The 135,042-nt window shown below is 46.3% G+C and overlaps 10 protein-coding genes and 3 pseudogenes across 13 annotated transcripts in view; 9 read left to right on the top strand and 4 right to left on the bottom strand.

The window, feature by feature from the left end:
• The window catches only part of LOC101773529 (LEAF RUST 10 DISEASE-RESISTANCE LOCUS RECEPTOR-LIKE PROTEIN KINASE-like 1.2), a 15,941-nt gene extending 15,069 nt beyond the window's left edge, over positions 1 to 872 (bottom strand). Inside the window, exon 1 of the mRNA XM_004967961.2 lies at positions 14 to 872. Coding sequence (XP_004968018.1) covers positions 14 to 767 — 754 coding nt within the window. The 5' untranslated portion in view covers positions 768 to 872. The remainder of the gene's footprint in view (positions 1 to 13) is intronic.
• Positions 873 to 3,593: 2,721 nt separating this feature from the next.
• Positions 3,594 to 4,367, bottom strand: LOC101776385 (LEAF RUST 10 DISEASE-RESISTANCE LOCUS RECEPTOR-LIKE PROTEIN KINASE-like 1.2). The gene has a single exon (XM_004971580.1). It carries the CDS (start codon positions 4,365 to 4,367, stop codon positions 3,594 to 3,596), a length of 774 nt encoding a protein of 257 aa, XP_004971637.1.
• A 2,190-nt stretch (positions 4,368 to 6,557) lies between these two features.
• Positions 6,558 to 12,895, bottom strand: LOC101776787 (LEAF RUST 10 DISEASE-RESISTANCE LOCUS RECEPTOR-LIKE PROTEIN KINASE-like 2.1). Its single transcript, XM_012846313.2, has 2 exons — positions 11,945 to 12,895; positions 6,558 to 6,949 (listed from the first exon to the last, which is right to left on the bottom strand). Exons 1-2 carry the CDS (start codon positions 12,751 to 12,753, stop codon positions 6,697 to 6,699), a joined length of 1,062 nt encoding a protein of 353 aa, XP_012701767.2. The 5' UTR covers positions 12,754 to 12,895; the 3' UTR covers positions 6,558 to 6,696.
• Positions 12,896 to 16,132: 3,237 nt separating this feature from the next.
• LOC101785527 (LEAF RUST 10 DISEASE-RESISTANCE LOCUS RECEPTOR-LIKE PROTEIN KINASE-like 1.2) lies at positions 16,133 to 20,177 on the bottom strand. The gene is made up of 3 exons (XM_004968076.4): positions 19,409 to 20,177; positions 17,837 to 17,866; positions 16,133 to 17,691 (listed from the first exon to the last, which is right to left on the bottom strand). The coding sequence occupies exons 1-3, from the start codon at positions 20,145 to 20,147 to the stop codon at positions 16,505 to 16,507; spliced, it is 1,956 nt and encodes a 651-aa protein (XP_004968133.1). The 5' UTR covers positions 20,148 to 20,177; the 3' UTR covers positions 16,133 to 16,504.
• A 6,203-nt stretch (positions 20,178 to 26,380) lies between these two features.
• On the top strand, positions 26,381 to 28,480 carry LOC101777199 (annotated as a pseudogene).
• Positions 28,481 to 35,900: 7,420 nt separating this feature from the next.
• Positions 35,901 to 36,760, top strand: LOC105914371 (annotated as a pseudogene).
• Positions 36,761 to 44,154: 7,394 nt separating this feature from the next.
• On the top strand, positions 44,155 to 53,204 carry LOC101786350 (LEAF RUST 10 DISEASE-RESISTANCE LOCUS RECEPTOR-LIKE PROTEIN KINASE-like 2.4). Its single transcript, XM_004968078.3, has 4 exons — positions 44,155 to 45,478; positions 51,274 to 51,312; positions 51,695 to 52,760; positions 52,854 to 53,204. The coding sequence occupies exons 1-4, from the start codon at positions 44,566 to 44,568 to the stop codon at positions 52,867 to 52,869; spliced, it is 2,034 nt and encodes a 677-aa protein (XP_004968135.1). The 5' UTR covers positions 44,155 to 44,565; the 3' UTR covers positions 52,870 to 53,204.
• A 3,668-nt stretch (positions 53,205 to 56,872) lies between these two features.
• LOC101752593 (LEAF RUST 10 DISEASE-RESISTANCE LOCUS RECEPTOR-LIKE PROTEIN KINASE-like 2.4) lies at positions 56,873 to 63,235 on the top strand. The gene is made up of 4 exons (XM_004968080.4): positions 56,873 to 57,710; positions 61,330 to 61,368; positions 61,751 to 62,816; positions 62,910 to 63,235. Exons 1-4 carry the CDS (start codon positions 56,978 to 56,980, stop codon positions 63,049 to 63,051), a joined length of 1,980 nt encoding a protein of 659 aa, XP_004968137.1. The 5' UTR covers positions 56,873 to 56,977; the 3' UTR covers positions 63,052 to 63,235.
• Positions 63,236 to 69,363: 6,128 nt separating this feature from the next.
• On the top strand, positions 69,364 to 76,452 carry LOC101753271 (LEAF RUST 10 DISEASE-RESISTANCE LOCUS RECEPTOR-LIKE PROTEIN KINASE-like 2.1). 2 transcript variants are annotated; one of them, XM_004968083.4, is made up of 4 exons: positions 69,364 to 70,248; positions 74,547 to 74,585; positions 74,977 to 76,042; positions 76,128 to 76,452. In XM_004968083.4, exons 1-4 carry the CDS (start codon positions 69,495 to 69,497, stop codon positions 76,267 to 76,269), a joined length of 2,001 nt encoding a protein of 666 aa, XP_004968140.1. In that variant the 5' UTR covers positions 69,364 to 69,494; the 3' UTR covers positions 76,270 to 76,452. The 2 variants fall into 2 exon arrangements, with proteins under 2 accessions (XP_004968140.1, XP_004968139.1); XM_004968082.4 differs by lacking the exon at positions 69,364 to 70,248 and adding an exon at positions 71,395 to 73,656.
• A 15,656-nt stretch (positions 76,453 to 92,108) lies between these two features.
• LOC101778033 (LEAF RUST 10 DISEASE-RESISTANCE LOCUS RECEPTOR-LIKE PROTEIN KINASE-like 2.3) lies at positions 92,109 to 101,723 on the top strand. Of its 3 annotated transcripts, none has more exons than XM_022826852.1 (4): positions 92,109 to 93,008; positions 99,852 to 99,884; positions 100,239 to 101,304; positions 101,398 to 101,723. In XM_022826852.1, exons 1-4 carry the CDS (start codon positions 92,138 to 92,140, stop codon positions 101,537 to 101,539), a joined length of 2,112 nt encoding a protein of 703 aa, XP_022682587.1. In that variant the 5' UTR covers positions 92,109 to 92,137; the 3' UTR covers positions 101,540 to 101,723. The 3 variants fall into 3 exon arrangements, with proteins under 3 accessions (XP_022682587.1, XP_022682588.1, XP_022682589.1); XM_022826853.1 differs by lacking the exon at positions 92,109 to 93,008 and adding an exon at positions 95,110 to 96,720; XM_022826854.1 differs by lacking the exon at positions 92,109 to 93,008 and adding an exon at positions 96,738 to 98,001.
• A 1,880-nt stretch (positions 101,724 to 103,603) lies between these two features.
• Positions 103,604 to 110,847, top strand: LOC101778429 (annotated as a pseudogene).
• Positions 110,848 to 112,517: 1,670 nt separating this feature from the next.
• On the top strand, positions 112,518 to 120,483 carry LOC101754349 (LEAF RUST 10 DISEASE-RESISTANCE LOCUS RECEPTOR-LIKE PROTEIN KINASE-like 2.1). Its single transcript, XM_022826621.1, has 6 exons — positions 112,518 to 112,816; positions 113,562 to 114,365; positions 116,725 to 117,554; positions 118,596 to 118,631; positions 118,984 to 120,049; positions 120,140 to 120,483. The coding sequence occupies exons 1-6, from the start codon at positions 112,518 to 112,520 to the stop codon at positions 120,219 to 120,221; spliced, it is 3,117 nt and encodes a 1,038-aa protein (XP_022682356.1). The 3' UTR covers positions 120,222 to 120,483.
• Positions 120,484 to 127,772: 7,289 nt separating this feature from the next.
• On the top strand, positions 127,773 to 134,577 carry LOC101754749 (LEAF RUST 10 DISEASE-RESISTANCE LOCUS RECEPTOR-LIKE PROTEIN KINASE-like 2.4). The gene is made up of 4 exons (XM_004968086.3): positions 127,773 to 128,587; positions 132,779 to 132,814; positions 132,982 to 134,167; positions 134,253 to 134,577. Exons 1-4 carry the CDS (start codon positions 127,804 to 127,806, stop codon positions 134,287 to 134,289), a joined length of 2,043 nt encoding a protein of 680 aa, XP_004968143.1. The 5' UTR covers positions 127,773 to 127,803; the 3' UTR covers positions 134,290 to 134,577.
• The last annotated feature ends 465 nt before the right edge of the window (positions 134,578 to 135,042 follow it).

The raw sequence follows: 135,042 nt of genomic DNA on the forward strand, positions 1-135,042 counted from the left end.
AGTGACAACTCACCGGAGCATGTCGACCCCGCCGCGCGCCTGCCGTCGGGGCAGAGGCACCGGAACGCCGCGGTGGCGTTGTCGTACCGGCACTTCCCGCCCCTCGCGTTGCAGGCGGCGCAGTCGCCGATCCCTGCCGCCTCCCACTTCAGGACGAATCCGTCCTTCAGGAGCCGGCTGTAGTTGGCCGCCGTCATGGTCTCCGCCTCCCTCCCCAGCACTGGGATGTACGTGTACGTGCACCCGTCCGACGCGATCGCCGGCGGCTTGTCCCAGTAGTAGGCCCCGCCGAGGTACGCGTAGATGGGGGCACGGCAGCTGGAGGTGGCGTTCACGTACTCGTCGGGTCCGATCGGGGCCGCGCCGCCGGTGCAGTTGTAGAGGAAGCACAGGGCGCGGTTCCGGGGGCTAATGGTGAACGGGCTGAGCGCGATGCTGACCGACATGTTGAAGTCGGTGCGGCACACGCCGTCGGCGGCGGCGACCCTGGTGTGGGAGGCGACGAAGGAGTAGTTGGCGTAATCGATGGAGAGGACGTGGATGGAGGAGCCCTTCAGTGAGGCTACGCTCCGGCGGTGGTCGTCGCTGCACCAGATCTCGAAGGACGGGTGGCCGCAGGGTGATGAGGTCTGGTTGCCGCTGCCCAACCAGAATGGGTATCTGAGAGTGAGGTTCCCGCATGTCGCCGGCTCGCAGTCGGCGCTTGCATGGTCTTGGAGGAGGAGCAAGGAGGCGGCCAGCGGGAAGAGGACCAGGGCCGGATGCATCAAGCTTGTTTTTCGATCAGTATAGGAGCTAGGAGGCTGCGGAATGGAGGGGATTGGGGAATGGGGATGTGTGCAAGGGAGGCGGAGGTCCAACGGGAAGAAGCAATATTGACATTTAACTTGTCTGAATAGTCTATCCGGTTTCTTAGACTTTATTTTAATCAGCAGGACTGCAAGAGCAGGAAATTCAGTGTTGTCCTGTCAGTTCACTGACCTTTCTTATAATTATATTTTTCGATTTTGCAAGTCCAGCTACCGACTTGTATATAAGAAGATAAGGCCTTGTTTAATTGGGAATGGCAAAATTGGCATTTTGCCATAAATGCGTAACTGTAGCATTTCGTTTGTATTTGTGAATTATTGTCCAAATATTGACTAATTAGACTCAAAAGATTCGTCTCGCAAAGTACAACAAAACTGTGCAATTAGTTTTTGATTTCGTCTACATTTAGTACTCCATGCATGTACCGCAAGTTTAATGTGATGGTGAATCTTCTTTTTGCATAGTGTCAAAGTTGGGAGTTTGGAGGGAAGTAAACAAGGGCTAAAAGGGCTAAGGGCCTGTTTGGACGCGAGGTCATAGTTTATGATATGTCACATCGGATATTTAGATTCTGATTAGAAGTATTAAATATAATCTAATTATAAAACTAATTACACAGATGGAGTCTAATTTGCGAGACGAATCTATTAAGCCTAATTAGTCCATGATTTGACAATGTGGTGCTACAGTAACCATTTGCTAATGATGGATTAATTAGGTTTAATAGATTCGTCTCGCGAATTAGTGTAGGGGTTCTGCAGTTAGTTTTATAATTAGTTCATATTTAGTCCTCCTAATTAGTGTCCGAACATCCGATGTGATCCCTCCTAAAATTTAGTACCTCGTATCCAAACACCCCCTAAAATGCTTGCTCAAATGATGGAGCTGGCGCTGGAGCTTCAAACACGTTGGCAAGGCAAAGCGATGGATTAGCACCATCGGGGCAAGAAGCACCGCTGTTTCAATACCGAAGATCAGGATGTAGCTGGATGTTTCATCCAGCTTTTCCCTAGCCTATCAAACAATCGCTCTCAAATTTAAAACCTTTATCTTAGGTTAGAGGGTTACTAAATCTTTATCCATCAACTCATGCCCTTGCACGAGCTAATAGTTTTAGTAGACATTATGTTAGGAATTTATTAAAAAAAATTAGGACCCTTAGCTAAAAATCATGTTGTGATAGGCTTAAGACTCTTGTGATGCACTTCATAAAAAAGTCGTTTACCTTAGGCTCTCTTATTTTTTTTAATATTGTCACACAATATGAGTACTTATCTCTATCCTGTTGTGATATACTTTAATTAGTAATCAGTCTATACACTTTTCCATCTATATTATATTTTTTATTTAGCATTGCATATTTGATATGTGTTTAAGTTTAATTGAACGCTTAGTTTGAGCTATATTATGAACATGGAAATCGATACTCCCGTCGCTTCCTCCGCAACATATATATCTTAAGTTAGTATTTTTAATACTAGTAATGACGGAAATAGGTAACATAGAATAATATAGTGGTATACTTTAGGATTTTTATTAAATATAGGTAATTTAGATTCAGATTTAGGGATTTATTTTCTGTTAATTTTAGTAAGAGCATACTCCCATGTGGGTGATTTATATGTAAATTTTAGAGGGTATTATTTTTAGGTTATTTTGTTAATACTATATGTGGGTAACTGGATGAAGGTTAGGGGTTCTTTAAGTTATTTTTTTTATAATGATATAGGTGGGTAATTTATGTATAGATTCAGAGGGTTACTTTAAACTATTTTTATAACAATGGTGGTGGTAAATTTTTAGAAAAAATAAATTCAATTACTACGGTGATTAGAGACTGTCGGACTGATCTGGTTTTTTTTGTTAAAATTTTTAGAATTTATATTTTTCCTAGTGTTCTTGTAATGATTAATGTGGAGCCTCCCATTAGTGCTATTAAGATAAAATAGCACACCAACAAAAAAAACATATAACACCAAAAGAATGTGAGGGATGAGTTTAAAATTTCACTTGAAAGATGCCAGTAGTACCTTAACAGGTTTGTTTTGCAATTGCTAAGTCAATCTAATTATCTGATTCCTCCAAGCTCCAATAATAAAAGTAGGCTTTGAATGATCCAAATGACACAACTAAACATATTTATATCTACCATATAGTACTGTGTTAGTTGTTAGGTATTTTAATGTGCCAATCACCAATCAGTGAGCGAGATTGGAGGGAGAAGTGCATGATAGAAGAAACTAAAAGAGATGGAGCAAAGAGTGCAGGAGAACAATTCGACTTTGGAGAGAGATCAGATTGTCAAACAGAAGGGATCAGACATGAAGATGGACAGATGTCTGAATATTAGACCAGTCCGTTTCTTTGATTTGACTTTTCTACGGATGCATTGTCAATTTGTGACAGGATTTTCGTACTAAAGGAAAATGAAAATCCATCCCAAATTAATGCATTTCTATTTTCTTCCCCTTGGAAATGACTAACGATTTGATAAATGGCTACTGGGTAAATATTTCGAGAGTTGAAATGTATCTTTCTTGCATCAGCACTGGCGCGCTGACATTGCTGGTCAAAATGGTGCAACACGGCACAGTATGTTATTCCGGTTCCAGCATTTCTCAGACTAATTTCTATCGGCTGCTTCCAGCTATCGTTCGCTCAATTCTTCGGCATCAGTCTTCAATCATCTAGTCATCTTCTAAAGTTTATTTGTCCCATCAATGGCGGCTAACACTATCCCCTTCAATGCAATTCTAGTTATAGTGTTTATACGCATGATAAAATTAAAAGAATATAGGGTTCGTACGGAATCGTGGGATCAGTAACTCACCGCGCGCGCACGTCGCCGGCCGTCTGCTGCCGTCGGGGCAGAGGCACCTGAACGCATTCTTGTCGGCGTCGAACCGGCACTCCCCTCCGCTCGCGTCGCACGCCGCACAATCCCCGGGCACCTTCCACTCCAGGAGGAACCCGCGCCTGACGAGCCCCGCGTAGTCTCCCGGCGCCCTCAGCTCCGACCCCGGCATCACCGGCATCGCCGTGCAGTGGCACCCCGCCGACGAAATCTCCTGATCAGCCTCCCCGGGCTCGTGGCTCATGTACACGAACCACGGGGCGCCGGCGGAGCCCGCGCAGTTCATCGGAAGCCACTCCGCGGGAGGCCGCCGCGAGCAGTTGCCGCAGAGGAAGAGCTCCCGGTTGGCGCGGCTGATGGTGAGCAGCGACAGCGCGAGGATGGCGGACACGTTGAACTTGGTGGCGCCCCGGCAGCCGGTGGGGTCGCCGGCGAGGTTCGTGTGGAAGGTCACGACGTTGCTGTTGCTGTAGTTGATGTCGAGCACGCGGAGGTAGGACTCGTTCAGGAGCGGCGGCGCGCCGGTCCGGTCGCACGCGACGCCGAAGGACGGGTAGCCGCAGTAGGATGGCTGCCGGCCGCTCAGCCAGAACGGGTACCTGATGGACAGGTTCCCGCACGACGCCGGCGCGCAGTCAGCGTCCAGCGCGGCGGCGAGCAGAGGCAGGAGGACAAGCAGTGCTAGCACGGCGGCGGCGTGCATTATGATATCGGAGCAAATTAAATGCCGAAAGGATTATGGACGCTTGCGGGTTCTTATCGCATTCTGTGTAGCTTGTGAGAATGGATGATCGTTGAGGTAGATAGCGGATGGAGCGAGGGGCCGATTTGTCTGACATTGGGCAGTTGATTACGAGGGATTCACATGATACGGTGCAGTCAACAAGAAGATGTCTTACGGTGCCGTTTAGTAGGAGTAGAATTTTCTTAGCTTGACTTTAGTGCGGTATAATCCGCGAGGAATGTGTTTTAAAGTACTATCTTCAATTAAAAAATAGTAGCACCATAGAACATGTGCCATTGAAATGTGTTAACTAAAACTCTCAAATGCGTACGTGTTGTCGATGTCAAGATCTTACAGTTTGGGTATGTAAAGGTTCCTAGTTTCCTATCAAAAATATTTTTTTATTAACTTTTTTAATATGTGAAGATAATAGTTACTGATTGAGTATGGTCCAATAGTACTTCAGAAGTAAAAAAGAAGTCAGGTAGTACGCAACAGACAGAAAACAAAGGAGAAGTCCTAAACTGTGGTAAAAATGCCAAGATACTGAAACGGCCGTGGAGGAATGCTAAGTTCAAAATAATGAACATTTAAGCTACTCGGTCAAAAATGTCTTTGTTTCTATGTTGTTGAATATATGATCAATGGTATCTTTGAGAGTTATTTTTGAAACGATTTTTGAAACGAACCTTTGAGAGTTATTAGTTACACAGCAATCAGCATGATCTCTGTAGAAGTAGACAGCTGGTGAGAATGTGAGATTAAGCATTCTGTGGCTTAGAGTACCAGCAATAATTCGTTAATAAGAAATATGTCCCAAAAATGTTTTACATTAATTAATCATATGAAGGAATGGATGACCGGAGTGGGATATCATAATTCATATGAGAAGTGGGATATCATAATGCATTCAGGCCATGCCGGGCGAGGATGGGCCAGCACCAAGGCTGGGCCGGCAGCAGAGGCCCAGCTCGGCCTAGATTTTAGGATTACATCTGACTATACCCATTACAAGATTACAATGACTTCCTCAAAAAAAAAAAGATTACTATGATGCGCTGCAACACAAATAAACGTTGGTTGTTACTCTGCAGCACTCATTTTTTCTTGAGTGGATGAGATTTTATCGATCTGATTTCTTTCTTAGGAGATTTCCATGAAAAGACCGCTGTTTCTACGGACACGGGGCTTGACATTTTTTGTACAGCGGATGCATTTGCATAATCGTCATCTTTCTCTCTCTCAAGATTTCTTTAAGGTCCCGTTTGGGTCCAAGGAATTGGAATCTATTTAATGGAGTAGGCTAATTTATGTTGGAATGTGGCATTCCACAACTTTCCAAAGTTTAGATATAAGCCTATCTTAAATTCATGGGGTGGGAGATGGAAATTGATTCTATAGATTATGGTTATTAGAATGGAATTCAATTCTTATAGCACGCTCTTAGACTCGCTTCTCTATAGTAGAAGTGCAGCATACAAGTATCTCTCCCATATCACCAACTATAATATACAACTATATTCTACATACAATTATATTAGCTTAATTAATTTGTGTCTAAATTATGATTATTAGGATGGAATTCAATTCCAATGATCCAAACGGGGCCTAACATTTTTTAGTGTTAGCACCTTTACTAGTTTGGATGTTACCAATTCTTCTTTTTTTCCGAAACAGCTTGCAGGAGCAGGACTCTGCTTGGTATGTATTAATAGAGAAGAAAGAATGAAAATGGAGTTTACCATGTCGATAGAATGATGGCTACTAGTATGCATCCAATGCATTCCATTGACATTGTATAATGGGCAATCCACATGTGTTGTGCTAATATACTAGGCTTAAGCACGTTGGTTCGAGTCGAATATGGAGGCAACGCAAGATGAAGGAAACGGTAAGAAGCAGAATGAATTCTAAATCATAAGCATAAACATACTCACCGCAAATAAACCAGCCGTCGTCACCGTCGTTGCAGTAGCACGCGAACGCATCGTCGGATACATTAACCCGGCACCGGCCGCCGGTATCCGTGCAATCCTTGCAGGGCTCATCATCCGTGTACTCGAGCAGAGATCCACCCTTCAGCAGCCGTTGATAGTCTGCCCCAGTCGCTCCCTCGTATCCCAGCACCGGAATCGTCGACACGTTGCAATTCATCGGTGGCATCCCAGTGCCACCTGGCGTGTAATTCTTCCCAAGCAAGGCATACACCGACGAGTCATCCGGCGACGGACAGTTCACGAGCGTCCAAGAACGAGGTCTTCCCCGCAGTTCGCAGTCGTAGAGGAAGAACAGCTCCTGGTTCTTGGGGCTAATCTTGAACGGCGAGAGGCCGAGGTCGGAGGAGGCGTTGACGAAATTCTGGGAGTCGCAGAGGCCTCCAGACAGGTCGGCTCTGAAGGAGCTGTTTTGGTAGAAGATGTCCAGGAGTTGGTACGTCCAGTAAGAGTTCTTGAGGGTAAGATTGCCTTTGTCGCAGGTGACCTGGTAGGCCTTGTAGCCGCACTCCGGCGGATGCTTGCCGGCGAGCCAGAACGGGAAGGTGATGTTGATGCCGCCGCACAACGCCGGCGCGCAGGGGTTGGACGTGTTCAGGGCGGCGGCAGCGGTGGCGGGACTGGGAAGCAGAGCTAGCAGTAGCACGACTGGGCACAGCAGGGCAGCGGCTGGAACAGGACACGCGTGCATCTTCGAGACACAAGGGAAGACGCTTGGGGTTGCTCGAGGTCGACAAGGAGACGGTTTGGGAAGAACACGGAGAAGAAGAGAAGGTGATTCATGAGGCGAGCCTGACGATTTAATGGGGTCGGAAGGAAGGCGCGAAGGATGGTGCTGAATGTGTGGACCGGTCCTCGTCTCCGAGTTTGACTGCTCTGTTCTGGTGACCGAGACGCTGGGAGTAGTAGAGTAGGCCGGACACGTGGGACCCCCTGTTATGGGACCCACCTGCCAGCCACTGGTCGGCTTGTTTGGTAAAGACTCTGGTTCGGAAAACATCTTTAACTACCGCCCGCCGATTAAAACAACGTGCCTAGTCCAAGCTGATGACTAGGGACTGAAGAGTCTGATGATGATGACAGATATTGTTAGGGAGAATATTACAGTGTGAAGTGGATCGTTCCGGTACGTGTTACCACTTTGTCAGCGCGTAGAATTTCGCGAACAGAACAAGCAGCGCGTCTTGTCTCTTGGATGCATGAGGACTCGAGATCGGAAGACGCTTGCTCGCTAAGCCCTTGTTTATTTCCCTTCAAACTCCCAACTTTTAACACTATGCAAAAAGAAGATTCCCCATCACATCAAACTTGCGGTACATGCATGGAGTACTAAATGTAGACGAAATCAAAAACTAATTACACAGTTTTGTTGTACTTTGCGAGACGAATCTTTTGAGCCTAATTAGTCAATATTTGGACAATAATTCACAAATACAAACGAAACGCTACAGTGTCGCATTTATGGCAAAATGTCAATTTTGCAACTCCCAACTTGGAAAGTAAACAAGGGCTAAAAGTCATTTGTGCGTCGCATCCCGTTTGAAGACATGACGACCGAGCACGTAAGAATGCGCGAATAACCAGAACGCGTTGCGCGTTGTCGTTGCTCAAAAGTCTCAGACCATATTATCTTGGATGAGAAAACTCGTGGTTGCACTGGGGGCCGCCCGGAACGACACAGATGCTTATTGCACGTTCAAGTCGTTATGGTCAGGGGCGGATCCACAGGTATGCCGGGCCCACCCGGTATACCCTGAGACCCAGGCTGTATTGGCGAAGGCGAGATCTATGGAGGGGATGGAGCCGCGTTGACGCCGCCCCCTCCCCCTTGGCCGTGACATGCCCGAAGGCCAGCGCGCCTGATGCCGCGTACTACCTCCGGTGTCCGGTTGGAGCCGCCGCTCACCGCCCCAGCCACCAGTGGCCCTGCGAACTGCCCCCCGAGCCACCGGGGAGGAGATTGTGGAAGCCGTGACAGTGGAGGGCTTCGCGCGAGCACGATGCGGAGGAGCCGAGGGGCAGCAGCGCCGTCTTGCCGCTGGATGCAGTCACGCTGCCGCTGTATCCCACGCTCGTGCATACTGCTGCCTCCGACCTGTCTGTCCGCGCCATCGTCAGCTATTTCAGTGACCAGAGACCGTGCGTAGGCTCTGATCCCCTGAGGTGAGGTCCCAAACCAAATGCGTCACTCCTTGGAAGGGATTTTTGGATTTAGATTCATGGGCTATGGTTTGAGACCCTTTGCACAATTGTTTTAGGGTCAATTGATGCGGCTTCGATGTTCTTTTTGTCCAAAAGTATATCTTGACAGTATTGATAATCTAGGAAAAGTCCTGGTCTTTTATTTTCTGCATTGGTTATATTTAAAACAAAGTCAAGGAATAAACTAGGTGATAGCGTTTTGGATGATTGTCTAGTCATATTGATTGAGCGGGATATTTTCTTCTAAGTGAATGAAGATGATATAATCAAGATATTTATGTCATTCAAAAAACGGCGGGTAAACAAAATTGTAAGTTTCTTGTATCCTATATTTCGAACTATTTGTATTTCATTTAAACTATTAATATTGTGATTTGTTATTGTTTCTAGCTTAATCTTTAAATTAAGACTTATCATGTTATTTAGTGCACGTGGTTACCAAATTGTAATGATTTTATAGAATTGTATAAGGCTTTTTTTCAACATACCTGTAGTAAAATACTACATCTGCCACTGGTTGTGGTCACATCGCATCGCGTCTGGCAACTCCACTGAACGCAAAGGGACCAACTGGCCAATGCAAGTGGCGAAGCATGCTGCTGGATCGAAATTTCGGAGCGGAGCTTTCCAGAATCGAGCGCGTGCGTTCACACCGGCTTTATGACGTGTAGTACGGCTTTTACTGTTAGTCAGTGCCACTACCGCGCCTAGATGCATCATGCATGCACAGAGTGGGCGGCAGACGCAGACGGATCACGAATGTGGCCGTTAGGATCCGGCATCAGGTTTCCTAGTTCCAGCCGAAGCTGTCCGCATCGAATGAGAGAGAGAGACACCAACTAAAGTGATCTTCTGGGGTGATGTCCATGGTTACCTACTCCGCCTTCATCCAAAGCATACGCACGGCGCCTCGAGGTTGAGGCCGCTGACCTGACTAGTGACCACGACGACGAGGCGGGGCTCTGCGTGCTGTGAGTCCGAGACTGACTGCCTGCTTAGGCGGCGGAGTGCCACCGGCTTGGTGGCGGTGGATGGTGCAGCCGTGTAGCGCGGGGTGGCATCGAAGGTAAAAGTTAGAGCCTGTTTGGTTATGGATGCTTATTTATAAGTTGCTTATTTGCTTATTTGTAGTTGCTTATTTATAAGTCTAGGTGTTTGGTTTGGGTTGCTTATCTGATTGCATATGACATATTTGCCCCTGCCATCCCATTTCCCACTACCCCCAACCATTACCAGCTCCTAGTACAGAGGCGGCGGCGGCGGGCCGCGGGCGGCGGGCGGGAGCGGCGGCGGGCGCGGCGCGGCGGGAGGGAGCGGCGGCGGCGGCGGGCGGGAGCGGCGGCGGCGGGCGGCGGCAGGCAGCCGGCGCGGCGGTGGCGGCGGCGGGCGGAAGCGGCGCCAGAAGAGTAGTTCCGGGAGAGAGGAGAGAGATAGGGGAGAGAGGAGAGAGAATGAGGGTAGGAGGAGTAAAGTGCCCCATAAGCAACCATAAGCAACTCAAAACTTGCTTATTTGCTTATGCATAAGCAACTTATAAGCAACTCTATAAGCAAGAGTGTTTGGGTTATAAGCAACTTATTTGCTTATTTTTAAGTTGCTATGGATAAGCAAAGGAAACCAAACAGGCCCTTAGTTATCATAGGGTTCGGGTGGTAGCGGGGTAGATCTGGCGATATGAGCTGCTAGAAATGGAGAACGATGGAGGAGAGGCGAAGGCACCATAGAGAAATAATTGGAGATGGGGAAGAGGACTGGTTCGGGTTGAGAAACAAGATGGCCTAGGTACTGGTGGGCTTGATTGATGAACTGATTGGATGCCATACTCTACTGAGAAAGGCACTTGATTACTTGTTACTAGGGGTGGATCTAGCGGTGGGACGGGTGAGGCTCAAGCCCTCCTACCGCCTCTCGGACAGCGGAGACTCCCGTTGAGCCCCTCCATAATTTTTTAGGAAGAAGGGAAGGGAGGGAGGAAAAAGGAGGAGGAGGAGGAGCAAGCCGCTTGGTTTATGAGCAAGGCCATTGCTTGTTGCCTTTGCCTCCAACCTTTCATCTTAATTCTCTCCAGGGTATGTTCGATTTGGTAGAGATAGAAGATGATTGGGGAGGCCTCAAACTTCTTAGGCTTTCATGTACATTAAATTGTATGCCACATCAGCGATTTTGCTAACTTAGCAAGGTCATTATAAGGAGAGAGAAAAGGGAGAGTTTCATCAGATGTGGGAGGAGTTTCATCACCATCATAACACTCATAATATGCATTGAGACTGGCGGCTTTAGGGAGGGAATTAACTAAATAAATGCTAAATGACAACCAACGTAGTTACACATGAATCTTAAGCCATGTGTGTTTCCACCATAAGTCATATATCATTAGACCTGATCATAGGCAGCCCAACCCGATAGAACCCGACGCGACCTAAATAATCAGGCCCAGTGGTCGGGTCGAGTGGAGTGACCCGGTTAAGCATCACTGGCTTCCACATGGGCTATGGCCCATTGTCGTTGGACCTTTTGTAGTTTGCCTAACTCGTTGTTAATTAGGTACAAATGGGCTTTGACAAGCCTAGATCCATTATCACCTATTCGATTTGCTGGGCTTGACTGATGAATTGATTGGACTCTACCATATTCTACAGAGAACATACTACCTCATTACTTGCCACCTTTGCCTCCGGCCTTCCGCCTCAATTCTCTCCCGGGTATGTGTGATTTGGTAGAGATAGAAGATGATTGGGGAAGATGTAGAGATCCCCAACCTCATTGGGAGGGAGTTAACCGAATAAGCGCTAAAGATGTCGATCTCAAAATCCTTGAAACCCTTGACAAATGACGCACTAGGAGTTGGACCACAAAATCGAACAACCAAGGTACTCACACATGAATCATAAGCCATGTTTGTTCCCACCACAAGTCATATATTATTAGACCCAATCATGGGCCGTCGGTCCTAACGAACCCGACCCGACCTAAAAAGGCTGGCCCGGTGGTCAGGTTGGGTCGGATCAGACGTGGATTTTTATAGTCCCATAATTATATGTTTGAACTTACGGACCATATATAGCTGACCTGGTTAGCTTCCACTTGGGCTATGGCCCATTGTTGTTGGTCCTCTTGTAGTTTGCCTAATTTGTTGGTACAGTGGGCTTTGACATGCCTAGGTCCATTATCACCTATTCAGTTTCGGCCACGCACGAATGGGCTAATGGGCAACAAGTTGTTAAGCCCACTAAAATCTTGGCGCACCAAAAATCAAAGAAATCCGGAGAAAGAAACGCAACACCTCTCAAAAAAAAAAAACGAAACGCAACAGAGCAAAATAATCTCCTCAAATAAAAAAGGAGGAAGGAATGCGCACTTGGAGATTTTGGAGCAATCCACGCAGGTGTCGCCGCAGCCCGGAAGCACGCGAAGGTCCACGGCCCGTGCTCCGACCCACGGCGGCGCCCGCAGAGTCCGCCGGCCCTTTCGCATTGGCCGCACTCCCCCTCCGTCTCCGGCCTCCAGCTGAGCTCGAACCCCATGTTGAGCGCCGGCACGACGGCGTCCAGCGGGCTGCTGCTGCCCCCGGCCCCGAGCAGGGACCTCCGCAGCACGGGCATGCCGATGACGTCCTGGCACAGCCCCGCGTACCCGTGCGGCGTGAGCTCGTCGCCGTCGCGGAACACGTACGAGTGGTGCCTGCCGTCGCCCTCGAGGCACGCCACGAGGTGCGCCGGGATGCCCACGAAGGAGCAGTGCACGAAGAAGGTGAGGTTGGCGTCCCTGGCCGTGAGCGACAGCGGCGAATCCGACGGGAGGGACAGGTTGCGGCCGACGAGCGGGCAGGTGTTGGAGAGCGAGAACACGCCGAGGTCGAAGAGGGAGACGGTGCGGTCGCTGTATAGGATGTGGGTGACCGCGTAGTCCCCCGACGGGAGCCGCAGCACCGGCGTCTCGCGGCGGCATTCCAGGCGCAGGCTCGGGTACCCGCAGTGGGACCCTGAGGAGGCGTTGCCGCCGTCGATCCAGAACGGGTACCGGATGTCCACGGCGTGGCCGCACCGGTAGGACGGGCACGGCGACGGCGTCGTGGCGTTCGGGATCCGTTCCGTCGCCGCGGCGGTGGCGGCGAGGCTGGAGAAGATGAAGAGCAAGACGTGCAGAGGAGAGCGTTCTAGTGGCATCATCCCACTTGTGCACGAGTGCTGAAATTTTGGGTCCCCTAGCTCAGTAGCTGGTCAAGTCGGAGATCATGCGCAATCGCACGATGCCACATTACGCCGGTGATTCCCTGCAGCGCGGAATGCGGGCTCATGAGCTCATCCAAGATGTGTGAAGGTAGTGTTACTATTGTGTGGTTGTGAAATAGAAATATTCAGGTGAAACAGAAACGCAGGGGGAAATGTTTGCTTTATCAGAGTAGTAACTTTTGCATGTATAAAGAAAAGTCATGTTTTCGAAGACTGAAATAGATGCTGTCTACTTTCTGAAACAGACTCGAGTTATCTGGATGTCAACTCAACAACCCGGGAGCGTGGGAAGTTCGCTGTGCTCTTGTACAAGTGTGAACATGGCAACGTCCCAGAAAGATTCCTGGACGGCATTCCATCCTCCTACCTCTACCTCCGTGCAAGTGCAGCAACATAAGGCGAATTATTTCGGATTCTTCATGCTAACTGCTTCGTTTGGTGCAGAGATGTGAACCTTTTGCCCACGAAAAATTTGGATCACCTTTCAACAACCCGCTGTGACTTCCCTCTACAGTACTGTCTGGCATGCGTACAGTTCATCCAAGATGCGTGAAGGCAGTTACAGGAAGTTAAAAAAAGGGGTTCCTAGCTACTCCAGTCTTTAAATATATGAACATTTAGAATATGCTATGCGAATTAGCTTGTCCTACATATATAATACATTTAGAAAATGGAGAGATTTTTCAAACATTTGGCTTGTTTTAAATGAATGAAGTATATGTTTACCATCTTACTATTAATAATTGGAGCCTCCTTTTGAAGCCTTTAGGTGAAGCCATCTAGGATCCTAGGTCGACACTCTAGAAAAAGAGAGAAATTCTAAAAATTCTCAAAAAAACAAAACATCTAGCCATCAATCGGTAGACTTAAATCATCATAGCCGTTGGATCTATTATGCCACCTATGCCATGAAAATAGCCTAAAGTAACCCCTAAATCTATATCTAAATTACTCACTTCTGCCATTATATGGAATAAACTAAAGTAACCCCTAATCTTTATCAAAATTACCCACTTCTGCCATTATAAAAATAATTTTAAATAGCCTCCTAAATTTGCAACTAAATTGCCCACCACTAATACTTAAAAAATAACTTAAAATAACCCATTAAATTTGCATCTATATTATCCACATATGCTATTATTAACCCTAAATTTGAATCCAAATCACCTTAATTAAAAATATACGCCAAAATATAATTCTAAATCATCTATTCCTTACACTATTGGTATATGATATAGTAATTAAGGTATATACACATGGTGTGTCTGTTATCATCTATAAAAATATAGAGGAAATGATGAGAATATATATTTCTATGTTAAAATTATACTAAGGTCCTTAAACAAATTCAAGTGCATACTTGCGATGCAAAGTGAAAAGTTAATGGTTATAAATATGGATGGAAATGTTATAGAATAATATTAACTAAAATCTATCATAATTGGATGAAGATATATCTATATAAGTATTGTGTTCGGATATTTAACAAGTGAAAGGTAACTCAAGGTAATAGTTTTGTAGTAGTGTGGTCTCTTTTTTTCCTTTGGAGACTCCACGTTAGTTCTCACAAGACACGCTAGAAAAAGAAGACAAATTCTAGAAATTCTCATAAAAAATCAGAAACATCAAACATGAATCCTGCAAACACTAATAATCATAGTCATTGGTCTATTATATTTTCTACAGAGTTACCGACAACTATCATTATGAAAATATTCTAAAATAAACCCTAAACTTATATCTAAATTATCAAGCTCCGCCATTATAAAAAATAATCTAAAGTAAACCCATAATGTTGATCCAAATTACTCGTGCATATCATTGTAAAGCATAACTTCAAATGCCATTCTAAATTTGTATCTAAGTTAACCACGTGTATCATTACTGAAAATAACCTAAAGTAAATACCTAAATCTTGATCTAATTATCTTCATATGCATCATATAGAAATGTTCAAAGTAAACTAATATATGATTCTAAATTACCTATTTATGTTATTGTTAATATAAAAATACTAAGTTAAGGTATATACGTATGATGGGTGTTAAAAAATATGTAGACCATTTAAACATGTATATGAGGAGGTAATGCGATTTTTATGCTAAATGCAATCTATGGAGATGTGATACAAAATGAGAAAAGTGTGAATGAAGATGAAAAAGTGTATGGAGTAATTACTAACTAAAAATTAAATATGACTAAACTTACACGTCTATATGAGTATTATGTTGAAGTATTGAAAAATTTAAAGAGTAGTAGGTAAACAATTTTGATTATTAGCTAGGAGTTTGATTTGTAAATAATTTTCAAATATAATAGCTTTTTAAAAATATTACGCACGTGTTGTTGGACTAGTAACACTAATTCCCTGTCCACACCTAATTGAGTATGTGGCGGATGATCATTTGCCTATCCAACCTCTCCTATCACTCCAATGCAGCGATGCCCTGCCCCTCCCTGCCTTCCGATTGTCTACGATGATTTTCTTCCTGACTCCCTAAAATCGGTAGCAGGGGCTCAAGCCCCCCCCTCCCCCTTCCCCGTCCCAATCAACACACACGCTGCATCCATTGGAGCTCTCCCACACACTCTTCTCCCCTTTTCCTCTTCTTGTTCTTGCTCTTGTTCACCACTGCTCCACACACACACACACACACACATGCTCTTGCCAGTCAGCTCTGCACAACTAGCCATCCTCCGTTACCGTGGTGGCCACAACCTCAACATCTTTCTTACCACCAACCTATTACTTGACGAGTGACTTCCCCGACTCAACAATCCGGCCACAAAAATTCCTAATTACTTTTTCTAAAAAAGAGTAATCTCTGGCCTCTACAATTGCATATAACTAAGTTTTTACGGTATCCTCAGCACAAAAAGACTGATTACAAATAATAGAAAAAAATGTAGGCAAAATAAATGAAGAAGTCGAAAGCAAAGTATAATGTTACTCCTCCATCTGTTTTTAGAAAAAAAAACATATATGGCTACTATCTCCAACGCCTTACTTGCCAAACAAATAATCTTTCTTGGCATATGGACAACTCTAAAATTATCTTGGCATGTCGATAATTGAAAACGAGATGTTTAATTATTTCAATTTGGGAGCTTAAACCTCGTGTCCTTGGCAGAGAAGATGACGCACAAATCACCAAGCAAAAACCCTACCAAATGAAATTTGACAGGTTTCCACCTCTAACTCTAAATCTATCATGAGGAATCTTTTTTTCCCTAAAAAAAGGTGTGATATTGGATTCATGCGTGCAGGAAAAGTCTAAGTTTGGAAGACCGAGACACAAGTTTTACTATGCTCTGAAGCAGAATGGACTCCTTTTCTGGATATCAGTTCAAAATCACGGTCAGCACTCAACAACTTGTAGTTGTAGGTGTGCAAAGTTCCTTGTGCAATATGAACATGGAAATGCCGCAAAAAGATTCCTCTAACGTATGCAGCACGTCATTCCATCATACGCACAGAGGCAGCGTAGAATGCAAACCACTTCGATCATCCTAACCGCTTCATTTGGTGCAGGAATCTGATGAAATTCAGAACCAATTCTTCACCCTCACTCTTCTTGAGAAAGAAAGACATTTCTTCACACATACACGCATCATTTTACATTGTGGCAACATTACGAAGACTGCACACATGCCCACTTGCAGAAATATTTTCTGAATCCTCAGCTCAACTGCTGTTATGGGCAGTCGTGGATGGGCTCTTCCACTGGTACATGACGGAGTCCGGCGAGCCATCCCTGCTCTTCTTCAGCATCTCGACGTCATCCTTGACCTTGGCACAGCCATCTTGCCCCGTCTTCTGCGCCTCTCTCAGCGTCTCCAGGACCTCACTGATGGGCGGCCTGACGTCCTGCTCCGGCTGCAGGCACCGGAACGCCACCTCGGCGACGATGTCGACGGTCCTCCTCGTCTCGGCGTCCGTCCGGTACCCGAGCCGCGGGTCCACCAGCCGGTCGATCTCGTAGCACTGGATCATGTTCACGGCCAGGTTGGCCAGGTTCACGTCGGCGCCGGCCCGGTTCATGTCCACCGCCGGCTTGGAGGAGATGAGCTCCACGAGCACGACGCCGAAGCTGTAGACGTCGCTCTTGTCGGTGAGCTGGTAGCACTGGTGGTACATGGGGTCGACGTACCCGGGCGTGCCCTGCGGCGCCGTGGACACGTGCGTGGCGTGCGCCGGGAACAGCCGGGAGAGCCCGAAGTCGGCCACCTTCACGTGGAACGCCTCGTCGAGGAGGATGTTGTTGGTCTTGACGTCGCGGTGCACCACCTGCCGCGGCTCGACGGCGTGGAGGTACTCCAGCGCGCTAGCCGTCTCGACGGCGACGGCGAGGCGGACGGGCCAGTGGAGCGGCGGCGAGGCGCGCGCGCCGTGGAGGTGGTCGGCGAGCGTGCCGTTGGGGACGAACTCGTAGACGAGGAGCAGGTCCTGGCTGCTCCGCGGCGAGGTGCAGCCGTAGAGGGTGACGAGGTTTGGGTGGCGCAGCCGCGACAGGATCTCCACCTCGTTCTGGAAATGCTCCACGCTCTTGTAGCTGTTCTTGTACAGACGCTTCACCGCCACCACGCCACCGTCGCGCAGAGTCCCTCTGTACACCGTGCCGAAGCCGCCGACGCCGAGCTCGAGTTCGTCGCTGAAGCCGTCGGTGGCCTCGTCGAGCTCCTCGTAGGTGAAGATGTGCGTGCGCGGCGAGCCGGTCATGCTGAACTCCTTCCTGAGCGATGCCAATGGCGTCCCGTCACGGATGAGGCCGGCCAGTGAAGCAGATCGTTTCCGCTTCCTTCGTTTGTGCAGCGTCATCACGAGGGACAGAGCGGCCAGTATGATCAGGAACACAAGGGCTGCTGCAATTCCTGTGCTTGTCACAGAGATTGAACACCCAAAGGGTAATAACGTCATGTGTCAGTATATAGAGTAGTATACTCAATTTCTTTTTAGTTAAGGATGGGCATGCAAGTGCAACGAGGTTTGCTTTATTGATAATAAAGTTGTAATTACCTGCCCCGATTTTGATTATTCCTCGAGTACCTGCAGAGAACAAATAACCTTAGTACAAGAAATACACAGTAGCATAATCATCATGAAAATCAAGAACAAGGATGCACTTTAATCTACCTAACAATGATCAGAAAAAATGTTACCCGTCCATGTCTTGGCAGAACAATGTCAAAATATCTAATTGTTTGCTCACTTGTGTAAAATTCAAGTACGTTACTTATCCGGACTACTATTGTATGGTTGCACACTTTTACTGAGCATTATTAATTTCTCGGGTCACACTCGTACTATTAGTAGTCCATGATCCTAATCACCAGTGAACCTTTTTCTAAAGCAGGTGCTTTGTCATTGAAGACTAGAAGTGCAGCTTTTGATAGGGATGGACAGGTAGTAACAGAATACAGCAGTAGGGACAGCAGAGAAAGAACACTAATAAAGACAGACCGAACATGTAGAAATTGGACAGTGCGAGATTGTAGTCCACAAATTAAATTTCAACAATTTGTAGCATTCACTTGCAATCTGATACATCAAGCGTGCAAGCAAGAAGCCGCCAAGATGTTCGTTTGGAAAAAGAAGAGCATGACAGCATTATTGTGCTTGAAGATTCCAGAGCTCAGAAGATGAGGATATTCCTCTGCTTGACCTTGCACTGCACGGCAGGTCAATAGTTGCAGGAAATATCTAATGAAAACGAATGGCAACCTTTGCATGGAAGACTTGGGGGAAGACTTGCAGCTGCAGTCTGCAGATGAGGTACTTTTGTACAGTGATCTGGACTTGAGTCAAGTCTCTAGCTGGATCTCATCGATTATTTAATGGAGCTTCAATAAGCACAGGTGTACAGTGATCAAGTCACTTTGAGGTTACTTACCCCGTTCCCTAATCTGAAAGGCATCATCTGCCAATTTGGTCAACTGCTATGCGTATTAGTCAGGAAACAAGATCAGGCATATGGTTGGACCAAACGGCCTGACATAAAGGTTGAGGTTGAACAGTCATTTCAGAAAACGACCTGCGCGCCACACAATTGAATGCACAGGATGATGAACACAGCATGCACGGGCACGTGGCTGTGATTGGCTGCTCCCCTTTGACCGTTGACCAAAAGGATTGGCTCCAACTCCTAGTGCTGGTATGGTAGCAACTACTACTTGCTAAGGTTTATTAGCGCTAAGAAGGACATACGAGCAGAACACTCTGCCACTAGTTTCGCAGAGGCGGTTCAAAGTTCCAAGCATAGGAACTGACCATTTCAAAATTCAATTGTCGTTGGCTAGATTAGTCAAAGGGGAAGAAACTGCATTCAAACTAGACGCTGCCTCGTTTAAGTTTGGTTATTAAGTGCAACCTCTTTTTTTTATGTCGACCAACAAAGTTTGGTGTTTCATTTCGTTTGTTTGAGGTTGTCGTGGAAATTCATTGAGCACCATGTCTAATGTGAATATTACAAGAACCGGAAAACGACGACACTGTAGCTAGATGAAAATGGCAGCAAGGTGAGAGGCTGAGAGCATTTCAATGTATTGCTTCAGACATAAATCAACCCAAGGTAACACATACACTGCTTACCTCGAGACGTAGCCGAGGAATCGGTGCAGTGGCCGTCGGGGCAGAAGCACTGGAACGAAAGCCGCTCGAACAACCTGCACTCCCCACCGTTTCGTTTGCACGCATCGCAGTCTTCCGTCGGCGGCCACTCCAAGAGGAACCCGTCGTGGATCAATTGCACATAGTCACGGGCTGGCTCCTCCGTCTCTTGGAACTCACGTACCGGAACGCTCACAAAACTGCAGTTCGTCGGAACCTCATGCCTCTCAGAGAAATAAGCTCCCATCGTGCGATTACCACACAGCTGTGGCAGCTCTGCGGGACGAGGAACCAAGCAGTTGTAGATGAAAGTGAGGTTCTTGTTCGTGCGGCTGATGTTGATCGGGAAGAGGGCGAGGCCGGAGGACACGTTGAAGTCCGGGATGGAGCAAGTCTCGTCGCCGGAGAAGGTGGTCTCGACGGCCACCACCAGCGATCTGTTGTCGTAGATGATGCTGTCGACTCGGTACAGGTTCTCCCGGAACGTCCTGCTGAGGTAGGCACGGCGGTCACCGTTGCATGTCAGCCCAAAGGCCGGGAAACCGCAGTACAGCGGCTGCACACCGACGAGCCAGAACGGGTACGTGATATTCAGGTCCCCACATCTCGCCGGCGCGCAGCTCCCGCCGGTCGTGTTGGTGTCGGCGGTGGCCATACCTAAGCGCAGCAAGGAGGAGAGGGGGAGCAGCGGCAGCAACACCAGCAGCACGGCGGGCTGCATCGGGACAGAAGAAGAAAAAGAGTGGATGGCCCTTGTTTGCGTCTGGGCATGGGGTGGACTGTGAAGGTTGTGAAAAGGAGGGCATCTGACGTGGGCTGTCGCGGTCTCACGGTCAGATACTTGGACCGGAATATGTTCCCGGGTTATGGAACCACCCAGCATCCTCTGCGGCAGGGCAGACTTTCAATGGTCCAGATGGAGCTTTGGATCTTCAAAGTAGCTCATTCACCGTTTGATCGATCTTAGCATGGGTCTCAGACATGGAGCATCGAATTCTCATGTCCCTAGGCCCCAGGCCAGTTCCAGACTTCCAGCTCTTCTTAGCTGTCTGCTTTTGGATTGAAGGTTCCGCGAAACTAACAGAGTATCCTCGCAACACCGGTGGTGTGCCATGTAAGACATGATCATTGGAGTAGTGTTCAAACAGCATCTGCTTTTGCTAGAGCATACGGCGGCCCAGTATATACTCTAGGAGCAGTGTTTCACACCAAAACTTGCTGGAGTCGCCGGCCGGGGTCATCTGCTGAACAAATAATCAAGCACCCGCCCTGTGTGGGCTTTGGCCAGCAATTTCTCCGTTTGCTCACTAGACAAACAACTAAAACGGCTGAAAACCATGCACACGGGGCCTGCGACCTCGCATTCCCCATCAGCTCCTCCGTGGAGTCACCGGCGTCGCGGCACACAGTTGTTTTTCCATAGTTCATACACGCACGTCTGCAGGTGCTCACCGGCTCCAGCTCCGCGCGGCGAAAAATCTCTCGAGAGTCGAGACCGCTGTCGCCACAATGACTCCTCTGGGTGTTTCTGTCCTCATTTTCTTTTGAAACTTGGGTGTCCTTCTAGACGATGATAACGCAATGATAGCAGCGAACTTTGTCCATGGAAAAACTGCGTTACGGTGAAGACAAAAGTGCCATCTGCTTGGAAGTTCGAATTCCGGTGCATAATGTCTTGATTCTTTTCAGCTAATCGTAACGTGAGCACTCAAATTTCTAAACATGTCTGCTGATCAGAACGTTCTTTCAATGGAGAATCATTTTTTTTTCCCGTCAGCCCATGCCCGAGTGTCCAGCACTATCAGCTGCTTTTTATTCTCCTCTTCTTCTTCTTTTTTCTTTTCTTCTGGCCCAGACATGCTTTTTGGCCCATGTACCCAATTTAAGCGAGCCCACTTACTTTATTGGCCCACGGACACAATTTTTTATTTGTTTTTCTTGTTTTTTTTGTCGCTACGATACTGTAACTGATTGGAGGAGGGCCGACCTATGGAGAAATTCTAAAAATTCTCAAAAACTAAAATAACTTTTATAGGTATTGGATCTATTATATTTTTTTAAAAATTATCTACCTATGCCATTATGAAAATAGTCTAAAGTAACCTCTAAATCCATATATAAATTGCCCACTTCTGACATTTTGTAAAATAAAGTGACCCTAATCTTTATCAAAATTACCCACTTGTACCATTATAAATAATATTTAAAATAACCCCCATATTTGTAACTAAATTGCGCGCTAATACTTTAACAATATCTTAAAATAATCCATTAAATTTATATCTATATTACCCATATATGTTATTATAAAATAAATATGAGGTAGCCCTACATTGATTTCAAATCACTTAATTCAAAATATACCCTAAATCTATCGTCTATGTTTCTTACTATGAGAGAATTTCTTATACGACACCGAAACAAATAACAGTTCCTGTATGACACTAGAAAGTTTTCTTTCCCTCATTTGACATCAAGTTTATCCCTTTGTGCCTTCTATGACACTTCCGTTAGCTCCGTTGCTAACTTCCGTTAAAATTCCCAGGAGCCGTGTCGTATGTTCTCTCTATAGTTCAAAATACCCTTGCGAACAGATAACTCAGAAACTCAGGTGCTCTCTCTTCTCGCTCCTATCCCCAAAGCCGACCTGGATCTACGAGCGGTAGGCCGGCAGCAGATGGCACCGACCGGTGGAGTGCTAGATGCCCGCTCGGTGATGGTCCAGCATGACTCGAATCGATGGAGCACCGGCATGGGAAGCAGCAACAGTCGGTCGGCTCGCCCGGGGGCGGCTGCGGCTGCAAGCAAGGCAATCTGACCAACCGCAGTGGTGGCAAGGCGAGCCTGAGGAGGGAGCGCGAGTAGGCTGCAGCACCGGGCAAGGTGAGCTTGAGGTGGCGGCGCAGTGGTCTCGCAGGCGTCGTGTCAGCCTGAGGCCGGCAGTCGCTGCGAGCACAAGCGACAATAAGGCTGCGCGCGGTGCTCATGTCTGCCGCGTCAAGGGATGAGACTCCTCTGCCGATCTGCTCACACTCACTACTCCCGCTGCTGCATGAAGTAAAGCAACTGCAAACCACGGCCAGAATAACGAAAATTAACATGAAAATTTCAGAATTCACGAAAGTTACAAGGGTGAGGACGGTGCCCATCTTCCCGCAGTGCAGGGTGTCCTTTTATGTCCACTGTGAGAAGGTCCATGAGTTACGAGGATCCAAATTCTATTTTTCTATCTCCGAATGAATCAAAAAAGGCTAAGTGTTGTGATGAGAGGGGCAAATGGTCTTTTCAGGTGAGGCTAAACAGCCATGTGGATGGAAGTGTCACAAAAGGCATAAAAGATAAATTTGGTGCCAAATAAGGAAGGCAAAATTTTCTAGTGTCAAATAGGAACTAGAATTTGTTTCAGTGTCAAATAAGAAATTTTCTCTAATTATATATACGCATGATGTATATCACCATTTATAAAGATATAGAGAAAGTGATGAGAATATAGATTTCTATGTTAAAATTATAGCTAAACTTAGGGTCCATTAAATAAATTCAAGCACATACTTAAGATGCAAAGTGAAAAGTTAAAGATTATAAATATGGATGAAAATGTTATAGAGTAATAACTAAATAAAATCTATCACAATCGAGTGAAAAGTTAAAGATTATAAATATGGATGGAAATGTTATAGAGTAATTACTAAATAAAATCTATCACAATCGAATGAAGATAATAAGTATATATCTATATAGTAAGAATTGTGTTCGAATATTTAATAAATGAGAGGTAGCTCAATGCAATAGTTTTGTAGCAATGTGGCCTTATTTTTTTTTCATTGGAGACTCCACATTAGTTCTTACGAGACACGCTAAAAAAGACAAATCCTAAAAATTCTCAAAAAATTAAAAACATCAAACATCAATCTTACCATTACTGATTGGAGGCTCCTTTTGAAGCCTTCACGTGAAGCCACCTAGAATCCTAGACTCTAGAAAAAGAGAAAAAATCCTAAATATTCTTAAAAAAATCAAAACATTTGACGATCAATCGGTAGACTTAAATCATCATAGCCATTGGATCTACTATGTTTTCTAAAAAAATTACCCACCTATGCCATTATAAAAATAGCCTAAGGTAACCCCTAAATATATATCTAAATTACCCACCTCTGCCATTATATAAAATAAACTAAAGTAAATCCCTAATCTTCATCAAATTTACCCACTTATGCTATTATAAATAATATTTAAAATACTCCTAAATTTGCAACTAAATTGCCCACCACTGATACTTAAAAATAACTTAAAGTAGCCCCTTAAATTTGCATCTATATTACCCATATATGCTATTATTAAAAATAACATGAGGCAACCCAACATTTGAATACAAATCACCTTAATTAAAAATATACATCGATATATGAATCTAAATTATCTATTTTTACACTATTAATATATGATATAATAATTAAAGTATATACGCATAATGTGTATCACCAATTATAAAGATATAGAGAAAGTGATGGGAATATTAATTTTTTTGTTAAAATTATATCTCAAAATTAGCGTCCATTAAACAAATTCAGCGCATACCTGCGATGCAAAGTGTAAAGTTAAAGATCATAAATGTGGATGAAAACATTCTAGAGTAATTATTAACTAAAATCTATCACAATCAGATGAAGATAATAAGTATATATCTATATAAGTATTGTGTTCGAATATTTAACAAATGAGAGGTAGCTTAAGGTAATAGTTTTGTAGCAATGTGATCTTCTTTTTTCTTATTGGATACTCCGCATTATTTCCCACAAGACATGCTAGAAAAAAAGAAAAATTCTAGAAATTCTCAAAAAATAAAAATATCAAACGTCGTAGATGTAAACTCTAATAATCATAGTGCTTGGTCTATTATATTTTTTAAAAAGTTACCGTCACTATCATTATAAAAATATTTAAAAATAAACTCTAAACCTATATATAAATTAAAAAGCTTGACCATTATTAAAAATAATCTAAAGTAATCCATAATCTTCATCCAATTTACTCATACATATTATTATATAGCATAACTTAAAATGCTATTACAAATTTGTATCTAAGTTAGTAAGTTTACCCGCGTACATTGTTATATTAACCTAAAATAAACATCTAAATCTTAATCTAATTATCTTCATATGCATCATACATAAATATCCAAAAGTAAACTAATGTATGATTCTAAATGATCTATTTATATAATTATTAATAAAAGAAATACTAAGTTAAAGTATATACACATGATTAGTGTCGCCATGTAGACCATTTAAACATGTATGGATGTGCGGTACAAAATTTGAAAAGTGTAAGTGTGGATGAAAAAAATGTATAGAATAATTACTAATTAAAAATCAATAACAACTGGACAAAGATAAGTAATGAGTATTATGTTGAACTATTGAAAAAATGAGAGAGTAGTAGATAAACAATTTTGATTATTTGCTAGAAGTTTAATTTCTAAATAATTTTTAAATACAACAATTTTTAAAAATATTAGCCCATACGGGAGCACGGGTTGATGGACTAGTATAAAACTAATCCCAATGCATGTCATACTCAAGTATACAAGGATGCCACATTCACGCTCAACCATGGATATATCATCGACGATTTTGCCACCCACCGCCTTCTCATCCCGTGTGCTATATTGATGTTGTTGGTTGACCACCTTCACTAGCAATTTCACCCGTTGGTTGTCCACCACCACTCGATCGGTGATGCCACTGCCATCCTGCCTTGCCCCACCTCAATCTTCCACCACCGTCATTGACTATCTCCTTAAAGCATCTCCAGTCGTTTCTCTTTCTCCAATCCAACTACCGTATTGGAAGTGTTTATAAAAAACTAATGCTATAGCAGATCCCCTCTACCTTTCCCTTATCCTAATAATTATTAGAACAAACCAATAACTCACCCCACTCTCCGGAGTTGTGACTCTCCCAATACAGTAGTTGGATTGGGATGATATTATTGGGGAACTGAAAAAGCAACTCTTCTAAAAATAATAAATATTTATTGGAGAACTGCTGAAGATGATCTTGCGGTTCGCCCTTTCTTCTGCAACTCCGGTGCCACCGCAGCTCCCAATCCAAAAACTCAACTCTATTTGCCAGAGAAATTCCTCGTACATCTGGCTAGTCTGCAATCTGCACGTTCTGATAAATAACACAACTTGATGAGCTGCCAACGTGTTTGTTTCCAGAAATTGGACACCTGGACGACAGATTGTATGGTGCATGCAGCGTTAGACGTTAGTCCTCTCCTCTGACCGTACTAAAGGCTCTAGAGTCAATACCGGCAAAATGCTGCAGTTCTCTGTTTGTTCACTATAAAAATAGTCTTTCGTTAAGCTCCAAAACTCTTTCGTGGAAACGCCAGCGTCACGAGAGGCTCGGCATGCAATTATCGTTTTCCATACGCACGCCTGTTCTGCCTGGCGAAAAATCTATTGAGACGGCGGCTATTACCACAAGACTCACCTTAAAACTCAGAGGAATGAACGGCATGTTGCTCCTGAATGGCGCCAAGAATAGGCTTGCATCGGCCATGGCACGATAAAAACAGATATTGAACCGGTTGTTTGGCAAGCAAAATTCAATATTCAGAAGTGATTCAGATGACGCATTATATTTTAGATTTGATACATTTGCCGCTCATAAGATTATTAGCGCTTTAAGGATTCGTCATCCATATTACTCTGAGTCACCGGTATAAATGATAAATCCTAATCTGGCTTGAGACGGATCTGAACTGTGGCAACTGATAATCTAAAATGCAATTACAGAAGACTGATATAGGGTAACGACGTTTTTGTCATATAAGTACCGTAGTTCAATCTGATGAGAAAAGTCCTAACTTCCAACAGTCTTTAAAAACCTCCCCTCGTCAAAATTTTTGATGGAAAGCAGAAAAATCCAAGGTACATCAATGCATCCCGCGTTGCTTCTGTTGGCAATCATCTTGGCCTCCTTGCTGCAGCTGAGCACCGGCGCCATCAACGCCACCGCCACAGACTCCGATTGCCCGCCGGTGACATGTGGCAACCTGACCATCACCTACCCGTTCTCGCTGGCCGGCCGGGACACTACGCCCTCCTGGCTCCTGCGGCCCGCCGGCATACCAGCTCACGTGCAACAACTCCGCGGCCGGCGCGTTCCTGCGCATGCAAGTCCTACATGAGGGTCCTCGGCATCAACTACGGCAGCCGCTCCCTCGTCGCCGTTCACGTCCTCGTCGCCGACGACGCCGCCTGCACCGTCATCTTCAACGTGTCCTCTGCCTTCGAGATCACGGACAGGTTTACGATCAGCCCCAGCAACAGGGAGCTCTACGTCATGTCCAAGTGCGGCGGGACGCTGCCGCCGCCAGGCACGGTCCCCGTCACTAACTTCAACGCCACCACCACGACCCCCAAGTTCGCGTACCTTGGGGGAGGTTATGGCACGGGCGCGCCACCGGCGAACGACGGGCGCTGCGAGCTCGCCGTGTTCCCGGTGCTCGGGTAGGAGGCTGAAGGCGCGACGGCTGCCAGTTACAGACGGCTCATAAGGGCTGGGTTCCGGCTGGAGTGGAAACCCGTCGGTGACTGCAACGCCTGCAGAGCCAGCGGCGACCGGTGCCGGTACGACGCCAACACGGCGGCGTTCGCGTGGCTTTGCACGGACGGCAGCTTGCGGACATCGACATGTGGTAAGCTAAGAATTAAACAGTAGTGATCTTGCAATTGTAGGTATTCATATTTCATAGCTGCTTCATAATCTTATTTTATTTAACTTTCCTTCAAAAAATATTTTATTTAACATGACTTTCTTTAAATTTTTCATGCAGATAGTAAGCGTAAGCGCAAGTTAACTTTGATTGGTAAGCAACTAAGCATCCTGCTCCATAAATATATTTACTATATAGTCTAAGCAAATGGATATAATCAATTTGCTTCCATGATCAGTTACTCAAATTTTGATGAACAAAATATATTTTCAGTGTCGCTGTCTATCGTGGCTAGCCTCGCTTTCATCTGTCTGGCTTGGCTGATGTACCGTCAGAAACAAAAGTTCAGATCAGGTGTCTGGCGATCGCACTCCACCGTCAGATCAAATGAAGAAGAAGCACTAAGAAGGTGTGGATCTCTTGCTCCACAAAGGTACATATACTCTGAGCTCAAGAAAATAACCAAATCTTTCAAGGAAAAGCTAGGAGAAGGAGGTTATGGAATAGTTTTCAAGGGAAGCCTTCAAGATGGCCGGATGGTTGCTGTGAAGCTCTTGAAAGTTTCCAAAGGCAATGGAGAGGATTTTGTAAGGCTTTTGTTTAGAAGGATCGAAGCAGGCGCTTGTCTACGAGTACATGCCCAATGGTTCTTTGGAGAAGTATATTTATTCAGAGCTAACTATTGAATGGGAAATGTTGCTCAAAATTTCTATTGGTATCCCACGAGGATTGGAGTACTTACACCAAGGGTGCAACACTCGCATAATCCATTTTGATACCAAACCTCACAATATACTTCTAGATAACGAGTTCTGTCCGAAAATTGCAGACTTCGGTTTGGCAAAGCTATGCCACCTCAATGGAAGCATCCTTTCGACAGCAGAAGCAAGAGGGACTATTGGTTTCATTGCACCAGAAGTGTTCTCTAGGGCTTTTGGGGCCGTCTCGACAAAGTCAGACGTTTATAGTTATGGAATGATGCTCCTAGAAATGGTTAGAGGGAAAACCAATCTGAAGGAACTTGCAGACAACTCCAGCGAAACATTCTTCCCACATTGGCTTTATAATCATCTAGTAAAGGATATCCAAAGTTGCCGAGTTGCACATGGAACTGAGGAGATTGCAAGAAAATTGACCTCGGTTGGCTTGAGATGCATACAAATGGCACCTGAGAACCGCCCCTCCATGAGCAGAGTTATAGAGATGTTGGAGAGGAGCGCCAGCGAATTGGAGATGCCATCCAAGCCATTCCTCTACTCCCCATTTCAGTCGACAAATGCTTCATCCATTACAACAGTCATGGTTTCGATGTCTTCGTGATGATATAGTTGTCATGGCATAAACATGACATCAATCAAAATGATTTAGTTCTCTTCACGTTTTTAATTTCCTGGTGGATAACTTTTCAGGGTCGCAATGCTAAATTTTTTGTATTTCCCCCCTTTTATGGTTAAATTGTGAGATGTACATTCAAATGTTGTTTTCTTGAACGTGAAATGAAATGTTCAGGGAAAAAAAAACTTGGAACGATGTGCCTCATCCCCTCTTAATGACAATGTTGAGGTCGGCGATTGCCTACCGTAGAATTCCTCGAAAAAAACAGGAAGTGTTAAGAAAATATACATAGAAAAGCAGAAATGCTTGGAGCACAGCTTGTCTTAAGTTTAAGGGCAGAAAAAGAAACAGAGCACACCTGCTACTATAGTAGCCGATTCAAAAGCTCCAGAAATCGACGATATACTGCAACACAGTACGTATAGCTACTGAAGCAGCAGAAAGGAAAACATACTCCGATCTCCTGGGTCGCTAGCTTGTGCATCTCAGTATCTCACAGTCTTCATTTGTGTGCTAGACCACAAGCTGCCGATCAAGACTCAGCGCATTGAAAATCTGCCAATTTCGTTCCTTCCAGACGTTCCACTAAACGTGTAGGACGACAGTTCCTGCTTTATGTCCCCATTGCATCTTCGCGGCGACGCGCTATGATTTCTTCATACCATTCAGCTGCTGCAGCCATGCTTGCTTAGTGTGTACGATCAGTTTGCCAAGTTTTGACCAAGGATTGTATGTTGTTCAAGACTTCCTTCGCAAATTTGAGCTCCAAATTCCACAGCTGACAACTCGACATGGTTGAATCGAAACTTGAAAGGTCGGAAAGATCCTGAACCGTGACCAGTAGGCCGCCTTTGCCGTGTTCTGATCACTCAAACTAGAAAGGTCGGGCCGGTGCTTGTGAGGTCTGGCAGGACGATTGCGAGCAACTGTGAGGAACTCATCAGTGACAGCTTCCTCTTGATGGCAGCAGGGTAAGTTCACTCGTGAATAAACTTAGAACTCAAGAAAATAACTGAGAGAACCGACAGCCATAGCCATGCATACCTTGATTCTAAATTTCTACTTGTTCAACTAAAGAAATTCTGAAATGCCATGAGGTATACAAAGACTTTGACTTCTCTTAGGCCAATTCAAATGGGAGGTTTCATATTTTGTGCCTCCAAAAATACCATATAAGCATATACATATGTAATTGATGGTTGAAATAGTGCATTACAATGCGTTAAATGATTTAAAGTTCATTCTTATTAGACCTTTTAGTTTACACTTATTCCCTGTCCATAAATTAACAAAGTATTTTTCCTAAAATGTCATGCGCTGAGAACACCAGCTGAACCAAATTTTATAAAGAACAGGATGCCCTGTCATTTGTTTTATTCAGATTCTTGCTATGTATCTGAAGCTCGTAGAAAAATGATGGGCAGGGAATGCAGGCTGAGGTCACTGAACTAGGCACTGTTGTCTTAATTTCTAGTGCTCTTAAGGTCATCCAGTATCTTCACTCAGACATATGGATTGCTGTTGGCCTGAACAATTAGGTTAAAAACCCTTGTTATTATCCAGAAACACCACTTAAGCCCAACTGAATCCCCAAAAATCCACCCAAATTCAAACGAGTATATACTATATTTCAACTGAAGAATCAGAAAAAGTGTTTTCATCAAACTAAATGTAGGAATCTACATTAATTAACCATGACTTAATCATATAACTTAAACATGATCTTAACACCTAAAACATGAACACATCCGAGAACGAGTAAGAAATCACTGAGAACGAGTTGGGGTTACAACCGGCGGCGATGGCGTGTGATGATCCGGCCATCTCAGTCGGTACAAAGGCTGGTGAAGGAGTTGTCGGTGTTAGAGTAGGCCGTGGATGATCACGACGTCCTTCCGGGCTTCACCTAGTCTGTCCTGGTACGGGACGGCGAGGAGGTCGCAGCGGCGGCGATCTTCAGGTCGCTCCAGCGTCGCCTAGGTCGAATAGGCATGTAGGGTGTGCGTGGAGGGTTTAGAAAGCTTTGGCATAACCCTAAAACGAGGCGGGCATCCCCATTTTATTGTGGCGCGGGCAATCTGGGACCCAGGATTTAGGGTACCAAGTTTCGGTTGCACCTCCGATCAAGGCACGGTGGTGGCCACGTGTCTATCCCGTTCTTCCCGTCTCTTTTTCCCTTGCCTTTTGACCACCCAAAGAATTCCAACACTAAGGACCTAATCAAATTCAACCAGGAATGACAAACTGATAATAGTAAAATCAGAGCACAATTGATAACAATCGACGGCACAATCAAAGGGAGGAGAGGTAATTGCACCCTCATCATAACGGCTGCTCAGTTAAATATTGCATGAAAGGAAGGCAGCGTGCTTACTTGGTTCCAATATGGATGCCACGGATAGTCTGGTTCTTGGCCGGAGTGACCGAAGCCAGGAGCCGGCCAGCCGGCGACCCAAGGGTTCATGACTTTGTGCCATCCGCGGCGCGAGACTGCATTAGTGCTGTAGCCCCCATCTCCATCTGCCGCCCTGATCAGCGGCACTAATCCAGTGCAAGGTGGAGCCTCCAGCCACAATCCCGCGGTAGGTAGCGGCCGAGAATAATGGATGGGGATGTTGTTCGCCGCCGACCGCCGCGCCTTGCGACGGCGAGACGGCAACAGCAACTCGCGCTCGGTCGGTTGTCGGGAGCCGGGGCCAAGCCCATCCAGATGCGTGACTCGTGCGAGCCTAAGGCCCAGGTACCTTTCACCAGGGCAAAACTGCACATTCGGCCCGTGCGCTACGTTGTTGCTATTGCCGAGCAAACTCTGTTACAAATTAATTATTACGAGTCAACTGAGAAAACGCTACTAGTAGTACTAGAATGGTGCTAACTGCCAAGACATTTCCAGTCGACCACACTCTGCAATACGTATCGTTCGTTGTCAAGAACCTATTTGTCAGACAAATCGGCTCCTCTCCATCTGCTGTCTTTTTTAAAAGAAAATCTCCAGCCCGCACACATCCAATTTTTTTAATATTCTCAACTCGCAACCTGATCACAAATAAAAAGGGAAAAAAACGATAATCCATTCTCACAAGCTCCACAGAATGCGATAAGAACCCGCAAGCGTCCATACTCCTTTCGGCATTTGCTCCTCCGATATCATAATGCACGCCGCCGCCGTGCTAGCACTGCTTGTCCTGCCTCTGCTCGCCGCCGCGCTGGACGCTGACTGCGCACCGGCGTCGTGCGGGAACCTGTCCATCAGGTACTCGTTCTGTCTGCGTGGCCGGCAGCCATCCTACTGCGGCTACCCGTCCTTCGGCATCGCGTGCGACCGGACGCCGCGCCGCCGCTCTTGAGCGACTCCTACCTCCGCGTGCTCGACATCCACTACGGCAACAACTCCCTCGTGGCGTTCCACACCGACCTCGCCGACGACCCCATCGGTAGCGATGAAAACTGACGGACAAAAAAATTCAGTCACCGCCCGCTCATTTTTCTATATTTGTTCCATATTTGGAGCTATACAAAACGGGACGGTAAGATGCTGTAACGGAACAGATAACATGATATAGGTACCCGGGAGCAGGATGGGATATGGTTGAGGGGTATCCCACCCATATTTGAGGGATCCTATTTTAATCTAGGATGATCCCGTATTCATCCCATTTCTAATTTACTGGGATAGGCCCACTCCCCCAAACCCCAACCCCTCAGGCCTTAGCTGTTCAGCCCAACAGACTGAGCGAGGAGCCGGAGCCATATAAAATGCTCCCCTAACCCTAATCCCCTTCATCCCATCCCACTCGCACGAGATGACCTCAAAGTTATTTCTCATACACTTGAAAAGATCAAAGCACTTGTACAAAGTGTGAAGGGATCTCCCTTGCAATGGGAGGCACTCATGAAGAGTGCTAGTGAGTGTGGGCTGGATGTATTCAACTAGGTGGAACTCCACCTATATAATGTTAAGGGATGCCTTGCACTACAAGCTTGCTTTCATGAGGTTGAAAACATCAATTCGTCGTAAGTACAAGCCTATTTCTCCTATTGATGGTGAGTGGGGCATGGCTATTAAAGTTTTTAAGTGCTTGAAAAAGTTTGAAAAAGTTTTATGATCTTAATGAGTTCTGGTAGTTCATATCCCACTGTGAATTTGTTCTACAAAGGTTTCTTTATGAAAGAATCTAGGATGTCAACTAGAGGGGGTGAATAGTCGAACCTGAAAATTTTTACAATTTCGAATAATTTTATCAGCGACTTCCGAAGTTTCCGGAGATTGTTCTAGAAATTCCACAACTTACGAAATTTCCGAAGAAATCTTCGGATTCTCTGGAAATCAGAGGATTTGAACTACAACCTTATGAAATACTTTCTGAAATGTAAATCACCGAATATAGGTTAAGCAACAGGTTATTCTAGACCTTTAGCACAAGATAGAACAACTGAAAACTTTTTAGAAATGTAGATCGAGCATAAACACTAGAAATATATTCTATGCTTGAATATGAATAAATTTAAGAACAATAAGCACAAGAGACACAAGGACTTATTTCTCAGAGTTCAGCTTTACACCTTGAAGTCTACGTCTCCATTGAGGACTCACGAAGGGTGGGCTTTTCACTGCTAAGCCACTTTCCTCCCTCTAGCTACCACAAAGCTCAAGCTAGAGTCACTTACTCAATCATCGGGGTAATACAAACTTCCCGTGGGCAGCCACACTCTTTGGATGCTCCATGGGCAATGCCTAACTGGCTAGGAGCTTGAAGCTCCAAGAGTAACAAACGCGAAACCACCAGCTTGATGAAGAACAATATGCTCAAGAGATGGGAAATCAGCTCACTAGCACTCTCTCTTGCCCTTCCCTTGAATCCCTCCTTAAATCCCTACCAAATCTCACCAAGAATGTCAAAGGGGAGTAAAGAGGGGGACTTGAATGCTATTCACAAGCTCAGCACAAAGTTAGGTCAAGAGAGTAACTGTGGGAGGATTTTATACCCCTTGGCCCCGAAACTAGCCATTGGGAGTTAAGTTCTGGAATTTTTCGAAACTTTTTCCAAAAACTCTGGGACCTCTGAATTCTTCCGGAAAACTTTCCAGAAAACTCTGGACTTCCGAAATTCCTTCGAAAACTCTGCAAACTCTGGATTATTTCGGAAGATTCTCCGGAGAAATCCGGAACTCTCAAGTTAGTACCAATCTGAGTATCCCCATGTGATGTGCAGGTGCAAAGATATCTCTTATAGGTTTGTTAGGTCATCTTGAGCACCTTTTTCAACATAAAGACCAGAGATTACGCATCCCTCTTAATAGTGCGGCATTCCTATACTCAAATTCAAACCAAAAATAAATTTAGCCTTCAAAATATACCATTTATCTATTCATTTCCTTTTGAGGGTCAATCACAAGTGCTCCATGTCCAACACTCCTTTTAAACCTGCTTATGCACTTGAAACTTTAGACACTTAAGCTTGTGTCATTAATTCATCAAAATCCACTTAAGAGGCCAAGATACTCTTCACTTTGAGATAAAAGATATGCTGACAAATGGTGTGTTAGTGATGATTTGACTATTAGAAAAATGGTAATTTCTATGAGAGAAAAGTTTGAAAAGTATTGGACCAATTCTAGTACTAGTCTTGCAGTGGCTTGCTTTCTTGACCCTAGGTATAAGCATAAACTTGTAGAGTACTACATGAGAAAGTTCTATGGTGACTACTATCAGGTTCAACTTGAAGAGTTTCTTAGTGTTGTAAGGAACTTGTTTCAGTTTTATACTAGCTCTAAATCTGCATCTTTTAAGGCAAAGAGTGCTGTGAATGAGATTGATCCTAGTAGCCTAGCAGATCCACTTGAAGAAAATGTAGATGCTAACCTTGACAACTTCTTATATAATGAGAATGGGGATGATGGAAATGAGTCAAATTAGTTGGAGATGTACATGGTGGCGTCACTTCAGAAGCAAAATCCATTTGATATTTTATCATACCGGAAGAATGAGACGAATAAGTACCCTATTCTCTAACAAATTGCTCGTGATATGATGGCCATACAAGTGTCAATAGTTGCATCGGAGTCTGCATTCAGTGCTGCTGGTCGAGTTGTTGATCCTTATCGTAATCGTCTTGATCCTAAGATGGTACAAGCTTTGATATGCACCCAAAATTGGATACATGCAGCAAGAAAAGGTACTAATCATAGTCCCTTTTTAGTTACAATTGTGCAAGAATTGCTATTATTTACTCATATTGTAATACACTAAGCTATTCATATCTGTGATGTGTTTATTTTTTCAGATGCCAAATATATTCCTTCTATTGTGGCTGACCTGCAACCTCCAGAGACCATTCCTGTCTCACCTGAGAACCCCCTGAATGATGAGGTATGTCTCATCTGTCTCACCTCTAAGACATGTTGTACGGATCATTACAATAGTCAATAGTGTTATATTTGAAATATTTAACCTGAGACATGTCATGATTCTTTTAGGAAGAAGGAATGGAAAGTGATCCAGACGAGATGAATGAAGAGAGTGAGCTGTGGCAGTTTGGAAGAATATGTGAACTGGTTCTGTTACGAGGTTCATTTGTCGACCGTCGATCTCAAGACTCTTATTCTGTTACTATGTTTATTTGTGAACTGGTTCTTCAAATGTGTTGTGAACTTATGGTCATGTTCCTATTTGTGTTGTAATAAACTAGAACTACTGCCTTGTGGTCTTGATTTGTGAACTAGAACTACACTATTAGCTTGCTGTCTTGCTGACTTGCTGTAGCTCAGTTGCTGGCTGCCTGCCTGTGGCTGGCGCCTGGTCGTGGTCGCCTGACCTTTTGGTCACCTGGTGCAAATGTGCAATGCTGGTGCAGGACTGAGGACTGCTAGAGTGCTAGTGTAGTTTGAAACGTGTCATCCTGGTGTAGGGTCACAGTTCCGGTCCATTTTCGTTGTATTTCTGTTCATATTTGTTCGTTTTCGTACATTCGTTTATCCCGCTTCCCGTCCTGCTTCTGTTCCCGGTGAAAAAATATAGGATAAGATATGGAGGTTTTACCATCCGTTCCCATCCGTTTTCATCACTACCAATACGTCAAACTCGTGTTAGTATCAACTTGTCCGCGAGCAGACGATTCTTCTCACCGTTCAACACTCCGCGAGCCGAACATTATTGTGGCCTGGTCTCCTCCATTTCCACTCTTCCATAATCTGTAGCGCTCTGCAGTGTTCACGGCTTCACGCCTTGTCGCCAATCATTTCTTCTCCATACAAACAGGGGAGACAGTTAAGGACTTAAGGCTAATTGGCCTACTGTTTTCCCACTCCGATAGTCAGTATGGTTCATCAAATCATCGACTAGACAGCTACGGAGTACTATAAATCCCAGCGCGGCTGGCTGCTGCCACTCCCGGCCAACTACCACCTCAGTTAACATGCGCCCAACCTTACTGCTTGTCCCGCTCTTTGCTGCCTTCTTGCTCCTCCAGTTCCATCACCGTGCCAGCGCCGCCTGCGAGCCGGCGACATACGTGACTCTCGCTCTCAGGTACCCGTTCTGGCTCGGCAGTATCAACCAGACCTCATCGCCCTGCAGCCACCCGTCCTTCGAGGTCTGGTGCAGCGACGGCGGCCGCGTGGCCTCATTGAAGAGCTCCTTCATCCACGTCCATGCCATCAGCTACACCAACAACTCCTTCATCGCCTCCCACAGCAGGATCGCCGCCGGCGACAACGGCGTGTGCCTCACCGACTTCAACATGTCGGTCAGCATCCCTTTGAGCCCGTTCACGATTAGCCTCCACAACCGTGCCCTGTGCTTCCTCTACAAGTGCAACCGCACGGAGCCGACGGGCCCGAGTATGTCAACGCCTCTTCGAACTGCAGTGCTCCCATCTACGCATACCTCGGCGGGACCTCCTGGGACGAGCCGCCAGTGATTGCTATGGGCCGGTGCTCGTACTCGTACATCCCGGTGCTGGGGCGGGAGGCGGCGACCATGACGGCGGCCAACTACAGCCGGCTCATGAAGGACGGGTTCGCCCCTGGCCTGGAGTGGAAGGCGGCTGGCGTCGGCGACTCCGGCGCCTGCAACGCCAGCGGCGGGCAGTGCCGGTACGACAATGGGGCGGCGGCATTCTGGTGCCTCTGCCCTGACGGTAGCTAGGTCCCACTTGCGGACTTAAGTTCTGCTGCTACAGTAGTCAACCTGTGCGGACTATGTACACGCGGCGAAAAAAAAAACCAGCACATGATTTTGATCGCAAAGACATGCTAATTTCTAGATACACTGCATCATCACGCGGAATGCTGTGCGACGGTAGCGTGCGTCGACATCGCGTTAGGTGCTGTTTGAATTCCAGGTCTAATTTCCTAGCTTTAAGAACTTCCTTGCGAAGTAAAAAGATTAACTTCTGCATGAACCTCCTGATGCCAAATAGAATGATTAAACATAAGTTAATTATAGGTTAATTTGCACAGATAATAACTAATTGGTAGTTAGAACCCATTAATTTAAATTAGTTTATATTTAGTTCACTATCACATTTAAGGCTAATTTTTAGATCCTCACTCTTAGCCCATTCAAACAGGACTTTTCAATCCTTTCATCTCATAAAGATTTAGGTGTTTTACGTTCCCATTTGCATTGTGTGCGTAGCTCCCAGTGGTTTCACTCAATCCTGGCATGCGACAACTTGGATATCTTGTGTATTCGTGCCATGATATCGTTGACTTGATATAAGTAAGGGTGGTAAAGGGTGGGGCCTAATAATTTAGTCTAATTAGGCTCCATAAACACCGAGCTGAAATATTATTTGAGTCTGTGTTAGATCGTGAAGGAGTTGTAAGGGTCATGATCTATTACCATTCCTAGATATAAGATTGTAATGCGATATCTAGGCCACATCTTTTTTAGTTGATTTTTCTTACGAATTAGGATACTTCCTACCTACTGTATCTCTTTGTATAGCACAAACCTGGATAGCACAAATCTGGATGCAAACGAGTGGGCCTAAAGATAAATGGAAAACTATATCGAGGCTCAGCTCCTTCCGAGGCAGAATAACCCGCGGCTATATGTCGCGTACACGACAAAATAACCGCATGTAGCATTTTGCCTCCCCCTAGTTCCTCCTCCCGGTCCGGCCCAACAGAAATAAATGGCCTGTGGCTCAAAATCAGCCCAACGAGTACCTCCATCCGCTTCTTGCCCACCGCACCGTACGCACGTGAACCACCGAGGTGGTTTCTTTTTCTTGTTTTTTGATTTTTTTCTGTTTATAATCTCTTTCTCATTTTTTCTTTTTCCCTCTATTTTTTCCTTTCTTCTTTCTTCCGATTTTCTATTCTACTTGTTTCCGTTTCTTTTCTTCCGCTTTTTCTCGGTACGGTGCCTTACTGTGATAGAACCACCCAACTTAAACTGACTTAAGTGCGTCTAATTACTGTCAGAACAACAATTATCCAAAACGCACTTAAAACAGTAAAACAGTGTAACTCTCGTAGTCCGTCAAGGATTCTGTTCACAGAACTCCTTGAAAACCTCCACGGTCCATACATCAGGATCGCTTCCACGATGGGATAGCATCAACAAACATTACATTTTTACATACATAACAGAGGTACGATTTATTACAAACCGTAGATTGAAGAAACTTAACAGTGCAAGTTAAACCATTGCTACAAGTTTAAAATATAAAACAATCCGAGGTAAGTAATTAAACATCTAAGTTTGTTCTAGGGTATCATGAGACTCATAAGATACCCTAGTTCTTCGGAGCTTCCTCCTCGGTGGGTCCCTGCTGGGTTTCTGAAAACAACAATAAAGGATCCCCTGAGTACGAAGTACTCAGCAAGTCTGACCCGTCTAACCAATATAAATGTTTCTGATACACTGTATGATAGCTTTATGGTGTATTGGCTGACTCACATTTTGCAGAAAGAGCTTACTATAAGTGAAACCTTAGTTTTATCTTTTATTTTAGATTGAGTTTGTTACCTGACCAGTCTAGATGTTGAAAAATATTTTAGCAACCAGATGGAACTAAGTCATACAACATATTTATTCAAAGCAAACGGTTCCCTTCTCTTTGTTACACTACGATGCTCAAGCAATGATCAAGTGCATTCATATCCGAGAATTGCGGCGATCCGGACCGATTTACATCCTGCAGGAGATACCCGACCATCAGCTATATACAACTGTCCGGGTTGCACATAACGACCTTTCGATTAGCTGTACCCAACGATCGGAAATATGACTACTCGAACCTAGGGACGCACCCCCACATGGGACCCACGTCTGGCTGATCTCCAATGTGAGTTTCAGGTTACGCCCCTGCCCTTCCACTGCACGCTAAGCACGGGTACGAAATATTTCCGATCAGAGAGCCAACTAACCTACCGGGCTTGCTGGTTCCCATATGGCAGTAAGCAACCAGGTAATTTTACTTGATCACTGGTTAAAACAACGATCGGTCCTTCAAATTAACCGAGTAGACGGAACTACGGAACTCAAGACTCCTTTCTTGATTCCATCCAAGCTTCCGTCCACTATCTTCCAAAACAGGTCATTCCCTTGATATACTTGTGTATGACAATGTTACCTTAGGTTGCTGAGTACCATAGGTTCTCAGAAATGATAGAGGTAGCGTGACTATGCTTTGCTAAGCATGGGATACTTACTAATTATTAAACAAGTGGCAAAGATGTCCTTAATAACAAGGTTGGATTATGCATAAAAATAAGTTTTCAATCAACTCCTAGACTTAATGCATTCATAAAGAAATAACCAATAGTTGGACACATGAAATGATAACTCCAAAAGTAGATAGGCTTAAATGCACCGGGGCTTGCCTTGATCTGTAAAAATGTTAGCGCTGTCCGACGGTCTGGCTTCACAAGGGATCAACTCAATAATTTCCTCAAACTCCGGAGGTTCTTCAGAAATTTCCAGAAATTCCGCTCTTGGAGCTTCAGTATCTATGATAAGGCGTATGCATGAGTCAGAGATGCAACTTTTTAAGTACAGGACTCTACAACTTCTTTCATGATAAAGTTGCAAGCCAACAAAACTCTACCCAAACGTCTAACTCGCGATTTAAACTCCCTTATTTAAACCCATTTTAGACTTTTCCTTTTATTTTTGAAAAGCATTTGAATTAATTTCTAATGTAAAAGAAAATGTAAAACTATGGATTAACATTTGTTTGGAATTACATCAAAACATTATTCAGAATTTTATTTATAAAGCTTAAGCATTTATTTAAATATTTTAAGGAAATCATTAAAAAAATACTTAATCTTTATCTTTTTATTTAAAAAGTAAGCCTTTTATTTTATTTTTGAAAAGCATCATAATTATTTTCTAACCTTAAACTCCTAATTACTATATATTATGGTTAATTTTGTAATTAGAAAAGCATTAGTTCATATTTTATGTATTTTGGAATTATTAAGTATTTATTTAATACCTTTAATAAAAGGCACTAAATAAATACCCAAAATATTTCTATAAACAAATAAGTTTTAACAATTTTACTGTGTAAAGGAGATAAAAACAAACCTATTAAATTTATTTCACTATTTTTGGATGCTCCTATGAATTTTGGTGAATTAAAAGGTGTAACATGTAATTAAATCTATTTTAAAATCAAAAATCCAAACCTTATCCAAAACCCCCTGGAAAACTTCTTTTTCTACCGGTCCCCCCCTTACCCACTCTCACAGACTCGTGGGGCCCCTTGGACCGGCCCCTCTGTCCCTTTCTTTTGTACCCGTCACCTCCCCCCTTTTCCCCTACTCTCCCTAGCGCGTGGGCCCCCAGCGCCAGGGGCTTCTTCCTCCCGGCGCCCCAAGGCAGGGCGCGGCAGCAGGGGCGGGGTCTCGCCGGCGGTGCCTCCCTGTCGGCATGGTCGGCGGGGGGAGCAACCCCCAAGCCGGGGCGCATCCGCGGGCGGCGCTAGGCCCTCCGGCGGCGGCCCGAGCCGAGCCCCCTACGGGCGGCGGCAGCCAAGGCCTCGGCCGGCCAGCGCAAGGCCTGGTTGGCGGCACTACTGTCGTGCTCTGCTTGCTCTGGTGAAAATGGCGGCAGGTAAATGGATGAGGGCGGGAGCGGTATATATTCATGCATTCACTGCGTGCATGGAGGACACATTGACGAGCTGCAGGTGTGCGTGGCGCGGATGGGGTTGTCGTGCTGGCCGGCGGGCAGAGGTGATGGCGGCGGCACGGCTCCTGCCATCTCTGCTCTTTCTGCTCTCCTTTACCTCCTCCAAATCGACATATTCAGGCCTCAATTGCTCAAAATTTTCCATCTCAACTCATAAAATTCTTTTAAGCAAACTTGTAGAGTATCCCAAGCACTCCATTTGTTATTTTTGCTTCACATTGAAAGGATCGCTCTAAGACTGTGAATTCGAGCTTCAAAATTTCTAACAACATGAGACTGTCACTGAATCGAACGATTCAGTTTCGTCAGACCTCTCGGCAGAGCCATTTGCTCCACTTTGGGTTCAATTCTAACTGCCCAAACTCACTTTACCTTGCCCAACTTCCACTGATCTTAGTTCAACATACAACAAAGGTTCCATTTTGCACATAAGAACCCATCTCTTACACACGGGATTTTTCTGAAATTGGCCCCAAACATTGCTAATCAATGCTTTTTTTCAGACTTAGGATTATTTCAGCGAGAAGCGTGAAATCTGCTCATTTGCTGATTTTTGGCTTCATTTTAAATTCAAACCTTCCACTTTCTCTGGACGACAACATTTCATTTACCTTCTCCATAGTCCATATTTCACTAATGTCCAAAAACATCTGCTCACTTACAAGAAAAATTCTCCAAAAATTGGCTCCAAAGTCATGTACTCAATATCATTTTCAGATTCGCGCGTTTTCGGACGATGCACAGTGACTTCATCAATTTCATTTTCAATTGTATTTCTGAGAGGTTTATGACTTGAATTAGACCACAACTTCACTCTCTTGAGTTCTAAATACTCTCAAATATCAATTTCATATTTTTGCCAAATTTATCCATATTTGAAACTCCAAATTGCAAATTTGGTCGAATTCGGCTTAAATTTGACTTTGGCTCAAATTACCTTCCTTTAATCCAAACTTCACCGTTAGCCTCTTAATGTCATACTTAAGTTGTCATTAACACTGGGTGTCACACTTATCTTTTCAATTTTTCCATTCTTTTTTAATATTAGTTCTTCTTGTATTCATTTTTCCTATTAATTTCTATTTTAATCAATTGTAATATTTATTTTATCGATTTACTTCTTAATTTATTAATATTTATTTTATATTCACAATGTGGCGGTTTAAGATGTATGTATTTGCCCTTAAATTTATATAATTTATTTAGATATATACTCCCTCACATAATGTATTTGTCCATTAAACTAGTTAACCATGTAGAATCGTGGATTAAAATACCGTTATATGTCCATAATATGTCTATAATGTATTTGTTCCACGTGTACAAATTTTTATTCGGTGGGTTCATATAATTTGTTCTAGGTGTATAAATACTTGTTCTATAAGTTTCTGCAATTTGTTCAAGGTATATAAATCTTTTATTCTATAAATTCATATAATATGTTCAATGTGTAGTACTATTTTATTCTGTAAGTTCGTATAACTTGTTTGATTAGTATAATATTTAACTTCGTATAATTTGTTCCAGCTGTATGTATTTTAAAAGAATCTTTACGTTCATATTCTAATGTTTTATCTTAAATAATTAAATTTTCAATCTTTTATTTACTATACGTCTATTTTATTAGCATCATGCAATCGTCGTGTTGTTTAGTATTTCATTGGATGTTTATAATCATTTGTTCACCTTGTTATTTTTTTCATGTTAAACAATTATTTATTTTGGTTATTCAAGTATTTGTTCCCTGTTATCAAATTTAATATTTCATTTTAAAAAATATTTTCTTAAAAAAATCATATAAGTTATTTGATAAGTATATTTTCTATTTTTTGAGTTCATATAATTTGTTCCAGATGTATGTATATGAAAAATCTTCCAATTTGATATTCATATTCTACTGTTTTGTCCTACACTATCAAATTTTCGATCTTGTTTGATGCGTGCATGGTGTCTGCTGCTTCATGCAGCGATGTATTTTCTTTCCACATCGTTGCATGCACCGGTAATGTGAGGAGGACAACCATGGTATGGTTTATTTTTCCTGTCAAAACTGATAATGTCATCCCACATGCAAATTGTTTGGAACTTAAAAAATATAAATCTTACACCGAGCATCAAAATTAAATTCCGATTGCACCATTGGATTTCTGATAATGAAAGCTTTACAACAAGATACCACTTGACTATATTTGGACGAACTTTTTTAATTCACATTTTTTAATTAAGGTTGCATATTTTGTGAGATATATACACATGGAATAAATTATACAAACCCATAGAACAAAACAATCATACATATCGAACAAAATATATGAACTCAAATAACATGTTTAATTTCTTCGCAGAAAATAGTTATTTATTTGTGGTGTTCAAGCATTTGTTCGTAGTAGCCATGACTAATTAATCCGTATCTAAAAAGTATTTTTTTAAAATATTCTCCAAACATAGTTAAGTGGGATTTTATTTTGAAGATCATGTTATAAAAATTTTAACGGTACAATCGAAATTTGATTTGAAGGTCTGGTTCAAGAGTTATGACTTTTTTTTAGTTTTGGGACACTTTTGTACGTGGATGACATCACCAACTCTAATGAGATGTTAACCCACTTGATTCTTTCATCAACGCAGTCCAATAATCATCACGCGGCTCAGCAATCAGGCTGCAGGCCAGCAATAGAAGGTGACATCGGCTGATCTGTCACCTTCTGCAGTGCATAACCGCACCCGCAGAATAACGCTGCCGCATAGTAATACATTGACTTACTAGTTGGTATCCATGATTAGTTGGGTCGGCCAGATGCATAGAATACATTGAATATGACTTGGCCTAACCAATGACCACTCTTTTGCAATTGCACCCTCCCCCACGGCCACGGCATTTGCTAGCTCCAAGCTCCTATCAGTATCACTGGCAGTATCAGAAATTCAGAAGTCCGTCGAGCGTCAAGCTTGTGTTTCACGGATTTTCCCCCTCCTACGCCTTTCTTACAGCGCCTCCGTTCCCAAATATAATTCCTCAGTCCGATTATTCTCCTACGACGCCTTTCTCCGCAGAAATACGTATCCAGCCCTTTTCGCTTTTTCTAATCCTCTCTACTGCGAGTCTGCAACCATAGAAATATACCTTCCTATTTTCTGATGGCTCCGAGCTTGATGCTCTGCTTCGCCTCCCTGTCTGGGCAGCGTGGTTGATCCTCGTTGTTGATGCAATTTATTGCCACGGTCCACATTGTTGACAAACAGGATTATTATTTGTGGAAATATGAATTTTGAAAATATACCTATCAAAAACCTTGCAACTATATTCGTGTCTATCGAACAAAAAATTATGGCTACCGAGCACAAGTTTCAGTGCAAGAAAATCGATACAGAACAAATCTGCTGAAACGAGAAGATACAGTCTTTTTTTTTGTGTTCTTGATGATTTCAAACTCTAGCTGTAAACTCAGGAGAAAATGTCTAAATTTACTGATACGACTTCCTTAAAAATCCTTGGGTTGTCACCTATACACACTTCCATTGCTTTAGCCAACATATTTATGTTGAAATTTTGAGTCAAACTGTGGCTAGTATAACTTTTACAAACGTAAAACGTGTTGACCACCTGGAAAATTCACCAGTCTCCGTTTACCATCTAGCTGTTTACATGTGCACTGTTGTTGCCGTTGGGCAATATTACCAGTCAATTGTTTGACAAAAAGAGTAGTGGGAGAATACGGTGCGGTTGTGGGCCGACAGGACAGGAGCGTGCCTTAGCCGGACCATATGGATGAGGATGAGGGCGCGCGTTCTGGCCTGTTCACATCGCTGGTTCACGAGTCACGACAGTCGTCGCTTGGTCCCGGCACTCCGGAAATCCCTGTGCGAGATTGTTGATGGCCCGATTGCCCAGTCAAAGGTTCCGGCTAGTACATAGGACATGCTCAATCATAGGCTGCTCGCAATTCTCTTGCGCCTTTTCTCACACAACCCCAGCACGGCAGCACCCCTTTCTTCTTCACTGGAACTGTCGAAGCTTCGCTGTTCTTCTCTCTTGGAGTTCGTCGAAACCTTGCTCAGTTGCCAGGCTCTGATGGATCCCAGCTTCGCCTCCCCCGTCTGGGCGGTGTGGTCGTTGATACTGATGCTGGCAGCATCAGCGACGGCGGCACCGGCCAACGTGCAAGGAGGAGATTGCTCGGCCAATATAAGATGCGGCAATCTGAACATCTCCAAGCCATTCGGGATCGTTCCAGATCAAGCAACGGAGCCCAACTGTGGTTCGCTTGGTTTCCAGGTCATTTGCAAGAACCACACTCCGTACCTCGGGTACTACCACCCGAACAAGAACATTCCTGACTACTACCAGCTCCAGATCCTGGACATCTTCTACGGCAACGGATCCTTGCTTGTCGCGGATATGGAGAAGCTTGAGGACTTGAGAAACCTGACCCATGAAGACTGCCAACAATACAGATTCCCTACAGCTAACACCTCATCGAAGATAGCTCTCCCGTTCTCGATCGACCCCATCGTCAATCAGAACCTCATCCTCTACAACTGCACCAAGCCGCCGGCGCCGGCAGCGGCAGCGGCCGAGGGGCTTGCGGAGAGGAGTTGCGGAAACAACACGCTTTATGCTCGCGTCGGAGACGAGCGGGGCAACTCCAGCAGCGATGACTTTATTATGGAGGGCTGCACTGCCATCTTCGTGCCGGTGCGTGGGGGATATGGCAAGGCGAGCGCGAGCAACTACGCGCAACTCCTCAGCGACGGCTTCCTCCTGACATGGCAGCTGACACCGCAACCGTTGCAGCTGCCACCGCCACACCCACCGTTGCAACCGCGAGCAGGTAAGTTCACTTTTTTAAACGAATAAAATCCGATTAGTAGGATGATGCATTCGCTTTGGCCTATGAAAAACTAAGCAGCCGAAAGTCTCCTAGTTCTAGGATTCCTCTGTTCTCTCAAACAAGAGCCACATCAGGATAGCAGGGAGCCAGAGACCATGTAGTACGGACTACGGACCTGGCAACCCAAAGCACCAATCAGCTTATTTACTATCCACGCTGATGATTTGACAAGGGCGTAAGCCGGCCGTCGTCCCCAACCGCGGCAGGCGTGTTCGCCACCACCACTTGTCATCCGGTAGTCGGCAACACAAAAATCAATGAGAGAGAGACGGAGGGGAAAAAACGGGGAATAATCAAACGCTTGGGCTTAATTAGCCAGAACATTGCTAGGGATAAAATGATCCTATGGGGATTTTTTTTGATTTCGGAATCCCTTCCATGGCAGGACAGCCTGCCCCCTCCTTCCGCGTTGCTGTTTGGCAGCACATGGCAGGATACCGCAGCCCAACTCCGTTCGGTAGTGCTTGCTGCAGCTCTGTCTGCGGCAGCGGCTACAGGAGCTAGCTAGCAGCAACTGTACCAGCTGCAGCAAGCCAACATGAAGTCAACCATCTTCAGCTGGACAGCATCGTGCAGCACTTTGCAGCCGAGCGGCTTGCTGTTCAGCTGCAGCACAAGCCCCTGCAAATAAGCAAAAGCTCCAGCCACACATGCAGTCTAAACTATAAGTTCTGTTCTCACGGTACCACATAAACAAAACAGACGACAGTCTCAACTAGATCATGCATGATAAAACATAAGGATGACTCCTCTCCTAGCCTGAGATCACGGTCTTGTAGCATGCCTTGCCAACTCGAGGATAAAACAGGATAAAAGGAAACTCCAAAGCGACTGCAGCTTTCTACATCTTTAACCATGTAGCCTACAAGCATGATCATTTCAGGGCATTGCAAATTTGCAGGGCAAGTTTAGCAGGTCCATAAACAAAGAGGTGCAGAAAGAAAACAAAAGGACCACTGATACATGTTAGAAACATATAGTTATGGTATTAAAACAGGATTTAGGTAAGCAGCATCATATCAGTAGAACGTGAAAAAGGTAGCATAAGAAACATACTAGGCACTAAGTGGCTCGGACGATGCAATCGTTAGCCCATTGTCTAAGCTGATTGAATCTGAAAAAGAGACTTCAATTACCCTTGCCTGCTGACAGACTGGACCAACCCATGAATTGCACTGAAACAGATACTTGAACAAGAGCACATGCAAATCATAGTGCAGAGGTACATGTCCACAATGCTGAAAGTAAAAGAAGGTGGCTATGAGCATGTGACAAAAATTGCCAAAGACCAGGAAACTAAAAGAACAGATAAAATTCAATTAGCTGGGTTGAGCATACTACCAGCTATTATATACACAATTAGCCGGGTTGAGCATACTACCAGCTTTCATATAGTGGACAGGACATGAGGGCAACATTTAAAGACATTGCATTTAGAAAAGACAGTTATGTGTCTTAGCCTCCATTAACAATCTATAAGGTAAGGCAACCAACCATGTGCTGAACTCAAGGCAACCATGTGCTGAAGGAAGAAATCATACAAAGAAACTCATATGTAGATGAGCTCAAGGATAAAATGAATGCTGTTGAGATTGAAACAGAAGACTGAAGGTCGATCTAAATGGTGATTTCACGATGTTAGGATCATTGCAGACTGAAGTCAGTGCCCTGGAGTAACAAACCTTGTCCCTTGCCAATGACTGCTTGCAATCAAATAAACTCAGAATAGAGGTACGCATTCCCTCTTTCATGTTTTATTCAAGATTTAAGGATCACATATAGTTCCCGGTATAATATCATTTTGCTATTCTCTAACAGGTTAATTCTTTTCTACTAGTGACATAGTGCAGTAAACTTAGCTATTTTCTCCTTAACATTCAGTTTAAGCAAGAGGTCAAATATACTTAGAATAGTACACACTACACAGTGATTGCAGGACATAGCAGTTCTAGCTCCTAAAGATATCCATGAGAAAAGAACCTATCATTTAAACCTTTGACTTCAGAGATCAGAATGCAATGCCTTTGAAATCATTTAAACCTCCATTTCCCAGTAGAAAAAAGAACATATCATTCAAATGGGACTAAATCTTTAGGCTGCTATACCGCTCCAACAAAGTGCAGTAAAATACAGTTACTAACTGTATCTGTAAGAAGAAGTTCATAGGTGGGGATAATGGGAGGAGCAAATAAGGCCAACACTGAAATCTAGATCCGTGAAATCAAGAACCCCTATGCAAATCTAGATCCAGGCATGTGAATCAAAACACTACCCAAGCACCCAAAGCAAATCTAAAGGGTAGCCTAAAAAGCAAGTCACTCTGCTAGATCATGGACGAACTTAACAAGAACAAGCGCATATAGAAATACTCCGACTCCCTTGTCGAAGGAAAAGCTGCAAGAAACACTATCTGAGGCACCCCAAAGCAAAGCTAAAAAGAGGCCTACAACAAAATATTCCTGCTACAACAAGATCTTGGGCGAGCTAGGCAAAAACAATTGCCTACAAGAAGAGGAGAAGATGAGGATGGGTGACTCACCGGCAAGAAGACGGCCACCGAAGAGGATAAGCGCTTGAGGAACCGCGTCGGCGGGCGTCACCGCCGACCTGCCGTGCCCCTTGCGGGTATCCACCGCCGCCATCGGGAGGGATGGGGAGGCGATGGGAAGGTGACGGGGAGGCGACGGAGAGGACGGGGAGGCGACGAGGAGCAGTGATGGCGAGGCGTAGGGAGGGGGAGCCGCACGGGCGACGTCGCTCACGTCGCTCGGGGAGCCGCACGGGGAAGAGATGGCCGAACCTTCGAGGTGGGGAGGGCCTGCCCAGGGAAAAAGCGAGGAAACGGGTCGCCCAACCTCTCGGTGTGGGCTTCCAAATGGTGAGAATTTTTGGTCCGTGCTGCATTTTTACGGGAAGCACCGGGCTGGGGAAAAGATCGGGATCCTGGCGGGATGTTAGGCTCCCAAACTAGCCCTTGGTGGAGGCGTGGACCACAATCGGTCGCCACCATCCTTTCTAGTTTCTCCCTTTCTCATCTCATATCCGTCCTCATCGCGCTATCCGTTCCGTGCTCGCATTCCTTAGTTCCGTTCGCTGACCCAACTCCGAAATCCAAACCACTCCGCCATTGCCACCCCATATGCCTCGGCTTCTCCTGCTGTTGCTCGCTTCCTTCCTCCTCCCGCCGGCGACGGCAGCCGGTGCGGTACAGCCGCCGTCAAGCTGTTGGCCCAAGGCATGCGGGGGCCTGAACATCACCTACCCGTTCTGGCTGGAAGAGCGCGACCAACCGCCGTGCGGGCCGCCGGCATTCCAGCTCAAGTGCAACAGCAGCGGCGCGTTCATGGTCAAATCCCTCTACCAGGCGTATCGGGTGGTCAGCATCTTCGCCGAGAACCAATCCTTACATGTGGTGGACATCAACCTCCCGCTCGACACCGGCTGCCCAGCGCCAACGTTCAACGTCTCGCTCGTCCCCCGGCCGCTCGCCTTCAGCAAAGCCAACAAAGAGCTGCTCTTCCTCGGCAAGTGCACGGCGGGGTCTCAACCGGAGGATTCGAATGGGTTTCACAGCCTACCTTGCGACAGGTCTTCCTTCGTCCGGCTCGGCGACGGGCAGCTGTGGTTTGCTAGGTTTCCAGGTCGTTTGCGAGAACCACACACCATACCTCCGGTACAAGGGGTGGAGGTATTCCTGGGAATACCCAAGATTTTTCAGAAAAAAATAGTATATATGTCCTATATACATGTGTATACTTATTAATTAGAAGGTGCTCAGCAATTCTTAGTATAAAACGAGCCCAATACATGCAGCTTGGGCCAACTAGGATCATCTATGCTAACTGCTATGCTAAGGTCTAGTTCATTTTTCACCCAATGCTGGCCGGCTACCAACTGCCATAAGCACAGCACAACAGATTCTTTCAATATGGATGGCATTGCATCCCGCTCAAGCTCTCACCTCTCCCTCTCTTATTTCTCCTAAATCCATTCTCCTTTCTCAAATTCCTAATCCCTGACTACTATTTCCCAACTTCACGCATCATGAGACGGAGTTGTAGCGGATGAGTGATGAGGCTGAGCGCGCTCGCACGCAGTGGCCCCCAACAACATCACGACGACGGATCAAATATGGGTGCACCTCCGGCAAGCTGTGCAAGCGTATTAGTGAGAAGTGAAACTAAGGTTCCACGCCCTTGTTCCATGCTGACCCCTCTGATCTTAGCCTACTAATTAATCAGCCCTGCATATTGATCCGTACATTGTAAGATGGATGTTCGATTGCTAAATCTAGTCATGTTCTAGCGATACATGATGATTTGGTTGTGATGAAGTTGGGAAAAAGTTTACCAAGCCCATGTGGCCTGTGGGGATCTACTTTAAGCGCAACTTCGAACATATTTGCCTATGAGCGTGGCTTGAATGGTACAACTTTTTTTAGCTGAGAACACCTAACTCTCATATTCTGACTCCACCACTGTCAGGTACTACCTCCAGAACTTTATACAGCTCCAGATCCTAGAGATCATCTACGGCAACGGCTCTTTGCTTCTCGCGGATATGCACAAGCTTGTGGACCTGACAAACTTAGCCACTTAGTCAGCCAATACAAATTCTCCCTACAGTTAACACCTCATCGAAGATCGCTCACCCGTTCTCGATCAGCCCCACAAATCAGCAACTCATCCTCTACGACTGCACCAAGCTGTCGAAGCCGGCAACGGCAGCGGCTGATGGGCTTGTGGAGAGGACATGCGGGAACAGCACGCTTTTATGCACAGACAAGCATATTCCATGCCTAAATTAGCGTAGCCGCTCACCTCTACCTCGCTCTTATGCACAATGAAAAGACCAGCTAATGCAATGCAAAGATCAGTCCACAAGCCCTCTAGATCCAACCTTTTTATATGGATCGGCCACCCTACATTTCCTTTTTTTAACTCCACACGTGTTTCAAGATTAAAACTCATATCTTTTTAATCGATAATTAGCCCAATAAATTGTAGATTATACCAAATAATTTTATTATCTTTACATTTATATTCAAAAGCACTTCCATACATCTGATCTCAATTTCACGGTCATAAAAATATAAGATAAGATATTCTGATAGTCAGGGTGTAGCCTTAAGGCCGGATTGGGTCAAACTGCAGCCTGCGCCAAATATGCTGTTCGTGATATTCACTATATACCAATGCATCTCCTTTGTCAATTGTCGCTATGAAAGTCTGACTTTAATAAAAAGAGAGTGCAGTTATACACACAAGAATGGCATATGGCAGACGTCAACCCAGAGGTGTAGCATTTTATTCAAATTTCATTTCCAACTTTTTGAACCGTCAAATATTAACTCATTCTTTCCTTCTACCAAAAGAATCGACCTTTTAATGTAACAGTAGGAGAGGTCCCTACTGGATTTTCTTGTATTTATATATGTGTAAAAAGGGGATAAGCACAAGCTTACAAGGTCATAGGCCCAAAGAGACCCTAATAAGAAGTTGGTAATGAAAATTACGTAGCCAAGTTTCTAGTAAAGTTGCAAGGAGGGCTTAGCTTTATACAAGGTGAGACTCACTTCCTTCTTGAAACAAAATTTCCATCTTGCTAGAGATAGGACGCCTGCATAAAAAATGATAGAATTCCAATGGCACCATATACTTCAACAAGCCACAATCAGGATTTCCCTAAAAATCTTTTAAGCAAAGTCCCTCCTAATATTCTATATGCTATTTCAGGTAGTAGAAATGGAACTGGAAGGAAGATAATACTAATAGGTATGCTACATTCAATATCATTTCATATTAGTCATCCAAATTTCAGTAGTCAGGCAAGTTACATTTAGTTTTACTCTGTGGAAGATCATAGAAGAATTATTATGACATTTATCATATCTATTCTCACATAGATTTGAAAAATGAAAATTCGGAACATGTGATCCACAAGTTGTGGCTTCTAATATAAAATTGGGAAATTTGGAGCAAGATCTGTGGTCTTTGATTATATGGCTTCTTCATATTTTCTTACTTTGCACTTCTTATTTTATTTTTTTATACAAAAAGAGAAAAATATGAATTGTTAACGGTCTTGGAAATCTTAATGATAATAATATAGCAGCTCACTATTTCAAGAGAAAAGTAACATCTGCTTTAATTTCAGTTTTGATGACAGTAGCTGCAAGCTTGCTCCTACCATGTATATATGTGCTTGTATGGCATAGAAAGAGAGGAAAGCTACATTTTTTCCTATGTGAAAAGACTAGCAGAAACACTGAAAGGAACATTGAGGCCCTACTAGTATTGCATGGATCCCTAGCTCCGAAAAGATACAAGTACTCAGAAGTAACAAAGATAACATCTTCCTTTGATAATAAGCTTGGGGAAGGTGGTTATGGTGCGGTTTTCAAAGGAAGGCTAGATGATGGTCGTCTAGTGGCTGTGAAATTCTTGCACAACTCCAAAGGAGAAGGAGAGGAGTTTGTTAACGAGGTTATGAGCATTGGCAGGACCTCTCATGTTAATATTGTTAACTTATTTGGGTTTTGTTTGGAAGGCTCAAAGCGGGCCCTAATATATGAGTTCATGCCCAATGGTTCTTTGGATAAGTTCATATACTCAGAGAATCCTAAAGCAGTTTTAGGATGGGATAAGCTCTATACAATAGCGATTGGAATTGCTCGAGGATTGGAATACTTGCATCACAATTGTAATACACGCATTATCCATTTTGATATCAAGCCTCAAAATATCCTTCTAGATGAGGATTTTCACCCAAAGGTTGCTGATTTCGGTTTGGCCAAATTGTGCCATACCAAGGAGAGCAAGCTTTCTATGACTGGTGCTAGAGGGACAGTTGGTTTTATTGCTCCTGAAGTGCACTCTCGAACCTTTGGAGTTGTTTCAACAAAATCAGATGTTTATAGTTATGGAATGATGCTATTAGAGATGGTTGGAGGTAGAAAAAATGTGAAATCAGTTGCTCAGAAATCAAGTGAAAAGTATTTTCCACATTGGATTTATGATCATTTTAGACAAGGTGATGGATTACAAGCATGTGAGGTCTCAAGTGAAGATGAAGGAATAGCCAAAAAGATGAGTGTGATTGGCCTGTGGTGCATCCAAATACTACCAATGCATCGCCCTACAATAGCAAAGGTTTTGGAAATGTTTGAGCGAGGTTTAGATGATTTGGACATGCCACCGAGACAAAACTTCAGCCAAATTCTGTAAGATGTTCACGATACTTATTTCTGCAACTGCTCACTACTATTTACTATAGCATTGATGTTTTAGAAACAATTTTTTTCATTCTTTTGCAGCGAAGATCCATCTTAAAATTTGAATGCAGAAAGCACGAGTACAAGAAGTGGTACCAAAACTCAAGTTTTTAGCGAAGTGCTAAAAATGAAGGAGATGAGCGTTGTGAATTCAAAAAGCTTACATCGGCTACCAACTCTGTGACAAGGTTACCTAGCATTGGAATTATGCACTGAACTTATGCATCTATATGAGAGAGGGTAGAAATCTTAAGTTACTCTGATACTTGTCTCAAAAGAAACATGCCTACTATAATATTTTGCATTCAAAGTCATTAAGGTCCCAAGAAGGAAAGTTTTGCAACTATGCATACGATATTTTGACATAATCCTAACATTTCTATATTTTTGTTAGTTAGACCTTCTCATTGTTCTTTGTCGACGTACCAGCACACCTTATAGTCATCCATCACCAAAAATCTCCCAAACGCTAATGATACATTTGTACCAGAATCAGGTAACTGAAAAGGTATCCAAGACATTACACATACTAGAAAAAAATCAAGGCATTACAGTTTTCAAGTCATGGCCTTATTAGTAGAGTCGATCAGCATATAGTTGGATCCTGGATTATTGCCATGTTGAAATACGAGGATGAAGGCATGAAGCTGATCGTAGCCATGAGTCACGACACACATATAACTGAGGCCTAAAGGGGCATAAATTTTGCTTGACTTATTGAGTTAGGTTCCAAACACCGGTGCATCAGCTATGAAGTTTCTTAGTTTAATCTTCAGGTTCCAATCAAAAGTTAAGGTTGACAGTTGACACCCACAAGCCGTCCAAGTGAACCCAAAAAAGAAAACTACTCAATCCAAATACTCATGGTCTCAATGCAAAATCAGAATACGTTTTCGAACAATAGAAGCACCAATCAAATTGATCTACGCATCTGATAACTAAAAATCACATATGTGGGTAAATCGATCATAAATCTTGTGGAAGTACGGAACCAGTCAAAGTGCGTGATACTTACATGGTTCTTCGAATGCCTGCTGCTCCTACTATTCTCCCAAGGCAACAAGGGTAGGTTAGGCATACGTACCCAAAGGGTTTACGCCACTGATGGCGCGAGATTGGATTAGTGCTGCAGCCTCTCCGTCTGCCACCCTAATCACCGGCACGGAGCCAGCGATGCAGCAAGGGGCAGAGTGGAGAGATTTTTGGGAGATTTGCTCATGCCCTCATGGGATGGTACCAGGTACCAGCTGCTATTGCGCCGTAAGAGATGGTTGGGGATGGTGCTGTAACTGCCGTTCACTGCCGCGCGTCTCGACGGCAAGACGAGAACGGCAGCAGCTCGGCAACTCGTTCGTCAGGCGTTGCGGCCTAGAGTGGATCTCCATGGACCGAGCCCATCTAGTGGTGAGGGTCCATCATGAAAAGTTGGACCGTGCCAGGTCCACGTAGGCACGCCGTTGCCTCCGATGACCCAATACAATTTGTCAGCGTCTCCAAAAAAAATACAATTTATGTACTCTAAAGAAAGAATACAATTTATCAGAGAAATTCCACGCATATGATCTGTGGTCTATGCACATCCCGACAAACATCAGTATTTGGGAAGGTGATACAGGGGTTTTGTTTTCAGGAAGCTGGATGCATAGCCTGGACGTTTTAGGTTGTGTGGTGAATACAGTGCTAGTCGTCTCCTCTGATGCTCTCTTGGAATCGCCGAATGGCCGACGATGTTTGTACCGGTCTGGAGTCCTTTCAATATCTAACTGTTGCCAGCGGTATGTAGTTAACTTTCAGGGTTAGTGTTTGGCATAAATGAGTGAAGCTTGCTTGGCCGACAAGAGCGTGTATTACCCGGAGCTGATCTGGCTCAGGGCGCGCATCCAGTCACGTCAGTGTCTCATGACAGTCGTCGCTTTGCCCCATCCCATACAGGCACATCGGACATTTCCGTGCGCGGATGACGATGGTCCCAATGTGTCCCCTCAAAGCTTTCTGCCACTACAGTCTACACAAGGCTCGCGGACTCACTAGCTTCACCTTAGTATGGCGCTTGTGCCTATCTATCTTGGTCCCAGAACTGATTCACCACTCTGTTCGTTCTACTACTGCCATCATCGAAACCTTCCCATACGCTCCTCCTCCGTCTTCCTTGCTGCTCTTCCTCGTCTCATCCTTGCTACATGGAGCTAGAGACCATGTAGTACGGACTACGGACCTGGCAACCCAAACCACCAATTAGCTTATTTATTATCCGCGCCGATGATTTGATAAGGGCGTAAGCCGGTGGTCGTCCCCAACCGTGGCAGGAGTGTTCACCGCCGTTGGAAATGCAAAAGTCAATGAGATGTTAAAATTTAGGGCGTGCTTGGGATTGCTCTGCTCCAGTTTTTTCCAGCTCCGCTGCTAAACCATTTGCCAAACACCTCCAGCTCCAACAATCCAATCTCCAGCTCCAACAATCCAAACTCCAGAAAAAATGTGGATCTAGAAGGCAACTCTAAGGTTTTTTCGGAGCACCTCAAAGGGTGCTCCAAAAACGCAGGTTTCATACATTATCTTGGAGTTGGGTGGAAATTACCCACCAATGCTACTGGTTACACATTCCTCTTCGGCAAAAAAAAAGACCGCTACTGTTTCGCCCCCTCCCCTCCCTCCCAACACATCTTTTTTTGTGCCGCCCCCTTCCCTCCGCCTTGCAAGTTTCTCTGTGCGCCGTCACCGCCTTTTCCCCTCCCTCCGATGGCAAAAAAACCGGCGAGATGGACGCCGGTGATGATCCACAACACCTCAATGATGAAATTCCATTGATTACTCCTTCATCTGGATCGATTTTGACCCAAGCACATGCCGCCCAAAGAGTCCTCGCCGCCCGTGCTACTAGCTCCGCCGGCTGGAGCTCCTTCCACCCGCTGGCGGCCATGGGGATAGCCATGGCTCGCCCTAGGGCCGCGGCCTTGACACAACAGCCAATGAGGGGCTCGGCCATGGCGAGTGGCCTTGGCGACAATGTGTTGCTGTTGAGCCGTGTGTGCTCCGCGGTCCTGCCGGCGTCGGCCGTCGCAGGCCACTCGCCTAGCATGGTTCTGGTGGTGCGCCAGCTGTGGAGGTCGACGATCCTGCACATGGTCTTGAACTTTTGTGGTGGTGGAGGTGAGCAACCTTGGTTCTCGATGGAATCACAGCTTGAAGCTGGACTGGATGATAATCAGTTGGTGATGAGGAAGACCATGCCGCAGTGGCCGGACTAGTTAATCACCGGTGACTCCTTCTGGTTCTTCCCGGCCATTGATCTTCCCGCCCATTGATTAGAGTGATTATCTGTAGGTGGCAAGATGGGTGTCTCCAAGACTTCTTCCTTTGATGTTAGGAAGCAGCACAAGCACAAGCCAGGTCAGGTTAGTTGTAGAATGACTGAGATTAGCTTGATCTTGTTAAGCAGTTGTTTGTTCAACACTGGTCTAGCTAGTTGAAACATGTGCGTTATGCAAAAATGATTGAAACAGTGTAACATTTGACTTTGTATCTCGCAATCTGCGTTCGTTTGTTTATTCTAATTTACATGTGGTTAGTTTCAACCAAGAGCAAATCAGTTCCAATTTAACATTTGGTAAAATGATATATTCCGCTCTGATGTCATTTAAGCTGGCATAAAAAGTATATTAACATCAGTGAAAAACTCAAGCAATCAGTCACTATAGCAGTCGGTACTGCAGCTCACGAAAAAAAAATCCAAACTTCAACCAAAGGTAAAAGAGACTGTTCACACCCATTCCTACAATTTTTGGAGCTGAACCATTAATCAAACACATTCGTAGCTCCTTATTTTCCTAGAGTTGGTAGAGCAGATCTAAAAAAAGTGGAGCTGTTCTTTTTTGAAGTAGAGCAGTCCCAAACATACATTAAATAAACAAATTTAGAGAGACAGAGAGGAACACACATTAAATAAACAAATTTAGAGAGACAAAGGGGAAAAAACAAGGAATAATCAAACGCTTGGTGGAGGCGTGGACCACGACCGGTCGCCACCGTCCTTTCTAGTTTCTCCCCTCCTCATCTCATATCCGTCCCCGTCCCGCTATCCGTTCCGTGCTCGCATTCCTTAGTTCCGTTCGCTGACCCAACTCCTAAATCCAAAGCCCAAACCACTCCGCCATTGGCCACCCCTTATGCCTCCGCTCCTCCTGCTGCTGCTCGCTTCCTTCCTCCTCCCGCCGCCGGCGGCCAGCGCGGGCACGGCACAGCCGTCAAGCTGCTGGCCGAAGACATGCGGGGGCCTGAACATCACCTACCCGTTCTGGCTGGAGGAGCGCGACCGGCCGCCGTGCGGGCCGCCGGCATTCCAGCTCAAGTGCAACAGCAGCGGCGCGTTCATGGTCAAATCCGTCTACCAGGCGTATCGGGTGGTCAGCATCTTCGCCGAGAACCAATCCCTACATGTGGTGGACATCAACCTCCCGCTCGACACCGGCTGCCCAGCGCCAACGTTCAACGTCTCGCTCGTCCCCCGGCCGCTCGCCTTCAGCAAAGCCAACAAAGAGCTGCTCTTCCTTAGCAAGTGCACGGCGGGGTCTCAACCGGAGGATTCGACTGGGTTTCACAGCCTACCTTGCGACAGGTCTGCCTTCGTCCGGCTCGGCGACGGGCGGAATTTCTCAAGAAGCCACATCCAGGGCGGCATCCCGCCGGGCTGCTTCTTCGCTTTCGTGCCGATTCTTGAGGTTCCCAACGGGAACGGCGACGAGTACGTCGTCAGCTTGAAGAAGGGTTTTCTCCTGGAGTGGACAACGGTGCCGGGGCATTGCCCGGACTGCATGGAAAGCGGCGGGGAATGCGTGTACAGCGACACCGGGTTGAACTTCGCGTGCAAATGCTCCGGCACCTTGCTCCCTGAGAAGTGCGGTGAGTTCAGGATATTAAAAACACACTGCGATTTTTTGTTTGTTTGGGAAAGAGAAAATTAGTCATTAGTCTACCTACTAATCTGGAAGTAGAAGTAAAATCGGCCGACGCTAAATGCAAAGAGATGGTAAAAATTACACATACAAGAAGGGGGTGAAAATACACAGAGAAATTCAAGAACAATTTTAATAGGGATGCTTTACTTCTAGTAGTCGATTACCAGTAGTTCTTAGATCATGCATTTCAAGCGGTAATCGGATTCAATGATGCTGTAGTGCCCATTTGGGTGTCAAATATGGTCCTGCAGCTGCGAGTGACATAGAGTCGCTATCGAGAATAATTGAATAACAACAGGTCGTCTTCATTGCTGTTTAGCATGACACTGCTACAGCGAATATAAAATGTTGATTGGAAAAAAGATCGTTCCGTTTGAATATGTGGCTCGTCTGCTTCAACTGCAAATTATTTTTTGGCTGATTAGTGAAGTTTTTCCGTTGATGGGGACATTGAGGCCCACTGTATTATAGTCAAACAGATAGGTTGAAGTATTCAACTACACCATTCGATAAAGATGCCGTACCAATGGCTCTTATCCCTATTTTCTTGTCGTGATAGCTGACTAGAGAAAATTGTTTTAGTATTTGTCAACCAATGCACTATATTTTCTAAGGAAGAATTGAATCTGTCTGTTGCGGGATCAGGCTTCTGAAATTGAATCAGACGCTGCAGTGAATTTAAGGCCTGAATTTAAAATGGGAGAAATCATAGCCAGATCATATTATTCTCCAACCTAAAGAGCTGCATAAGAGTGGCGTGTACCCCGGTATTGCTAACAATTATTGTGACTAGCTCACCGATAAATTTCTCTTTCCTCCCTCTCCAAAGGAAGAAATAAACAAAATGGTTAGTCAGCCTGGCTTGTACACAACTACTTGATCGATTTGATGTTCAAAAGATTCATGCTGTTATTTATTTTGATTCTCATGTTTGATATTTCCTCGTTGCATCATATTGCTCCTGCATGCCTTCTGTGGAGCATGATATGCATGTCCATTTTCTTCCACCAGGACTTCTTTTTCTGGCTCCTATTCAGAGTTTGTTTGTATAAGAATTTGTGTACATTCTAGCTATCAACTTCTAGCTCTTACCATCAAAAGATGCGCAGTCCGATTATTCTCCTACGACGCCTTTCTCCGCAGAAATACGTATCCAGCCCTTTTCGCTTTTTCTAATCCTCTCTACTGCAAGTCTGCAACCATAGAAATATACCTTCCTATTTTCTGATGGCTTCGAGCTTGTTGCTCTGCTTCGCCTCCCCTGTCTGGGCGGCGTGGTCGTTGATACTGGCAGCAGCAGCGGCGGTGGCAGTGGCGTCGGCGCGGCCCAACGTGCAAGGAGGAGATTGCTCGGCTAGTATAAGATGCGGCAATCTGACCATCTCGAAGCCATTCCGAATCGTCCCAGATCAAGCAACTGAGGGCAGCTGTGGTTTGCTAGGTTTCCAGGTCGTTTGCGAGAACCACACACCATACCTCGGGTACCAGGGGCGGAGGCACGTTGATGCCTCCGCGCGTGTTCCCGGGAATACCCAAAAAAATTTAGAAAAAATCAAGTATATATATATTATATACATGTGTATACTTATTAATTAGAAGATGTTCAGCCATTCTTGTTTCCGTAGTGTAAAAAGAGCCCGATACATGCAGCTTGGGCTAACTAGATCATCTATGCTAACTGATATCCTAAGGTCTAATTCGTTTCACCCAATGCTGGCCGGCTGCCAACTGCCATAAGCACAGCCCAACAAATTCTTTCAATATGGATGGCATTGGATCCCGCTCAGGCTCTCACCTCTCCCTCTCTGATTTCTCCTCAAATCCCTAATCCGATTAGCTACAATTTTCCAACTTCACGCATCCTAAGACGGAGTTGTAGCGGATAAGTGATGAGAAACGACCAACTCTGGCACACTCGCACGTAGTAGTCCCCAGCAACATCACGGCAACGGACCAAACATGGACTGTGGAAGCGCATTAGTAAGAAGTGAAACCAGGTTCCGAGCCCTCGTTCCATGCTGACCCCTCGGATCTTAGCCTAGTAATTAATCAGCCCTGCATATTGATCCGTAAATTGGAAGATGGATGTTCCTCGATTGCTAAATCTAGCCATGTTCTAACGACACACACGATGATTTGCTTGTGAAGGACATGTACCACGGATGAAGTTGGGAAAAAGGTTGCCAAGCCCATGTGGCCTGCGAGGACCTACTTTAAGCGCAACTTCGAACATATTTGCCTATGAGCATGGTTTGAATGGTACAATTTTTTTTTAAGCTGGGAATACCCTACTCTCGTATTCTGACTCCACTGTCGGGTACTACCTCCAGAACTTTATACAGCTCAAGATCCTGGACATCTTCTACGGCAACAGCTCTTTGCTTGTCGCGGATATGCACAAGCTTGTGGACCTGACAAACTTGAGCCACATAGACTGCCAATACAAATTCCCTACAGTTAACACCTCATCGAAGATCGCTCACCCGTTCTCGATCAGCCCCACAAATCAGCAACTCATCCTCTACGACTACACCAAGCTGCCGAAGCCGGCAACGGCAGCGGCTGATGGGCTTGTGGAGAGGACATGCGGGAACAGCACGCTTTGATGCACAGACAAGCATATTCCATGCCTAAATTAGCGTAGCCGCTCACCTCTAGTGCCTCGCTCTTATGCACAATGAAAAGATCAGCTAGTGCAATGAAAAGATCAGTTCCACAAACCCTCTAGATCCAACCTTATTATATGAATCAGCTACCCCTACATTTCCTTTTTCTAACTGCACAAGTGTTTCAAGATTTAAACTCATATCTTTTTAATCGATAATTAGCCCAATAAATTGTAGATTGTACAAAATAATTTTATTATCTTTACATTTATATTCAAAAGCAATTCCATGTAAATTTCACAGTCATAAAAATATAAGATAAGATATTCTGATAGTCAGGGTGTAGCCTTAAGGCCGGATTGGGTCAAACTGCAGCCTGCGCCAAATATGCTGTTCGTGATATTCACTATATACCAATGCATCTCCTTTGTCAATTGTCGCTATGAAAGTCTGACTTTAATAAAAAGAGAGTGCAGTTATACACACAAGAATGGCATATGGCAGACGTCAACCCAGAGGTGTAGCATTTTATTCAAATTTCATTTCCAACTTTTTGAACCGTCAAATATTAACTCATTCTTTCCTTCTACCAAAAGAATCGACCTTTTAATGTAACAGTAGGAGAGGTCCCTACTGGATTTTCTTGTATTTATATATGTGTAAAAAGGGGATAAGCACAAGCTTACAAGGTCATAGGCCCAAAGAGACCCTAATAAGAAGTTGGTAATGAAAATTACGTAGCCAAGTTTCTAGTAAAGTTGCAAGGAGGGCTTAGCTTTATACAAGGTGAGACTCACTTCCTTCTTGAAACAAAATTTCCATCTTGCTAGAGATAGGACGCCTGCATAAAAAATGATAGAATTCCAATGGCACCATATACTTCAACAAGCCACAATCAGGATTTCCCTAAAAATCTTTTAAGCAAAGTCCCTCCTAATATTCTATATGCTATTTCAGGTAGTAGAAATGGAACTGGAAGGAAGATAATACTAATAGGTATGCTACATTCAATATCATTTCATATTAGTCATCCAAATTTCAGTAGTCAGGCAAGTTACATTTAGTTTTACTCTGTGGAAGATCATAGAAGAATTATTATGACATTTATCATATCTATTCTCACATAGATTTGAAAAATGAAAATTCGGAACATGTGATCCACAAGTTGTGGCTTCTAATATAAAATTGGGAAATTTGGAGCAAGATCTGTGGTCTTTGATTATATGGCTTCTTCATATTTTCTTACTTTGCACTTCTTATTTTATTTTTTTATACAAAAAGAGAAAAATATGAATTGTTAACGGTCTTGGAAATCTTAATGATAATAATATAGCAGCTCACTATTTCAAGAGAAAAGTAACATCTGCTTTAATTTCAGTTTTGATGACAGTAGCTGCAAGCTTGCTCCTACCATGTATATATGTGCTTGTATGGCATAGAAAGAGAGGAAAGCTACATTTTTTCCTATGTGAAAAGACTAGCAGAAACACTGAAAGGAACATTGAGGCCCTACTAGTATTGCATGGATCCCTAGCTCCGAAAAGATACAAGTACTCAGAAGTAACAAAGATAACATCTTCCTTTGATAATAAGCTTGGGGAAGGTGGTTATGGTGCGGTTTTCAAAGGAAGGCTAGATGATGGTCGTCTAGTGGCTGTGAAATTCTTGCACAACTCCAAAGGAGAAGGAGAGGAGTTTGTTAACGAGGTTATGAGCATTGGCAGGACCTCTCATGTTAATATTGTTAACTTATTTGGGTTTTGTTTGGAAGGCTCAAAGCGGGCCCTAATATATGAGTTCATGCCCAATGGTTCTTTGGATAAGTTCATATACTCAGAGAATCCTAAAGCAGTTTTAGGATGGGATAAGCTCTATACAATAGCGATTGGAATTGCTCGAGGATTGGAATACTTGCATCACAGTTGTAATACACGCATTATCCATTTTGATATCAAGCCTCAAAATATCCTTCTAGATGAGGATTTTCACCCAAAGGTTGCTGATTTCGGTTTGGCCAAATTGTGCCATACCAAGGAGAGCAAGCTTTCTATGACTGGTGCTAGAGGGACAGTTGGTTTTATTGCTCCTGAAGTGCACTCTCGAACCTTTGGAGTTGTTTCAACAAAATCAGATGTTTATAGTTATGGAATGATGCTATTAGAGATGGTTGGAGGTAGAAAAAATGTGAAATCAGTTGCTCAGAAATCAAGTGAAAAGTATTTTCCACATTGGATTTATGATCATTTTAGACAAGGTGATGGATTACAAGCATGTGAGGTCTCAAGTGAAGATGAAGGAATAGCCAAAAAGATGAGTGTGATTGGCCTGTGGTGCATCCAAATACTACCAATGCATCGCCCTACAATAGCAAAGGTTTTGGAAATGTTTGAGCGAGGTTTAGATGATTTGGACATGCCACCGAGACAAAACTTCAGCCAAATTCTGTAAGATGTTCACGATACTTATTTCTGCAACTGCTCACTACTATTTACTATAGCATTGATGTTTTAGAAACAATTTTTTTCATTCTTTTGCAGCGAGGATCCATCTTACAATTTGAATGCAGAAAGCACGAGTACAAGAAGTGGTACCAAAACTCAAGTTTTTAGCGAAGTGCTAAAAATGAAGGAGATGAGCGTTGTGAATTCAAAAAGCTTACATCGGCTACCAACTCTGTGACAAGGTTACCTAGCATTGGAATTATGCACTGAACTTATGCATCTATATGAGAGAGGGTAGAAATCTTAAGTTACTCTGATACTTGTCTCAAAAGAAACATGCCTACTATAATATTTTGCATTCAAAGTCATTAAGGTCCCAAGAAGGAAAGTTTTGCAACTATGCATACGATATTTTGACATAATCCTAATATTTCTATATTTTTGTTAGTTAGACCTTCTCATTGTTCTTCGTCGACGTACCAGCACACCTTATAGTCATCCATCACCAAAAATCTCCCAAATGCTAATTTTACATTTTTACCAGAATTAGGTAACTGAAAAGGTATCCAAGACATTACACATACTAGAAAAAAATCAAGGCATCACAGTTTTCAAGTCATGGCCTTATTAGTAGAGTCGATCAGCATATAGTTGGATCCTGGATTATTGCCATGTTGAAATACGAGGATGAAGGCATGAAGCTGATCGTAGCCATGAGTCACGACACACATATAACTGAGGCCTAAAGGGGCATAAATTTTGCTTGACTGATTGAGTTAGGTTCCAAACACCGGTGCATCAGCTATGAAGTTTCTTAGTTTAATCTTCAGGTTCCAATCAAAAGTTAAGGTTGACAGTTGAAACCCACAAGCCGTCCAAGTGAACCCAAAAAAGAAAACTACTCAATCCAAATACTCATGGTCTCAATGCAAAATCAGAATACGTTTTCGAACAATAGAAGCACCAAATGAAATTGATCTACGCATCTGATAACTAAAAATCATATCTGTGGGTAAATCGATTATAATTCTTCTGGAAGTATGGAACCAGTCGAAGTGCGTGATACTTACAAGGGTAGGTTAGGCATGCGTACCCAAAGGGTTTACGCCACTGATGGTGCAAGATTGGATTAGTGCTGCAGCCTCTCCATCTGCCACCCTAATCACCGGCACGGAGCCAGCGATGCAGCAAGGTGCAGAGTGGAGAGTTTTTTTTGGGAGATTTGCTCATGCCCTCATGGGATGGTACCAGATACCAGCTGCTATTGCGCCGTAGGAGATGGCTGGGGATGGTGTTGTAACTGCTGTTCACTGCTGCGCGTCTCGACGGCGAGACGGCAACGGCAGCAGCTCGGCTACTCATTCGTCAGGCGTTGCGGCCTAGAGCGGATCTCCATGGACCGAGCCCATCTAGTGGTGAGGGTCCATCATGAAAAGTTGGACCGTGCCAGGTCCATGTAGGCACGCCGTCGCCTCCGATGACCCAATGCAATTTGTCAGCGTTTCCAAAAAAAATACAATTTGTGTACTTTAAAGAAAGAATACAACTTATCAGAGAAATTCCACATGTATATGATCTGTGGTCTATGCAGATCCCAACAAACATCAGTATTTGGGAAGGTGACAGGGGTTTTGTTTTCAGGAAGCTGGTGTTGGAGGTATGCCCTAGAGGCAATCATAGAGATGATGACATTCCATTTGTATCCATGATTTGTATGTTGAATATCCATTGAAGGCTACTTGAATTGATTTGCAATTATGTGAATTGTATGTGAAACTCTTTACTTGTATGGTTATTCTAAAGTTGTCCCTAGTCGGAGTTCATGTGAGGACACACATGAATATTAGACTAGCACATGTATTAGTTGATGACTATGTTTCACAAGTCATGGACATGGAGATGTTGAACTAATAATGTGGACACATGTGGAGACATGTGCTAGGACTGACCCAACACGAGAAGTAGTTCTCTCTTTAAACAACATATACGCTTTGTCCTTAGACCTGAGATTGTCGCATGTATTCTAGATGTGGATCGACCTACTTAGGGGCTATCAAACGCTACGCCGTAACAGGGTAGTTATAAAGGTAGTTTTCGGGTTTGTCAAGAAGCATGCTATGAGACATGGTCAATCAAGATGGGATTTGCCCCTCTCTGATTGAGAGTGATATCTCTGGGCCCCTCGAGTGATCGGATCCGAAAATGCATGGCCATGCTACGTACGGTTAAGAGTTAACCTACAAAGGGATTCCGAATCACAGGATCGAGAAAGAGCGGTCGGCTTGAAGCTAGACCAAATATCGTGAGGCAAAGGGAATAGCATGTATATTATGTTGTGATGGTTCGTCTGATATGATCTTCGTGTGCGTATAGGAGTTGGCACGTCTTGCTAGAGGCCGCTACCGACTATTGGGCCGAGTAGGAGTACTCGGGCCATGTCTATACGTATCCGAACCCATAGGGTCACACACTTAAGGGGCTGGAAGCCCAATTCGGATCTGATCCGAGTTGGATTAGGTTTAGAAGTACTAATGGGCCTCGGATCCAGAGGTCCGTCAGGAACCTCTATAAATAGAGGGGTGGGGGCGCCCTAGGGTTTACACCTTTTTGGCGAAAACACACCTGCCGCGCCTCCCACGCCCTCGCCTGTTGCAACTCGCGGATCTAGCAGTCCGGCTTGCGACGCTTCCTCCCTGCACGTGTGGATACCTTGGAGGTGTTGCGCCTGCAGCACTTGGACGAGCCGCCGACGAGCCACCGACGAGCCACGACGAGCCGACGACGAGCCGCGGCACCGGAGGCGATCTTGCTGCACGTGGACGAGCTGCTGAGGAGCTGCTGGACGTGATCGACTACGTACGACTACGTTGATCGACTACGTACGACTACGTAATCGTCTTCACTGCATCGACGCATATCTACATCTTCCGCACCAGTAGTGCGTCGAGTGGTAATCCCGTGATCCTTATACGGCAGTTCTTCCTGGTTATACGCGGTAGAATTTTGAATTGCGCTAGTGTAGCCTACCTCGTATCCCTACAGCTGGATGCATAACCTGGACGTTTTAGGTTGTGTTGTGTGGTGAATACAGTGCTAGTCGTCTCCTCTGATGCTCTCTTGAAATGGCCGAGTGGCCGACGATGTTTGTACCGGTCTGGAGTCCTTTCAATATCTAACTGTTGCCAGCTGTATGTAGTTAACTTTCAAGGCTAATCCCAGTGGGAGTTTCATAGATGTTTCATGCACATTAAATACGGTGACACATCAGCATATGTGATGACATGGCATGGTAGTTATGAAGTGAGAGAGGGAAGGGGTTTCATCAGGATGAAACTGTGTATACACTGTTTCCAAGACTATGAAACCTATTGGAACTTGCATTGGGGGCTATAGAGTTTCATTTCATCTAACCATATCCAATCACATGCCTCACAATTAAATGTCATGGGCATCCTATGAAATTGTGAAATGAAACTGTGCACTGGAACTCCCTGTTTCATTCATGAGAATACACCTCATGGGATGATGTGGCATCCTTAGAAACAGTGCAATGAAACCTTGCACTGGGACTAGCCTTAGTGTTTGGCATAAATGAGTGAAGCTTGCTTGGCCGACAAGAGCATGTATTACCCGGAGCTGATCAAGCTCAGGGCGGGCATCCAGTCACGGCAATGTCTCATGACAGTCGTCGCTTTGCCCGTCCCATACGGGCACATCGGACGTTTCCGTGCGCGCATGACGATGGTCCCAACGTGTCCACTCAAAGCTTTCTGCCGCTACAGTCTACACAGGGCGCGCGGACTCACCAGCTTCACCATTTAGTCTGGCGCTTGTGCCTATCTATCTTGGTCTTAGAACTGATTCACCACTCTGTTCGTCCTGCTACTGCCATCATCGAAACCTTCCCGCGCCATACGCTCCCATGGCTCCGTCGTCCTTGCTGCTCTTCCTCATCTCGTCGGTGCCAGGTGATGCTTGCGGCAGCAGCAGCATACGTGCAAAGGAGGAAAGGACCGCGCGCCTGTGGTATGCGGCAACCTCAGCATCTCCTACCCGTTTGGCGTTTGGCGTTTGGGTTACTCTCGGAGGAAGCAACGGAGTAACTGCGCAGCGCAGTGCTCGGATTCCAAGTCGTTTGCTCAGGCAACACCCTTTACCTCGGGTTAGGTTTTAAGGTATCGTTGTAGATTCTCAACATCTTCTACGGCATGGGCTCCTTACTCGTTGCCGATGTCTACAAGCTCCACGACTTCAATAGCTCCGCGCCCAACTGCTGCCATGCCCCAGGTGTCAACGTCTCCACCAAGCCCATTCTCAATCAGCCCCGTCAATCAGAACCTCATATTTTACAACTGCACCAAGCCAGCGGCAGAGGAGGTGAGGCAGAAACGCGGCCTTGTGGGGACGGCATGCCGCAACAACACGTTTGTTCGCGCCGGAGGTAGTTACGACGACGAGGGGTCGGGCAGCTACAGCAATTACTTTCTGGAGGGCTGCAACGCTACCGTCGTGCCGGTGCTTGGGAATTCTGGCGAGGCGAACGCGAGCAGATCCGAGAAGCTCATCAGCGGCGGCTTTCTCTTGACATGGTACGGTCGTCGTCGCCAGGTAAATTTCACTAAGATTAATTTAAGACCATCCTACAGGGAGAACGATGAGCGCACGCGCGAGCAGCGGCATGAAGGTCCATGTGGGCGGCGGTGGCAAGCTCTGCACCGCGCCGGCGAGGCCGTGTGTTCGTCGACGGCGGCGACCGCGCGAGTATGGTGGTGGCGAGATCTAGCTAGGTGTGCTTTGCGCACGAGTGCACTTTGGCGGCGTTGGCAGCAAACTCGGGGTGGCCATGCACGAGCTCGAGGGGCGCTGCCGCGACGGCGGGCTCAAGGGACGGGGCCACGGCCAGCTCAAGGTGGCAGCCACCACAAGCTCCGCCTGTAACACAGATCGAAGGAAAAGTTGAATTGCTGGAGTCCAAATCGAAATTCTATGGTCCAGATCGAAGCACAGGAGGAAAATGAGAGCTTTCATCAGCAAGGTGCAGGCTTGCCAATGGAATAGAAAATAGAAAAGGAGGCGCGTTTCAAGGCACGGCGAGGCCTGCAGGTGGGCAGCCAGACGTGGACGGCGGCGGCCATAGGCGGCTGGAGGCGACACGCACGGCGGGAGCCGGGGAGCACGCGCGGGCAGCCAAACGCCGGCGGCCACAGCAACGGGGCGCGCGGCAGGCCATGCGGGCGGCCGCCACCACGGGCCTGGCGTGGTTGCTCTCAAGCGGCGACTCGCGGACAGCGCATGGCGGGGCACCATGGCTACATAGCGTAGGCGACGGCGACCTCCATGGTGTGGGGAGCCATCGAGACGACTTTTTTGTATTTTTAGATTTTTTTGAAAGATTCTCACAAATACGTCGAACCAATTTTAAAAATGGATCCTTAGCTTGGCACCATCCACGCTGGCGCCAAGCTACAACGTCTCGGTGCCAGCCACCCTAGCGCCAAGATCCATGCGCAGCTGCTGACGCGGATGTCGATGGCGCCAAGCTTGACGCCGTAGATCATGGCGCCGAGCTATTTACCCCGTACTTCTTCGCATTTCGAACTAAACAAGTACAATTATTCCGAGGAGTGTGCAATAAACTAAACTGTGGTTCAACCGGTTAGGAGGTGGGCTTCTTATCTTGGAGACTTGAGTTCAAACCCCTGTGTTGAACCTTTTTTTCTACATGACCTTGGCGTCAGGATGGCTGGCGCCGAGACGTTGTAGCTTGACGCCAGCTAAGGGTCTATTTTTAAAATTAGTTTCGTCGTGAGCCTATTTGTGAGAATCTTTCGTAAAAAGGGTTTAAAAAAAGTCAGCCATCGAGATGGAGCTGCAGGATGGGTCTCACGAGTCACGAGGGTGGAAACGAGGCCATGCCCGCATCGCTAAAATCGCTGGTTTCATCATCTTTGGTGTTACCGAGCCGACATCGTTTCTCAGGAAGGAAATCGTTTCCTTCTCTCTTCAATAAATGGCTAGCCACATCAACAATTCGTCTACGTGACTGTGTATTTATTAATATGAAAATTATTCTCGTCACTGTGGTGGACTGCCTTGAAACGTGAGAGGAGGGTTGCCATTCGATTTTCATTAGATACAAGCCGGTAGCTGGACGTGCAAAATCGAAAACTATAGACCTAGCTTGGTTACTCTTGCTTATTTTTATTTTTAGTACCCGTTGTATCGAATGTTTAGATACTAATTAGGAGTGTTAAACTTAGACTATTTACAAAACTCATTATATAAGTGGAGGCTAAACGGTGAGATGAATCTATTAAGTCTAATTAGTTAATGATTTGACAATGTGTTGCTACAGTAAACATTTGCTAATGATGAATTAATTATGTTTAATAGATTTGTCTCGCCGTTTAGCCTCCATCTGTGTAATGGATTTTGTAAATAGTCTACGTGTAATACTCCTAATTAGTATCTAAACATTTGATGCGACACGTGTTAAAAATAAGCAAAGGGAACCAAAAGACTCGTAATTATGAGAAAGGTTAGTGACAATAGGACAACACTGAATGTCAATATTGCTTCTTCTTCCCGTTGGACCTCCGCCTCCCTTGCACACATCCCCATTCCTCAATCCCGTCCATTTCGCAGCCTCCTAGCTCCTATACTGATCGAATAACAAGCTTGATGCATCCGGCCCTGGTCCTCTTCCCGCTGGCCGCCTCCTTGCTCCTCCTCCAAGACCATGCAAGCGCCGACTGCGAGCCGGCGACATGCGGGAACCTCACTCTCAGATACCCATTCTGGCTGGGCAGCGGCAACCAGACCTCATCACCCTGCGGCCACCCGTCCTTCGAGGTCTGGTGCAGCGACCGCCGCCGGAGCGTAGCCTCACTGAAGGGCTCCTCCATGCACATCCTCTCCATCGATTACACCAACTACTACTTCGTCGCCTCCCACACCAGGGTCGCCGCCGCCGACGGCGTGTGCCGCACCGACTTCAACATGTCGATCAGCATCGCGCTCAGCCCGTTCACCATTAGCCCCCGGAACCGCGCCCTGTGCTTCCTCTACAACTGCACCGGCGGCGCGGCCCCGATCGGGCCCGACGAGTACGTGAACGCCACCTCCATCAGCTGCCGTGACCCCATCTACGCGTACCTCGGCGGGGCCTACTACTGGGACAAGCCGCCGGCGATCGCGTCGGACGGGTGCACGTACACGTACATCCCAGTGCTGGGGCGGGAGGCGGAGACCATGACGGCGGCCAACTACAGCCGGCTCCTGAAGGACGGATTCGTCCTGGAGTGGGAGGCGGCAGGGATCGGCGACTGCGCCGCCTGCAACGCGAGGGGCGGGAAGTGCCGGTACGACAAAGCCACCGCGGCGTTCCGGTGCCTCTGCCCCGACGGCAGCCGCGCGGCGGGGTCGACATGCTCCGGTGAGTAGTCACTCTCCCACTTCCCTCCGTACACGTACAGTAGTCAGCGTGTGTGGACGCCGGCGGGCGACCCGGCGCATGCCGCTTTCAGCTGCAAGACTTTCTTGGTCCATTGCATCATGCGGATTGCGGCGTGGCGAAGGCGCAGCGGCGCTGGCGCATGCATCGGCGTCGCGGTAGTGCTGCCCATGGGGTTGGATCCTCGTAGGCCCCATGGAGATTTTGCACGCAGCTCTCGCTCTCAGTAACCTTGGCTAGTTTCCCTCGATCCACCGGTAGAATGGCCCGCGGCAGCTGGAGTGATGGCTATCTTAAGACTGTGTGGCGCGCGCACTGGCCACGCCGCAATCCCTGGTAAACGCGTGTGCGGTCAATGTCGTCTTCCCTGCCGGGGCAGCAGAGCGCTCGCCGCGGCGCGGAGCAACAGGGGAGGGGGCCTGCCGCTGCCGGGCGTCGCTTTCGCCTGCCATTAGCTTCTCCACGTGCTCTTTCGCGCATGATCGTTCCCATTAAGGGTGTTTGATACGAGCTGCTATAGGAGGGTCATATCGGATGTTCGGATGCTAATTAGGAGGACTAAACATGAGCTAATTATAAAACTAACTGCAGAACCCCTATACTAATTCGCGAGACGAATCTATTAAGCCTAATTAATCCATCATTAGCAACTGGTTACTGTAGCACTACATTGTCAAATCATGGACTAATTAGACTTAATAGATTCATCTCGCGAATTAGACTCCATCTGTACAATTAGATTTGTAATTAGACTATAATTAATACTTCTAATTAGTATTCAACATCCGATGTGACATGTCCTAAAGTTTAGGAGGTGGTACCAGTGCGCTGACACATCAACGGTAGGGTATATCATCACTTGCCTCGAGCTTTAGCTTGATCCATATCTTGTTGCTATTAGGGGGTGTTTGATACAAGGTGCTAAAGTTTAGAAGGGCCATATCGGATGTTCAGATGCTAATTAGCAGGATTAAACATGAGCTAATTACTAAACTAATTGCACAGATGGAGTTTAATTCGCGAGATGAATCTATTAAGGCTAATTAATCCATCATTAGCAAATGGTTACTGCAACACCACATTGTCAAATCATGAACTAATTAGGCTTAATAGATTCGTCTCGCGAATTAGACTCCACCTGTGCAATTAGTTTTGTAATTAGACTATATTTAATACTTCTAGTTAGTATCCAAACATCTGATGTGACAGGTGTTAAAGTTTAGCAGGGTATCCAAACACCGCCTTAGTAGGTTGCAGTTAGCATTGCTGACTTGCTGTCTTTGCTGAAGTGTCCATTTGTGGCAAGTAGGTGCACTAAGTGCGTGAGGCTAGGGTCACAAGTGGTCACCAAATCTGCACTTCTGATTTTCTAGTCAAAATAATAAGGGGCACTTTTTATGGACAAGTACCTCAAGTAGGTTTACATGATAGTCTTTGGATCCCAGCCCAAATTACAGGCAAATATTGTCTTGCAGTGTTTGATTTATAAATATGAAAAAAAATCCAAATTATCATAGGCTTTGTTCATAAGCTTAGAGCTTGGAGCTTTGCCGTAGAAAAGCAGCATGAATAACCATTTAGATGGAATGCACAAGAAAAACACATGACTTTGCAGGGGGTCCCACGTGTATCCTGCTCAAAGCCCCTCCAATGCTCCAGCATCTCGGTCACCAGAACAGAGCAGTCAAACTCGGAGACGAGGACCGGTCCACACATTCAGCACCATCCTTCGCGCCTTCCTTCCGGCCCCATTAAGGCTCCTTTAGCACGGCTCATCCATTGGCTTCTCGAGTGATTTTTGATGAAACCATGCCAAACAGGCACCGTCAAAACGGCTAGCAAGCAAAAGCCAGGCGGAAGCCCCGCAAAATGCGCTGAGTGCGTTCCTCCCCGCGCGAGAAGCTAAAAATAGTGGCTTATCTTGGCTTCTCCCCGTCGGAACGAGACCAATTCCATCGCTAACCTCGGTGCTTACCTGGTGGCGGGGTGGAGCACCGGTCCAGCGGCGGACGGAGGAGGAGAGAGGAGGGGAAAAAGAAAAGAAGGGCCTGGCGGGGTGGCGGCGGAGTGGCGGAGGAGGAGGGCCAGGGTGGTTAGGTGGTGGCGGAGGAGGAGGTCCGGTGCGGCGCCATCGCGGCGGATGGGCAGAGGAGGAGGTCCGGTGTAGCGCCGTGTTGGCGGAGGGAGCCGGGGTCGGCGGGGTGGCGCTGGAGGGGTGGAGGAGGAGGGTTGGGTGGATAAGGTCGGGAGGGAGGTGCCGATCGGATAAGGAGAGAAGGGAGGAAAAGAAAAGAAGGGAGAAGGAAAGAGAAATAAAAAAGAAAGAAAAAGAAAAGAAAAATGAGGAGAAAAAAAAGAAAAGAGAAAAAATATAAGAGTATTTTGGACATTTGACACCTTCTTTCCAATCTAAAAAGCCAGGAGAAGCTGAGCTAGAGCAAAAAAAAATCTGTTTCATTCCAGATGCGCTAGAGCCAGAGCTGTTTTTTCACGAGCCAAAGTCGTGCCAAACGGACCCTAAATCGTCAGGCTCGCCTCATGAATCACCTTCTCTTCTTCTCCGTGTTCTTCCCAAACCGTCTCCTTGTCGACCTCCAGCAACCCCAAGCGTCTTCCCTTGTGTCGCGAAGATGCACGCGTGTCCTGTTCCTGCCGCTGCCCTGCTGTGCCCAGTCGTGCTACTTCTAGCTCTGCTTCCCAGTCCCGCCACCACCGCTGCCGCCCTGAACACGTCCAACCCCTGCGCGCCGGCGTTGTGCGGCGGCATCAACATCGCCTTCCCGTTCTGGCTCGCCGGCAAGCATCCGCCGGAGTGCGGCTACAAGGCCTACCAGGTCACCTGCGACAAAGGCAATCTTACTCTCAAGAACTCTTACTGGACGTACCAACTCCTGGACATCTTCTACCAAAACAGCTCCTTCAGAGCCGACCTGTCTGGAGGCCTCTGCGACTTCAAGAATTTCGTCAACGCCGCCTCCGACCTCGGCCTCTCGCCGTTCAAGATTAGCCCCAAGAACCAGGAGCTGTTCTTCCTCTACGACTGCGAACTGCGGGGAAGACACGCACCTCGTTCTTGGACGCTCGTGAACTGTTCGTCGCCGGATGACCCACCGTGGGCGTTTGCCTTGCTTGGGAAGAATTACACGCCAGGTGGCACTGGGATGCCACCGCCGATGAATTGCAACGTGTCGACGACTCCGGTGCTGGGATACGAGGGAGCGACGGGGGCAGACTATCAACGGCTGCTGAAGGGTGGTTCTCTGCTCGAGTACACGGATGATGAGCCCTGCAAGGATTGCACGGATACCGGCGGCCGGTGCCGGGTTAATGTATCCGACGATGCGTTCGCGTGCTACTGCAACGACGGTGACGACGGCTGGTTTATTTGCGGTGAGTATGTTTATGCTTATGATTTAGAATTCATTCTGCTTCTTACTGTTTCCTTCATCTTGCGTTGCCTCCATATTCGACTCGAACCAACGTGCTTAAGCCTAGTATATTAGCACAACACATGTCACTTGCCCATTATACAATGTCAATGGAATGCATTGGATGCATACTAGTAGCCATCATTCTATCGACATGGTAAACTCCATTTTCATTCTTTCTTCTCTATTAATACATACCAAGCAGAGTCCTGCTCCTGCAAGCTGTTTCGGAAAAAAGAAGAATTGGTAACATCCAAACTAGCAAAGGTGCTAACACTAAAAAATGTTAAAGAAATCTTGAGAGAGAGAGAGACGACGATTATGCAAATGCATCCGCTGTGCATCCGCTGTAAATTAACTCCGCCGGCCGCCATCGCAGTCGATCTTGACCTCTGGGCTCATCGTGTCCTTGGAACACGGACACAGATGTGGCGTACCTTATTTTGTAACATAACTTAAGTACTCTCGCCTCTCCTACCCCCACATCGCAAACATGTCAATTACATGGTCGTAAATAATGTAAGGTAACATAATACAAAATAGAATAAGAGATTCTGATGGTCAAGGTGTAGCCTTAAATACCACAATGAGGCAAACTGCGGCATGCGTCAAGTGTATCATCCACTATCAATGCATCTCCTTTGTCAATTGTCGCTTCCAGCTCTAATAAAAAGGAAGGGCAACATTATACACACAAGAATGGCAGATCATAGATGTCAACTCAGCGGTGTAGCATATTATTTGAATTTTATTTGCAAATTCGGAACTGTCAAATATGTCACTCATTCCTTCCTTTAAGCAAAAGAATCAATAAGTGCTATTTGATGCTTTTCTAAGCTAATGCTATTTCAGGTAGCAAAAGGATTGGCACGAAGATAATAATAATGATAGGTATGCTACACTTAACATAATTTCATATCAAGCAATTCAAATTTCAGTACTTATATACTGCAACAAGTTACTTTTTTATTTTTAGTCTTCGGAAGACCAGAGAAGAGCTATTATAACATTTATCATATATGATCCTGCATAGATTCTAAAATGAAATTTTAGAACAAGTTATCCACAATCTGTGTCTTCTATTATAAATTAGGCAACTTTGAGCAAGATTCACTGTCCTTAATTATATAGCTTCTTAATATTTTCCAGCTATGCACTTCTTCTTTTATTTTATTTCTATAAAAAGAGATAACAACGGATTTTAATGATCTTGGAAATCCGAATGATAATAATATAGCAGCTCACCGTTTCAAGAGAAAAATAACATCTGCTTTAATTTCAGTTTGGATGACAGTAGCTGCAAGCTTGCTCCTACCATGTATATATGTGCTTGTATGGCATAGAAAGAGAGGAAAGCTACATTTTTTCTTATGTGAAAAGACTAGCAGAAGCACTCAAAGGAACATTGAGGCCCTAATAGTTTTGCATGGATCCCTAGCTCCAAAAAGATACAAGTATTCAGAAGTAACAAAGATAACGTCTTCCTTTAGTAATAAGCTTGGGGAAGGTGGTTATGGTGCAGTTTTCAAAGGAAGGCTAGATGATGGTCGTCAAGTTGCTGTGAAATTCTTGCATGATTCCAAAGGAGAAGGGGAGGAGTTTGTTAACGAGGTTATGAGCATTGGTAGGACCTCTCATGTTAATATTGTTAACTTATTTGGGTTTTGTTTGGAAGGCTCAAAGCGGGCCATAATATATGAGTACATGCCCAATGGTTCTTTGGATAAGTTCATATACTCAGAGAATCCTAAAGCAGTTTTAGGATGGGATAAGCTCTACACAATAGCGATTGGAATTGCTCGAGGATTGGAATACTTGCATCACAGTTGTAATACACGCATTATCCATTTTGATATCAAGCCTCAAAATATCCTTCTAGATGAGGATTTTCACCCAAAGGTTGCTGATTTTGGTTTGGCCAAATTATGTCATACCAAGGAGAGCAAGCTTTCTATGGCTGGTGCTAGAGGAACAGTTGGTTTCATCGCTCCTGAAGTGCACTCTCGAACCTTTGGAGTTGTTTCAACTAAATCAGATGTTTATAGTTATGGAATGATGCTATTAGAGATGGTTGGAGGCAGAAAAAATGTGAATTCAATTGCTCAAAAGTCAAGTGAAAAGTATTTTCCACATTGGATTTATGACCATTTTGGTCGAGGTGATGGATTACAAGCATGTGATGTCTCAAGTGAAAATGAAGGAATAGCCAAAAAGATGAGTGTGATTGGCCTGTGGTGTATCCAAATACTACCAATGCATCGCCCTACCATAACAAAGGTTTTGGAAATGTTTGAGCGAGCTTTAGATGAACTGGACATGCCACCGAGGCAAAACTTCAGCCAAATCCTGTAAGATATTTATGATACGTTTTGCTGCAGCTACCCTGCACCATTTACCAATTGATGTAGCAACAATTCTTTTATTGTTTTGCAGCGAAGATCCAAATTACAATTTGAATGCACAAAGCTTGAGTACAAGCAGTGGTACCAAAACACAAGTTTTTAGCGAAGTGCTAAAGATGAAGGAGATGAGCTTAGAGAATTCAAAACTCTTACAGCGGTTACCAACTCTGTGACAAGGTTACCTAGCATTGGAATTGAGCATTGAACTTGTGCATGTGTATTGGAGGGGGTAGAAATCTTAAGTTACTCAAATACTTGTCTCAAAACAAAATGCTAAATGCCTACTATATTATTTTGCAGTCAAAGCCATTAAGGCCCCAAGAGGGAAAGTTATATCTGCAAGTATTCATACGATATTTTTGACATAATCCTAACATACTTATATCCTGTTAATTAGAGCTTCTCGTTGTGCTTCACTGATGCGCCAGCACCCCTTATAGTCATCCAACACCCAAACTTTACCCAAAATCTCCTAAATGTTAATGACACATCTGTACTGGAATCAATTAACATTTGAAAAATATTCATCAAGGCATTACGCGTCCTAGAAAAATCAAGACATTCAGTTTTGAAGCTATGACCTTAGTAGAGTCGAGCAGCATATAGTTGGATCGTCCTGGATTAATGGCATGCTGAAATATGAGGATGGAGCTGATGGTAGCCATGACTGAGGTCGAAAAGGGCATGCATGTTGCTTGACTATTTTTTTTTGAACGAATGGGCACGAGGTTATGCCTATTTCATTGATAGAGAAGGATAGTACACCCGGCTAGCTGGTTAGGATACACATGACTACGCAATTACTCGCGAGATGAAAAAACCGCTAAGTCCTTTGCGCCCGCTATCATCCACGCTCCGGCTTCTTCCTTGATTTTCACGAATAATGCAATGGTTGCCATTTCCTTTTGATTGAATTCACACCTTTTGCTTTCCTTCCAGATTTCCCATATGATGAGCAGTGTAATGGAGCACATTTCCTTCCTTCCAGATTTCCCATATGATGAGCAGTGTAATGGAGCACATTTCCTTCCTAGGCGCTTCTGTTTTGGTAGTCATGTTTATCCACCAGTCCAGCGTGTTGTTGCTTTGTCGTCATGCTGAGGGGTGTATGCTTGGTTGTGCCGTCCAATCCGCCACCAGGCTCCAAATCCTTTTGGTGAATCTGCATTCGGCCAGTAGGTGATGGGCTATCTCTATTCCGCATCTGCATAAAGGGCATGAAGGAGAGTGTGGCCATCCCCTACGCACTAGCCGATCAGCTGACCACACTCGGTTTTGTAGTATTAGCCATGCAAATAATTTGCATTTCGGCGGCGCCCAATAGCGCTAGAGTGTTTTGCTATGTGGTGTTTTGGTGGATCCAAAAAAATGTGCTTTGTACGCCGAGGCCGTCGAGTACTTGCCATTCGCCAAACTTCCAGCAAATACTGTCCTCCTGTTGTGGTTGTAATTGGACCTCTGTAGTGAGTCACCAAAGCATCGTAAATTCTTGAAGGTGCAATGGTGTAATGCCACCGTGTATGTTTAGGTCCCTGATCCAGTTATTCGCCTACAAGGCTTCTGCCACGCTTCTTTTTTCTTTTTGAGATCGCGAAAATGTTAGGTGCAAAGTCCTTTGGCCTACGGCCTTGCATCTAGCCCGACTGCCAGAAGCTCGCCTTGTGGCCATTCCCTACTGTGATGTTCGTACAAGCCGTGAATAGAAGTCTATCAGTGTCATCACATGGTGTCTCCATTCCGATCCATGTTTTTTGCTACTCCCATTCATGCCACAGCCATAGTAATCTGAGTGGTCTTGCAAACTTGCGTAGATTAAGAACCCCCAGTCCTCCATTTTCCTTTGGTAGACAGCTTCTAATCCAATTTATACCTTGCATTTGCCCCCAGTCAGTGCTTTGTCTCCTGCCCTCAAGAACTTTTTCCTTATTTTGTCTAGAACGTCAAAGACTTTGTTTGACATCTTGAGTACTGTCAATAGGTAGAGCAGTTGTGCTGTTAGCACCGTTTTGGTGAGGCAGGTATGCCCTACTTGGTTGAGATTGCGGCCGAGAGCTTGCCTGCTGCTTTGTCGATCAAAGGTTAGAAGTCAATTTTCTTTAGTCGCCTTATTGCGAGCGGGAGTCTGAGGTGTCTTATCAGGAGTCCTGTTGTAGTTATTGGGAGCCTCGATAGGATTTCCTCCAGGTTGACACACTCACAGCTTATTGGAGCCACACTTGTTTTTTGAAGGTTTGTTCTCAGTTCGGTTGCCTCGCCAAAAAGGCTCAATAGTTGTGTGGCATTCGCAATGTCTGCAGCTGTTGGCTTTATGAAGCTAACTGCGTTGTCAGCATATATTGAGATACATGCGTGTGCTACTCGCCCCTCCAGCTTGCTTAGTAGGCCTAAGTCCGTTGCTTTGTGTATTAGCTGGTATAGTGGGTCTATCGCCAGGATGAAGAGGAAAGGGGACAATGGGTCTCCTTGTCGTAGGCCGTGTCTATGCACAATCGAGTCTAACAGGATGTCGTTCAATAGAATTTTTGAAGTGGATGTGGTGAGCATTGTCGTGATCTAGTCCCGCCATCTTGGGGGGAAGCCTCTGTGCTAGAGTAGTGAGAGTAGGTAGTCCCAATGCACCGAGTCGAAGGCCTTTGAGATGTCCAGCTTCATTAGTAAAGTAGGTGCTTTGTTCCTGTGGAATCGATGGCTCATATTCCGAACATACAAGAAGTTGTCATGGACACTTCTTCCTTTGATAAAGGCACTCTAACATGGCGATATTAGTGCTTCCATAAATGGCGCTCGACGTAGCGCAAGTATTTTACTGATGATTTTGGCGATGGCGTGTGTTAGGCTGATTGGTCTGAAGTCTTGGATGCTTTCGGCCCCCTCCTTCTTGGGGAGTAGTACTACTGTAATGGCCTCGGATAAAAATCCTTTGCGTCAATCTTAATCCGAGTCCCTTATCACCTGTCTCAGTTTTCCCAGCCTAAGTGTTCAACCTCCAGATCTCCCGACCCCTTCGATCCGACCCCTCGCCGTGTTTCCCGAGTTCCGACCCCGCCGACCCCCAACCCACCGTCGGATCTTTCTAAGCCATCCCACAGCGTCGCCCTTCAATTCGAGCCGTGGACCTCCGAGACTGACCGGTGGACCCACGAGATCTTTCTTCCAGATCTCCCGCGACAGGCGCACTCGAGTTGCATGCCCGCTTCAGAATTCCCCAGCCGCGTGGCTCAACTCCTCCGACGCCCGCCGTTCCACCTCGTCGCCGGCCACGACCGGATGGATTCTCGCGCCCCCTTCCCCAATCGCGGTAGAAGCTCCTCTGCTACCCTTTCTGCAGCACCTCGCCGCCCGCGCCCATCATCACATCGCCAGATCCCGGCTGCAGAGCCCGATGCCGCCCGTCTTTTCCGTCACCTCTCCACAGTCGCGCCGCCCCGGTCCTCGCTACGCGACGATTCCTCCTCCGCCAACCCAGACCGCGGCAGCGACAGCTCCTTTTCCCGCCTTGTCAGAAGCTCCTCCCCGACAATCTGTTGCTCCGCGCTCGCCCGCGCGACCGCAGCCGCCTGTCTTCTCACCTGTGCGCCCTCGTTTCTAGCGTCGTTTTCCCAGTCACTTCCATCAGATCCACCGCATGACGACGCCCACCTCTGCCAAATCTCAACCACCGGCAAACCCGCGCCTACGCCGCCCTGACGTCAGTGCCCAATAACCGCCGGTGTCATCCCCGATTCCTGCTCCACCGCCCTCGTCGCTCAATCGTCGCCCCAGCAGGGCACTCCATCGCTTCTTCCCCGGCCTTTGCGCCGCTTCCCCCTTCCCTCTTCCGCGCAGCTATAAAATGGAATGCCGGAGCCCCGCCGGAGTTCCCCTTTGCCATCGCTGCCCTCTCTCTTACTCCCTGTTCGTGCTCACAGCGCCACCACCTAAGTCTGAGGAACTCTCCTCTCCGCGCAAACACCACCTTCCCCGAATCCACCAGCCACTGCTTTCAGTGCTGCCCCAGAGCTTGCTTGTGATCCACAAGAAGCACCGCCGCCGCCGGAATACCGCCGGACATCCTCGCCGCTGTCCCAAGCCCCTTAGTCCTTCCGCCCAAGCCTCCTCTGTAAGATGAAGGTAAGCTGCCGACCCTTTTGTCCGTCTCGCCCGACCCCCCCCCTATCCGCCCGACCCCGGTTCCGTCTCGCCCGACCCTGTCTGTTCCGCCGACCCTTCTCCACCTCGCCCGAGGGCTCGGCTGTATCTTTTTCCTTGAACCGAGGGTATATGTGTAAAACTTGGGGACTTTTCAGCGTTAAGTCTGAGGATCCCTAGCACATCTATTCCTCTAGATTAAGGGTCTGATCATAAGTTCCTTCCCATCCGACCCTCATATCTTGATCTCCATCAACTCAAGCGAACCTCCCCACCCTCCTGTAACTTGCCGCAAATTTCTGGGCTCAAACTTGCAAGTGTTGCTGTTGAAATAACCGTCTAAATGCTAACCAATGCATTGCATTCGTGTAGAGCTGCGTCTCGCCGACGGCTTCTACGAGTTGCACCCGACGCCAGAAGAAGAAGGTGTAGCCGAGCTCCTGCCTCCAGAAGCCGAAGCTGCCCAAGCAGACGAGCAGTTTCCCTCCTCCTTGCTCGAAGGCAAGCCCTGGATGCATGAATTTCCCTATGTTTTTTACCAAACTTGCGCATGCCTTCTTTATCATGCTTGTGCATTTACGTATAGGAGTTGTTTGGAACCATAGATGCATAACTTAGCTTCCTTGATCTGAACACTAGCTGTTGGACCGGGTAGATGCTTTGCTTAAATAGGAAACGGTAAAAGCCGAGTGATTTCCTATCACTCGCGAGTTGTAGGAGTTGGTTGTTTCCCCTTCTGTTACAACTATAAGGATGATGGACGGGGCAGGGTTTTGGGTAACTTTTTGGTGGTCGGTTGATCGCCCCGTATGTCTATGAAACTTGCTAAGGCCCGACAGTGGTGGTGTTTGTGATCAAGTGTTTGAAAGTACTAATCTCATACCTAGTATGGGATGGGGAAGCCTAGTACCTGATTGAACTAGAGCGTGGCTTATACCCCTGTTGTCCCTGGAATAAGGTTCCCATGGTGCATCATGTGGGTGCAAGTGTGGTCACAGTACGGTAGAGGCCGGGACTGTGGAGCATTGCATGCCAAGGGAAGTTTGGACCTGACACGCGCCTGGGAATTGATGGGGACGGCCGACACAGGAAGCGACCCTTGTGGTGCGCGGATATCGTGAGATTAGGTTCGCCATGCATGGTTAAGAAACTCGAAATCGATTCGTCTGCCTCTCACAGTTTGAGATTGCTTGATCGCTATGTCATCCCGAGTAATAAAGGAATCTGATGATGACATGGTTTGTGATGATATGTATATATACCCTTGGTTGGTTCTATGGTTGCTTAGAATAAGTTGCTAACTTAGACTGGATAATGAACTTAGAACCTGAGCTAAAACTTTGAAAGTAGGGATACACCTAGTGCTTTTGGCAAAGCAAACCCCTCAGCCAAAAAGCTTTGCATGTCTAGAAGAAGTGGGGTAGCGTACTCCCTGTCGGTTAAGTCTTGTTGAGCTTAGTAGCCCAGCCTTGTTGTGGCTCTTCTTTTCAGGTGAAGTTGCTGCCTCTGAGCCTCCCTCTGCTGGCACTTGGCCGCCCCAACTCCCTCCGGGTTGGACGGTTGAGTGGGATCCCTCCTTGGACGGCGAGGAGAGGGATCACTGATGTCCCGGTGGGCCTCACCAGGGATGTCCGACCCCGACGAGTTAGCTTCCGCTAGTTGTTACCTTCTGTTGTTTCTCTTCTGAACTTGTAAACTCTGATGTTGTTTTATGGCCAAACTAAATGGTTAATTTGATAACTCGGTGGACTTGTTGTATTCTCTGGAACCGCTCACCTTCGTGTGGGTTTGCTATTCGGTCCTATTCAAGTGGTTAAATCGGATGAACTCCAACGGCACTTCATGTTTACTCGGTTTAGGCGTGAGCGTCGCGTATCATGCGGCTTAATCATGTTTAACCAAGTAAATTCGAAGTGGATCCGCCACAACTACATTAGCTATGTTGAGGAGGTTGAGGTCTTTGCAACGAATGTTGTGGAAGGCATTAACGGCCATTGTGACATCACCTTTGATTATGTGCCAACACGATTTGAAGAAAAGGCCGGTGAAGCTGTCCGGTCCTGGCACCTTGTTCTTTGGAAGCTCTATGATTGCATGAAGTATTTCTTCCTCTGAAAAGGGGCTATCAAGCGCGCGTAGATCCACCGCTGGAAAGTCCATAATCTCCCAGTTTAGGTCTCTAGTGCGATGCTGCGGCAAGCACATCATGTTCTTAAAGTGGTCTTGAATTACCCTTTGCTTGTCTTGGTGGGTTATTGCCCAGCCACATTCCTTCTTTAACCTCTGGATGAAGTTTTTCCTTCTTCTAGCGTTCGCCTTTAGATGGAAGAACTTTGTATTTGCGTCTCCCTCGCATATGTAGGTGATTCTGGAGCATTATTTTTTTCTTGTTTTTTCAATAGCCGCCCTCCCAAAAGCCTCCTTTTTAGCTTATGACGCAAGGAGTATTCTGCGTTAGATAGCGCTCTGGTCTCTTCAGCCGTGTCAAGGTGTACAATGACCTCTTGGGCCATGTGTAGCTTTAGTTTGGCATCTGAAATGAATGACCTACTCCATGCTTGAAGCGCGCGGGCAGTGGCATGCAGCTTGTGCCCCAATATGTAAAAAGGCTCTGTGTGACTCATCAGCTTGGACCATTCTCGGGTGACTACTTCATGGAAGCCAGGTAGGCACGTCCAGAAATTTTCAAATTTAAAAGGTGTCGGGCATCTGGGCCCAGATTGTTGCGCCAATAGTAGCGGGCAGTGTTAGAGTGTGAGGAGGAAAGTGCATGTAGGACATGGTCATTGAAGTATAGATCCCAGCTCTCATTGCAGAAAACTTGGTCGAGCCATATTAATGTTGGTCAACGCCTAGTGTTACTCCAGATGTTGTGCAAATGTATTTCTTTTAGATCGCAGTAATTTAGTGCAGCTCTGAAATGCCTCCTCAATCGCCGATTAAGATTTCTATTATTCTTATCTCTCGCCCTGTAAATGAGGTCGAAATGCCTAGGATGAGCCATCGCGTGTCGTCGGCCGGTCTCATAGCACGTAGGTGTCGTAGGAATGCAGGTTTTGCAACACGTCGTGACGGGCCATACACTGTCGTTAGCTGGAAGGATGATGTGCTATGCTTCACTACTGTTGTTGCCGAAATGGAGAATTGGCCAATTTGAACATCCTCTATGTTGATCACCCCGTTGTCCCAGAGGATGAGGATTCCTCCCTTTGTGCCTAGAGCTGGTTTGTAGGCAAATTTGTTCAGGCCATGCCCCCCAAGAAGGCAACTAGATCCCCGTCGATGTTTTGTAGTTTCATTTCTTGCAATGTGACATGTTGTCATTGCAATTGTTTCACAAACCATTAGACATCTAGCCGGAGCATTGAGACCTCGCACATTCCACCACATTACCTCAAAGTTGCCAATCATCTGGGAGTTGCTTTGTTCGCTGGCTTAAGTGTCACGAATAGGCAAACAAAACAGTGCAGCGTGAGTTCAACTTGGAGATCGCCTGAAGGTCATGGCCAGCAGGGTGGAGTTTGTAGGTCATGAATTTTGCCTGAAGGTCGATGCCAGCAGGGCTAGTCAAATGTCCTCTCCGAAGGTCGCACCCAGCAGGGTGAGGAACTGATGATACAATGCAATAACGATACATTGCGTGCTATTGACATGCGTAGGTAGTGCGCCTTGTTTGGATCATCATGGCACCACGTTCTACTTCTGCTGTAGGTCTTGTACCGGGTCGCCCACCATCTGGAGAAGCGCTTCGTTCATCTGGTCTGCTGCGTCATCGTCGAGGTCGAAGAGAGCGGTCATGGCTGCTATGACGAACTCTGGAAGGCTCCCCTGGAACATGCTGATGAAGTCTTGGAGAACCTGCTCAATTGGCGCCAATTCGTCATCACTGACGCTAAGCTTCCTCCTTAGGTTCCACTATGCTCGCTCCATAGTCGGCATCGTCGGCTTCCTAGCTAGTCGCGCGCTTCGCCGCACCTCGTTCATGTCAAAGGTGCAGTGCTAGCACGTGCGTCGCACTAGCTGTTGTTGTAGCGCCGGTGGTGCAGGGTTGCGAAAAGGTTCTGGACGTGCGGTGTCTGCGAGCAGCCGTTGACGGCCGGTGCTGGCTCACTAGCCGGAGGCACCAGGTGATTGTCATCTTCTACGCTTGCAGTTTCCCCACATGGGACAGGCCAAGCAGCATTTGCAGGCTTGTTGGGAGGCCCACTTGCCACGTTCACTGTAGGCAGGTTGGGAGGCCCGTTTATGACAGCCTGCGTTTGGCCTGTTGCGACCTTTTGTGCCGAAGCTTTGTGGGCCTATTGGCCCAACATATGGGCCTTCTTCGAGTAGGCCGCTTCCGTCAGGGCCTCCTAGCCCAGCCTTTCCGCTGTGTTCGAAGCTGTGTGGGCCTGTTGGCCTAACATCTATGCCTTCTTTGAGCCAGCCGCTTCCGCCAGGGCCTCCTGCCCCAGCCTTTCCGCCGTGGCCATAGCAGAAGCAACCACCGGAGCCTCCTCTCTCGGTGTTGCAGCCGCAGCCACTGTGACGGCGGCCACCGCGACATCGTCTCCCGGCCTCGCAGGCATGGCCATCGCAGCAATGGTTGCCGAGCACTCCGCTCCTGGCGTCATGGCCACGGCCATAGTCGCCGCTGCCGAAGTTGTGATCTCTAGGCAACGAAGAGCACGTTCGACATCAGCGGTTGTTGGTGCCATTACCATATTAATTCTATCAAAAACTCGGTTAGTAGAGATTAGTGACTCACTATGGACAGACCAGGTTCCATTCCCGGTGATGAGGTTCCAGCGTGCCGTGGCAGGGGCGTCGTCGATGCCAAGCCGGTAAGCGAGGCGGCATGCCTTGTCGATGTAGCCCGCAGCATCATGAAGCCACACCTTCGCTATGTCACCGAGACGTGCCTGCATCCCTTTCTTGAGCGCCGAGGCCTGCGCACAAAATAGAGCTTGCACTGTCGTAGGCTCCATGGCTCTGAGCTCCTCCACATTCGGCAAGGCAGGTGAGTTTGCAGATGCGCAGCTCCCTCACTCCTGCGACGTCCACCATGGAATGCTCCGTCCCGGCGGCGTGGTGACCATGTCGGCTCCCGCGCGCACGACATCGTGCCGTTCGGGGTTGCGGTGAGTGCCACTAACCCCCCGGCCGGGGTGCGTGTAGTCGTCGCCGCTGCCGTCGTCGTCGTTGTCATTGCGCTGAGGCTAAGTGAATCCCCCTTCCTTGCAGGTGCGCCCATCAGCGCGGCGCCTGCCGTCCCCACGCTTGTAGTCGCGCCTTCTGTCGCGCCTCTGCTTGCCAGCCGCTCACCTTTTGTCATGCGGGTGCTCCTGGTCGCGGCCATCGTGCTCGCGGGGTGGCTGAGAAAGGCGCACCGAGAACCTTGACCTTGTCTCCACTAGAGCTCCATCCATGATGCCGTAGCGCCAAACGTAGGGACGTCAGATCGGAGCGAAGGCGGCAGGGTTTGCCACCACGCCTAGCAGGTCATGGGCTGCTGCCAAGTAGTCCTCAACGAGGCCAATGTGAAGGAAAACCTCGTAGCGAATTCCTTGCTGCTAGCGTTCCAGCAGCTCCTGTGACGCAGCTCCTGTGTGATGAAGACCGTTGCCGTGGATTTGTCGGATGGCTTGTGGGTGAAGACTAGCCACAAGCGCTTGGGGATCTGGCTCGGATTGGCAATCCACGCGTACAGGTCAATATGCCTCGTGTCCGTCGGTTGGACGAGGTCGGTGTTGATGCACTGTAGGGCGCATTTGCTACCAATGACGCGTTCGACGATGTCCGGCGTCCAAGCATGGCTAGGGATACCATCAAAGTAGACCCTGTCGCAGTAGAAGATCCACATGCCCAGCGCGTGCGTGAGGCTGCGCCAGCGCTGCAGGCAAATGTTGATGTCATTGCCCTAGAATCTACCTTGTCGCCTTGCCTCATCGCACTTGTCGTTGTGCTCGAACCGGATTAGGAATGGCTCCGGTTGGTTGCTGGTGATGGTGATGGTGCCACGGCGCAGCTGCAGCTTGTTGAGCAGGAGGGTTTCAATGTCCTGAGCCCCAGCGCACCGTGGCAGGTGGATTGCCCACGAGACCAGTGTGCATCCCTCCAAGCCACGGGCATCCTGTTCGAGGTTGAAGGAGTTGGGGATGAAGACCGTCCCACATCAGGACGTGTGTAGGGTCTCCAATCGCCATCGGCTTGACGCCCGGGTGCAGCGACAGTGGCGGCGGTGGATGAGGCGTAGGATATGACGGTTGAGGCAGCGGGGGCAGAGGAGTTGGTGGCGGTGGATGAGTTGTGGCCCGGCGCACTGGGGAGTTGATTTGCTGGTGTCAGTGGTCCGGAGTCGGGGTTGGGCGTTGCTGACGGCGGGCATGACAGTGGCATTCCCGGTACCCCGACCGGCGACAGCAGAAGCACCAAACTGGGTCTCTGCAAGCAGACGCGCGATGGTCCCAGGCGAGGCAGTTGAAGCACCTCCCCGCGGTGGCCAGATTGAAGGCTTGGAGAGTTGCGGTTGGCCGGCACCTTGAAGATGGCCTTGAAGAGGGGTCTTGTCGGCCGTCGCGCTGGCGTGGGCTGGCACGCTCAAGACGCATTGAATGTCGTCTGTGGCCTCGTACCACTATCCAGCCCGACTCCATGCCATGTCTTGTACTGCCTCCTGCTCGAGCAGTCTCCTCGGCTCCGGTGGATTTGGGCCTTGTTTACTTCCCAAGTTGGGAGTTGCAAAATTGGCATTTTGCTATAAATGCGACACTGTAGCGTTTCGTTTGTATTTGTGAATTATTGTCCAAATATTGACTAATTAGGCTCAAAAGATTCGTCTCGCAAAGTACAACAAAACTGTGCAATTAGTTTTTGATTTCGTCTACATTTAGTACTCCATGCATGTACCGCAAATTTGATGTGATGGGGAATCTTCTTTTTGTATAGTGTTAAAGTTGGGAGTTTGGAGGGAAGTAAACAAGGGCTTAGATGTGGGGACGGCGTGGTGGAGTAAAGGCTGTAGCAGGGAGATCCTGGTGCGCAGGTGAGCGGCGAGCTAGCGGATCTTGGGCAGGCGGTGGAGTAAATGCTGTTGACGGGGGGCCTGACCTGCCGCGGCGGACGGCTTCCGCGTAGGTGGAAAGGGGTTTTGGCGTGGCCAGCACCGGATCCAGTTGGGGGGAGCACGGATCCGGCGTGGGTGGCACCCAATCGACCTCGTCGGTCAGCGGGCAACCATGGCGTGGCGGCAGAGGTGGGGAATCGAGGAAGAAGCTCTCCCACGGGCTTTGCTGCGCCAGGGTGGAGGACGCGTGGATCTGCTTTGGTGCAGTTTGGTGTTGTGGCTGGCGGCTCAGGATCTTTGGTGGGGTGGGCGGGTTGGGCTCCGCCGTCCGCCGGCGGCGAGGGGACGACGACGGGAGGGGTAGCGGGTTGGGGGCGCACATTTGTCTCTGCAGGATACCGGTCGGGGGCGCACATCCTGTCAAACGCCTTGCATTGCTGCTTGCTTGACTATTTGAGTTAGGTTCCAAATACCGGTGCATCAATTTTAATTTTTTCTGAGTAATTATTCAGGTTCCTACCAGAAGTTAACCTTTAAGGTTGACAGTTGATACCCACATCTAACTGAACCAAAAAAAATCTACTTAATCCAAATGCACATGATCTCATTGCAAAATCGGAGTACGTTTCTCAAACAGTATAAGCACCAAATCAAATTGATGTACGCATCTGAGTATCTGACTCAACTTAAAAATCACATCTGTGAGTAAATACACGGAAGAACGGAGCAGTCGAAGTGCATGATACTTACATGGTTCCTTAATACCTGATGCTTCTCCGATTCTCCCAAAGCAACAAGGCTAGAGCAGGCGGGCGTACCCAAGGAACTACCCAATAGTGGCGCGAGATTGGATCCTGCAGTCCTCTCCATCTGCAGCCCCAATCACCGGCACCGAGTCGGCGATGCGGCAAGGCGTAGACTGGGGAGATTTCCTCATGGGATAGTACCAGCTGCGAGTGCGCCGTAGGAGATGGCCGAGAATGCAGTGGCTGGGGATGGTTCTGTTCACCGCCGCGCATCTCGACGGACGACGGCGAGACGGGTAGACGACGCCGGCGCAGGGCGGATCTCCATGGACTAGGCCACCATGCTCTACGCAGCCGAGCCCATTCAGTGGTGAGGGCCCATCATCAAAAGTTGGACCGTGATGCGTCCTGGGTCCATCCATATGCCCGCCGTGCCGTAAACTTGTGCCGGTCTGAGCCAGACATCTTCCATCCCGTTGCTTTGCCTTCGATGGCTCAATATACAATCTGTCACAATTCAGTCCAAAAAAAAAGAAAAAGAAAGAAAAGAACACAATTTGTCAGAGAAATTCCACACTCTTATTGTAAAACTTGGTGCTGCATTGTAATTATCCGCGCTCTGCAGATTCCGATAGACGTCACGTCACTACTTGAGAAGGTTGGTAAGGTGTTTTTTTTCCGCGATCATACCTTAGCACGTATTTCATTAAGAGAAGAAGAAAAGTTTGGTTACAAGAACTTGCAGCGTCATCTGAGATTGATGACCTGCTAGCGCATACAAGAATTAAGAAGAAATTACATTTGCACCTTGCTGCGACCCTACTAACAGGTTACCAGGTATGATGTTGGGGTGGGCGGCTGCTGTAAATGGCGCCAGGCAATGAAATCCTGCCAAAATGGACAGCATCCCCGTCGTCATCTGAGCATGATTGAAAGTTCTTTCATTTCTTTCCAACCAAATGGACCAACCCACCAGGATAATGAGAGAGTCTAATGTTTTCCTGGCTGACCTATCCACACGTTTTCTCACTACTAGCCACCAGTCAGGAAAGGAGGACTCAGAAACAGAGGGTGCTAAGTGCTGCCAATTCAGTTCCGATAGAATAAGATGCCACAACTCCCTTGCATAGACACACCTAACTAGCAGATGGTTTATGGTTTCAGACTCCTGGGTACAAAGAATGCAAGTGTCGTCATTTTAAAGATTATGTTTCTTGCGTCTAGAGGCTGTCCAGCAGCGTCCATTGATAGCAAGCCATATGAAGAATTTGCATTTAGGGGGTGCTCGGGTCTTACACAAAGCCTTTGCCCCATGTATTTCATACTGTCCAATGAAGAATGCATTGTAGGCCGATGCCGTTGAGAAGTTCCTGTCTTGAGTCCATTTTCACAATACCTTGTCAAGTGTATCCTCCTGTAATGTGATCTGTTGTAACTTGGTCCAAATGCTTATGTATTCAAGAAGAACTCGAACAATCAATGCTCCAGTAATGTCCCTGACCCATTTTCCATCTTGCAATCCTTCACTTACTGTCCTTTTTTTTGCGAGCTCTAGGACCAATCGCCTGAAGGAGACATGGAGCAATCTCTGCAATCGAGCGACCGTCAATCCATCTATCCTCCCATAAAAGGATGTTCTTGCCGTCGCCTACTTGAGTTGAGGTGGAGTAGTAGAACAATTGGGCGACCTGCTGTTCAATTGAATCAGGTAAGTTATGCTATGAACGTGAAGTGTCAATTTTCTTAAGCCAGAACCACCGCATTCTTAGAGCATATCCCATGAGGCGTAGGTCCGTAATTCCTAGACCTCCCAAAATAGAAGGTCGACAGCATTTCGTCCATGCAAGGAGACAATGACCGCCAGAAATCATTTCTGTACCTTTCCATAGAAAGGCCTTCCTGCGCTTGTCTATTTGCTTGATTGCCCATGAAGAGATGGCGACCGCGATAGCCGTGTGAATTGGAATGGCTGACATTTTTACCTTAACTAAGACTGTGCGTCCTGCCCTGCTCATTAGCTTCGCCTTCCATGTGGGCAATCCATCACAAACCTTATCCACCAACTGCATCAGGTCATTCCTGCGAAGCTTTTTGACTGACAGCGGTATTCCCAAGTACTTGCATGGTAGGGGTTCGAGATGACCGGGGAAGAATTTGAGCAGCCTGATTATCTGTTCCAGGTCGCATTGTATGGGAGAGACAAGGCATTTGTCTAGGTTTGTTTTAAGACCGGATGCAGCTCCAAAGGTTGGTAAGGTGTTGGTTTCAGAAAACTGGTGCATACGGTGCTAGTCCTCTCCTGTGATTGCACTCAGCTCGTCCTCCGATTCTGATGGCTCTTGGAGTGGTCGACGTCGACGGTGTTGTTGCCCCAGACCGTCTCCACGGGCCTCCCGGCCGCCGCCGATCTCCCAGACCATGTTGATTTTGTAACTGCACCAAACCGCACCGATCAGCTTTATTTATACACTGATTTATAACTGAAGGCTTCCTCTGAGAAATCAAGGGAGTGGTATGGATTTGCGAAATGGGACTCATCCATCGGACTGGGACTGCACAAGTTTGCATTTAGAAGAGGGATCAGGGATGGATGCATATATATAATCTTTTTTCCCTAGTACAATAGTCAGCAACATGAGTGGATGCTCATAGCAGGATTTGGCATGTCCATCTGCTAGTTGCATGGCTTATAAATCCACTGCATCTTGGCAGCACATTGGCGTTGCTTTAGTCCTGCCCCTATCGATCCTTCGTAGGTCCCTTGCATTTGTTTTCTTGCATTGTATTAGTATAAAAAAAACAAGTTCTGGTTCTGCTCGTGCAACAAATAGTCATAGAGATACTTTGACGTGGAATAGTCAGATTAGACTGACCAACCAGCAGTGTTGGAGGAGACTAGACTTGGACCTACTCCCGGCTCCCACACGGCCACGGAAATTGAATTAAGTTTCTGTCAGTTCAGCTCAGAAGACTAACCTGTCAAACTTCGCCTACAACAGTTGCATTCGTCGAACCATCATCATTCGCTGACTTACCACTTTCATAACTTTCTCAGGGAAAAATAAAACCAGCCACCAACATGGTCTGGTGATTGCCGGCTTCTCCTCTGCGGCACCTTGTTAGCACACTTGCAGTCCCTCCTATCGCGTTGCAAAGATGCAACCGTCCCTTGCTCCTGCAGCCGCCGTGCTACTGCTCGCTCTGCTAACCAGTCACACCGCCACTGCTGCCGTAAACACGTCGACGCCGTGCGCGACAGCCTCGTGCGGGAACCACACCGTCGACCTGAACACGTCGACGCCGTTTGCGCCGGCGCTGTGCGGGAACCTCACCATCGCCTACCCGTTCTGGCTCGCCGGCACGCATCCGCCGGAGTGCGGCTACATACAAGGCCTTCCAGGTTACGTGCGACAAGCATGGCAACCTTTCCATGACGACGAACTCTCGTAGAAATATGAGAGAAGTTGGATTACAATGCGACCGTGTCCTCGTATTTATTTATAGGGGAGCGAGCACCTTACATAATTACAACACCCAGTTCTATTTATAGAGGAGCTCGAAGAGCACTGAACCGTCAAATATTTCACTCATTCATTCCTTTTAGCAAAAGAATCAATTAGTGCTATTTATGGATTTTCTAAATTAATATTCTATATGGTATTTCAGGTGGCCATAATGGCAGGATTACAATACTGATAGGTATATGCCACAATTCGACATAATTTCATATCAAGTAATGCAAATTTCAGTACTTATTTATTGAACAAGTTACTTTTTAGTTCTAGTCTTTGGAAGACCATAGAAGAGCTATTATAACGTTATCATATATGTTTGTGCATAGACTCTAAAATGAAATTTTAGAACAAGTTATCCTCAAGCAGTGTCTTCTATTATAAATTAAACAATTTGGAGCAAGATCCGTTGTCTTTAATTATATAGTTTTTTCCTATTTTCCCACTAAGCACTTCTTCTTTTATTTTATTTCCATAAAAAGCGACAGAAACGAATTATTTCTGATCTTGAAAATCTGAACAATAATAATATAACTCACTGCTTCAAGAGAAAAATAACATCCGCTTTAATTTCAGTTTTGATGACAGTTGCTACAGGCTTGGTCCTACCATGTGTATATGTGCAAGCTTTGCCTCCCCTTGCACACATCCCCATTCCCCAATCCCCTCCATTCCGCAGCCTCCTAGCTCCTATACTGATCGAAAAACAAGCTTGATGCATCCGGCCCTGGTCCTCTTCCCGCTGGCCGCCTCCTTGCTCCTCCTCCAAGACCATGCAAGCGCCGACTGCGAGCCGGCGACATGCGGGAACCTCACTCTCAGATACCCATTCTGGTTGGGCAGCGGCAACCAGACCTCATCACCCTGCGGCCACCCGTCCTTCGAGATCCGGTGCAGCGACGACCGCCGCCGGAGCGTAGCCTCACTGAAGGGCTCCTCCATCCACGTCCTCTCCATCGATTACGCCAACTACTCCTTCGTCGCCTCCCACACCAGGGTCGCCGCCGCCGACGGCGTGTGCCGCACCGACTTCAACATGTCGGTCAGCATCGCGATCAGCCAGTTCACCATTAGCCCCCGGAACCGCGCCCTGTGCTTCCTCTACAACTGCACCGGCGGCGCGGCCCCGATCGGGCCCGACGAGTACGTGAACGCCACCTCCAGCTGCCGTGCCCCCATCTACGCGTACCTCGGCGGGGCCTACTACTGGGACAAGCCGCCGGCGATCGCGACGGACGGGTGCACGTACACGTACTTCCCAGTGCTGGGGCGGGAGCCGGAGACCATGACGGCGGCCAACTACAGCCAGCTCCTGAAGGACGGATTCGTCCTGGAGTGGGAGGCGGCAGGGATCGGGATCGGCGACTGCGCCGCCTCCGCCTGCAACGCGAGGGGCGGGAAGTGCCGGTACGACAACGCCACCGCGGCGTTCCAATGCCTCTGCCCCGACGGCTGGCGCGCGGCGGGGTCGACATGCTCCGGTGAGTTGTCACTCTCCCACTTCCCTCCGTACACGTACAGTAGTCAGCGTGTGTGGACGCCGGCGGGCGACCCGGCGCATGCCGCTTTCAGCTGCAAGACTTTCTTGGTCCATTGCATCATGCGGATTGCGGCGTGGCGAAGGCGCAGCGGCGCTGGCGCATGCATCGGCGTCGCGGTAGTGCTGCCCATGGGGTTGGATCCTCGTAGGCCCCATGGAGATTTTGCACGCAGCTCTCGCTCTCAGTAACCTTGGCTAGTTTCCCTCGATCCACCGGTAGAATGGCCCGCGGCAGCTGGAGTGATGGCTATCTTAAGACTGTGTGGCGCGCGGACTGGCCACGCCGCAATCCCTGGTAAACGCGTGTGCGGTCAATGTCGTCTTCCCTGCCGGGTGCTCGCCGCGGCGCGGAGCAACAGGGGAGGGGGCCTGCCGCTGCCGGGCGTCGTTTTCGCCTGCCATTAGCTTCTCCACGTGCTCTTTCGCGCATGATCGTTCCCGTTGGTGCGCTGACACATCAACGGTAGGGTATATCATCACTTGCCTCAAGCTTCAGCTTGATCCATATCTTATTGCTATTAGTAGGTTGCCGTTAGCATTGCTGACTTGCTGTCTTTGCTGAAGTGTCCATTTGTGGCAAGTGGGTGCACTAAGTGCGTAAGGCTAGGGTCACAAGTGGCCACCAAATCTGCACTTCTGATTTTCTAGTCAAAATAATAAGGGGCACTTTTTATGGACAAGTATCTCAAGTAGGTTTACATGATAGTCTTTGGATCCCAGTCCAAATTACAGGCAAATATTGTCTTGCAGTGTTTGATTTATAAATATGAACAAAAAAATCCAAATTGCCATAGGCTTTGTTCATAAGCTTAGAGCTTGGAGCTTTGCCGTAAAAAAGCAGCATGAATAACCATTTAGATGGAATGCATAAGAAAAACACATGACTTTGAGACGAGAGAAGAAATCAAAATTTTAGTGTGACATTGAGCCTCATGGTAGAATCCCTTCAAAATTCCAATGGAATACAACAATTTATAAGAAAATTCTAGGATACATAGGAGCCCGTTATTTGGTTACACATATTACCATGATGTCAACAGAATTTGTATATATCAATTTGATCTTGACCTAAAACTTTAAATTGAATGAAAGAATTCATATGTTTCAATTGTAAAGATACATGACTTCTGACTAGTAAAAACAGCTTTCAACTATCAAATACCAACTTTCAGTGGAACCTTGATTGGAAATTCCAATCAAAGAATTCAGATTTTGACTTCCAATATTCATACATTCAAACAAGCCAAAATATGCTTTGAGTCTTGACCCTGACTTCAAACTATCAAATTCTTACTTTAAAGTGTTTGATTCGACAATTGGCATGAAGGATATACTACTATCAAAAAGGGGAAAGGGAATTCAACTCAAAGAGAAAGCTTTTGATACAAAATGTTATAATCTTTTCACCTAACATATAGGGCAGGGGGCCCACTATGGTTATCTTTACAAAAAAGTTATACTACTTTACTGTTACGTGTGCAGCTATATATACTCTTTTCTCTCACCAAAACTTAAAATGAACTGACGTATACCTCGACCTTGACCTCAACTTTTAGGAAGAGAATTCAAATGTTTGAACTAGGGTGATCGATGACTTCCAACTAGACAAAAATAACTTTCAACTAGCATGCCAACTTTCAATGGAGCCTTGAATGGAACTTTCAATCATAGAACTCAGATTTTGACCCTTCCACTTAATTTCATCAATTGAAACTAGCAAAAGTATGCTTTAAATTATCCGCATCTAAAACAATATTTCAAGTTCTAACTTTAAAGTGTTTGACTCAACAATTTCCAAGCACAATACTATCAAAAAGAGAAAAGGGGATCCAACTCAAAGAAGGAAAAAACATCGTACTTGATATAAAAAGATATACCAAAAATGCTTGGTCTTTTTACGTACTTCCTCCGTTTCAAAATGTAGGTCGTTTTGATTTTTTGAGATTTATAGATTTTGTTATGTATCTAGACATAATGTATAATGTATATCTAGATGCATATCAAAATCTATGAATCTAGAAAAGTCAAAACGATCTACAATTTGAAATGGAGGGAGTAACTAAAGGCACAACCCCACTAGAGGTCTTTCTCCGTAGAGTATGGCATCCAATCAATTCATCAATCAAGCCCACCAGTACCATACGCCATCTTGTTTCTCACCTCGAACCGGTCCTCTTCCCCATCTCCGATTATTTCTCTATGGTGCCTTCACCTCTCCTCCATCATTCTCCTTTCTAGCAGCTCATTCGCCGGATCTACCCCAGCTACCACCCGAACCCTACGGATAGCAATTCCCCTAGCCACATCAGCAATTCGTCTACGTGGTAGTGTATTTATTGCTATGGAAACTATCCTCGTCACTGCGTTGGGACTGCCCTGATACGTGAGATGAGTTTCATGAGACGCGCAGTTATCTAGTTCTCAATCTTAATAATTATGTAATAAAACTGTACACTGAGACTGGCCTTAAAAGAAGACTTGAGACTTGGGTCTTGGGTCAGTGGTGAGTGAGTGGTGACTTCAGCGCATCTTTCCCATGCACGGCAACCACAAGACTACCTGCATGAAAGGTAAAAGTACAATGCACCGGCAATTTTCGATCTCGTACTTCTGCGCAAGTAAACTGTTCAACTCTTCCACCAAAATCTGCCTCGCCATGCATCACTCCTCCACATCACCATAGATTCCTGCTACAGCTATCATTTTATCTGTTGCCAGGCTGTTCCTCTGCTCCCCATCGCACTCAACCAGTGTTCGATCACCATGATATGCAAAGATGTGTTCACTTTTGAAGATTGTCGAAATGCCCAGTCAAACATTTCGGCAGCTACAGTCAACACAGCCACACAGTGACACAGGACGCGCGGGCCCACCTTCGCTATTTAGTCGGTCACTTTAGCGGTTGTGCCTCATGTGCTCCCATCACCGATTCACCCCTTTGTTCGTTTCGTCGCTACTGCAATAGTCTAAACCTTCCCACTCTTCTCCGATGGCTCCGTCCTTGCTGCTCTTCCTCGTCTCGTCGGTGCCGCTGATTCTTGCTGCCGGAGAAGAGCACTGCCCGACCGTGCCAGTGGCATGCGGCAAAGTCAACATCACCTTCCCGTTCGCGATCGTCCCGGATGAGGCCACGGAGACCAGCTGCGGTTTGATTGGGTTCCAGGTTCGTTGCTCGAACAACACCCCGTACCTCGGCTACCATAATGGGCTCTACGGACACCAGTTCCAGATCCTCGACATCTTCTACAACAACGCCTCCTTGCTCCTTGCCGATGTCCACAAGCTCCAAGACTTCAATAACTCTGCTTCGGAAAAATGCCACGCCCCGACGAACAACAGCTCCAACAATCTCGGTATTCCGTTCTCGATCAGCCCTATTAACCAGAACCTGATCTTCTACAACTGCACGAAGCCCCTGTCGGAGGAGGAGAGGTGGAGCCGCGGGCTTGTGGAGACGACCTGCGGGAACATGACGTTCGTTCGCGTCGCCGGGCGTTCCGACGGCTTGGGAAGCTACGACAGCTACTTTTTGGAGGGCTGCAACTCTACCGTCGTGCCGGTGCTTGCGAGGTATGGCCATGCGAACGCGAGCAACTACAAAGAGCTCATCAGCGATGGCTTCGTCTTGACATGGGAGGCGCCACTGAAGTCAGGTATATTTCACTCTTCCAACTAATACATCACTTCGACCTATAGAAGAACCTTGGAACAGCCAGACATTTCCTAGCACTCCCCTTAGAACGAGCCTCATCAGCGTAAGGCGTAGAGACTCCAGAGTACGGACCTGACGACCCAACCCACTGATTTGATAAGGGCGTAGCGAAACGCATGTCGTCGTCCCCAACCGCGGTAGGCGTGTTCGCCGCCGCCACTCTGCCGTCCGGCGTACGTCCGTCAACACACAAGTCAATGAGATATTAACACCGGAACAAATAAATACAGAAAGGAAAATAAAAGAAAGAGACAAAAAAAGAGGACCAATCAGACGGTTGGAGGGACCACGACCAGTCAAACCGCTCGTCACCGTCCTTTCTCCCCTCACCTCATATCCGCTCCGCCCCCCAGTCCGTTCCACTCCTTGTTCTCCTCCCTCACCGTCACCGAACTCCAAACCATTCCACTGCCACCCCATCCACAATCCGATACGCATCCGCTCCTGCTACTCCTGCTCCTGCTCACTTCCTTCCTCATCCGGGCGGCGGCGGCCAGCGTGGAGAAGTCGTCAGGCTGCTGGCCGAAGGCTACTGCCATCGTCGAACCTTCACGTGCTCCCATGGCTTCGGCCTTGTTGGTCTTCCTCGCCTCGTCGGTGTGGGTGGCCTTCTCGGCACCACTGATGCCTGCTCCAGCAGCAGATAGGCAAGGCAGAGAGCACTGCCCGTCCCAGCTATGCGTCATTGTGAACATCTCCTTCCCGTTTGGGCTCGTTCCGGAGGAGGACGCCGTGACGCACTGCTATGCACTGTTCCTGGTTCGTTGCCGTAACAACACCCCATACCTCGGATACTATCAGACCGAGTTCTTCATGCAGATCCTCAGCATCTTTTACGACAACGCCTCCTTGCTCATCGCTGAGACCCAGGATCACAATGACTCTAGACACCTGGAACTAGGCTGCTACATCCCGACAGGCAACGCCACCTCCAAGATCGGTCGTCCGTTCTCGATCAGCCCCCTCAATCAGAATCTCATCTTCTACAATTGCATCAAGCCGCTGCCGCCATCCGTGGGGCTTGCAGAGACGATGTGCCGCAACAACACGTATGTTCGCGTCGCTGCCGAGCGTTACGATGGTCATGGCAGCTACTTCTTGGAGGGCTGCAACTCTACCGTCGTGCCGGTGCTTGCGAGGTATGACCATGCGAACGCGAGCAACTACGAGGAGCTCATCAGCGATGGCTTCCTCTTGACATGGGAGGTGCCACTGAAGTCAGGTATATTTCACTCTTCCAACTAATACATCACTTTGTCCTATAGAAGAACCTTGGAACAGCCAGACATTTAGCACTCCCCTAGAACGAGTCTCATCAGCGTAAGGCGTAGAGACTCCAGAGTACGGACCTGACAACCCAACCCACTGATTTGATAAGGGTGTAGCGAAACGCATGTCGTCGTCCCCAACGGCGGTAGGCGTGTTCGCCGCCGCCACTCTGCCGTCCGGCGTACGTCCGCCAACACACAAGTCAATGAGATATTAACACCGGAACAAATAAATACAGAAAGGAAAACAAAAGAAAGAGATTAAAAAAAGAGGACCAATCGGACGGTTGGAGGGACCACGACCCGTTGCAGCCGCCACCGCCACAGCCACCGTTGCAACCGTGAGCAGGTAAGTTCACTTTTTTAAACGAATAAAATACGATTAGTAGGATGATGCTTTGGCTTTGACCTATAAAAAACTAAGGGCCAGTTTGGCAGGGCTCCGGCTCTGGCTCCGTGCGCTTACCGAAGCACGGAGGAGCCGGAGCCGCACCAAACGGCATTGACCGCGGAGCCATTTTTTGGCACATTTGGGAGGAACCGGAGCCGTTTTAGGCCTGCATGGAGGAGCCCAAAAAAGTGGCTCCGCGGCTCCGGCTCCGGCTCCACACGAGGAGCCCCTCGCGAGGAGCCCTGCCAAACTCGCCCTAAGCCTAGTTCTAGTTCAAGGATTCCTCTGTTCTCTCAAACAAGAGCCACATCGAAGGTACTAAATAGTGTTCGTAACGATCGTTATAGAGGTAGCAGTACTCTACCGCAACAAAGTAGCGGACCCAAGATAGCATGTATAGACTTAACAGCCGCTATTATCCACTATTGCTCGCTATTGCAGCCTCTGTTGCTCATGTTAGGCCGCTATTCGCTATATTTACAGTTCAAGTGATATATGACCATGAATCAAATCAAATGGTTATAATAATGTTTAAAATGGTTATTTAGGTAATGACCAAGAGTTATTGATGAAAAATAATTTTTTTTATTTATTGATATGGGAAGTTAATGTTAATATATATCCATACATCTTAATTATACCTATTTATTTGTGATTCTTACCATGAAATGTAAACTTGATGTTAATATTCATATATGCTTTAAAATTGTGACTATTTTGTGAATTCCGCTATTTGAACTTAGCGTCCGCTATAGCATCCGCTATCCGCTACATCAGCACTAATTTGCTACCATACTGCTAAATGCTATTTAGTACCTTAGCCATAACAGGCTAGCAGGGAGCTAGAGACCATGTAGTATGGACTACGGACCTGGCAACCCAAACCACCAACCAGCATACTATCCACGCTGATGATTTGATAAGGGCGTAAGCCGGTTGTCATCCCCAACCGTGGCCGCTGCCACTTGTTGTCCGGTAAGTCAATGAGATGTTAAAACTTAAATAAACAAATTCAGAGAGATGGAGGCATGAACCACGACCGGTCGCCACCGTCCTTTCTAGTTTCTCCTATCATCTCATATCCGTATCCGTCCCGCTATCTGTTCCGTGCTCACATTCCTCCGCCATTGCCACCCCATATGCCTCTGCTTCTCCTCCTGCTGCTCGCTTCCTTCCTCCTCCTCCACTGGGCATCAAATGATGAAAATCATCTTCATGTTTAGTCATAAATTCTTCTTTTTCCTTTTCTTTTAGGCTTTCTTCTGCCTATATATACTGTCAAGTCTTATTTGCAGTAACAAAAGTAGTTCAGCTATAGACTAAAGAGGGCAAAGTTTTCATGTCAGACTAACTTAAACTGCACAATTTTACAATTGAAATGACAAGCTATTCACAGTGACTGTTCTTATGCAGGAGGAAGCAATAGGAAAAAGATAGTCAGTATCAGTGAGTATCAACTCTCAACCTTCATGGCTTATCTATTATACTTGATCTCTTTTCCTGCTCTACTGAAACTTTGTAGCATCATATGTTTTCAGCATCTATTTGATTAATTAGTTATTGCATATTGCTAACACCTTTACACTGTTATTGCATATTGGGAAATTTGGAGGAGGATTTGTTGTCTTTGATTATATGGCTTCTTCATATTTTCTTACTTTGCACTTCTTCTTTTGTTTTTTTTGTATAAAAAAGAGAAAAATATGAATTGTTGACGGTCTTGGAAATATGAATGATAATAATATAGCAGCTCACTGTTTCAAGAGAAAAAGAGAAAAATAACATATGCTTTAATTTCAGTTTCGATGACAGTAGCTGCAAGCTTGCTCCTACCATGTATATATATGCTTGTATGGCATGGAAAGAGAGGAAAGCTACATTTTTTCCTATGTGAAAAGACTAGCAAAAGCACTGAAAGGAACATTGAGGCCCTAATAGTTTTGCATGGATCCCTAGCTCCAAAAAGATACAAGTACTCACAAGTAACAAAGATAACGTCTTCCTTTAGTGATAAGCTTGGGGAAGGTGGTTATGGTTCGGTTTTCAAAGGAAGGCTAGATGATGGTCATCAAGTTGCTGTGAAATTCTTACACGACTCCAAAGGAGAAGGGGAGGATTTTGTTAACGAGGTTATGAGCATTGGCAGGACCTCTCATGTTAATATTGTTAGCTTATTTGGGTTTTGTTTGGAAGGCTCAAAGCGGGCCCTAATATATGAGTACATGCCCAATGGTTCTTTGGATAAGTTCATATACTCAGAGAGTCCTAAAGCAGTTTTAGGATGGGATAAGCTCTACACAATAGCGATTGGAATTGCTCGAGGATTGGAATACTTGCATCATAGTTGTAATACACGCATTGTCCATTTTGATATCAAGCCTCAAAATATCCTTCTAGATGAGGATTTTCACCCAAAGGTTGCTGATTTTGGTTTAGCCAAATTGTGTCATACCAAGGAGAGCAAGCTTTCTATGACTGGTGCTAGAGGAACAGTTGGTTTTATTGCTCCTGAAGTTCACTCTCGAACCTTTGGAGTTGTTTCAACAAAATCAGATGTTTATAGTTATGGAATGATGTTATTAGAGATGGTTGGAGGCAGAAAAAATGTGAAATCAGTTGCTCAGAAATCAAGTGAAAAGTATTTTCCACATTGGATTTATGATCGTGTTAGACAAGGTGATGGATTACAAGCATGTGAGGTCTCAAGTGAAAATGAAGGAATAGCCAAAAAGATGAGTGTGATTGGCTTGTGGTGCATCCAAATACTACCAATGCATCGCCCTACAATAGCAAAGGTTTTGGAAATGTTTGAGCGAGGTTTAGATGATTTGGACATGCCACCGAGACAAAACTTCAGCCAAATTCTGTAAGATGTTCACGCTACTTATTTCTGGAACTACTCACTACTATTTACTATAATGTTGATGTTTTAGAAACAATTCTTTTCATTCTTTTGCAGCGAAGATCCATGTTGCAATTTGAATGCAGAAAGCACGAGTACAAGAAGTGGTACCAAAACTCAAGTTTTTAGCGAAGTGCTAAAAATGAAGGAGATGAGCGTTGTGAATTCAAAAAGTTTACATCGGTTACCAACTCTGTGACAAGGTTACCTAGCATTGGAATTATGCACTGAACTTATGCATCTATATGAGCTAGGGTAGAAATCTTAAGTTACTCTGATACTTGTCTCAAAAGAAACATGCTCACTATACTATTTTGCATTCAAAGTCATTAAGGCCCCAAGAAGGAAAGTTTTGCAACTATGCATACGATATTTTGACATAATCCTAACATTTCTATATCTTTGTTAGTTAGACCTACATAATCCTAACATTTCTATATCTTTGTTAGTTAGACCTTCTCATTGTTCTTCACTGACGCACCAGCACCCCTTATAGTCATCCATCACCCAAAATTTACCAAACGCTAATGACACATCTGTACCAGAATCAGGTAAATGAAAAGGTATCCAAGGCATTACACATACTAGAAAAAAATCAAGGCATTATAGTTTTCGAGTCACGGCCTTATTAGTAGAGTCGATCAAGCATATAGTTGGATCCTAAATTATTGCCATGTTGAAATATGAGGATGAAGGCATAAAGTTGATCGTAGCCATGAGTCATGACACATGTATAACTGAGGCCTAAAGGATCATAAATTTTGCTTGACAGTTATGTAGTTTCTAAATTTAACCTTCCGGTTCCTAACAAAAGTTAAGGTTGATAGTTGACACCCACAAGCCGTCCAACTGAACCCTAAAAAGAAAACTACTCAATCCAAATACTCGTGGTCTCAATGCAAAATCAGAATACATTTTCAAACAATAGAAGGACCGAATCAGATTGATCTACGCATCTGATAACTAAAAATCACATATGTGGGTAAATCGATCATAAATCTTGTGGAAGTACGGAACCAGGGGCGGATCCAGGGCCCGGGCTGCTCGGGCTGCAGCCCGGGGCGAGACCGTGGAGTCCCTTTAACCTACGTACTGTTTAGCCTAACAAAATAAGGTTTATGAGACAAAATTAGACTATTTTAGATGTGATTCAACAGCTCAGCCCGGGGTGCAGCCCCGTTCTGGATCCGCCCCTGTACGGAAACCAATCAAAATGTGTGATACTTACATGGTTCTTCGAATGCCCGCTGCTTCTACTATTCTTCCAAGGCGACAAGGGTAGGTTAGGCAGGCGTACCCAAAGGGTTTATGCCACTGATGGTGCGAGATTGGATTAGTACTGCAGCCTCTCCATCTACCACCCTAATCACCAGCACGGAGCCGGCGATGCGGCAAGGCGCAGAGTGGAGAGATTCTTGAGGGATTTCCTCATGCCCTCATAGGATGGTACCAATTTTTTTTGGTACTGGCTGCTATTGCGCCGTAGGAGATGGCTGGGGATGGTGCTATAACTGTTGTTCACCGCCGCTCATCTCGATGGCAAGACGGCAACTGCAACAGCTCGGCAACTCGTTCGTCAGTCGTTGCGGCCTAGAGCGGATCTCCATGGACCGAGTCCATCTGAGGCGAGGGCCCATCATGAAAAGTTGGACCGTGCCAGGTCCACGCAGGCACGCCGTCGCCTCCGATGGCCCAATACAATTTGTCAGCGTCTCCAAAAAAGAACACAATGCATATGATGTGTGCTCTCTGCACATCCTGACTTGGGAAGGTGACAGGGTTTTGTTTTCAGGAAGCTGGATGCATAGCCTGGACGTTTTAGGTTGTGTGGTGAATACAGTGCTAGTCGTCTCCTCTGATGCTCTCTTGGAATGGCCGAGTGGCCGACGATGTTTGTACCGGCCTGGAGTCCTTTCAATATCTAACTGTTGCCAGCTGTATGTAGTTAACTTTCAGGGTTAGTGTTTGGCATAAATGAGTGAAGCTTGCTTGGCCGACAAGAGCGTGTATTACCCGGAGCTGATCAGGCTCAGGGCGCGCATCCAGTCACGTCAGTGTCTCATGACAGTCGTCGCTTTGCCCCGTCCCATACGGGCACATCGGACGTTTCCGTGCGCGGATGACGATGGTCCCAATGTGTCCACTCAAAGCTTTCTGCCGCTACAGTCTACACAGGGCGCGCGACTCACCAGCTTCACCATTTAGTCTGGCGCTTCTGCCTATCTATATTCGTCCAGAACTGATTCACCACTCTGTTCGTCCTGCTACTGCCATCGTAGAAACCTTCCCATACGCTCCCATGGCTCCGTCGTCCTTGCTGCTCTTCCTCGTCTCGTCGGTGCCGGGTGATGCTTGCGGCAGCAGCAGCATACGTGCAAGGAGGAAAGGACCGCGCACCTGTGGTATGCGGCAACCTCAGCATCTCCTACCCGTTTGTGTTACTCTCGGAGGAAGCAACGGAGTAACTACGCAGTGCTCGGATTCCAAGTCGTTTGCTCAGGCAACACCCTTTACCTCGGGTTAGGTTTTAAGGTATCGTTCCAGATTCTTAACATCTTCTACGGCACGGGCTCCTTATTCGTTGCCGATGTCTACAAGCTCCACGACTTCAATAGCTCCGCGCCCAACGGCTGCCATGCCCCAGGCGTCAACGTCTCCACAAAGCTCGGCAGCCCATTCTCAATCAGCCCCGTCAATCAGAACCTCATATTTTACAACTGCACCAATCCAGCGGCAGAGGAGGAGAGGCAGAAACGCGGCCTTGTGGGGACGGCATGCCGCAACAACACGTTTGTTCGCGCCGGAGGTCGTTACGACGAGACGAGGGGTCGGGCAGCTACAGCAATTACTTTCTGGAGGGCTGCAACACTACCGTCGTGCCGGTGCTTGGGAATTCTGGCGAGGCGAACGCGAGCAGATACGAGGAGCTCATCAGCGGCGGCTTTCTCTTGACACGGTCGTCATCGCCACGTAAATTTCACTAAGATTAATTTAAGACCATCCTACAGGGAGAACTCACAACAATGAACAATGCATATGCATCAAACTCGTGGAAGGTATTGTTGGACGTTGAAGGTGGCGTAGCTCGATGCATGACCCACCGGGCCAAAATAGTCTAATTAGGGATGGTTTCCTCTTCATGCCATTTTTTGCTGCCCGGTGTACATGTACAACCTGCCGCGGCGCTCGTGTGCCTCTGCCCCGACGGCAAGCGTAGTAGTTGGCTTGAGTGGAAGCTGGTACCTAGGAGTAGTAGAGGCTGGTATATACTGGGGCAGCACGCGGGCTGAGAGAGAGGCCTCCCCCAAACCCTAACCTCCATTCCGTCGCCTCCCCGCAGCCCCGCTCCCTCGCTCCTCTGCAGATCCGCCGCCCAGAGGAAGAGGAAGAGTAGCACATCGTGGACGTCGGCATCCCTGACACCGTCCCTAAGGGCGGGGTCCTCGGCGGGGAGCATGGCCGCGAGCGTGCCGAGCGCGAGCGTAGCCTGCTCCTACTGGATCTACAGTGCCTCCGCCAACGCGGTGGCACCCACGCGCCCGCCTCCAGGGCCGCGGCGGCGAGCTTCTCCTTGAGCTAGGCGAGGGTCTGCACTAGCGTGCCCTCCAGGAAGATGAGCTTGGAGATGGGCAGGAGGCTGTGCTCGAACGCCTCCCGACGCGGGCAGAGCAGCGCCGCGGGGGTGGCGGCGGTGTCGTTGTGGTAGGGGACAGGAATGGAGCCGTGTCCAGCGGCGAGTCGAGGGTCTCGTCGGCCATCGTGGCGACATGAGAGGGGAGGCGTGGGGGAGGGGGAAGATCTGGGAGTACGGTGGGAACGGTGAGGAAAAGGCAGAGGCAGTGACTCGATGCGTGCAGGTTTTTTTTCCTTTCTCTTGTTTGAAGGGTAGTTTGCTTGTTAAATAAGGGTTGGTTTGATGCCATGTCCGCGGGCTGGCACGAGCACGGCGAGGCTGTTAAAGCCCGCTGAGCCAGCGTGCTGGCACGGTCCACCTAAGAAGGCAGCGGGCCGTGTATTGGCCGCTTCTTCGGCACGTGGGCCAGCACGGCACGGCACGGTTACTATATGGGCCTAAACGTTCCGAGTCAAATCGTGCTCGTGCCAGGCCAGGCCGGACCGCCTGTTTGGCCATCTATACGGCCGCCACGCAGACAGCCATCTTTTCCAGCTCAAGTGTAACAGCAGCGAGAGGTGGATCTGGAAAAAGGTTATATAGGGGGGCTGAGCATTGGGCTCAAATGCATTGTTAAACTAAGTTTGGGCTACTTCATATTGGGCCTAGTTACATTTACCGGTCCAAAACTAAAACCACCCACTTCAACCTTCAGATCTTACTCCAGTCTCCAGCTTACTTGGGGCCTAGGCTCCCTTGTATCAGTGTCAGTAGGCCCCCTTATCCCCACGCTGGATCCGCCCTGGCAGCGAGGCCTTCTTAAGCAAATCAATCTCTTCCTGGAGTATCCGGTGGTCAGCATCTTCACCGAGAATCAATCTTTAGGCCTCCTCCAACAGTTGCTTCATTGTAAATTTATTATAACAGATAGTATAAGAGTCAACTTCTCCAACAAAATAAAGAAAGATGATTGGAAAAGATAAAATACTTGGCCGCCAAAAACTGGGAAGCGTGCTTGATGTTCAAGAGATAACTTTTCTTTATCTCTTCTTCATCTCTCCTCCACATAGGACAATTAATGACATGACCTGCCTAAGAGTTAGTTGACATGGTTTTATTGAAGGAGGCCTTAGATCAGATCAGCGTTGTTGTTTTCGAGGGTGCTTCGATGAGAGAGAAAAAGATTCTCATGGTGCTATATGGTGGAGTAGAGGGTGCTGGGGAGCAACTTCTTAGCACGGATGCCCAATTTTGCACCAGGTGCTACACATACAATTTATTTTTTGGAGCAGCGTGAGTGGTCGGACAGGGAAGAGAGTGAGGAGAAAAATTGGACTGCTGATTTTTTTTTATTCAGCTGGGTACCGAGGTTGGGGGTGCTCCACGCTGGATCAAAATAGTCCGAGCTCTACCTTCGTGACGTGTCCTTCGTGCTTTTTCTTCAAACGAACATACGACTGCTGCTGGTCTTACATGTCAATAAATATCAATATTAGGACATCCATATTAGCTAATTACTGGTAAAAAATTATTGGGGAAATGTTGGAGATGCTCTTAAAGAAGGGGTTTCTCCTTGTCGGTGTTTTGTTTTGCCGACTAGTGATTGTACGCCGCGCTCGCGCTCTCCTCCCTTCCGATGGCTAGCGCACAAGAGACAAGGAATTATACTGGTTTGGGAAGATCCCTACGTCCGATTTCGGCAGAAGTCATGTTCCTTGGATCAGGTGCACTGAGCTTACAACAGGGTGCTTACAAGCAAGCGTGCATGCGATGCGAGGGTGTGTGTGTGAGTGTAGGAAGGCCCGGTTCCCTTTATATAGGATAGGGACTGGGTGATAATGTTGAGAAATGGAGGGGGTCCCCGACCTCTGAGGTCAGGGGTTGTGGCGTGGTCGAGCTGCCTTGTGTCAGGGAACTTCCTTGTCCTATCTTCTTGGCCGGTCGTGGGCTTTGCACGCCCTGTACGGTGGCTCCTGTGCAGCGTGGACCGCTTACACATGGCCTAGCCTGTTCCACGGCGTGCTCCATCCCGTTTGCCAACCCCGTGGTAGTGAACGGGACGGAAGCTGCCTCTGATGTCCGTACCGGAGATGAGTGAGTGAGCCTTGGTCAGCGGCTTGGAAGAGGCATGCTACTTCCCCAGCTTTCCCAGACCTCCTTAGTGTGCTCACAGCCACCCCACGCTGTTATGCCTGACGCTAGATCCCGCCTCGCCTGCGAGCCCATATGAGGCCTAGCATGGTCTTGACGGGTCACCATGGTAGCGAGGGTGATAATGACGTTGGGGCGCGTGGGCTCATACGACTGCGCGTGCTTGCAGGTCGTCCTGAGCAGTCCGAGGGGTGTAGCCTCACCCTCGGACCCCCTAGCTAAAGGTCATCTCCCTTCGCCAGGTCATGTCCCAGCGTGGGGCGGTCAGGAGGGCCACACCCTGCATTTAATGCTCCCGGTACGACACCGGTCTCCCCTTAGTCAAGGAGTGGGTGGGGCCCTGTGGGCCCCTTACGGGCTGCGCTCCCAATCTAGCTGAATCGGTGAACTATGGCCCTCAACTCCCGACCAAGAGAGGTCGGGTGATAGGTCGCAGCGTCGTCTAGGCCACCTCCAATACGCCTCTCGCTGTTGGACCTTTAGTCTTTTTGCATCCGGTTACCTTAAATTCCTTCCCCGAGTACCCCTGGCCCGTCACTCCTGGAGTGGACAGAGGTGCCAGGGATTGCCCGAAGTGCATGGAAAGGCATTGCTCCGGCGTCAAGTGCGGTGAGTTTAGGATACTGATTGGGCTCGAGGAGATTCTTAAAAAGAAATCATATGAGGATGCATAGGCCGGCCCTAACTCTTGCAATTTCGTACACAAGCATTCCATGTCTACCTATTTAAACACACAACTTTTTCATCAATAATTAGCCCATGTAGATTACATGATATAAATTTATTATCTATGGATTCATATTCAAAAGCACTCTGCATTACCTGGAACATTTGGAAGGACCGCAACGATCTTGTGTTCAATGCGAAATTAACTCCACCGGCCGCCTGCGTCCGTGCCATCGCAGTCGATCTTGACCTGTGGGCTCATCGTGCCCTTGGGAACACAGACACAGATGTGGCGTACCTTATTTTGTAACATAACTTAAGTACTCTCACCTCTCTTCTACCCCCACATCGCAAAAACTCGCATATTAATACATGGTTCAAGCCGGCTACTTGCCTGCCTTGGCACCTTTAAAAAAATATTCAAAAGCACTTTCATATACTTGATGTCAATTACATGGTCGTAAATAATGTAAGGTAATATAATACAAAATAGAATAAGAGATTCTGATGGTCAAGGTGTAGCCTTAAATACCACAATGAGGCAAACTGCGGCATGCGTCAAGTGTATCATTCACTATCAATTGTATCATTCACTATCAATGCATCTCCTTTGTCAATTGTCGCTTCCAGCTCTAATAAAAAGGAAGGGCAATATTATACACACAAGAATGGCAGATCGCAGATGTCAACTCAGGGGTGTAGCATATTATTTGAATTTTATTTGCAAATTCGGAACTGTCAAATATGCCACTCATTCCTTCCTTTAAGCAAAAGAATCAATAAGTGCTATTTGATGCTTTTCTAAGCTAATGCTATTTCAGGTAGCATAAGGATTAGCTGGAGGATAATAATGATAGGTATGCTACATTTAACATAATTTCATATCAAGCAATTCAAATTTCAGTACTTACATACTGCAACAAGTTACTTTTTTATTTTTAGTCTTCGGAAGACCAGATAAGAGCTATTATAACATTTATCATATATGATTGTGCATAGATTCTAGAATGAAATTTTAGAACAAGTTATCCACAATCTGTGTCTTCTATTATAAATTAGGCAACTTTGAGCAAGATTCACTGTCCTTAATTATATAGCTTCTTCATATTTTCCAGCTATGCACTTCTTCTTTTATTTTATTTTTATAAAAAGAGACAACAACGGATATTAATGGTCTTGGAAATCTGAATGATATTAATATAACAAGCCACTATTTGAAGAGAAAAATAACATCTACTTTAATTTCAGTTTTGATGTTAGTTGCTCCTACCATGTATATATGTGCTTGCATGGCATAGAAAGAGAGGAAAGCTACAGTTTTTCTATGTGAAAAGACTAGCAGAAGCACTGAAAGGAACATTAAGGCCCTATTAGTATCGCATGGATCTCTAGCTCTGAAAAGATACAAGTACATGGAGATACAATTACATGGAAGTAACAAAGATAACATCTTCCTTTGATAATAAATTTGGGGAAGGTGGTTATGGTGTGGTTTTCAATGGAAGGCTAGATGATGGTCATCTAGTGGCTGTGAAATTCTTCCACAACTCCAAAGGAGAAGGAGAGGAGTTTGTTAACGAGTTATGAGCATTGGCAGGACCTCTCATGTTAATATTGTTAGCTTATTTGGGTTTTGTTTGGAAGGCTCAAAGCGGGCCCTAATATATGAGTACATGCCCAATGGTTCTTTGGATAAGTTCATATACTCAGAGAGTCCTAAAGCAGTTTTAGGATGGGATAAGCTCTACACAATAGCGATTGGAATTGCTCGAGGATTGGAATACTTGCATCATAGTTCTAATACACGCATTGTCCATTTTGATATCAAGCCTCAAAATATCCTTCTAGATGAGAATTTTCACCCAAAGGTTGCTGATTTTGGTTTAGCCAAATTGTGTCATACCAAGGAGAGCAAACTTTCTATGACTGGTGCTAGAGGAACAGTTGGTTTTATTGCTCCTGAAGTTCACTCTCGAACCTTTGGAGTTGTTTCAACAAAATCAGATGTTTATAGTTATGGAATGATGTTATTAGAGATGGTTGGAGGCAGAAAAAATGTGAAATCGGTCGCTCAGAAATCAAGTGAAAAGTATTTTCCACATTAGATTTATGATCATGTTAGACAAGGTGATGGATTACAAGCATGTGAGGTCTCAAGTGAAAATGAAGGAATAGCCAAAAAGATGAGTGTGATTAGCCTGTGGTGCATCCAAATACTACCAATGCATCGCCCTACAATAGCAAAGGTTTTGGAAATGTTTGAGCGAGGTTTAGATGATTTGGACATGCCACCGAGACAAAACTTCAGCCAAATTCTGTAAGATGTTCACGATACTTATTTCTGCAACTACTCACTACTATTTACTATAACGTTGATGTTTTAGAAACAATTCTTTTCATTCTTTTGCAGCGAAGATCCATGTGTCATACCAAGGAGAGCAAGCTTTCTATGACTGGTGCTAGAGGAACAGTTGGTTTCATTGTTCTTGAAGTGCACTCTCGAACCTTTGGAGTTGTTTAAACAAAATCAGATGTTTATAGTTATGGAATGATGCTATTAGAGATGGTTGGAGGCAAAAAAATGTGAATTCGATTGCTCAAAAGTCAAGTGAAAAGTATTTTCCACATTGGATTTATGATCATTTTGGTTGAGGTGATGGATTACAAGCATGTGAAGTCTCAAGTGAAGATGAAGGAATAGCTAAAAAGATGAGTGTGATTGGCCTGCGATGTATCCAAATACTACCAATGCATCGTCCTACCATAACAAAGGTTTTGGAAATGTTTGAGCGAGGTTTAGATGAATCGGACATGCCACCGAGGCAAAACTTCAGTCAAATACTATAAGATATTTGCGATATATATTTCCGTAACTGCCAGTACCACTTATTATAATAATGTTGACGTTGCAACATCTTTTGTTCGTTCTTTTGCAGCGAAGAGCAGCTTACAGTTTGAATGTAGAAATCACCAGAACAGTCAGTGGTACTGAAACACGAGTTTTAAGCCAAGTGCTAAAGATGAAGGAGATAAGCATTGTGAATTCAAAAACCTTACAGCGGTTACCAACGCTGTGAAAAGGTTATCTAGCATTGGAAATAGATATTAAGCTGTATATCTATATGACAGAGATTTCAAATCTTAATAAATTACTAGGATACTTGTTTCTAAAGAAAAGGCTACAGGCCTGCTATAATATTTTCCCATTCAAAGTCACACGATGCTTTTTTACATAATCCTAACATTTCTATATTTTGTTTAGTTACAGGTTTACAGCTTGTCATTGTTCATTCACTCACGCGCCATCACCCAGAATCTCCCAAACGCTATGCATATGCACTCCAATCAAGTAATTTAACGAGTATTCATCAAAGCATTGCGCATTCTAGAAACTGAGACAATGTCATTACTCATTAGTCATTACAACTTTGAGCCTTAGATTCAATCACGTTATCGGTTGCGTGTTGCCAACTCGCCATGCGGTTCAACCTCCCCACCGTACTAAGGCCAATCTCAGTGTACAGTTTCATTGTACAGTTACCTAGACTGAGAACTAGGTAAATGTGTCAGATGAGGGACATGGGGATGAAACTTCTTTCTCATCTGATGAAACTCCCTCTATTAATTACTTTGCCAAGTCAGCAATTTTGCTGATATGGCATTGAATTTAATGCCATGAAACTCTCATGAAACTTCCCATTGAGACTGGCCTAAGCCAATGTTTCACTTTCACCATTATGATGATACTAGCAAGATGCCCGTATGTTGCTACGGTGAAACGGCATTACTTAGCGCGCAACATTTTTATCATGTTGTGTAACTTTCTTACTCTAGGACTATTGGACTTTCCATACATGCAGGGGCGGATCCAATTTTGAGCTCATCTTCAGCAGCATACCTAAGTTTGAAGATTAATCTATAATATGAATCATTTTTTCAAGGGTCAATCTGCAAAACAACACATCCTCTCCCCTCGCCTCTTCTTCCCCACGCCCCGCGTCGGCGCTCCCGTCACCCACACCGACCCACCGCCGCTCACCCGCCCTCTGCTCCCTCTCCTCGCCCACTCTCTGCTCCCTCCCTCACCCTCTAGCCGCCGTGGAGCTCCCTTCCCGCTCGCGTGTGGCCGAGCTCACCGACCAAATCCCGCCCGCTAGCCTCCACCAAAATCAAATCGCCACTGTGCATCACTCCACCACATCCCTAGCTCCACCTTCGACCTCTTCTCGTGCATCCTCATGCCTCGTCCCGCCGTGGATTAAAATTTTTCTGTCCGCCATTACCACAAGAGAAAACACATTCTGAATATAAAGAGGAGAGGTTCTACAGCAGATCCCCCTCCCCCTCTCCCTTTCTGTTTCTCCTAACATACAGGGGCCTACTTGTCATTGGGCTAACAAATTCTACTTCCTATTTTTCCTATGCCTCCTTCTCTCTTGCGGCGCAGCCCTGACTCCATGGGTCCCCTTCGTGAGCAGGGCACCGGCAGCGTGGCCCTGCGGTGCACCCCTGTGGCACAGCGGCAGCGAGCAGTGGCAGCGTGGACCATGGCCGAGACAGGAGGCGGCCTGGGGGTGTGGACCGCGGCCGAGACAGGAGTGGCTTGGGGCCAACGGTGGCTGACGTGGGCGGGTTGCTCGCCGGGGTGGGGGTCAGCCCGCCGCAGGCAAGCATCGCACGGGTTGCGGACGGTGCAGGCAAGCTTGCTGGCGGGGGACGCGGGTCTCGCCGGATCAGGCGAGGCACGATGACGTGGTGGCGCGGGTGGCAGGTGGCGTCGCTGCCAGACGGGGTGGAGAAGGAGGGGGAGACGCAGCCGGTGCGGGCAAGCTTGCTAGCGGGGGATGCGGGTCTCGCGGATCGGGCGAGGCACGATGACGTGGTGGCGCGGGTGGCGAGCGGCGGCACCGCTGGACAAGGTGGAGAAGGAGGGGAGACGCAGCCGGTGCGGGCAAGCTTGCTGGCGGGGGATGTGGGTCTAGTCGGATCGGGCGAGGCACGACGACATGGTGGCGCGGGTGGTGGGCGCCACCGCCTCCGGATGGGGTGGAGGAGGGGGAGACGCGTCCGACAGAGGGGCGCGACGGGAGGGGACGGACGAAATTTTTTTAGCAGAAGTCTTTAATGTCAACATCAGGCCCATCTCTTGTTGATAGAAGTTGGATCAAACAGAAAAAGTGGGCAAAAGTATTCCTCACTTTAATAATAGGTATATAGATGTAGATGTAGATGTATCAGGTTGTCACGACACAAGAATGGCAATAAGTTTTCAGTTATGGTTACTCCGTTGGCAAAGGTGCGTGAGAGAAACAAAAGCTTCTTGGCCAACAAGGGGGTGCATTAGCCAGAGCTGAAGCTGATCATCCTGGCCCGGTCATCACGTTTCCAAATGTGACGGTCAAGTTGAGCTCAAGACACTCCCCAGAAGGCTAGGCTCCTCTGAAGTCTGAACCTGATCCATACGGTCAGTCATAGAATCGCACGAAAGATTTAGAGATTGATATCGCGTTGAAAGACTGCAAGCCGCACACTCCTAGCAAAGATGTTGTTTTCAGAGTACATAACGTATTGCCTGGATGTGTGGTTCAATCAATAATACTGCCAAGACGCCGCGACTTCCCATGCTTTTAACGGGAGAAGCTTACGCACAGATCATAAAGATGAGAACCAGTCAAACAGTTACGAGCTTGGTTTTACATGGTAAAATATCTGACGGGACCCAGTCCCTTCGTTTCCCTTTTCATCGCTGAACTACTCGAGATTCACAGAACAAAGAACCAAACACCTGAAGGTGTTGGGAACTCCTTTTGCATCCATCGATGACTCTGGAACTCTTGTCAGTCACATTAGTTTCCTTGCTACAATTATCATCTGCTGCCATCACCAACTCGGCCAGCAACACAAGCTGCGCTCCGGCGAGGTGCGTGCACGTGAACATCACGTACCCGTTCACGCTCAGCGGCGTGCAGCCGGTGTACTGTGGCTTCCCGACCTTCTTCGAGCTGACGTGCTACGGTGGCTGCGCCTACCTCAGCAGGACGTTCAAGAAGCGCCTGTATCACGTCCTAGACATATCGTACGACAGCAACTCGCTGGCGGTGGCCGTCGAGACAGCCTTCTCCGGCGACGACGAGACATGCAACATCCCGGACTTCAACGTGTCGTCCGGCCTCTCCCTCTTTCCGCTCAACATCAGCGGCAGAAACAAGAACCTCGCCTTCGTCTACAATTGCGAGGTTCCTCCAAGCGTACGGCTGCCACGGCCATGTGCTAACCTCACCATGGGAGCTTCCATCTCCAACGCCGTCGAGCCATGGGTGGGTCCGAAGAGCTGCAGCTCTGTGAGCGTGCCGGTGCGCGGCTTCGAAGGGATGGACCCAACTCGTGACTATGGGAGAATGATCAGCGACGGGTTCCTCTTGGAGTGGCCGACGCTGGGAGAGTGCGAAGTGTGCACGCGGCGTGGCGGGGAGTGCAGATTCGTTGCGCGTGCATTCCAGTGCATCTGCTCCGACGAGTCGCTCTGCTCAACAAACCCACCAGGTTTTGTGCTTTTCTTGTCTGACTTGAGGAAACTTGAAGAACACTTATCAAGGTCAGAAAAATTTTCCTTGTAGTCTATAGTACTCAGAAGCAGACTCTTCCAAAAAAAAATGCTTTCTGCAACCAGTCAAGTTCTCATCGATGTTTTGGGGTCCCTCTTTGTAAAAAACAGTATACATGATTCAAAAACAAATAAATTTAAATTTATATCATTAATCAGGGAAATCAACTGAGGAAAGATAAATGTGTAGTTTTTTGTGGACAGTTTAATTTTAGGATTATAGTTACTGTCAGTGAGATATAAAGAACCAAAGTTGTAACTGAATCTATAAAACTGAGGAAGAAAAGAGGAAAAGCAAGGTATTATCTCCGATAGCAGCTTACCTTGAAAAAATAAATATATTCTTTTTTATGTTATCACTATAGCAACTATTTTGTACTTTTGGTTTCCTTAAATGGAAAAAATAAATACCCTGGCTGATTTTGTTCGTAAAAAGAGAAAAAAACTACTTTGACATCTTGTTATTTTGTCCGATGATCTGATACAAAATTATAATTTTGTTTTAGCAGATACAAGGAAGAAACAGAACGTCAAGTTAACTTTGATTGGTATGTTCTTTTGCTGGTCAATTTACTTGAGCGGAGTGCAAATTCAGTTAGCTGCTACATAATATTGCTATATTAGAAGTCATGTGTTCATTCTTACTAGAGAATGCACTGTTACATATCTTTTGATTGTTCATTTATCAAATATAAAGATGATAGTGTTGAGCTTGAGCTGTGTATCAGCTCAGTTATGTGGGGGCCTAGTATTTTGTAAGCCGAATTTATCTCTGCTTTTTTAAAAAAAAACTGAACTCGGCAAGAGCGCTGCCATATCATTTAAGAAGACTAGAATCTACCTCTGCCTTACTGATGTGGTTGTGTGAGTCATTCCTTGGTAATTTTGCGTGAGTAGTGGTCTTTTTTCCGCTGCTATATTGATCTTGCTAGGAAGGAATCGCGGTACCGCTACTCTTGACGTTTGAGTGTTGACAGCCCTGCTGCCACTCCCGGCCAATTAATTTCCGAATCCTCTCCGGTTAACATGCGCCCACCGCCCAGCCTCAGCGACACAACGGCGTATGCCTCTGCCCCCCGAGCTCCCGATGGCAGGCTGCGGGCAAGGTGGACATGGGCCGGTGAGTCCCTAGCTCGGTAGCTCCCACCTGCGGACTCGCCCACGTATCGCTATCGCGTACGTTCCGCTGCTACAGTAGCTAGTCTGCGAGGACGACGGCAGAAATTGGCAGATAAGGTTTTAGGCTTTTTAGCTGCATGCAAGAAGACTTTGTAAGATCAACTGCATCATGCGGATCGCGACGCCTCCGTGGCGCATTGTGGTCGCTTTAATTAGTGCTTCTGCCCTTTTTAATCCTTCGGTCTCATACTCTCATGGAGATTTCGGTGTACGTTTACTGCTCCCACTTGCATTGTGGGTAGCTCTCGATGGCTTTCCCATGATCCTGGCGCGTGGCAGCCTGGATTGTGGTTGTCTCGCGTGTACTCATGCCCAATTGGTGGTGACATCGACGACTTGACAAGATCGTCGTGCGCCCACTGATGACCACAATAGTCAGCTTGTGTGAACGCTGATGAACTAAACTATTAGCACGTGGATTCAATTTCAGGACTTTTTGATCCGTCGCGCTTGTCGTCCTTCCCAAATCCCAATCAATGTGTCCAATTCAAGACTGCTGGGCACACTCTGGTAGCTCGAGTCGGGATTCGGTGCGGTGGTTGACTGGATCGTCTTCTACCTCCATCTTTGGTCCCGCATGACCGCTACCTCTGCCCCGTATGGTTCCATCCATCTGCAGTTGTGTCGACGTGTTCATTACTCGCTGCACGATCTCACCTCCTTCCTCATCCAACGGCTGGTGACGCCACTAACCACATCACCACGACGCCTCGCTCCTGATCTGGATCCACTGACGGCTAGTGGCACACCTCACCGTTCCGCACGCTGCTCCCAAACACCAACGGGCTTTCCTTCCAAGAGGTTGGGGATTTAAGGTTCGGAGGAGAGATAAAACTCCCCTAGAAACCCAAATCTCTAACCCGGTGGCAGCACTCCGTCGGTTCTGGCAGCAACGGTAAGTAAGCTAGTGGATTGGCCACTACATTAATATTTAGTGGTGCACCATCGCGTAGCATTTGCGAGATTAAGTAGCTACATTTCTTTTTCTTGTATGATGGGTCGACCATTGTATTGAATTCATTCATGTGGAAAAAAGGATCAAATTGGGCTGACCACTGCTGACAAGTACCGGAGACGACTAAGCAAAGACTTGTCAGTTGGTCACCTCAGCGGACGGTCCTCCACGGCAATGGCAAGACTTGAAAACTACGGTGCTCCAGGGCTATACATGAAACAGCCCAGTGACCGCATTTTCACATATGATCTCTTCAACACTTAGTTCTCCCAACATCTGCAACAAGCGAGACATGACCGTGGTGCTCTTGCCATCACTTCTTCTCCAGGCTGTGGCCTTCTTGCTACAGCTATCAGTAGCAACGTCCCAAACATCAGAACCCGAGCAACAAGGCTGCTCGCCCAAGGCATGCGGGGACCTGAACATCTCCTACCCGTTCTGGCTGGAGGAGCCCGGCCGGCCGCCGTGCGGATCGCCGCCCTTCCAGCTCAAGTGCAACGGCAGCGGCGCGTTCCTGACCCACTCCATGTTCCAGGCCTACCGTGTGGTCCGCATCTTCACCCAGAACAACTCCTTCCACGTCGTCGACGAGAACCTCCCCCTCGCCACCGGCTGCCCGGCGCCGTGCTTCAACATCTCGCTCGCAATGGGGCTGGGCGCGTTCGCCATCAGCAAAGCCAACAGCGAGCTACGGTTCCTCTCCCGATGTGACGAGACTGTACCGGAGGTTCTGCCTGGATTTCGGCGCCTGCCTTGCGACAACTACTCGTTCGTCGGGTTCGGAAGACGGTATGGCAGCAGCAGCGTTCTTAGGGAAATACCTCAGGGCTGCCTCGTCTCCGTTGTGCCCACTCTTCCAGTTCCGGCTCCAGATCATAGGCACGACTACGTCGCGAACATGAGGAAAGGATTTCTCCTGGAGTGGACGGTGGTGTCAGGGGATTGCTCCAAATGCACTGCAAGCGGCGGGGAGTGCATGTACCCTGACAACGGCTTGGGTTTCTCCTGCAATTGCCCTGACGGCATCCACTACCCCATGAACTGCGGTGAGTACATGTTACATTGGACCTTTACACTCTAGGTCGGTTGACGCTATTTTGGTGATTGTAGGAAGAACCAAATTAATGGCGATTCCATAACTTGAATGTAAAACAATATATGTTTTCAACAAAGGCAGAGCCACAGAGGGAAATCTCTTATATAAAGAGCATTATATTCCTTAGAGCAGTTTCGTGTAGAAGCAACGATCAGGTCTATCAGCTATCAGAAGGCTATAGATGTTGACTATAGTTTGCGTGTACAATCAAAGGCATCTACTGGTCTAGACTTTTCAGATTTCTCTTTTCTTTTTCCCCACTTAGTTTCATTATTTCCATACACTTTGTTTCTCAAGTAGAGCATTATATTATCATGAAACTCAAAACTCCAAGGCCTATATTAGAATGCACTGGTCTGCTTGGTATGCAGACCGAAAAGAGACCAATTGCTGTAATAAACTTACAACTGGTGAACTCATGCATCCCCAGATACAAGTTTGCAGCCTATTTATAGTGATTATTTATGTAGTGCCTTTCTTATGAATACAAAATCACCTAGTTCCTCCTAGAAGATCCCCTTTTTTAATAATAAGACCATTCATTCACTACATATTGTCAACACCACCACTGTTCATGATAATCAGTGTATATGCAGTTCACTAAAAATAACCATTAACATGGTACCTTCTGGCTACCATACTGAACTTATGGTTTCGGTGACTCTGTTCGGCTGGCTGCTTTGCAGCTGGCTGCTGCTGCTCGGCGGAAAGCAGCTGCAGCAGCACGCACCAGCAGGCAGCGGCAGCAGCCGAACAGCATATTATTGTATCAAGATTAAATTCAAGCAACACACCTCCATGCAAAGAAAGTAGGATGCATCAGCTGCCCTTCACCATCTAATATAATGATGTATTTTCCTTCCCCTCTTGCACAGTCCATCTGCAAAATATGGAGACTTCAAATATCATACGCATTCCCTCCATTTGGAAACATCGATATATAGTAATACAAATATTGCCTTTTCTTAACTGATGTTACATGCTTTTCCAGGTAGCAAGCGGACTGGCAGAAAGATAATACTGATAGGTAATTAATTATATTTAGACATTTCCTCATATCTAATAACCATCTATTTCAATAGTGACAAATGGTTATTTTTTATACATTAGAAATTATTTTTGAATTCAATTTCCGCAGGATCATATATTCGCCATTTTAAAGTTAATATTTAAAATTCAGAACAAGCAACATTTATGCCTTTGGATAAAATAGTGGTAAATTTGGAGAAAAATTTGAGAGTTTTATCTTGCTTATTAGACTGTTGATACATTGTATCGAAACTGATATAACACTAAGTATCGTTGTTTACCGAGTGCTGCCTGTCCATAATATAACTTCCTTTTTTCTATGACAAAATTGACACATCATTTAATCTCAGTGTTGATGACAGTAGCTGCAAGCTTGCTCCTTCCATGTATGTATGTGCTGATATGGCATAGAAAGGGGCAAAAACTATGTTCTCTCTTTTGCAAAACGAGTATGAGCAACAACGAAAGGAACATTGAGGCCCTACTAGTATCGCATGGATCACTAGCTCCAAAAAGGTACAAGTACTCAGAAGCAACAAAGATAACATCTTCGATGAATAATAAGCTTGGAGAAGGTGGTTATGGTGTTGTTTTCAAAGGAAGGCTACATGATGGTCGTCTAGTAGCTGTGAAATTCTTGCATGACTCCAAAGCAAAAGGGGAGGAATTTGTGAACGAGGTTATGAGCATTGGCAGGACCTCACATGTTAATATTGTTAGCTTATATGGGTTTTGTTTGGAGGGATCAAAACGAGCTCTTATATACGAGTACATGTCCAATGGTTCTTTAGATAAGTACATTTACTCAAAGAATCCCAAACAAATTTTAGGATGGGAAAGGCTCTATGCAATAGCAGTTGGGATTGCTCATGGATTAGAATATTTGCATCACAGTTGTAATACGCGCATTGTCCATTTCGACATCAAACCTCAAAATATCCTTCTTGATGACAACTTTTGCCCCAAGATTGCTGATTTTGGTTTAGCTAAATTGTGTTGCACCAAGGATAGTAAGCTTTCGGTGACCGGTGCTAGAGGAACAATTGGATTCATAGCTCCTGAAGTGCACTCACGAACATTTGGAGTGGTTTCGATAAAATCGGATGTTTATAGTTATGGAATGTTGTTGCTAGAGATGGTTGGAGGCAGGAAAAATGTGAAATCAGTTGTTGATAAGTCAAGTCAAAATTATTTTCCAGATTGGATTTATAATCACTATGCTCAACATGATGGATTACAAGCTTGTGAAGTTACACCGGAAGTTGAGGAAATCGCAAAAAAGATGAGTTTGATTGGCTTGTGGTGCATACAAATATTACCTATGCATCGCCCTACAATAACCAAAGTTTTAGAAATGTTTGAAAGAGGCTTAGACGAATTGGAGATGCCATCAAAACAAAACTTCAGTCAAGTATTGTAAGTTATTTTCTCTACTCATTTTTGTACTTGTCCAATGCCAATTTTCATGAAGTTAATGCACACAACTACTTTTCTCTTTTTTTTCAGCCAAAGTGCAGATTATAATTTGGATGTAGAAAGTACAAGTTCCAGCAGTCCTACGAAAACACAAGCTTATAGTGATTACTGACATGCTAAAGATCAAGGTTGAAGGAGGCCTTGCGAGTTCAAAAATCCTACAACAGTGTTACCCACACTCTGTGAGATGGTCACCTACTCACCTATTCTAGAAGTAAAAACATCATTAGGCATTTCATAGAAACTGAAAACATGTCCCCACAATAACATTGTGTATGTACCTATTGTTTATAGTAATGTGGTTCAAACATGTCCCCACAATAACAAGGGTCATAAAAATGCTGGAGAAGAACGTAAATGAATTGGAAATGCCCCCAGAGCCATTGCTTCATGTCCCTCGGAGCCGTCATATTTTTCATCTTAACTTAGAATTTCCTGTCGGGACTCGGGAGAAGCATCCCTTTTAAGTGCGTTTCTGCAATCCAAAAGCAAATTACTGAAGTAAACTCTTTACCTTCGAACTTACCAGCCTTTATTGAAAACTGTGAATCAATGTGTCACATTACATTAATACATTCACAAAATGTGAGCATAAAATTCATGTTGTTAATTTATTTCCTTCGCCCAAGTATTAGATTATTTTTCATATCTCAACATTACTAGAAACCTTTCCACAGGAGAAGACACTAATACAGTACATTTTGACAAACACTGAGGAGAAGAGGTCAATATACTCCCTCCATCCCAAATTACTATTCGTTTTGAATTTTTTTAGATACATAGTTTTTACTATGCACCTAGATATATATTATGTCTAGATACGTAGCAAAAATTATATATCTAGAAAAGTCAAAACGAATAGTAATTTAGGACGGAGGGAGTAGTACATTTTGAATTGCTGCTCAGATGTATTTGTTGAAAAAAAACATCAAGCCACAATAATTAGAATGAACATGACACACTTTCATGCGTCTTTCAGATTCTTAGCCACCCTTTTGGAGGTGTCGTAAGGGTGACTGGGTGACCAGGGTTGATCGATGTTTCTGTAATATATTGAACAAATTAGGCGTACATGGTTCCCTCGAGATTGGAAAGTTATCAGTGTGTATAGCATTTTTCCTGAGACCTGAAATCCATCAGTGCTGTTGCCAGCCGGAAGCACCACCTGCTACACGCACGGCATGACTAGCTTCCAGCAGTATCCACCCTCTCGATCCCTCTGGGCGCATTGGCATGCGTTGCACGGAAGGTAGATGCCATGTCCTAGAACCGCTCACACAAGCACCGTCGCCGGCTTGCCGGCGCCGTCGAACCAATATTGCTTGCTACGCCTACTACGACGTACTAGTGTACTACTTTAGATGGGGACTGTGAATTTTGACAAGTCAGAATCAGCAACATTGGTCGTTATTTGGAGCTGTAACATACTCCAATCTCTGAATAATCTGGTTACGCTCGTAAGCAACGGTCCGGTACGTTACGGTACGGTACGGGAACGGGGGAGAAAGGATAAGGAATCAGCGCTCGTAACTCAAAAGAGGAGGGGTAAATTATGTAACTTAAAATCTTAACTTATGACTTTCACTACTTTTGCATCAAATTTAAACTATATCATGCTATCAAGATGTGCAACTATAGTTGATCTAGTGTGAATTCCTCATCAAAAATAGGTTTTGCAACTTAGAGCCAATCCTAGCAAGATACTACACTAGGAAAGTAAAGGCACACAAGTTGAAGTATGAAACACGAAAACGTAAGAGGTGAAGAAGAGAGGAAGCAAATTCTTGACATAAGGATTTATCCCGTGGTGTCGGTAGGCACTAAGCCACCACTAGTCCACGTTGTTGAAGCACTCACACAAGAGTATTGCTTTCCGATCACCAAATCTCTTCCGGGACACCTCTTGACTTGCCACAAAGGCTCGACCACTAAGGCTCACACTAAGTTCCCCAGTCACCTTGATACCGTCTTCACTAAGGAGCTTCTCCACGAAGGAATAGGGTCTCCACGTCCCTGCACATGGTTGTCGACGCCGCTCCACACCAAGCCGGAGAGTCGACGACTTGCCGGCAAGCCGTCAAGGCTCCAAGGCGCCGTCACATCTTGTACACTTGTGGTTCACCGATCACAAGTCAGGCACACCTTGCACCCTCTTTCTCTCTAGGCCTATCCTAACACTAATCACTCTCCTAAGCTTGTGCTAAGCCTTTGATTAATCACTTATGCACTTTTGGTGGCTTGGATGTGCTCTTGATGAGTTTTGATCTCCAATGAACTTTTGCACACTCTAGCAACTTCAAATGGGCGAGTGGAGGAGTATAAATAGCCCAAGGCATCAAAGAGCCGTTGCTCCAACGGCTAGTTAAATTATACCATCGGATGTTTTGATGGTCTATTTAGGCATGCATCGGAACATCTGGTGCAACTAGCCGTTTGCCTCCCCACGCCCAAGTTCTTCACTGACTCATCCAAAAATTATCCGATGGTACCGTCGGCATCCGGTGCTCTAGGGTTTTTGCCCAAAACCTCTTTGGAACTTTGCGAAGTAAATATGCTTCATCCGACGATCACCTGGGCATCGGAACATCCGGTGCTATAGGTCAATTTCTACCTTCTCTAAGAATTGCTCTGATGCTACTAAAATTCCCACCGTTGGATCATCCGGTGTTTCCTGGAACTTAAGTTAATTTCCCCGTTGTACTAATTTCTTCGATGCTTGCTCCGGTGAACCATCGGAATATTCGATGGTGCTGATTTTTCTATGTTAAATACCACCACTTGCACACCAAAGAATATCTCTGGATTTTCTTTGTCATTTGGATGCTTGAATACCATAGAATAATCCTAAATACCATGACTTGGTCACTTGAATACCATAGCTTGGATACTTGAATACCATGATTTGGACATCAAGAATACCATAGCTTGGATACTTAAATACCATGATTTGGACCTTGCCATCATCTGGTTTACATACTTGGGACCTAGAAACCTACAAGGCACATGCTTGACAAACCATTAGTCCCAATGATTATATTGGCACTCAATCACCAAAATCACAAATTATAGCTTAATTGGGCCATGTTCGCTACAACAGAAATGCTCACAGGTTAATGAGCCAAATGAAACATGGGTTGGCCCGCCATTAGCCCCTCGCAGTACGTAGAAAGAAAGGCCTTCATTGGCTCATTGCATTTGAAGTTCTCTCTCGAACCTTTTTGAAGCTGTCTCAACAAAATCAGATAATCTAAAAAACAAAATCAGATATTTTTTGTTAATGAATGATGTTATTGCTCGGAGGATAGAAAAAATGTGAAATCAATGGTTCAAAAGTCCAGTGAAAAATATTTTCCAGATTAGATTTATGACCATTGCACAAGATGATAGATTACCAGTCCTTTGATGTCACAACTTGAGTTTGAGGAAATGGCAAAAAGGGTGACCCTAATTGCTCTATGGTGCATGCAAATATTATCCTTGCATGCCCCTAAAATAACCAAAGTTTTGGATATGTTCGAGAGGATGCCACCGAAGCAAAAATTCTGTCAAATAATTTAAGACACTTCGATGCACATTTATGTCCTTTTCTTTTGTAAAGTTCGAGCAACAAAAAAAGGGTACTCGTCTTCACTTATTTCTCCCTTTGCAGCGAAGATTCAGCTCACGATTTGAGTGCAGAAAGTGCAAGTGCTACCAACCCTAGGAACGCACGGGTGCCTGACTGCCTGCTGCCTGGTGAAGTGTTTCGTTTTGAAAGACAGCCTAGTCCGTTACTAAGAAAAATAGAAACAACGGCGTCAGAGGGTATTTACAGGCTAGAGCAGTGTGTGATCAAAATGACAATTCTTTCTGCCTTTGCAGGGGTCCCTTATCTCACCAAGTCTATATTTAAGCAACGCCAGAAGCAATTTGGCATTGTTGCATCCTAACTCATTGTTGGTGTTTAGACCCGGCAACAAGAGGGGTATTCGAGGTAGTGTTTGGTTAGTGGGGCTCGCTGAGATCAGGAACTCGAAGGTGAATACAGACACATGATTTAGATAGGTGCAGGCCGCTAGATCGCGTAATACCCTACGTCCTGTGTGTTGGTTGGATTGAATTGCTTTGGAGGGGGTCCCTACCTCACCTTATATTGCTGGAGGCAGGATTACAGGTCGGTTGATTTACAAGAATACTAGTTGGATTCAACTAGGTGGATCCTACTCTAATTGCTATAAGTAGTTTTCCTAATCCTCGACTAGTTCCTGTCCTGCCACATAGACCACGCCGTCCTTCATCGTAGTCTCCATATTAGACATGTTCCGGTGTCCATCCCGGTATCTAGGACTGTCCAAACATTCTGGTAGGCCCATAGATATATGTATGACAAGCTCCCAAGTACCTTTTAGTCAAATGCAGTAGTTCCGAGTACTTTTGTAGGCTTCTCCGACTAGTTTTGTTGCTCTTCGAATACTCCATCGGTTTTGAGTCTTCAAAACGTACTCGAGACTGCCATGCGGCTAGAATGTGCTCAAACTTCATTTAACTTAGTCTTAAATCATCAATCTTGAATTTTTATATGGAAGTGCAACAAAAAGTCACACTCCATATGGAGTATCCCCCAAGTCTTAGATTGAATCGAGGAATCAAGCTGAGGGAAAATCTGTAATTTGCATCTCCTTTCCCTTAAAACCCAGAAAAAAACTTTTTAGCCGATGGGTACGTGGCACACAGCCCCCAAGCCGTTACACGACTAGTTTGGTGGGTATAAGGGTCAACCTTTGGTCAACGTAATAGTAACCTTATTTCTTCCGAAAATACTAGTAACTGTCAATCTAGTGCGAAATCTTCGGGTCCATTAAAACCTGAATATTCCTTTTATTCCCGCCACTATTACTACACTGCGGTTATAAATAACGGAGGAAAACATCCCTTCCATTCTACCTTTGCTATCTGCTCTTTCAACTTCCGCACTGTAGCCCTAGCGCTGCCGTTGCCCCATCCTCGAGCGCTAGCGCCGCCACTTAGCCCCCGAGCGTATGCGAAGAAAGACTCTTGTGGGAACAAGGATGGGAAAAAATCAGCTACAACCAAGACGGTGGAAGGCGGGAAGAAGAAAGCGGACAAAAAGAAAGAGATCCAACTGCCAGCCCCAAGTATGGAAGGACGGATCAAACTACGCCGCCAACTCCGGCGTGCACCTGAAAGTAATCGTCGTTGAAGGAGGAAGATATTAAGGCGCTGGTGGCAACCAACCTTCTCTAAGGAAAAGACGTCATCAAATGGAGGCCTGCCTTTAGCAACCCCTAGCTAATGGAAGAGTACACGGAAGAGATGGTAATCTTCTCGCATTTCATTGAACGTGGCCTGGCTTTGCCTGTTTCCGACTTCTTCGAGGTTTGCTTGATTACAACAAGTTGGAGCTTGTACACCCCACAACATCCTTCTTGATGAAGACTTCTGTCCAAAAATTGCTGATTTTGGATTGGCAAAACTGTGTCACCTCAAGGATAGTGCTCTCTCGATGGCTGATGCAAGAGGCACCATTGGTTTCATCGCTCCTGAAGTGTTTTGTAGAGGATTCGGAGTTGTGTCAACAAAGTCAGACGTTTACAGTTACGGAATGATGATGCTACAAATGGTAAGAGGAAGGACAGATACTAAAGAAAATACTGAGAATTCTGGAGAAGCCTATTTTACCAACTGGATTTATGACTGCTTAGTGAAGGATTTGCAAAGCCAGGAAATCTCATGCGAGATGGAGGAGACTGCAAAGCAGATTGCTCTAGTTGGTTTATGGTGCATACAGATGGCCCCAGGAAGTCGTCCTTCCATGAGTACAGTCACAGAAATGTTGGAGAAGAACATCAACGAATTAGAAATTCCACCCAAGCCATTCATTTCCTGCTTTTCCACCCAAGCACAGTCACATTTCTCATCTTAACCAAGACGTATCCTATTTGGACAACTCGTTTTATTCACGCTTCATAATGTCAGGCAAAAGCAAAATAATGAAAATATATTCTTGTAGCACCTTTGAATTATGGCTATGCCCTTTGAAGAAGAATACATATTCGGAAAAGAAGCAAATCAGTGTGTGGGTTTAATCGTAGTTTCACATGGTCCTATCGCGCATTGTTGTCTGATTAACAGCTTTTCACTTTTTCATCACCAAGGGGGCCGCACTGTCCGCGCAGGGGCAGCCCGTCATCCAAATAGTATTGTGCAAATTTGTGCTGGCATCGAAGTTGGGTAAATCTATGGTACAATCAAAGAGCACGATACCTACTTGGTTCCTTGGCGGCCTCCGCTGACGCCGATGAACCAGCGACGAAGAAAGCAGCAGCTAGCAGGATGGCCGCGGCCCACGGGCGCGCCCAAAGGGTTGCGCCACCCGCCCTCCCCATCCATCCCATCTGCCGCCCTGACCACCGGCTCCAAGTCGACGGGGCCCCGGGGAGGATCCTGATTTGCGTTTGATCCACGATTTCCGGACGGTACTAGTCGCAATCTCGCTGCCGGTGTTGCTGCGGGAGTGCCCCGGCTGACGGCGGCGAGACCGGCAGTAGACGCCGATCACCCGCCGTCGGCGCAGGGAAGAAGCGGAACGCCCCACTTACGGGCTTTCAAGCCCATCCATATTGAGCATAAAGGGAGAAGTGGTCTCGCCCATTAGAAAAAGCAGAAAATGCGCACGCCCGCGACTACCATCGAGTTCTACAGAGTGGCCCGCACATCTGGCCTGTGTGAGAGGGTGACCTAGTGCGGGCCTGAGGCCCAGGAATCATCTACCACCGAAAAAATATCGTGCGCACGGCCCGTACAAAAAAACTGCCTATGGCGGCCCAAGCACATCCGGCGTTGCATTTTCTATTCCTTTTAAACAGTTGACGCTTTCACGGAGAGCCACGAAGAAGAAAGTTCAGTGCGCGCTCACCTACGTTGGCAACGGGTGCCCAAAAACGATGGATTTTTACTCTATTAGGACACGGAACTTGGTTGATGATTCTACGCATAAATTTATTAATAGGCAAAAGGTGAGACCCATCGAGTTCACGGGTATAAGTTTGGAACATAAAATCTGAACCCGTGAACCCATGACTTTTTTAAACCGACCATATATCACCAAATAAGCCCATATTCTTAGCCCACACCTCAATTTTGATGGCCAAAGCCCAACTCATATATGCTGATATGCATATGCTACTACTTCTTGCGATAAGTTAAATTGTTAAACACTGAACTTTAATAGTTTAAAATCTATAATATGCATTTATGTCACTGATATGAAGTGCTTTTGTTGACATGCGGTGTTATGATTTGATAACTCTTATATCTTATTTTACTATATTTATGTTGGTTTACATCAAGCGTGCACATATATTATTGTGACGACCCGTGGGTACTCGTTAATCCAATAGGTACGGGTAAAATTAGCTGCTGAAGCAAGCATCGCGTCGGTCTGCGCTCTATGCACCAATGGCACTAGGCACCTTGCCAATATAACCGACCGAAAGCCATTAATCAGTTCACACGTACAGCGAAAAGGTCAAAAAGTCCAAGACAGACCATGCAATCAAATAAGAAAATTATTTTCAACCCCAAGCTCAAACAAGTCAAACGGCTCCTGTTCTTGTACAAAGCACGCGCACACACACGCCCTTCCTCCCGTCCTCGCCGCGGCCACCAACCTCCATTGCTAGTAGATCGCCGCCATGGCCGTGCACGCCCGGCTGCTGCTCGTCTCCGCCCTAGTAATAACATTCCTAGTATTACTGCACGCGGCGACGGCTGCGGCAGCCGCGACGAGCTGCGCGCCGAGGGCGTGCGGCAACCTGACCATCGCCTACCCGTTTTGGCTCCCGGACCACACTACCAGAAACCTTTCTGGCCAGCCCTCGAGCTCGAGCTCCTCCCCGCCGGCGCCGTGCGGCCCGGCGGCGTTCCAGGTCGACTGCCGCGGCGGCGTGGCCTCGCTGGCGCGCTCGTTCCGCGGCGCGTACAAGATCCTCCGCGTCTCCTACGAGAACCGCACCGTCGTGGTCGCCAACGACAACATCCAGACCGACGCCGCCGGCTGCCCCGTGCCGCGCATCGACGTCTCCGCCAGCCTAAGCCTCGCGCCCTTCACGGCCAGCGCCGCCAACGCCCAGCTCGTCTTCCTCTTCAACTGCACCGCGCCGCCGCTGCCCGGGTTCGCCAACGTGACGTGCCCGGGCGAGCCGGCCGTGGTGCGGCTCGACCCAAGGTACAACACCTCCGACGCCAGGGTGGTCGCCGGGGACTGCGAATACTCGGTCGTGCCGGTGGTGGGGTTCCCCGGCGCGAGCGGGGGGGACTACCCGCGGCTGCTGAGGGGCGGGTACATGCTGGAGTGGCGGGCGTCGACCGGCGACTGCGCGGCGTGCAATACCAGCGGCGGACGGTGCGGGTACGACGCCGACGCCGACGCGTTCGCCTGCATTTGCTCCGACGGGTCGTCACGTCCGGCAAGATGCGGTATGTATATTCCTGTGTCATATACACTCGTACTGAACTAAGAGTTATGCTTCTTCTTCTTCAGATTAACGGTTGCACAATCCGAAACTTAAAATGCTACTTCAGTATAAATCTAGGCTGTTAGTTCGAAACTTCGAATACATATTCTGAAATTTTTGTGTGCTTGCTTCCACGCTAACAAAACTGCTAATTTTAGCTTGTGACTTTATACCACTGAAAAGAAATAACGTCCAGTCACTTTCGGTGTTTACGTCTGTACTTTTACCTTTTAGGACGAGGTAATTATGATGACTACCAATAGTTCTTCTCATAAACGACTACCAATAGGCAATAGCATTGACCTGTTTAGTACTCCCACCCAACAACTCTCATGCATGATCTCATCGATCGCATGGACTTGTTCCGTCCCAATTCAGCATCGGCCATGATCCTCCTCTCGCCACCGCCGACGTCGACGGCGCAGCAGCAAAATAAAAGCCACACAAAGAATTGGCGGCGAAATGTGGATGCTCACCTTCTTATCCTTGACTTTCCGAAGCACAAGGGTGAGAACAAAGATGCAACTAACGTGCCTCCAGAAATGGCCTTTTCTCGTTTGATTAAAGGACATTTTCAGCATGCGTACATCGTGTGAATTGGACGAGGCAACCGCAGTCGTGGCCTTTGACCTACCTAATTCTTGTTCATCTACACGTTGTTCATGCGATGCAATGCTTCTGGATATGGATAGGTTGAGAGCAACTCTAAGAGTACTCCAAAAAATTCTTCCCCAAAACTATATATTGGGGTTCTTCCAAAAAAAATTCCCCCAAAAACATATCAATGCATAGCAGATCGCTAATAAATAGCTCCCAATATTTTAAAACAGGCCACGTCATTGTATTAGGCCCATCGGAAGGGACGCGCGAGCGTGTGGGAATCAGGATTGGGGGAGAAATGCCAACGCTAAAATATACGCGGTGGTAGGCTGTTTTTTACCGTTGCTAAAAAATTGAGGAAGGTTTGAGTGGACTGTTGGAGTTCGTTTTTTCTCTTTTTTCTTAAAAAAAAGTATTGGGGGTAAGATTAGCAGCTTCTTGGAGTTGCTCTGACGAATGATCGATCAGCTAAGTTGATACGTTATGTCGTCACTGTTTTATAGGAGTGTTAGTTGAAGATTAGGAGTACAGATGCGTGTTAGTCGCACCAACTGTGTAGTTAGTTACGAAACGAGATCAACGACGTAGGTAGCAACTAGCAAATGCCATTTGTCCATCCCATTGCATACGGTGTACGCCAACTGCATCACTGTCGTGCTTAACTAGTCTCTGTCAGGTTTCCTTTGGATTCTTCGGTAACTAGCAAGATCTGGGCCGCGCAAATAAGCACGGGTAGCTGCTTTTTTATGCTAATATCTTGATACTTTATTCTAAAATAAACAGACATAAATAATTGTATCTAGTTGGGTCATGGTAAAGAACAATATATTAACATATATTTTATTCTCATATTTCGTGGCGTATCTTTTCTATCACGAATTAAAAAGAAAAGGTAATACCTTAGACATAAACATATTTTTGGTATTTACTGAAGCAACATAAAGATTTATACTTTTTCACATGAATATATATATATATATTTAGATTTTTTTATTTGAGATGTACATTTTTGTTTGTAAGTTTTTGCTAATTTTAAAAAAAACCTTATATTTTAGTATAATGTTCAATGTATACTATAGAAGTAAAAATCCTTATATTTCTAGTTCAAACGTTGATTTTCTTCTTGATTCCTCAGCTGAGCCGATGAAGATCTTCTTCCCTGTCTATTATAATAGTTTAGATTTTTTTTCAGTCTAGATTTCCCTTCATCTATAGAGATATTAGAATTTGCTCCAATTGACACGTTGGATACGTGATAGTGAACCTTATAGTTATCCCAATAGGACTCAAAAATACCGACGGACATGGCAATAGGAGTCCGCAGTCCTATTGCCACATTGGTATTTCTTTTAAATTTCAAATTCAACTATTTAGTAATTGTATTTTGCATGGAACCTTTAGATTAATATAAGCCGTTACGGTTTATATTCTTTTTCTTTTTTTTCTAATTAAAGCGTGGGAATTTCAAATCGAGAGCTTCTTATTGCATTAGCTGTAGGGCGGCCTCACCTTCTTGGCACCTTGGATCCAATTACCATGAGCAAGAGCTTGCAAGCAAGCAAGAGGTAGCCTTCAAGCTAGGGATGGAGAGCAAGGATGATGGAGACACAAGGGCAACGTCGGATACAGAAGTGTGGGCGCCGAGCTGTGTCGGGCGAACACCCAGGCAGGGCGCAGCACGATCTGGCCCCTAGCACCTGCGGCGGCCTGAAGAGCGCGTGAGCACAACGAGGGCGCGCGGCCGGCAGTGCAGAGCGTGAGTACAGCGAGGGCACGCGGCCTGCGGCACAAAGAGGACCGCGGTTGAGGCCCCGTAGAGAGCGCATGAGTAGTATAGTGAGGGCGCAGCGGGCATGACGACCGTGCCGCTACCAGCGACTGCTCGACGACGGCAGCCAGCGGCACGGCTTTCGAGATAGCAGAAGAGGATAGCAGTGGTTGTGTGGGTTCCTTGCATGCAGCTAGATAGGAGATGCGGCTTATTGAGGTGCATCTCGGATGTGCCAAATCACAGGAGACACACCTTGTCAAGCCACGTCTCCAATAATCTCGACATCATTGGAGACACGCTTTAATCACCCGCGTCTCCTTTTGTGGGTCATATTGGAGGCGCACATCAACAACCTGCGTCTCCGATGACTTACCACTCATTGGAGACACGGCTTGTTGATGCGCGTCTCTAATATAGGTACATAGGAGACGCGGGTGAGCAATAGGATCTAGGGGCAGATTCATCGGAGATGCGGGTGATGTAGACACGTGGAGACGCGCTTTGTTCCCAAGTCTCCGACGAGGGTGTCTTTTTTAACAGTTTATGCTTATGTCTTGCATTGTTCCTTACCCTGAATATTGACATAAACGACAATGTTTCACCCTTTCATTGCCCCATCTCATCTAAATTTTATGATATAACATATGACCACTTCAATTTTTGTTTATAAATACGCTTAATCCTCAATTGCGGTGTAAGAGCTTTGGCACCCTACCTCTTATTGTGTTATTTAACAATTTTCTTGATCCTATGGCCTATACTGTGCGGCTTCATGGCCTAGTCTGACCGTGCATACAGTTAATTATATATATTACGTTTCTTATTTCTATCTTCATGCTAATAGACTAACAGTGCTCTAGGCAATGCTGATGCTTGCGTGTTGCTAACAACGATGCTAAAATACTAAGACATCGAGTAGGCTCACTTTTGTTTTAACCCTCCAAGGAATCCCCGTTTCCTTATTCGACTTTTACTGACAATGTTCTAATCCGATTCATACTTCCTTGATACTAAACCTTATATTTCTAAATTTTGCTATTTAGTAATTGTATTTTGCATGGACTTTTTTATCTTTGGATTAATTTGCACCGTTAGATCATCATAAAATTCAACGGTGGATGTTCTTTTCTTTTTTGATTAATGTGGGAATTTCTTGGCCCTCTCGGGTGGTGGCTTCTTTTAACACTATTGTATTAAGATAATAGATAATTTGCACCGTTAGATCATCATAAAATCCAGCGGTGGATGTTCTTTTCTTTTTTTAGATTAATGTGGGAATTTCTTGACCCTCTCGGCTAACGTGGTGGCTTCTTTTAACATTATTGTATTAAGATAATAGATAATTAGTCAGAGAAATGCCTCGATCAGTTGCTTCATTGATGAAAATTGTCATTTGTCCGTCCCATGGATTATTATGAGTATACACAAACTGTATGCGTGTCATGTTTAACCATCATTTGTCAGTTCATGCTTGGATTCTTCAGTAATTAGTCAGACAATTACTGGTTTGGAGTGTTAGTTGGGTATTAAGAGTCCAGATGCATATTAGTCGTAACAACTGTGTATTACGAAATCAATGACGCAAGTAGCAATTGTCATTTGCTAGCTCATCCCATTGCATACGGTTTACACCAATTGTATCGCTGTCATGTTTAACTAGTCTTTTGTCAGATATCGCTTGGATTCTTCAGTAATTAGTCACAGAAATGCTTCGGTCAGTTGCTTGTTTGACGATCATGTTTATTGACTGAAACCAAACTCAAATGACTTTTGCCCTTGCAGATGCAAAGAAGTCCGGCAAGAAGGTCATTCTGATAGGTATGCATATCAAAGTGCATGCATATGCTTTGCGTGTTTCAGTCTTTCGGATACACGTCAATACGTCATGATGAGAGTACTAGGAAAAAAAAAGTTAGAAATCGTGATTACTGTACCGTCACAAACTGCAGTTCCATTCGCTGATACTATCTCGCGTTCAATTTCAGTATCTCTATCGATCACATTCGGCCTGCTGTTGGCACTCCTCACCATCATCCTCAAGTTCCGTCGACGAATTATTCACGGTTTCAGTTTACCCAGCATCATGGACAGAAGCGGTAGAAACGACACTGCAAACGTCGAAAAACTTCTGCAAAAGTACGGCGCCCTCGCGCCCAAGAGGTACAAGTACTCGGAGCTCAAGAAAATAACCGAGTCGTTCAAGCACAAGCTCGGCGAGGGCGGCTACGGTGCGGTGTTCCGCGGCGTCCTGAACGCCTCCGGCGGCGGCGGCAACCGCGCCCGCGAGGTCGCCGTCAAGGTGCTGCACCACTCCCGGCCTAACGGCGAGGAGTTCCTGAACGAGGTGATCAGCATCGGCCGCACGTCCCACGTCAACATCGTCACCCTCCTCGGGTTCTGCCTCGAGGGCTCCAGGCGCGCGCTGGTCTACGAGTACATGCCCAACGGCTCGCTGGAGAAGTATATCTACGCCGCCGCCGACCAGGCGGAGACGGCGGCGCTGGGGTGGGAGGCGCTGCAGGAGATCGCCGGCGGCATCGCGCGGGGGCTTGAGTACCTCCACGAGGGGTGCAACACGCGGATCATCCACTTCGACATCAAGCCCCAGAACGTGCTCCTGGACGCGGAGCTCCGGCCCAAGATCGCCGACTTCGGGATGGCGAAGCTGTGCAACCCCAAGGAGAGCATCCTGTCCATGGCGGACGCGAGGGGCACGGTCGGGTTCATCGCGCCGGAGGTCTTCTCCCGGGGGTTCGGGGTGATCTCGGCCAAGTCCGACGTGTACAGCTACGGGATGCTGCTGCTGGAGATGGTCGCCGGGAGGAGCAACGTGAAGGCCTACGCCGAGAAGTCGAGCGGTGACCTCTTCTTCCCGCTCTGGGTCTACGACCACCTGCTAGAGGACGGCGGCGTGCTGCGGGACGGCGGCGCCGGAGCGGGGTCGGGAGCTGCCGGTGAGGAGATCGCGAGGAAGATGGCGCTGATCGGGCTCTGGTGCATCCAGACCGTGCCGGCGAGCAGGCCGTCGATGAGCAGGGTGCTGGAGATGCTGGAGAGGAGCGTCGACGAGCTGGCCATGCCGCCGCGGCCGTACCACGCTTCCCCGTCGAACTCACCGTCGCCGTCGCACCCGTCGAGCTACCCGTCCTCTACCTCGGACTTCACCTTACGGTGCGTTTATTTGCAGAATCTACTTTGTGCAATGTCGATTGCTTGTTCTGTATGATCACTGACGGAAATTATACCGATTTTTCAGTAGTTCAAGATTGCGTACACCGGAGAGCACGGCGTAACCAGAGGATTGGAGTAGCAGAGGCCTAGTTGTTAGATATACTTTTTTTCTGACACGTAGATAATACTTGGAGAAAAGGAAGGAAGGAATCAAAGATCGGTTGGCGACACATTCTTGCGTGCAGTTTGGGTAGATAAGCAAATACGAGCATGGACATTATGTAACTGGCTAACTGCAATATAATGTGTAGTCCAATGATCTACATAGGTTTAGATACTGTATAATCAACATTAGGTTCGTTACTGCAGCAAGCAAGCAACAAAGAAGGAAAGTGATCATTGGGTGAGAACGACACAGGCGCAAGCTAACTCAGCTTAGCTCGTAAGCTTCCTTGCGGTGAAATCTACTATTTGAGTTCTTGACTCGGTACTAGACCTCACACTTTTCTAAATTTATTTTAGAATTTAACCAACGCTATTTTTTATGGTAAGCAATCCGTCGATAGTAAGCTACCAGTTGTGACTTCATCAATCTCGAGGATCTGCTGGCTCAGCCTCTCAAAGGTGCCCATAAAGGTAGGGTTGTATTCGTGTATTTTTAGGGTTGAGTGTGCTCAAACTCTCAAAGGTGCCCATAGAGGTAGGGTTGTATTCGTGTATTTTTAGGGTTGAGTGTGCATTTTATGTAAGTATCTGCGTTTTACTGTGTTGCGCAAAAAAAAACCCAGGCCCAACTAAAGGAGCTGTAGCCTTTCCAATTCAAAATGGTTCGGCCAAACAGCACAAAACCTGCAAAAACTCAGCCGAATAAAGCC

Source organism: Setaria italica, chromosome V, assembly GCF_000263155.2.
Source record: "Setaria italica strain Yugu1 chromosome V, Setaria_italica_v2.0, whole genome shotgun sequence".
Lineage (NCBI taxonomy): Eukaryota > Viridiplantae > Streptophyta > Magnoliopsida > Poales > Poaceae > Setaria > Setaria italica.

Bases quoted from the DNA above. Each gene is read 5' to 3' on its own strand.
- LOC101776385 (XM_004971580.1), bottom strand. From the start codon at position 4,367: ATGCACGCCGCCGCCGTGCTAGCACTGCTTGTCCTCCTGCCTCTGCTC.
- LOC101776787 (XM_012846313.2), bottom strand. From the start codon at position 12,753: ATGATGCCACTAGAACGCTCTCCTCTGCACGTCTTGCTCTTCATCTTC. The intron at 6,950-11,944 runs AAGTGCGCATTC...GCGCGCCGGCGT, and splicing joins TGGATTGCTCCAAAATCTCC to TGTGCGGCGGCATCAACATC.
- LOC101785527 (XM_004968076.4), bottom strand. From the start codon at position 20,147: ATGCAGCCCGCCGTGCTGCTGGTGTTGCTGCCGCTGCTCCCCCTCTCC. The intron at 17,867-19,408 runs GTAAGCAGTGTA...TGTTCTCTGCAG, and splicing joins TTCCTCGGCTACGTCTCGAG to GTACTCGAGGAATAATCAAA. The intron at 17,692-17,836 runs GTAATTACAACT...TGACAAGCACAG, and splicing joins AATAATCAAAATCGGGGCAG to GAATTGCAGCAGCCCTTGTG.
- LOC101786350 (XM_004968078.3), top strand. From the start codon at position 44,566: ATGCTCAATCATAGGCTGCTCGCAATTCTCTTGCGCCTTTTCTCACAC. The intron at 45,479-51,273 runs GTAAGTTCACTT...ATGCTATTTCAG, and splicing joins ACCGTTGCAACCGCGAGCAG to GTAGTAGAAATGGAACTGGA. The intron at 51,313-51,694 runs GTATGCTACATT...CTTTAATTTCAG, and splicing joins AAGGAAGATAATACTAATAG to TTTTGATGACAGTAGCTGCA.
- LOC101752593 (XM_004968080.4), top strand. From the start codon at position 56,978: ATGCCTCCGCTCCTCCTGCTGCTGCTCGCTTCCTTCCTCCTCCCGCCG. The intron at 57,711-61,329 runs GTGAGTTCAGGA...ATGCTATTTCAG, and splicing joins CTTGCTCCCTGAGAAGTGCG to GTAGTAGAAATGGAACTGGA. The intron at 61,369-61,750 runs GTATGCTACATT...CTTTAATTTCAG, and splicing joins AAGGAAGATAATACTAATAG to TTTTGATGACAGTAGCTGCA.
- LOC101753271 (XM_004968082.4), top strand. From the start codon at position 72,897: ATGCACGCGTGTCCTGTTCCTGCCGCTGCCCTGCTGTGCCCAGTCGTG. The intron at 73,657-74,546 runs GTGAGTATGTTT...ATGCTATTTCAG, and splicing joins CGACGGCTGGTTTATTTGCG to GTAGCAAAAGGATTGGCACG. The intron at 76,043-76,127 runs GTAAGATATTTA...ATTGTTTTGCAG, and splicing joins CAAAACTTCAGCCAAATCCT to CGAAGATCCAAATTACAATT.
- LOC101778033 (XM_022826852.1), top strand. From the start codon at position 92,138: ATGTGTATATGTGCAAGCTTTGCCTCCCCTTGCACACATCCCCATTCC. The intron at 99,885-100,238 runs GTGAGTATCAAC...CTTTAATTTCAG, and splicing joins GAAAAAGATAGTCAGTATCA to TTTCGATGACAGTAGCTGCA. The intron at 101,305-101,397 runs GTAAGATGTTCA...ATTCTTTTGCAG, and splicing joins CAAAACTTCAGCCAAATTCT to CGAAGATCCATGTTGCAATT.
- LOC101754349 (XM_022826621.1), top strand. From the start codon at position 112,518: ATGACGTGGTGGCGCGGGTGGCAGGTGGCGTCGCTGCCAGACGGGGTG. The intron at 117,555-118,595 runs GTGAGTACATGT...ATGCTTTTCCAG, and splicing joins CCACTACCCCATGAACTGCG to GTAGCAAGCGGACTGGCAGA. The intron at 118,632-118,983 runs GTAATTAATTAT...ATTTAATCTCAG, and splicing joins CAGAAAGATAATACTGATAG to TGTTGATGACAGTAGCTGCA.
- LOC101754749 (XM_004968086.3), top strand. From the start codon at position 127,804: ATGGCCGTGCACGCCCGGCTGCTGCTCGTCTCCGCCCTAGTAATAACA. The intron at 128,588-132,778 runs GTATGTATATTC...TTGCCCTTGCAG, and splicing joins GTCACGTCCGGCAAGATGCG to ATGCAAAGAAGTCCGGCAAG. The intron at 134,168-134,252 runs GTGCGTTTATTT...CCGATTTTTCAG, and splicing joins ACCTCGGACTTCACCTTACG to TAGTTCAAGATTGCGTACAC.